At 43.6% G+C, this 144,179-nt stretch overlaps 1 protein-coding gene across 1 annotated transcript; it reads left to right on the top strand.

Moving 5' to 3' along the window:
* The first annotated feature begins 34,639 nt into the window (after nucleotides 1–34,639).
* LOC147620131 (uncharacterized) lies at nucleotides 34,640–109,483 on the top strand. The gene is made up of 18 exons (XM_086772324.1): nucleotides 34,640–35,326; nucleotides 55,052–55,131; nucleotides 56,289–56,339; nucleotides 56,477–56,983; nucleotides 57,099–57,356; nucleotides 58,481–58,549; nucleotides 59,701–59,886; nucleotides 60,016–60,067; nucleotides 60,178–60,543; nucleotides 60,683–60,793; nucleotides 60,919–61,110; nucleotides 61,285–61,563; nucleotides 92,448–93,101; nucleotides 93,217–93,740; nucleotides 93,882–93,942; nucleotides 94,261–94,329; nucleotides 94,440–94,660; nucleotides 109,213–109,483. Exons 1-17 carry the CDS (start codon nucleotides 35,081–35,083, stop codon nucleotides 94,539–94,541), a joined length of 3,807 nt encoding a protein of 1,268 aa, XP_086628450.1. The 5' UTR covers nucleotides 34,640–35,080; the 3' UTR covers nucleotides 94,542–94,660; nucleotides 109,213–109,483.
* The last annotated feature ends 34,696 nt before the right edge of the window (nucleotides 109,484–144,179 follow it).

Genomic DNA, 144,179 nt, shown 5'->3' with positions numbered 1-144,179 from the left:
AACACTAAAACTAAATAGCTAACCTAACACTAGACTTCACAAAAACTAACAACACAAACACTAAAACTAAATAGCTAACCTAACTCTAACGCTAGACTAACACTAAGACTAAATAGCTAACCTAACTCTAACGCTAGACTAACACTAAGACTAAATAGTTAGCCTAACTCTTCTTCTTCTAGGTCTAACACTACTCTTTTTCATTAATAGGCCCAATCATTTAGTATTTTTGGATTAGCTATTCTTAGATAACCATGGTCATGGGTGCTCTCTCTAGTTATACAACATTTTGATAATTCTATATATTATATCCATTTATAGAAGTGCATCAAGTGAAAAAGAAGGAGAAACCCCTTCTCTACATCTATGCTAATTCTCCTTTCTTAGTTGACTTTTTATCAGTTATAATTTCAGTAGTTGATTAAAGTTTACATTTATCTTCCTATTTAAGTAGTGGGAGCTAAGGAAAAGCTAGGAGCAGAGATTAATCTTCACTCAACCTTTTTTCCATGTTTTCTCTCACTGATGGAGCACCTCTCTGATGAAGGTTGCAAGGGTGATGAACTTTCCCTTATGCAAGAGAGGAAGTTCACAATGTCTTGAAATCCCTCAACTATGTGAGAAAAGACATGTGTGTGCGTGTGCGTGTGCGGGCGCACGCGCGTGCACGTGTGTATACATACATACATAGAGAGAGAGAGAGAGAGAGGTCCTCATTTTTATAAAAAGTCAAGTGTGATTATACGACATGTGTATAAAGTGTCCATATAGGTGAGTGTGTTCAATTCACCACATGTCTTCTTCCACTCTCCACTCTTGAACCAATGCTACCTCTAGCATGACGAATAGTTTCATGTATATAAGAAAATATAGTTATGTATTGAGCTCTTTAAAAAGGCATGCAAACTATAAAAAATGATCCCTTTCAAAGGTGCACTAGAATGCTAAATTTCACCATGCCTTGACCATCAAGAGTTTTATAACTAAGGCCAATATTGATAAAATTTCTCTAAGGAAAAATACTAGCATATTAGATCCAATTGCTCTAAGATAAACCAATTTCTCTAAGACCTTTAAATTATTTAGTTTTAATCACAAATGTTAAGTGATAAGTGAGGGAAGAGAAATACACAAAATCTTTTTTTTTTTGTTCAAGGCAAAAAAGAGAAGGGAAAAACTATTTATTATAATTACTTTTTTCTTGGAGAACATTAAAGCAAAATTTATCATTAGTCACCCAAATAGATTTCTCATGGGTAAATTAGGCCATCCTTTGCGATCAAAGAATCCAACATGTCATTGTAGTGTATGGTTACTTGATCAATGATTCATAAAATCACCACATCACCACCTCTCTCTCTCTCTCTCTCTCTCTCTCTCTCTCTCTCTCTCTCACACACACACACACACACACACACCATGATAGTGGCCTCCTTTGTCTTGTGTCCCCACCTCTCCACTTGCATGCTACCCAACCTCAATCCTATAAAGAAAAAAACTTAGCCTTGATGAGCTACTTTACATGTGTTCCAGATTGTGCAACTGTTGAGGATTCGAGGCTAAACTTTTAGGCCACATGCCAAATGTCTTCTTTTTTGAATATTGGGGATTCCAACCAAGGTCAAATAAACACATGCTTGCGCACACACGTGCATGGACCACACATACACTTGCACACATGCATGCACACAATCCCACAGTTGCATATGCGCATGCATACAAGCAAAAAGTTTATACCGAAGCAATGCATGGGTTATAGACTTACTACCTATGATGCAAAGTTTTTTTCCCCATGCCATGTGTCACTCTCTCCAGCCATCTCTAGTAAAACCATCTCCTATGCTCCTCCTCTAGCCACATGGTGGTAGTGTACAAGAGGGACAATCTGTGTCGATAGCAACGTGAGCTAAGGGTATCACAACTCTTGGATGATTCAACTTCTTTGTGATTCCATTATTTTGATCAAATTCTTCAATCATGGCAATGGCAATCTTTCTCTAGATGAATCCACTTTCCAAAAGATTTTCTTTAATCATGGGTGATTAACAATTCCACTACGTTGATCGTCTATTCTCGGATCGTGTGGTGATCTAATTCCTAGACGATTCCACTTTTCAGACGATAGATTGTTGGTGATGTGACTCCTGGACAATCCCACCTTACAATTGGGTGAGCAAACTTTTGAGATTGCCGATCCTACTCAAGTGTTGCTTTTTTTTAAAATCAATCCCAGTGAAGGTACTACACTACTATACACTTGACTGGGGAGGCTATGTTACATAGGTGAGGGTGGAGAGTTGCTTGACAATCTCTATGATAAAATCCTTAATGTCACTGGTTGACTTGGCTGGTGTGCTTGTTTGAGCTTTCACAAGTTGATGTTGTGGCATGGAATAGATAGGTGTTGTGGAGTCGTGGTGGGTGATCTTTTTGAGCCTTGGGGTTGCTTGGCGGTGCCACAACAGTGTGTGAATTGTTCTCTTTGAGGTCCGGCACCATGGATGGCTCTTCTTCAATGGAAACAAGGGTCGGTTCACTTTGTAGAAGCCTCGAGCTTCTAGTAGTCTGTTGATGATGTGAGGATCCAATGGGGCTTGAGGTTTGGGTAAAACTCGATTACTTGGGATGCTTTCTCGGTAGATCTCAACTCTCGCTTGGGCTTTGGTCCAAATGGGGTTGCCAGGTCCTTGCATGGGCATCCTACTTTTCATGGCTAGCTAGGGTACTCTTGGGTACCACGCTTTCTTGGTGGCCTTCCTCAAGGGTTGTTGAGGTTGAAGTTTGGGAGGTGCTCTTCATCTTTGCTAGCAAAGTTTTGGATCTTAATAATGGTTTGAGGGGGTGGTCGACATGGGTAAGGCGCAAATGAGGTGTAGCATTAGGGGTTACTTGTTTGTGGTTGTTCATAAGTGAAGGAGGAATCTTGGGATGTTGATAGGGGTGCCCTCATCCATCAAGGGAATAGTAACGATTTCAATAGGGAGTTTGAGCACCTCACGGTCATTCTTTGCTAGTTAACAATATAATTTGTGGCTGTGATCCATCCCCTTTTGAGGATGATGCTCTATTTTAATGTACGAGGATCAGATAAAACTTACATGATGTAGATTTAGATCCAATTAGAAACTTTGCTTCAAAACATCTAACGATTATAGATTGGGAATCATTTATTGTGTAGTAATAGTTGCTGCACACGAATGGTGTAAGGGGTGGCGTGATGAGCTCCACTTCTCCCAAGATAAAACATTACGTGGCCTTGATGTCAACCAAGGTTGGCCACGTCACTAGATGGTCTTCTGGGGGAACTCTAGCTCAAGGCGAGTAGGTCCGTGGTCTTTTAGGAGGTGCAATGAACTAGCTATGACCACTCAAAGCATGGAGTGGAGACATGGGTGTAGGAGCACCATCCATGGGTAAGGAGAAGGACAAGATTGTCATGAAAGCTGATTAGCTTTTGTAATTTGATTAGTATGAGTTAACTGTGATTAGCTATTCACATTGGCCTATATACCATGGCCCCCTTTTCATGCATACTTATTAATGTCCACCCTACTTGGCGTTTGGCCCATAAGTCTATGTCCCCACTTACACTTGACCCTTTGTCCCAATACAACTTATGTTTGGCCCTTGGCCTCATACGTACAACTTATGTCCACCACTTCATTACAGACCGTCCCCACCCAAATATGTTTCGTGCTCAAAACATACGCAAAGTAGAACCATAGTATGGATGGTTTGCATAAGCATCAACATGAATCACTTCACACTTCTTTGCCAAATCTGTCCAAAAGAGCATGATTTGATCCTTGAGACCTCCAAAACTTCATGAAATTCTCCCCAACACATTGCCAATCATGGCTAAGAAGTGTATATGTCAATTGCATCCATTTGAACCTCTTGTATGCCTCATAACGATAAATTACAGCAAGCTGTTTTTTACTATTTTGACTCAAGAATGCACCTCGAATGCCTCAAAAAGGTGTTCCATCCCCTCTAAGATAGAGGCGGGCTGCCACATTGCTTCATCTTAAGGTAAACCTTGCCATTTGATAAGATATTCACGCAAAGTGTGGTTGCGTAACACCTTCTCTCTTTCTCCCAACACCTTCTCGGGTATGTACTCCGCCATGCCATCTTCACTCATGGACGAAAGCTCATCCAATACTTGCACCTTCGAACCAATAAATGCCTACCATCTTCACTCATGGACGGAAGCTCATCCAATACTTGCACCTCCGGACCAATAAATGCCTTCAAATGTGTAAGACATCATGTATTCTTGTAGTAGATGGAAGTAGCAATTGATAAGCCACTTCACCCACTCCCCTCAATACTTTGTATGGCCCATAATAACGGTGTGCAAGCTTTGTGTTGGTACTACCTTTTGAGAGATCCATATCGAGTCTTAGGTATCCTCAAGAACACAAAGTCTCCTTCTTTGAATTCCAATGGCCTTTGATGTGCATCTTCATAATGCTTCGTCTTCTCTTGAGACTTCTTAATGTTCTCTTTGCATGTTTGCAAAGAGTTTGCATGTTCTCTTTGCATGTTTGCAAAAGAGTTTGCAATCTTTCCACTTCATCTCTTTGCATGTTTGCAAAAGAGTTTGCATTCTTTCCACTTCATCCCTTGCATGTGGATTTGCATTCTCTTGCTTGAATGCTACGATCGGTACATGCACCTTGTAGCCATACATAGCCTCAAAAGGTGACATTGCAATACTATTATGATGGGTGCTATTATAGGCAAACTCTGCTAAATGCAACCAATCGTCCCCCCATGCATGTTGCGTTTCATAAAAATAATGCCTCAAGTAAGTCTCAAGCCATTTATTGACCCTTTCGGTTTGACCATCAGTTTCTGGTGGATGATAGGCCGTACTAGGAGTCAACTTAGTGCCCATGCTATCAAACAAGGTACGCCAAAATGTGCCCATAAACTTCACATCTCGATCACTCACTATTTGTTACGGCATACCATGCAACTTGAACGCAATTCTCATGAATTGGTGTGCCACCATAGATGCCGAGTGTCTCACTTTTGTTGGTATAAAATGGATAGCTTTAATCAATCGGTCAACCACCACATAGATGTTATCCTATCCCCTCTTGGTAGAAGGCAAGCCGGTAGTGAAATCCATAGCAATATGCGTCCATTTACCCTCCGGAATAGGTAAAGGCTGAAGCAAACTGCTAGGCTTTTGTGTGGGATCCTTGTTGAGCTGACAAGGCATACATTTAGCAATATATTCTTTGACTTCCCTCCATAGGTCTTTCCAATAGAAACTTTTCCTTATGGCATCATAGGTTTTGAACAAACCCAAATGTCTTGCCATGGGAGTAGAATGCATCTCATCCATGACCTTTTTCTTGAAGGATGAGTGGGGTACAAGATACACCCTTTCCTTATAATAGAGGAGACCATTGTGCAATCGAAAATGAGGTAAATCATCACAAACACCATGTTGTAATTTTTGCACTATTTGTGAAGCCTCATCATCAAGCATATATTCCTCTTGAATCTCCTGGACCCAATCATTATGCACTTTTGTAATGCCGATGAAGAACATGCCCACATTCTGGAGAGTGAATCCACCACCACATTCTCCTTTCACTTCGTATATGTGATCTCAAAATCATATTGTTGAAGGGTAGCCAACCATCTTCTTTGCTTAAGTGAGAGATTTGATTGAGATAGGAAGAATTGAAGAAGCCTATGGTCACTTCGCACATAGAACTTGCTTCCATAAAGATAGTGATGCCATTTCTTGATTGCATGCAAAATAGAAATCATCTCTTGGTCATACACATGCATCTCCATCTCTTTGTCATCAAGTTTGTGGCTTTCATAATAAGCAATGACTCCATGGTCTTGATATACAACACCGCACCAATGCCTCTTCCACATGTATCCGCTCTCTAATAGTGAAAGGCTTGGAGAAATCCGGGCATACCGAGATAGGTGCTGAAGTAAGCATTCTTTTCAGCTCATCAAAACTTTTTTAGTGCCGTTACATCCCAAAATAATGCCTCTTTATTCAACTTATCCGTCAAAGGAGCCGCTATATGTGCATGCCTCTCAAATGAACCGGCGATAGAATAATGAGAGACCTAAAAATCCCCTCATTTGAGTGAGATTCGTGGGAGTAGGCTAATTCTTCACACATTCCACCTTCTTGGGGTCCACCTTTATGCCATCAATGCTCACAATGTGACCAAGGTATTCCACCTCTTTTGCCATGAATGTACACTTAGTTTCTTTTTGGCATATAAGTGGTTGGCTCTCAATGCATCAAATACCTCTTTCACATGAACCAAGTCCTCCTCTTCACTCTTGCTATACACCAAGATGTCATTGAAAAACACAAATACAAACTTGAAGAGGAAGGGATGTAGCACTTTGTTCACATCAATGCTTGAAAAGTGACCTGTACATTACATAAACCAAACGACATCACCATGAAATGATAGAGACCTCTTTCGGTACGAAATGCCATCTTGTTCTCATCCCCACTTTTCATTCTTATTTGGTGGTAGATGGACCGTAAGTCAATCTTGGTGAAAAACTTGGCACCCTTCAATTCATCCAAAAGATCATCAATTCTTGGGATTGGGTACCTATTCTTGATGGTGATTTTGTTAACATCCCGATAATCAATACACATTCTAAAAGTCCGATCCTTCTTCTTCACCAATAAAACGGGCAATGCAAATGGCGATTGACTCGGTTCTACCCAACCAATATCAATGAGCTCTTTAATTTGCTTTGCCACTTCATCTTTTTCCACTTTTAACGACCTATATGGAGGTTTGTTGATCGGCCTTGCATTTGGTTCCAACTCAATGGCATGATCAACCTCCCTCATTGGGTGGCAACAAGTACTTGGGCATATGAAACACATCTTCATACTCTTTAAGTAACTTCTTTATGCCCAAGTGTAAATTTACTTTTTTTTTTTCATTGTCTATCCTCACAAAGCTGCAAAACATACATATAGCCACTCTTCTTCAATTCCCTCTTGATTAAGGTTAATTTTGAGGTGCCAAAACCATGCAATGTAATGGTCTCCTTCCCATGCATAAACCTCAAAAAGCCTTGTTTCAAATTCATGGAAAATGTTCTAGGAGTTGATAGCCAATCACACCCTAAAACCATATCAATGGGCCCTATTATCGAGCACTAGCAATTCAACTTTGCAAGTGTACTCTTTTGAGAGCATCAATTCCACATTTCTGCAAATCATTGTGCAATCCATGCTATCCCCATTTGCTACTTCAACTTTTCTTTTCATTTGCGAATGCATCCGGGCACAATTTCAGATTTCCCAATGACTTGTAGTTCACAAAACTATGTGTGCAACTGCTATCCACCAACACAAATGCATCTCTTCCCTTGACCTTAGCCTTGAATCTCAATGTATGTGCCCCTTTGCAACCGCCATAAGATTCATTGAATATGGAACAAAGAGAAGTATTGTGTTCATATGCGTTTGTAGCACCCAAAGTATGAGGTAAGCCATCATCATAATATGAAGATCACCAAGAGAACCACAGGGTCAAAAGGAAATTTCCCATCCGGATCTAATGAATAGTCGGCATCCACAAACTCACATGGCTCCAATTCTTTGTCATTAGTGTCATCTACCACCTCCAAATAAACCATATTAATCTTTACATTGTGGGCTTTGCACTCCTTCCAATGTTCCTTGCTATACTTCCCACCACATTTGTAGTATAGGTTTTTGTCCCTCATCTCATTAATGCGGTCTTCCTTCACAAATTTGGTCTTGGTGACCCCATCAATAGTTGGCTTTGCACCTGCTTGTGAAGGCTTTTGAGAAGTATTTCCACCTTTGAAAGCACCCACATATTGTATGGTTTTCCGCCACTGCCATAAACGGTAGGAAATTTGGGTACATTTGGAGTGGTAGAAGATGGCTTTGTGAAAGCATTTGATCCATAATCCGACTGACGGTTCACCCATGTATTTGCATACTTTTCTTCATATACTTCAGCCAAGATCATTGCATCCTTGAGATTTGTTGGTCTTTGTGCCTTCACATCCATTCCAATTGCATTCTTTAAGCCCTTGATGTACTTGACTATTTTGAATTCTTCACTAAAACCTTCAACATGAAGCATAAGTTTGAGAAACTTGTGTATACTCCTTCACACTCATGTATCTTTGCTATAGATCATCCCATTCACAAACCATTTTGTCCTTGTGCATCTTAGAAGTGAATGTGTCCCTCATATCGTCTTTGAAAGCATCCCAACTTGTGACCTCATAACCTTGTGATTGGAGATGCCTCCACCATACACGAGCATACCCTTCCAAGTGTAAAGTGGCAAAGTAAACCATAGCTTTTTCACTTCGAGGGTTCATCTCAAAGTAAAGATCCAATTTGTTGACCCACTCCTCAAAGACATCATTATTAGTGCCTTCACCACTAAACTTTGAGAGGACTATCTTATCCTTCACACCCTTGAATTCATCTCCATTGCCATGACGGTCACCACACCTACATATAGGCCAATCTACATAATGATTGTAATCCTCAAACTCACCAAAGAAATCTTCCTCAACATGAGGTCTTGAAGCACCGCCTCGATGAGCAATCCCTTTGAATGGAACATGAACATCACTCCTTGGGACTCTTGAACCTTCACTTGGAGATACATGATGTTTGCCTTTGGCATCATTGGATGAGTGTGTAAAAATTAGGTTGCACATAGCACCATGAGTAGAATGGAAACTTGGGTGATAATTCCTCTTGTCTTCAACATGAGCTTGTCGAACCTTGTGAAATGATCCACCCTTGTCTTCATCCTTGGTCTTCATGTCTTCATGTGCATGCCGCTAATATCTTGCACAAGTTTTTATGTTATGGTGCCCAGAATCTCTTTAAAAAGTGGTTGCATCATGCTTCTCATCATCACCATCATTTGTGACATATCATTACGTTATGGTGCCCACAATCTCTTTAAAAAGTGGTTGCATCATGCTTCTCATCATCACCATCATTTGTGACATATCATTAGTCATAGCGGGCATTTCTTGCGCATTTACTCCCCCCAAATGATTTGATGTATTGACCGCATTTGCAAAACTTGGTCTAATTTGCACGTGATTTGTCCTATGTGCCACATTTACAATGTTGTCATCTTGTAGATTCACACCCTCAGCACCAATCTCCTCTACATGATCCTTACTCAAATCAAGTACTTCTTGGCTTTTTGGATAGCAATAGGGATATACCAACTATACTCCAAGTGGTTTGACCAAGTCAAATTTCAGTCAAGATTGGATTGACTTTTTGTAAAAAAGTCAACTTGCTAGTTTTGACCTATCAATGTTGGAATAGAGTGGTTCTTGGCTCATTGGATAGCTATAAGGGAGTATTATGAAGACCTCTAAACACCTTTTTGACAACCCTAAGGGTCTATGATTGAATTAGGGTTTTCAATTTACTACTAAACCCTAATTTGGATGCCTTACGCGCCGATTCAAAAGGTTAATAGATTTCTTTGTAGGTTCCAATTGGCTCTTCCAAGAGGTGTGATTGCCCAATAGAGACTCTTAATCACCAATGAATTATTAGTCAGTTGTAGAAGACTTTTGGAAAAAATCGGGTAGTATCTCCTTTGTTTTTTGGATCACATCAATAAGGTTATGTCCACAATGCAATCTCCAACATTCACAATAACTCTTGCCAATACCCCATCAACAAATTTGCATCACTTGGCATCCAAACAAAGGAATCATTTGCCCAATCATGCATATAACATAGGCTCGTGCAATACCATTGCCATTGTCCATTCTCTCTTTATCATGTGACATAATTGCATTTGCCCATGCAATTTCTTGAATGCAATGCCGAATGTAGAATGTTGTTGATGCCGGAATCAATCCAATTGTTGCTGATGTAGCATGTCAATGCTTGCCGATCTCCTGGCCAAGCACTTCCCACCCTCGTACCTAGGTTGAAACTAGGCACAAGTTGGGGCCATTTATTCACATCCAATGTACCTAATCCTCTTCCTTACCGCTTTACCATGGAACTCACGGCAAGGAAGATTCAAACCATGCTCCCCTCCTTGGCCTCTCCGACCAAATGCCAAGGTACCCTCTCACACATTAAGATTCTAGGAATAGAATGTGGGTACAAAGTGATGTGATAGGTGTGATTTGAACTTCAAAGATGTAGGTATGGTGACTTACAATGCTTTGCATGAACTCGTGCACAATCCATTATTACATTAGCATGTACTCATGCTATACTTTCACTTCCCAAGCTCCATTATCCAAACAACATCAACACCAATGAAAAAATCAAGGTGAAGCAAAAGGCATATGGATTGGCATGTATCTTGACATTCCCAAGCATAGACATGGCTTAAATGTCACACTAATGATTAAAGAAGCATAAAATGGTTCCAATGGAATCCAATGGTGTATGGATTTGATCAAGAACTCCCAAATTTGACACAAATGGCTTGATCATTGGTCTATTTGAAGCATTAGCTTGTGTAATAGCATAATTAGTGTAATGAATGATGATTAGACAAGGCTAATGGTAAGTTGGAATGGTCAATGTCAAGAAATTAGGGTTTCTTGGAAGAAAGCCCTAAATCTAAAGGGAAAAGAACGCCAAGATTCAAGCAAGAAATGCAAGGAGAAGCTTAGCAAATACTCAAAGATTACCTCAAAGCCATGATTATGAGTGTATGGTGGAGAATGCCCTTGCCTTGAAGAAAAAACATGGATCTCTGTTTTCAAATTTTGGAGAGTCCCATGGCTTCATAGATCAATAAATAGGCCTTCCATAAGGTAGAAAACACTTGAGAACTTCATTGCCATGGCTAATGAGACATTTATGCATGTAGATGAGCTTAATAAGAGGTGTTCTTGATGATTTTCACCGCCAGACCTTCAAGATTTCGTCGCCCAACTGCTAATTTTCCAAGCTTCAATTCACTTGCCCATGGTGTTCAAGAATCATCACTAAGGCTTAGTTAGATGCTTGGATACATGGACATGAAGTTTGAGCAATAGATTTGGTGAAATCTAAGGGATTCTAGGGTTTTCTTGGAGCATAAAAGGGCTGAAATTTTTTGCAGCAAAACATGGTGAAATTTGGGGAAAACGGGATCAACGAAACGCTCTGATACCACTACAATGAAGTAGCTATGACCACTCAAAGCATGGAGTGGAGACATGGGTGTAGGAGCACCGTCCATGGATAAGGAGAAGGGCAAGATTGCCATGAAAGCTCATTAGCTTGTCATTTGATTAGTATGAGTTAATTGTGATTAGCTATTCACATTGACCTATATACCATGGCCCCCTTTTCACACATACTTATTAATGTCCAGCCTACTTCACCTTTGGCCCAGAAGTCTATGTCCTCACTTACACTTGACCCTTTGGCCCAATACAACTTATGCTTGGTCCTTGGCCTCATATGTACAACTTATGTCCACCGCTTCATTACAGGTGGCCTGATGAGATCCACTTATGTCCACCGCTTCATTACAGGTGGCCTGATGAGATCCACTTCTCCCAAGATAAAACATTGTGTAGCTAGCCTCGATGTCAACCAAGGTTGGCCACATCACTAGATGGTCTTTTGGTGGGGAAACTCTAGCTCAAGGAAAGTAGGTCCCGCATGGTGGGTGTTTCTATTTCAGCCACATCATGGAGATTGGCTGCACTCTTTGAGTAGCATAAGACATATGCGGAATATTTACACCAAAAAGAATTTGTGGCCCATGTGGCATGTGTAGTGCATGCACATTTTCAGCTGGCAATGGCATTTGAAATGCATTAAGACCATTTCCACATACACTGGGTTCTTCATGGGCCACAAAAGGTATACATGGAAGACATATGAAGTCATTGATAATTCCTCTCTATGCACATGCGACTTTATCATTTTTGACATGGAAGACATAAGAAGTCATTGATAATTCCTCTCTATGCACATGTGACTTTATCATTTTTGACATGTGCTCTTACATTGCCATTTGTGGGGATTGGTGTACCATTGGGGATACGAGCAACCTCTTAATATGCTCATTGCATACAATCCAAACATGCACGTGCTGCATCCCTTGGTTTCATATGTAGCTCTTGATCCATAACTCCCATAGCATGATCCATCTATGACTCTGCTATATTAGCCTTTGACTGTAGTAATGGATCTTGGCAGTAGAGTTTCAACTCTTCTTCTTGTGCATCAAGACGAGCTTGCATACATTTAAGTTGAGTCCAAAGGGTTGAAGTATCTTCTTTATGCACCTTCCCTTTATCACAAGATGACTACCCCATTAGTTCTTGCTCCCTGTTATGTACTACATGCGTAAGCTTTTCCTGTAACGCTTTGGAAGCATGTATACCATTTTCTTTGCCCTATAAACTTGTGATGCACCTGTAGGTTGTCTGCAAGGCCAACCACCACTTTGACAAGGCAATCAAAGGTTTTGTGAACTATAAGGATCGTGGTATATATGACAGTTGAATATATTGCTTTAGTGCTCTTGCTAGCCTTGATATTTTCTTTGAAATTCTTGGCACTCACATATCAAGTCAATAGCCTTTTCTAGTCTCTTGTTTAGGATTCAAATATTGACCACCATGATGGGGAAACCATGATACTAATCAATGTTGTTATCCTCATGTTACTTATGCTTTGTCATACCAACACAGACCCTCATGTGCTTTGCTAGGATATGAAAAGATGTAGGGGGGAAGAGAGCTTGAGCTCTTGCAAGCACACACACACACTCACAAAACCCTAATAGAGAACACACAAGGTGAGAGGCTGAAAATCTTCTTCTTCTCTACTCAACACTCAACACACCATATACAAGAATAAGAGTACACACAATATGAAAGGTACTCAACCAATACATACACGGGTTCTCTATAGTGTGAACCCGACTAAATGAGCTGGCGCTATAACTATGCCAGTCTCTAGAGTGGCTGTCACACAGCCTGTCATCCCACTGGCCGCATATCTCCCATGATCTCACCAACCATGCCAGTGGTGTAAGTGTGGGGCCTATCCCCAGGCGGGTCATCAGTGTCCACCGCCTCACTAGAGCCCGATATCTCAACACTCCCCCTCGAGCTCAACTCCATCTCATGTACACCAAGCGAAGCCCTGAATCTGCGGAGCTTCTCTGTACCCAATGCTTTGGTGAAGATGTCAGCTACCTGATCCTCTGTGCTGACATAAACAAGGTCAAGGTCTCCTGCCAAGACCTTCTCTCTGACGAAGTGGTAGTGGACCTCTATGTGCTTCGTACGAGCATGAAAGACTGGGTTCCTGGCCAACTGTATACTACTAATGTTGTCACAGAAAATGACAACTTGTCTATCCACTGATAGACCCAAATCTGCAAGTAGCTTTCTCAACCAAGCTACCTCACATGCTGCCATAGCAGCTCCTCTGTACTCGGCCTCTGTACTCGATAGAGCAACCGTAGGCTGCTTCTTGCTGCTCCAAGTCACAGCAGCACTCCCCAAAGAAAACATGAATCCACTGGTAGATCTTCTGTCTGAGATACTACCAGCCCAATCAGCATCTGTGTACCCATGTACACATATCTCTGTCCCAGTCTCATAGAATAGTCCACAATGCAAAGTAGACTTCACATACCTCAGTATGCGTCTCACAGCATCCAAATGCGGTTTTCGTGGAACCTGCATAAACTGACTCACCAACCCAACAGCATAGCTCAAATCTGGTCTGGTGATCGTCATGTAGATCAAACTTCCTACTATGCTCCTGTACATAGTAGGATCCTCCAAGATCTCTCCTGAATCTGCACTCAACTTGCCATTCTGATCCAATGGCACAGAAATAGGCTTACAGCCTGTCATACCATACTTGGACAACATGTCCAAGCCATACTGTCTCTGCAGTAATCCAATACCATGTGGTGACCTAATCACCTCAATGCCCAAGAAATATCTGAGCTCCCCCAGATCCTTCATCTCAAACTTCTGTCTTAGCAAGATCTTTACATCAAAGATCTCTGCATCATGGTCCCCCGTAATGATCAAGTCATCTACATAGATGACAACAAGCACAACTCCTCTATCACCATGTCTCACATACAATGAGAAATCTGCATTGGCTACATGAAAGCCAATAGTGACAAGATATTCAGAAATCTTGTCAGACCATGCTCTTGGTGCTTGTTTTAAGCCATACAAGGCTTTCTTCAACCTGCAAACATGCTCGGGGTGACCCACATCCTCATAACCAGGTGGCTACAACATATACACCTCTTCTTGCAAATCCCCATGCAAGAATGCATTCTTTACATCCATCTGATGTAAAGACCATTGCTTTGACGCAGCCACTGCTATCACAACTCTCACCGTTGCCATCTTGGCAACTGGGCTGAAAGTTTCCTCATAATCAATCCCATATGTCTGCGCATATCCTTTGGCTACCAATCTAGCCTTGTACCTGTTTATGCTTCCATCACTGTTATGTTTAACTTTGTACACCCACTTGCATCCAATGGCTTTCTTGCCTTCAGGCAATTGCACTAAATCCCAAGTTTCATTTCCATATAGTGCATCCATCTCCTCATCCATAGCTTTCTCCCAACACACATTTCCAACAGCCTCATTAATGCATGTGGGCTCAACAACCTGCACAACCTTTGCCATATATGCATAGTGATGTGCCACATAACCATCATATGTAAATCTCTGCACAGGGTTCTTCACTTTCCCTGATCTTCGTAGCTTTTCATTCATGGCTTCCATAGCCTTCTTTACACCAGGTGTTCTCATAGCTGGGATCCCAAGCTCCTCATCAAGGCTCATATCTGAGCCACTAGACTCTCCATCAACATGAGAATGCCCTGCAGAAATGTCAGGCATACCAAGGGGCTCAACCACTTTCTCTTTTCCTTTACGTGATGTACTAATCACATTTGCAGGACTGGTATTATGACGCAACCTGCCACTCCATGGTCTATCAACAGACCCACTAGATGAGGACTCTCATGGTCCACTCAAAGACTGTGATTGCTGACCTGCATTCTGTGCAACCACACTTCCACTCACATCAGCCCCAACAGCTTCTTTTTCAGCAGCATACCAGCTGCTCATCTCATCAAAGACAACATCCCTGCTTACCCTCAACTCACGTGTAGTAGGGTTATAACACATGTATCCCTTTTGCTCAAGGGAATATCCAATAAACACACATTTTTCAGCTTTTGGATCCAGCTTAGTTCTCAGCTCATCTGGCACATGCACATATGCAATGCATCCAAAGACTTTCAGATGAGACAAATCTGGTTTTCTGCCAGTAAACCTCTCCTCTGGAGTTACATCATGTATGGCTGCAGTTGGAGTCCTGTTCATGATGTATACTGCTGTAGAAACAGCCTCAGCCCAATAGCAATGCGGCATATTCTTCTCTTCCATCAATGCTCGCGCAATCTCAGCAATGTGCCTGTTTTTCCGCTCAGCAACTCCATTTTGCTGCGGAGTGTATCTGCATGTGAACTGTCTCCGAATACCATTCTTCTTCAAATATTCAGAGAACTCATTGGAGAAGTACTCTCCCCCTCCATCTGACCTTAGGCACTTAACATATTTCCCTTTTTGCTTTTCAACCAAAAACCTGAAATTCTGAAAGTGAGTGAACACCTCACTCTTCTCCTTCATGAAATATACCCACACTTTTCTTGTGTGGTCATCAATGAAAGTGACGTAGTACCTGCAGCCTCCCATAGACACGGTCTTCGTAGGACCCCATACATCTGAATGCACAACATCTAATGCATTTCTGCTCACATATCTGTTACGTGGAAACACATGCTTTGTTTGCTTCCCAAATTGGCATGCTTCACATATTTTCTGCATACCTTCCACTTTAAATTTTGGCAGCCCTGTCACAATTCCTTTTGTCTGCATAGACTTCAATCTCTGCACATTTACATGTCCAATTCTTTTATGCCATATGTCTGTGTCTGCAACAACTCCTGAACCATTTGCAAACATCGCAGCACTCATTTTAGGCATGTCTACATTCAACGTAAACATTCTGCCCACTCTGTTGCCTTTTGCAACCAACCTGCACTTGTCTTTGAAATCTTCAACATAACATCCATCAGGGTTAAACCGAACCTGCAAACCCTGCTCAATCATCTGGCCAACTGAAACCAGATTCTTTGTTATGTTTGGTACATGAAGTACATCTGCAAGGTACTTCACTTTGCCATCCTGCATAGACAATGGCACATCTCCAATGTGGGCAATTGGATGAGCAGTGTCATCCCCTGTTTCTACAAAACCTGGTCTTTCTGGGTTCTTCATCTCCTTGAACCACTCCCCATGACTCGTCATGTGGTTCGAAGCGCCTGAATCCACATACCATACATTATCCTTTTGTGCTGCATCAACATTTTCAGACATGGCATTCACAACATGCTGCATAACAAACAACCTTTCATTATCCTTATTATTTCTGCTTGAGGATGCATAGTTGTTTTGCTGCACTTTCCCATTTTGCATGTCAGCCTGCTTCTTATAACATTCTGACTGCACATGTCCAGGCTTACCACAATAATAGCATTCACGTGCATCATTATATTGCCTTTGCCAATTTCCACGGCCTCTTTGACTCCCCCTGCCTCTGAATTTGCCTCTTCCACCTGCGTGTTGTTGTTGTTGTTGATTCTGGGACTGTTGTTGTTGCTGCTGCTGCTGGCCATAATTCTGATTACCTGTTCGGCCACCTCCTTGACCGCGTCCACGGCTTCCTCTACCTCGTCCTCTTCCTGAACTCGTGTAGAAGGCCTGTTGCTCTGAACTGTTTTTGCTTTGTGAAGACTGTTGGTCTTCACCCAAGTTCTTCTCTTCGATAATCAGCATAGACACCAAATCTGTAAAGTTGGGAATGTTTTCCCGAGTCTGAATAGACGTCTTAAACGCCTTGTATTGTGGCCCGAGACCACGTAGACAGACTTCCACCTTGTCATCATCATCTACTGACACACCAATAGATGCAAGGGATTCCACAATACCCTTTATCTTCAGCGCATAGTCATTCACAGACATGCTCTTTTTCTCCACAGTATGAAGTTCATTCTTCAACTGTATCTTACGTACCTTGGTGTTTGTTTCATAAAGCTTTACCAAGGTGTCCCACGCCTCCTTGGGGGACTTGGCATCCTGAATGTGCCCAATCATGGTGTCTTGTATACTAATGGAAAGCCAATACATAACCTTCCTGGCTCCTTGGTTCCAGTCTTTAAACTCTTTCACATCTGCAGCAGTCGGATTTATATCCGGTATCTCCGGTGCCTCTTCATGCTCACCTTCTATGTAGTCCCAATAGCCTTTTCCCATCAGGAAATTCGTTAACCTGAACCTCCAAGCATGGAAGTTATTCTTATCCAGCTTCTCAGCCACAATCTGTGTTATGCCATCATTAGACATCTTGCCAAACACACAATTTCACCAGAAACTGCACTCTGGTTTTTCTGCACAACCTGCAGTATTTTCTGCACAGCGGTACTGCAATCCACTCAAATGTCACAACCAGTGACCTCAATGCACATACATACACCCAATGGCAACTGTAGACCTCTTTGCAGCACCCACAGTGTTTGCACAGTCAATCTGTCTTCCTGCAGTTCTTAAAACAGAGTTCTGCAGTGAATCGACGACTTACCCGCAGTGCTCGAAATCGCCTGCTTTCTGAAAAACGGAGGTCCAGACGCGCCCGAAACGCGTTTTCGACCCGAAAATTTCAGTCCATAGGACTCTATAGTTGCCCTATAGCTTCACTCCTGCGAAGAAAGCTCCTCAATCGGAGATCGTTTGCCGGTGCCTCCCGTAGAGCTCCCGACAAGGGTGTAGTCACCAACACAATAGGGAAGAGTAGTTGAAGCTCTTACCCTCGTACCGCTTCCTGTGGTTCTCTTGCTTGCAGCTCAGCCCTTAGCACGAACCAGGCTCTGATACCATGAAAAGATGCAGGGGGGAAGAGAGCTTGAGCTCTTGCAAGCACACACACACACACTCACAAAACCCTAATAGAGAACACACAAGGTGAGAGGCTGAAAATCTTCTTCTTCTCTACTCAACACTCAACACACCATATACAATAATAAGAGTACACACAATATGAAAGGTACTCAACCAATACATACACGGGTTCTCTATAGTGTGAACCCGACTAAATGAGCTAGCGCTATAACTATGCCAGTCTCTAGAGTGGCTGTCACACAGCCTGTCATCCCACTGGCCGCATATCTCCCATGATCTCACCAACCATGCCAGTGGTGTAAGTGTGGGGCCTATCCCCCAGGCGGGTCATCAGTGTCCACCGCCTCACTAGAGCTCGATATCTCAACATGATATACCATATTGGTAAATAGTATAACTCATATATCAATGAAGCATATAGGCTACCAAAGATTAAGTTCATCACTTCAATGCCTATTGTGGGATCAATACTTATGCTTACCACCATTGGGGTTGGTTATAGTGGTGGGGTGGTAGATCCTCCCATTCTTCTTCTTCTTCTTCTTTTGCCTTGTGATGACTTAAGTGGTTTACCTTGTGCCTTTTTCCACCTTTTCTCGCACTATGTATGCTAGAAGCTCCTTTGTTTCTGTAATCATCATACTGGTCTCTTCCATGGTAGCCTTTGTTGCCTTCTCATCAAAATTTATGAGGCTGATAGGCTCATCTTTCTTGTGTTGAGAGACGTGGCCCTGTAATATGGCTTAAGACTTTTGTGAACATGTAGGGATTCACTATGGTACTCCTTGCTTAAGCATGTGTTTATCTCCTTATAGATGTAATATACCCAATTATCTATTAGGTTCATGTGTACTTTTACATTTTTTGAAGGTCTTGTGGTTATACCTGTCCATTTGCTTTACTTGCATGACCATTGAAAGAGCCCTATATGTCTTTCCATATGCTTGACCCTTGATTTTATCTTACTCCACCCCATAGTTGTTATACTTGATTTCTATGCATGTTGTACTTACATTGTTGTACTTACATTTTGTGGAGCTGTTGTGGTTATACCTATCTATGTGCTTTGCTTGCATGATCATTGAAAGAGCCCTACATGCTTTTCCATATCCTTGACCCTTGATTTTGTCTTACTCCACCCCATGGTTGTTGTACTTGATTTCTATTAGAATTTCTTCAAAAGGGAGATGCTTCTTTTTAACCGTGTCAATCCTAGTAGCCAGAGATAACTAAAGTGCTTGCCTCATGTATCCTTCATGAATCATGATTAATTGCTTGGTCCCATTTGGTAGAATTACTTCTGTAGTCTTGGTATACCTATCATAGGACTTGCTCATGCTCATTGTTTTTGCAACTTGGCCTTGACTTCCAGATATTCTAGAAATGAGAGGCATTCGAGGGAGTGGTACTAGAAGTCCACTTTTCTCCTTAATGTTGTGAGTATTAAAAGACTAAGGTCATGTAAAAGGGTAGGAGAAGGGTGTGTGTGTGAAGGGACTTAAGGTCCACTAGCTCACCTATTTAAAGGTGAAGCTAGGAGGCATTTTGTATTGAGCAAGGCCTAGTTGTATTCATAAAGAACTTAATAAGCAAGATAGTTTTCTTGTATTTTGTGAGTCTCTCACCTCCACACACTTGATCTAGCATGAGCACCACGTTTTCTCAACATGGTATCAGAGCTTTGGTTGAGTAGGTCACATTTGTGGTGTAGAATAGGTCAAAAATCTTCATTTTCTCTTATCTTCTCCTTGTGGAGCTCAACCCTCTGCTGGTGGAGGAGCTCTAGCAACTCGTGGAGGCCATAACTCGCTGAGATTTCTTCAAGGGAAATGAAGAGGAGGCTTGGGCGTTCATAATCGTATGGCCAATTGACGGATTCGCTGCTGCAGCATTCCGCCCTGAGTGCGTCGGCTGCCGTTTTTTGCTCTGCCCACCACTGGCTGTACAATTTTTCACCGCCTATAGGCCACTATAGGCTGCATAGCCTTAGGGCTTTTGAAGCCCAATGAGTCAAGGAGCTACAGCTTGAATTTCACATCCAATGGCTGCTCCATTCGACTACTACACTGAAAAAACCAGGTGCCTCTCCTCAACTCCATGGAAGCTTTCCATTAAAGCTTCAAGTTATCTTTTGTTCTTGCTCTAATCATCCAAGTGATAGTGTGAGAGCTTGATGCTAATCTTTCTCTTGATTTTGAAGCGGTGGCCAACCATATGAGGCATCATAAGTCTCATTCATCACGTCATCAAGCTTCCTCTTCATCTTCAAGCTCTCAAATCTCTTCAAAATGTGCTTATGAGCACTAATAGTGTTGATTAACACTAATGAAGCTTCTAATCTAGCAAAGGAGAGTTACTCCAAAGTGTTTTTAAACACTAAGAGTGTTATTAAACATTAATGGTGAATCTAATCACCAAAGTAAGTGTCATTAGATGCTAAAAATGTGCTCTTAAGCACTAATTATGTTTTTTAAACACTAATGGTGATCTTAATCACCAAACAAAGTGTTCTTTAACACTAATGAAGCTAATCCCCATCAAAATTAGTAATTGGACACAAACCCTAAGTGCTAAACCATAAAAATTACTATTTTAATCTCCTATTTATGCAACATTCTTGACTTGATTAGGGTTGTTGCACTCTCATAAGCCTCTCTCTTTCTAATTAAGCCTAAATATCATAAATTTTTGGTTTCTTCTTCTTCATAAATCAGTCCATTACTTTCTAATAACCTCCTTCAATACCCAATGTCAAAGGACAACACTCAAATCAAGAAGTTCTCGGGAGAGGGCTTCCACACTTAGCAAGTCCTTGTCAAGTACAAGATGATGTCCAAAGGCTTTTGGCCATTCATCTCCGGCACTAAGGTTATTGATCGAAAAACGGCTGAAGATATTGAAGATGATGAGAGGGCACAAGCCATCATCATGCTTCATCTTGATGAGGCTCTCATTCACCATGTGGACCAGCTTCCGACTGCAAAGGAGAAATGGGATGAGCTTGATAAGATCCATAGAGCTTGATAAGCTCTATGGAGCTCGTGGTAAGAATTCCAAGATCTCACTTAAAATTGAATTTTTCAGCTTGGAACTCAAAGAGGGAGACGGCATTGGAGCCTTCATCTCTCACTTGAAGGGCCTTATGGCTCAACTTGCATCAGGATGAAGATGATGCAGTGGCTGTTTTGCTAAAAGCAGTCAAGAAGGTGTACCCCACCTTAGTCACCACCCTAAAGAACATACCTAATCCCACCCTCGAAGGAGTCATTCAATCTTATCTTGATGAAGAAAAGAGGCCAAAGGGAGGAGCTGAATCTTCAAATGCAACCACTTCATCGAATATCGAACAAGCTTTGTCACATCAAGTGGTCAAAGTAAAATGTGCCCATTACAAAAAGGTGGGTCATTTGGCAAATAATTGTTGGATCAAATATCCCAACAAAATGAAATGTAACAAGTGTAAACAAACGGGACATATCACTTCTAAATGTCCTAACAAAGAGATAGAGGCTAACTTTGTATCAACCTCTAACTCCTCTGAGCACCTGTTTTAAATCTCAATGTAACAACACCTATATTCCTAAACCTTGTACGCCTAATGTTATAAAGGCAACCTATGTCCAATACCACCTATTCCAATTCTTTCATAGTTGGTATTGAGGGAGGGTATTAAAAGACTAAGGTCATGTAAAAGGGTAGGAGAAGGGTGTGTGTGTGAAGGGACTTAAGGTTCACTAGCTCACCTATTTAAAGGTGAAGCTAGGAGGCATTTTGTATTGAGCAAGGTCTAATTGTATTCATAAACAACTTAATAAGCAAGATAGTTTTCTTGTATTTTGTGAGTCTCTCACCTCCACACACTTGATCTAGCATGAGCACCACATTTTCTCAACAATGAGTTTATCCTGGATATTTTTTCCCAATACATCCTATAGGTAGGGTTCTAAATGTATAAATTTTCTATGGCTTGGTCTCCTTATTCCTTCTACTTGGGTATGTCAGTTTGTTGGCGAGCTTTGAGAGCTTCAAGCTTTTAAGCTTCGGGCATTGTTAGGAGGCTATTTCTGCCAAATTATCAAGGTTTGGGCCTAGACATACAACATGGTTTTGCTAAAAACCTACGGAATATAACCCTCTGAGTTAAATTCAACACATTCAAGCGTGGCAGCGTGAGGGAGTGAGTGAGAGAGAAAGAGGGAGAGTGAGATAGAATGTGTTTATACAAAACGTACATGTACACTCTTGTATGGTGGCCAAGGACACTAACAAGACTCATGCCCATAATGAATATTCAAACTCAAACACAACACTCGATTACATAACCATAAATAGTAGCTAGTATAAAAATTACATAAGTATAGGGTTCCTTCTCCAAGGTTTAAAAAACTACCTAGTATAAAACAACAATACTCCATAATCACATAACAGTAAACAATAGCCATACAAAAATTGCATAAGTATAGGGGCTCTACCTATAGTGCAATGGTTCAAGAACTTTTTTGTGAATGTCAAGGTCATGGGTTCGATTCATGTTTCTACAATAATTTTGATGACTACCGAGAAGGTGTGGTGTGTACACACCTTGTGTTGGTGGGTGGTGGATGTTTTTTATGCTTGTTGCACTACTTGCCCGATCAATTGATCTATGATTTTTGAGAGATCTCATCGGTGTTCTAGTGGTTGGGCCATGCCAAGAGCAAACATTCATAGTGCCATTTATTATAAGTAATAGATTATCTATTTTTGTGTGTGTGTGTGTGTGTGTTAGCCAAAATACAAGGTAATCACATATTTCAAGAGGTATTTAGCACAAGGAATTTGACAATAGGAGACACAATAAGTAAACATGTATATATGTCTAACAAAGTACTTCCACATCATAGATACAAGCATCCAAACTTTACTTTAGAACTAAACATGTATCTATGTTTGTATATAAGTGGATCAAAATTGGAACTTTGTTCAAAATGCAAAAAAGAAGAAGGAAACACATACTTCCTTCCTACTCTACTGCCTTATCGTCAATGAAGAGACATGGATGCTTGCTTCTCATCCTCTTATTTTCTACATTAGGAGCTTTTGACATCAACCTAGCCATAGCCTTTACATAAATCGACAATATATCTGTGGATTGAGTTTTGGTCCTTAAAATCTCGTCAAATGTAAATTTATTCATTTTTTAAGGTAGACTGTGAGTTTTTATCTTTTTAAAATCCCTTCTTGGTATGAGTGGATTGATACATACATTGTGAGTTTAAGTCTTTTTAAAATCCCTTCTTGGTATGAGTGGATTGATACATACATTGTGAGTTTAAGTCTTTTTAAAATCCCTTCTTGGTATTAGTGGATCGATACACACAGTGTGAGTTTAAGTCTTTTTAAAATCCCCTCAGAAATTTATACATTTTTCTTAGGGTAGGTATGTGATCATAGTCCTTTATGTGGATGAGCCTATTTTAATAGAGAGCCATGAAGAGAACATCCAACAAAATGAAGGAGATGTTAAATTCAGAGTTTGAAATGGCATACCTTGGGCTTATACATTTTTGTTTGGGGATTAAGGTCTACGAATTACATCTTCATTTCTCTTAGGGTTCTGTCCTTGGGTTTTTTCTATAGACAAGCTACTAAGCCCTAAATTTTGGCTTTAATCAATTTTGGGAGCTATGGAGCTATGCTGAGTTTAAAGGCATTATGCTATGCTTCAAGTGAAGCAATCTAGTTGAGGGTAATTTTAAATAATGTCGGTGTGGCTCAAGAGCAATCCCGTTGAGTGTGATAATCAAAGTTACATGGCAATTACAAAGAATTTGGTCTTCCACACTCACATAAAGCATATTGAGAATAGTATGAATTATGCATGAGCTAATCATGGATGGAGAGGTTGAGCTTCTTTGACAATGGAGAATTGTGCATATATCTTTACAAGGGCTCTTTGGAGAGATCCATTGGAGTGACATCTTTATTGCCTCATGTATTAGACAAAAGAGGTAGTTCACTCCGAAGAAAGTGTTCTAAGAGTTAGTTCACTCAACATTGGATAGAAGAGAGGTGGTTAGAAGAGAGTGTTTTAAGAGAATTGGGTAGAAGAGAGGTGGATAAAAGAGGTAGTTCACTCAACATTGGACCAAAGAGAGTGTTCTAAGAGGTAGTTCACTACACATTGAATTGAAGGGAAAGTTTTACGGGTGACATTGAGGGAGGGGGATGTGGGAAATCAATTCTCCACCCTCATTGTCATTGTCACTATGTAGGTAATGCATTACTCTATTTTTTAAGACCCCTAAGTATAAGAAGTAGGTGTTGTTTATGTTGAGCATGTGAGCACTCGATAGTTCCTAGGTTAGCCATGTGTGACCAAATTGTTAGGAGATGGCTTACACATCCTACTTGGCACCATGCCAAGTAGGATTCAAGTGAGCACTCGATAGTTTATAGTTTATCCATGTGTGGCCAAATAGTTAGCAGATGTCTTATCCATCCTACTTGGCACCATGCCAAGTAGGATTCATGCAAGTGGGAGCCAGTTGGTTTCACTCTTTGGTAGAAGAAGATCTTCTCAAGGACACCTAGTCCTCGTATTGCAAGGACACATAGTATGGGCTGATAAGGTAGAAGAAGATTATAGGCCTCATGTTATTTAGTCTACTATGGTCTCAAGGACACCTAGTCCTCGTATTGCAAGGACACATAGTATGGGCTGATAAGGTAGAAGAAGATTATAGGCCTCATGTTATTTAGTCTACTATGGTCCCAATAAAGTGATGTGGTTCATTCGTCTATCTAGATCAGTAGTCGTTGTTGACATAGGTTGACCTGCAAATACAAACCAACCTTGGATATTATATATAGACATATTTGGTAGCTTCCTTATTAAAAATTGAGATTAACAACTTAGATTTATCTTCATAATAATTGTGTACCTTTATTGTTCATGACTGGATCATCATTAAAGCTCCTTGTCAGAGGGCATGGGTGGGTAAACACCGTCAATTTGTAGAATTTTATTTGCTACAATAATTTACCATTATATTCTCCATCTCTCATGCAACAAGTATTTTTGGCTTGTGATCTTTCGTTGTGGTTATATTATCTTACAACTACTAAGGTTATCTTACAGCTAACCTCTAGAGATATGGGCTCCAACACAATCATCTTGCTTTGTATGTATTGAAGGTAAGATTATTCTTGTAGTAGCTGATTTATTTATGTGTAAACATTTTGAAGATAACATGTTGGAATCTGACCAAGTCTCCATTTTTACTTATAACCATCTCAGGTTTCAAGTCATTGTCGTGATTCAAGAGCTATTAAAAGCCGTAAGTAAACAACATGTTTGTGTCAAAGAACCTTCTTTACCCCCCCCCTCATGCAAGAATCATAGGATAGTGGCCAAACCACTTATCTTGGATTGTAGAAGTCCCAATAGAAGAGGCAAAAGAGGCCAAGAGGAGTGTCGATACCTCTTATTGAACCCTTCCTCTACTCTCAATCCCCTATGTCAACCCTTTCAATGGATCCACAATACAAACCTAGAGTGCAGATAACTTTGAGGCCAAGAGAAGTGAGACGACTCCACTATAAGAAATTGCTTCGAGATTAGGAAGCTCTATTGTTGCAGGCAAGAGGAGAATTTTCATTCTATTTTGCAAGGGAACCTACCTGCATACCCAAAGCTAAAGTCAGGCTTCCCTCACATTAGAGTATATAAAGGAGGAACATTTACCTTTTGTTATTTAGAATTGTTAAGCTGGAAACTACACCTTTAGAAAGCATGACCAATCAAACTACTAGTAGTACTAATCCATTTATAATGGGGAACCACAAAAGTTGAGAGCCAAGAATATAGAGCCCCAAGTATACTAGTAACTCCTTGAGTACATGTATATGGATACCCATTGATGCAGTCAAGCTTTATACCTCTTGAGCAACCAACAAGAGAAGCAATTTTTGTGCCACCGGTCTATGGTTATGCAAGGCTATCCTATACCCTAGGTACCCTCTAGAGTTGAACTCAAGAACATGGTCGCAATGGCCCCAAAGCTAATAGCATAACTGATTAAAACAAGGACTAGAACCCATAACAAAAAGACATAATGCCTTTACAACCTATAATGTCCCATTAGCCCTACATCTAAAAGCATGCTAGCATACTATATTATTATAATTATGGATTATGTGACCAAATGAACTCATCTAAACGTATGCTAGCATACTATATTATTATAGCTATGGATTATGTGACCAAATGGACCCATCTAAAAGCATGCTAGCATAATATATTATTATGGCTATGGATTATGTGACCAAATGGACCGAGGCTAAGGCCATAGTGAAGGCTGATGTCCAAACGACTGCCAAGTTCCTATAGGAGAACCTATGAGAACATCATCACAAGGTTTGGATGTCCCCTTGGACTTATTAGTAATAGAGGGACTCATTTCTTAAATGAGGTGGTGGAGTTTCTCTTAGAATAATTTATGGTTATCTACCATAAGTCTCCCCCCCACTATCAACAGACACATGGACAATCAGAAAGCATGAACAAGGTTTTATGTGGAGTTTCTCTTAGAAGAATTTATGGTTATCCACTGTAAGTCTTGTCCCCACTATCAACAAACAAATGGACAAGTAGAGAGCACGAACAAGGTTTTTTATGTACTATGATGATATGGTTATCCACTGTAAGTCTTGTCCCCACTATCAACAAACAAATGGACAAGTAGAGAGCACGAACAAGGTTTTTTATGTACTATGATGATAGTTGATACATTGGGTGGGAACTTAAACTTGCATCAACATTATAGGCATATAGAACAACCTATAAAAATTCAAGAGGAATGACACCACATACAACTTGTTCTTTGGACTAGATGAGATTCTCCATGTGGAATGCATGATCCCAACCTTGATGGTAGCCACCAAGAAAATGTAATGAATTGGCCCTATGTTGTCTGAATGACTCATCGAGCTTAAAAAAGTAGAAGAGGCTAGTTGGTGGGTATGTATGCTAAAAAGAGGAGGAAAAGATTGTTTGATTTGAACATCAAAACCAAGAAATTTAAGGAAGGGGACCTAGTCCTAATCTACAAACATACTACCTCCACTTTACAAAGGATCCCTAATGGTAAAAAATATGACAAGTGTGGGTACTAAAAGCCTTCATGATTCCAGCAACTATATCCTCCACTTCTCCAGAAACCAAGGTCGAAAAGCTAAAGTAGGTATGGATCCCAAAAGCCAATATGCCATGCCTGTAAATGGATGCTAAGTCACAAATGAATAAGGATCACAAAGAAAGGGAGAAACCACAAACCAAAGGGCAATCCAGTCACACAAGGTTGGGTGTGACCACATAAAGATCCTTAAAATCCCAAGAATACTTCTAAGGAAAAAGAATAATTTGGGTACTAAAGATGAAGCTAGCTCAAGTGTGCAACCAACAAAATATGAGAACCAAAACGCAACAAAAATCATCATTGTATTCAAGGAAGATACACCAACATGATGCACCAAATATGATTGAGTACACTTGCATATCTCTCTCTAACATAGTGGTAGTGCACTTCAAAATGCTCGGTCCTAGCATGAAAGGATTCTTGGCTATTGCCATTGTTCTTTGATTATCAATGAGAATTGGAGTAGGGGTGTATGTGTAGACACAAAGATCTCGTCAATCTTCTCAACCATGCAGTGAATGCTACTTTGTATTTAGCTTCATAGGACAAGGTCATAGTTTCTTCTTGCTTAGCTAGGAAATGCATGAGTTGCCATGAAAAAGAAATAGTTTCTAGATGTGAACACGCATGTATCATAATCACCTACCCAGTAGGAATTAGTTCTAAATCACCTCCCTTAGCATAGAACAATCCAACGTCTTGAATGACTTATAAGTATATAAAGAAACGTTTAACTGCATGCCAATGCTTAGTGCCCGGGCAATGCGTTAATTACTTTAAAAGTTGTGTGATACACCAAACTGAATATCTAGTTGTGAGTTTCACAAATATATAACATATCTAACAGCTTAATCTCATAAGTGGCTACGTCAAATGGTTTTCCTAGCTCTTGGAGACTAAGCTTTACACCAAGTTCCATTGGTGTAGAGATTGGTTTGTAACTTTCCATCATCAAACCTTTTGAGCAGTGCCTTAATGTACTTAGATTGCTTAATGACTATATCATCATCTTGTTATATAAACTGTAGACCCAAGTAGTAGTGCAAAAGACCAAGATCTATATCTCAAAATTTGAGGCGAGGTTTGCCTTGAAAGTTGTAATCGAATCCTCATTAGTTTCTGTCTCAACAGCATGTCATTAACATAGAGAATGGTAACAAGCAAATCTTACTTATCCTTTTTGACATATAAAGTACTTTTTGTAGGGCTACTTCAAAATCCTTATCCAGTCAAATAGGCATGAATCTTCTGGTACCAAGCCCTAGGGCCTTGTTTTAAACCATATAAAGCTTTCTTAAGCTTACATAACTTCTATTCTTAACCAAAGCCAAGTGGTTGAGCCACATAAATTTCTCCGTCACCATTCAAAAATGTTATTTTCATATCCAATTGGTGCACTTTCCATGGGGGGTTGCCAAAACAATAACAAATATGATAGCGGCTGTACAGAAAGTGGGGGCAAAGGTTTTAGTCAATGCCTTTTTGTTGGGCATAACATTTTGCAAAACAATTTCGGTCTTTTTGCTAGGCATAACCTTTTTCAAAACAAGTCTGGCCTTAACCTTATCCACAGATCCATCAGCCTTTCTCTTGACTTTGTAAACCTTCTTAGTACCAATTGCCAAGAGATAGATCAGCTAGATCGCCAAGTACCATTTTTTGAATGGCTTGAATTTTATCCTACATTTGGATCTTCTTGAGCCTCTTAAAAAGACTCAGATTCATCTACATCATGTAGAGAACTAAGAAATGAAAACTCACTGATCTCTAGTAAAGAGATTGTTTTAGCATTGTATCTAGTTCTACACTGCAAAGGAGCAAAGAATTTTCTATCCTGCAAGGTGATTCTAACCCATTCTAGTCATAAGCCTAGAATTTACTATCCTGCAAGGTGCTTCTAACCCATTTAGGCATAAGACTAGACTCATTGATTGCTGATATTTTAGAATTTACTGCATCTTCTAGCTTATCAGAAGTTGGTGGATCAGTTTCTTGAGCATTCTCAAAACAAATGAGGATTAGTAGGTAAAATCTACCGAGTATCAATAGACACTAGCATTGGCACAACAAACCATCAAACATGTCTAGGGGAATCAACATAGGTATGTTTATTAAATTCCATCATAGGATAAACAGAAAAGAATATCCCTAACTGACAACAATGATTCTCTTGGCAAGTGTATTGTAGAGATGATAGCCTTTGATTTATGAACTATAACCAATAAAAATGCATTTCACTATCTTATTATCAAGCTTAGTCCTGCTTTGTGTTGGCACATGGGCATATGCCAAATAACCAAAACCACACATGTGTTCAACCTTAGGTTTTCTGTTGAACCAAGCTTCATAAGGAGTGATGGTTTACTAAAGCTTTAGTGGGGCACCTGTTCAACATATAGGTAGCACAAAGAACTGCTTTTATCCTAAACTTGTGTGGAAGCTGCTAACGTTTAACCATGCATCTAACCATCTCCATGAGAGTATAGTTTAGAAACACCATTTTGATGTGGTGTATAAGGAGTTGTGCATTGATTCTTAATGCCTTTTTGTGCTAAAAAGTGTTTGAAAGCATTAGACAAATATTATCCCCCTTTATGTGTATGGATGGTTTGGACTTTTAAACCAATTTCATTCTCAACCAAAGCAAGAAAGTGTTGAAAATGAGAAAATACCTCTGCTTTCTCTTTCTTGGGGTAAGACGAGCTGAATTTGCTATAATTATCAATGAAGGTCATGAAGTAAAGATTTCCTTCCAGGACGAAGCCCACATGACACACATCACTCTGTATGAGCTACAATTTGTGGTCAGCTCTATCGAAAGTACACTTTGAAGATAAATATCCTCACCACTTGTAGTAGTAAGAACAATCTCACTAATACCTTTGAGAAGCATTATTGGCACACATAACAATGTGACTATCCTACACAGATTCTAGATTATTAACTAAACTTCTTTCAGAAGTTATGTTCTTAGAAGCACCACTATCAAGATACCTCAGAAGTTGTTGCACTGAGATATGAATCTTGGTAAAGATTAAAGCTAAGTGAGAAGTCTTCAAGGATAACATTCATAGAGTCCTCTTTCTTAGCGCTCTAGTTGTCTAGGGGGCAGAATTGGTAGAACCTTTATTAGATTCCTTTTTCTTCTTTTCTTTCGCATGTAATTTATAGCTCTATTCAAATGCATGTCCAAGCTTCTTGCAATAACAATAACTAACCTTCTTTGGCTTATTAGAATCATCCTTAGCATTGGAATATTGGTTTGAATTGTTATTCTACTGGAACTTCTGACCTTTGTCCTTGGTGATAAGAGTCGGATCATTGCTAAAACTAACAGATGCATTCTTTTTGGACTACTCCTCCACGCTAACAAGCTCCTGGTAGGTAGGAGGGGCTGCATTGCCTCAAAGAAAGCCAGAGGGAAGTATTGAAACCCAGATAAGATTCATGCAAAGTTAACGATGATGTTAACCATTTCCTTGTCTCATGAATGATTTTATTAATGTAAATAAATTATTATCTTAAGTCATTTAACTTGGTTAAGTGTTCATTCATGGATCCCTTCTCTTGCATTTTCTCTCATCATTATGAATTTGCCTTTTTGATAAAAGCAACTCATGCATCATTTTTAGCATGGTACATAGTCTCTAAAGTGTCCCACATCACGCACAACTCTAAACAATAGATGTGGTTGATTATGTACTAGTTAACTCTAAGGTGTCTATTCACACTTGGATGGCCATGGGAAAAAACTCAGTTTGAACAAAAGTACCCATGGCATCAGTACATAGCCTCATTGTAGTACTACCATAAATATCTAATAGGTCTCTAGTCACAAAAACTCCCTACTACAGAGGTGACCATAGATGCACATAGATAATATGCATTGCAATTCCAATGAGTCTGCATATCTCACCTAGGTCTCCCACCCGCAGTGGTGTAACCCGTATTATTTTGTAGAGTGTAAGATAATTCTACATAAGTAGGAGGATCTTCCATAGCAAAGAGCTTCACTAGGATCTACCATAGTAGAGAGTCCATATACCACCGTAATGGATTACGAACTTTTGTCTCTGTAGAGATCTTTTCATCACATGCAAAAGTTAAACAATCATTTAATATATATATTTTTTCAACAAACTCTTATACTAATTTATTTATGCTACAAAATAACATATTTCCATGCATATGACATAAGCTCACATCAAGTTAGTCTTTCAATCTTTACAATCACGATCAATTAAGTACTTGTAATGTCTATGATCTCTACGAAGTTACCTTTCTACCATTTAAGGGTCCCTATATATGATTATAAATTAGCCTTCTCCCTCTAGATTTTCATTCATAAGCCTTCAAACTTTAGTCCTAGGTCTTGGACTAACCTTTAAAGAAAACTCATAAGATTGGTCACATAAGCTTTGGGTCTCGTCTATTCAACATAGAACCTATTTCTCTCTCTAAAAAGCATTCAACTTTACCCTAAAACTTAGGTCATGTAAACAACTCATACAATGCCCTAAAAGCTTCCAAAACATGGCTTAATCATCATGCAATAAGGAGTTATTGAAAAGCACATGAATAGCTAAAGTTATGGACAAACTAGCTTTTCTTCCCTCCCTAGATTATGCACAAAATTAACCTTTAATTATAACATAAAACATAGATTTCTCTATGTTTTATGCTAAAAAATAATTTATGATTATCGAAAATCCATAGTAAAAAGATTCATAACAATAGCTATCATAAAACTCAAGATAAGATCATGTGTATTTTGAGGTGTATTCTAGGTGCCCGTAGGTGCCTTTCAACTAGTTCTTCCCTTCCATACTTTTACTCAAAAAAAAAAGGGAAGCAAGGATTCTAGGGTATGGGAGAGTAGTCTTGCATGGTGTGAAGGCACATAAATCAAAGGAATATATAGTAGAGTGAAACACCACTTACCTTCAACCAAATAGCTCTAGCTTGAGTCTCTTGCATCAAGACGTAAGATTTATTAAACACATCCACGGAGCATAATAGAAATATTCATATATATATATATATATATATATATATATATATATATATATATATATATATATATATATTTGCAAGATGAGAAATTTAGCATTGCATGCAAAGATAGAGTGCATTCTCTCACCTTAGATGCAAATGTAAATCAAGGCATATAATAACTCATATGATTAAGGGTGTTCACATACATGTAGGTGTGCATGTATATATGAACACCCTTAAATCATACATGTAGGTGTGCATGTATGTTAAGCCCCTTAAATCATATGACTTTTACATTTGCATACGATTAAGGGTGTTCACATACATGGAGGTGTGCATGTATATGAACACCCTTAAATCATACATGTAGGTGTGCATGTATGTGAACCCCCTTAAATCATACATGTAGGTGTGCATGTATGTGAACCCCCTTAAATCATATGACTTTTACATTTACATATGATTAAGGGTGTTCACATACATGGAGGTGTGCATGTATATGAACACCCTTAATCATGTGACTTTTACATTTGCATATGATTAAGGGTGTTTACATACATGTAGGTGTGCATACTTTTGTTAGAGAACCTAATGATGGGTAGGGAAAGAAAGAGTTGGATGGGTCATGTTGACTATCTTTACAGCTTACAGAATGATGTTTGTAAACATCATACGCCAATTTAGAAGGCAAATCGGGGTTTAAGAGTTGGATGGGTCATGTTGGCTACCTTTACATCTTATAAAATGATGTTTGTAAACATTATAAGCCAATTTAGAAGGTGAATTAGGGTTTAAGGTCAATTTAGACATGTAAAACACTTCGCTCAACACATCATATTTACGTATGTGCATAAAGTGGGACTCTTTAGTCTAGTGAGGACATTTCTCGCATATGATGGTTTATATAGCTACTTGTTTTATAATGATTTTGAATGAGAGAGTGATTTGGTTAGAATTGTTCTTTAGGTAGTGCTTTAAAGCTATAGAGTTTAAGAATGGCACAAAAGCAAAGGCCTATCATGTGTATTTGACAAGGATGCAATATTTCACCTTTTTGAAAGGGGAATCTCTTGGGCACATTTATTGACAATTCTTAATTCACATGCATCAACATGTTGAGATTTGTCCTAGATTTGAGACCAAGAATGGAGAGTCTACATATAGGCTTATAATATGACAATGTACACCTCTGTCAATCTCTAGATACATGGTAGAATTATCTAATTTGCTTGCTATGCATGACAAAAGCACTTGAAGATCCTTAGACCCCTCAAAACTGACAAGTTTGATAAGACATGTATGGGTCAACTTGAGAAAGTTTAATGTGGAGAATTCTAAAGCAAAGAGGTGGGTTGTCTAGCATTAACTCGGTGAGGTAACTAAGGAGGCCAGAAGGGATTGATGTAATGTGTATAGAGAGTAGCTGGCAACTTGAGGTGAATTATGGCCGTCAAAAAGTATGATGCTAGACATCTCCACCCTAGTTTCCCTAGTTGTAGAAACTCATGTGTGGATTGATAAGGAGAAGGTAAAGCCATGTGATGCCACTCTAGGCAATTGTACGAAAGGAGGTGGCTTTTATGGGGAACAAGGATGAGTGGAGGAGAGAGAAAATCATGGCAAACTTAAAACCAAATAGCCTTGTATTTCACATTGACCATTTACATATTCTTTAGAATTAAAGTGGCTAGGAGAAAGACAATCAAGAGCATTATAATAGAGATAGATATGGGGTAGTTAAAAAGTTTAAGAAAGTAGGCAATACATAGACAACAAAGCTATGGGTGAATTTTCCTAGAAGAGCCAATTGAGTTTGGTGAATAAAGTAGCTTTCATATTTGGATTATATTTATCCAAGCGAGGGTGGGTATGCATGTGGGCCATGGGACAACTCACATGATGTAAGGGTATGCCCACCCTAGAAACACGGGGTTGTAAAACTTATATCAAATTGTATAAGTTTTCTTTCGAAAACTATCAAGTGGGTATGCATGGAGGTTATGGGGCAACTCTCATGGTGCAATCGATGCCCACCTTAGAAACATGAGGTTGCACATTATATAAGTTATCTTTGAGAACTATTAAGCTTGAATGCTATGATTTAGATTGAGAAAAGGCCCCACTGTGCAATCGATGCCCACCCTAGAAACACGAGGTTTGCAGATTATATAAGTTTTCTTTGGGAACTATTAAGCTTGAATGCTATGATTTAGATTGAGAAAAGGTCCCACTGTGTGTAGCTTGCATCTCGCCTCGCCCCGCGCTCGCCTCCATCTTCTAGGGAAATAAAGAGAGAGAAGGGAGGGCCCAGTGTGTGTGTAGCTTGCATCTGGTCTTGCCCCATCCGGCTTGCCTACATCTTCTTTTCCAAGAAGAAGAAAGAAAGAGAGAGAGGACCAAACTCTATATATATTTTAACCAATTCGAGGATTAGCATCCATATGTGAAGAGCCTTGTTATTAGGGGACACCTGACATTACTTTAGGGGACCTGCCGCATGTGAAGGGGCCTTGCCTATGGGAGGAGCCTGCACAGCGCCAGCTTTCAGCTGCTTTTTTGCCCCCCCTTGACTTTCGACCTGCAAAATTTTCCCTTTTCTCTTTCCACGCAGGCTTCATCGAGCTCCCCAGGCGGACTTCCGCAACACCTTCACCTTCTGAGCTCCAAGCTCGCTCTCTATGGCGGATATCGCACATCAAAATTCTGCCTAGGTGCTGCAAACAGCACTTCCATCCCAGCACTTATGAAGTGATTTCTGCAAAGATCAGCCATTTTTCACAGGGCTTTTCGAGGGCATTGTCCTTCTCGTTTTTTTCGCTAGGGTTTCCTGTTCTAGGGTTTGCACTGTCGCATCAGAGAGCAAAAAAACATGCTTGGGAATGTTGCGCGGTGAGGAAGATCAGAGATGGAGCAGGGGCTTAGCCCGCCCAGAGGAGAGGGTTCAGTCAGGGTTTGATCTGATGCAAATTGGGAAATCTCCGTTAGGGCCATCTCGCCTCCAGGCTGCCTCCTCGCAGAGGAACAGGCCCCTTCCAAGGAAGCCTCCAGAGCCCCTCAGGCGTGCAGTAGCCTCCTGCCTATCAGCAACACACCATTCAAGCTCCGAATCTGTTCGCACACTTCAGGTTCGGGCTTCGGTTCTCCAATCTTCGTTCTTTATCAAAAATAAAATTAAATAAAAATAAAAACGATGCAGATGCCTGAAAGGCCCCAGAATTCTCATTAATGTTTGAAAAATTGCCATATGTTTTTTGCTACTAAATCCTTCTCCATCCACTGAAACATCATCACATCACAGTCTCCTTAGATGCTCACATACTACTTCATAGCTAGATTGAAATGCACAGACCCACCATAGATGCCACTTTCTGCATAACTATATATATAATGTAACTGCAGAGCCTTATGTAAATGCCCTTCCTCTCATGCTTTTCACACTCATCTTCCTACTGTGCATTCCACAAGTCTTTATAGCATTAAGCTCACCAGTTTAGTGGACAGATTTATAGAACTGATGCTGACTTTTGAAGACGCTCCATACATGTGTAGCTGCACTGGGAAAGGTTATGGTTACAAGGTTCTCAGGGGAAGTCTTTCCTTTGGCTTTGTTTGCAAATTGGAGCGAGAGACAAAAGTATTTGGGACCTCTATCTATGCCAGGAGTAAACTGTGTTGATGAGAAGGCGGTGTCCAGGGAGACAAACTATGTTGGTGAGAAGTGTTAAAATATTGCATCTGGAGCGTCGGCCTGTTTTCCTACAGCCGACTGCTTCATGTACTAGTAAGTATATAAGAGTTGCTCCCTTATTCATTCCAACATATCATTTCTTGCCCTATTTGCTGGCTCTTGTACTCTGTAACCTCAAGCTAATAAAGCTCAGTTCTTGCTTGCAATCTTTCTCTCTCTCATGTTCATTGCTTCCGCTTGTGCACATTCTTTCATGGTATCTTTCTCCGAGGCTCTGGCTGCTACACAATCTGTTCCTCTACGTTTTCTGCTTCCCTAGATTCTCCAGGCTGTAGATCCTTCAAAACAGTGGCTGCGTTTCTCTCTCTTAGCTATGTTTTTGCTCTACAAGCTCTCCAACTGCTGTCGGCCAGCCCCCAGGCTGCGTTTTCTTCTACAGAGGCAAGTGGAGGAGTTCTAGCTGTAGATTCAGCAAGTGCATCAGACAAGTGGCACATCAGCTCTTCTCCCTCCAATATCCCCTCCCTCTTCCGGTAGCAGGTTCCCGTTGGTGTGTTTTTTGCGTTTCTTTTGTTGCTGTCCAGCCTGCATCTTCAGAGGGGGCTACTAGTCCCTAGTTGGATCCTGTGGAAAGGTGCTTGAGAGAGCACGTGGATTGCTTAGCTACAGAGGTTGTTTGAGACATAGCTTCTTTTAGGCAAACATGGGTCCCCTCTGCACGAACAAGGAGGACAAGCTCAGTGGTACAAACTATGATCACTAGAAGCTACAGATGAAGGTCTGGTTCACACACAAGGGTCTCAGGGAGATTGTTCAGGGCCATGAACGAAAGCTCGAACGCCCTACCAGCTCTAGGAAGTGGACTCAGGACCAGGAGGATGCCTTTCTCACCGAACTTTCAGCTTAGGAGAATCAAGACTCAAAAGCTCACTCTGCACTTGTACGAGCCATCTCACCAGAGGCCTCCCCCGCCGTGCAAACATTGGATTGTGTTGCTTCTGTTTGGAGAAAGCTGAAAGACCTATATGCACGAGACTCTACAATGCGGTCTGTCAACCTTTTGGGTCAGCTCTTTTCTCTGGAGTTTACAGTAGGGACTTCCATGGAGTCATTTGTGATGAAGGTTAAGGTAATTCATGACCAATTAGTGGCAATGGGTACTGCCCTGACCTCTTCTCAGTTAGCTGCTCTCCTCCTTATCAGGCTTCCTGCAGATTATGATATGGTTTCCCGAGCTTTGCACGTTCAGATCACAACACGTTCCCTTGAGTTTGATGATCTGTGTGCTCTCCTCTTGGAAGAGGAATCCATCCTAGTTTCTCAGGGGAAATTGAAAGTTTCATCATCTATTGGACCTAATCAGGCACTCGAGACAGTGCAGAAGAAAGTTCGGAGTCGGTGTTACAAGTGTGGGAAGAAAGGCCACCTGTCAAAGGATTGTCAGTCAAAGGACAAAGGCAAAGCCAAGGACAAGGGCAAGTCTTCCAAGAAGGGCAAAGACAAGTCACATGACACTGACACAGACTCGTCTAGTGACAACCCCAGCTCTCCCAAGGCCTTACAGTTTGGAGAGAACATGGCTGGTGTCTTGCTCTGATGCTAAGGGCATCCCCCGCGTGCTATCTTCTAGAAACGGCTTGTGGGCAGGTGAGGGAGCTTTCAAAAGCTCTCTTATATTAAATCTGGAGCATGGGACCCGTGTGTCAAAGTTCCAAGTATAAAGATAGGCAAGTTCACTTGATGGTCCGGATGTTTTCCAGGATCAACCAAGTTTCCTTCATGGTTCGGATGAGTTCCAGAACTATTGGTTAGCAGAGACTATGGACAGGATGTGTTCCATGTTTATTTGTTCGAGGTTATTGGATGTGATGTGTTCACAGTTCTACTTTGAGTTTGGAGCCAAGTAGATTTTCTTTTGCTCTCTATAGTGGCATTATGTTTGCTGAAGACAACAAGCTGACATGTGCATTTTCCGAGGTGTACTCAGTACTGGCCATGCTGAGGTGTCCATGGTCTCATCAATTTTTCTTCGGACTTTTTTGTACACTTCAAGATGCAGAGGGGGTGTTAAAATATTGCATCTTTTCTTTTATGCTGTCGTGGAGCTGTCGGCCTGTTTTCCTACAGCCGATTGCTTCATGTACTAGTATATAAGAGTTGCTCCCTTATTCATTCCAACATATCATTTCCTGTCCTATTTGCTGGCTCTTGTACTCTGTAACCTCAAGCTAATAAAGCTCAGTTCTTGCTTGCAATCTTTCTCTCTCTCTCTCTCATGTTCATTGCTTCCGCTTGTGCACATTCTTTCAAGAAGAAGGTGGAGATAAAGTGGGCTTTGTGGATCCCACGGACAAGCAGACAGGACATTTGTTGTTTGAGGAGATTGATTGGCTTTAGGAGGGGAACAGATGCATGGCTCCCTTGAGGTCCTAAGCTCAAGGAGTCAATGCCAACACAGACATATTCAGTACTAGAATCCAGAATTGAGGGCAACAACTATGTTGTAATCAAGCCCCTTGTGAACTTCTCCTGCAAATCTGCATGTAGCTTCCCTAAAATGAGACTCTTAATATCCTTCTTTTTGCTGATTTCTAGACCGGTTCAGAGCTGGAATCTGTGGCGGAAGGCTGGAGTGGAGTTGAATGCTCAAATAAGGAGAAATAGCCATAAAGGGTCTCTCTCTCTCTCTCTCTCTCTCTCTCTCTCTCTCTCTCTCTCTCAGTTGTACATTGATTTGTCTCATAGGTCGAGTTCGGCCTCTAGTAGACGTTAATACAGCTTTCTTTCTCTATGTATACATCATTTTGGTCTCATAAACTTTTGAAGACGTTTATATAACTTTCTTTCTTTCTTTCTACACAGTCTGCTCTTCCCACTTGAGACGTCTGCCTTTGTGGAGGATTTGTTACAGGATGGCCAGTCACCTTATGCATTTCTTTTTGTGGACATTGTGAAGTTTGTGCAACAGATAGACATCCTCATCTCGGGCGACGTCAATGCTTGGACAGCGAGTAGATGTATGAATTCCATGTGCATCCAGTTATGCTCTGGATGATAGACTTGATGGAGTTTAGGATGCAGTGGACCTCTAAGGACACTGCATACATCACTAATTATGGTGGATACTTCTTGGAGATGGAGGCTATGCAAGAGCTGCTGTTGTATAATGGGATGTCCCATTGGCCCTCCCCATACTGTGTTCTCCAGCACCCCACCCTGATTTTCCCTTCTCCATTTTTACCCGCATTCACTTTTACCATGACCTTGACAAGTTGACTCATTGTTTGATCATTTATATCATCAAACAGTCGATCTTGATCTCTCATCTCCCTTACTAGTCCTGACCTCCCAGCTCACTTCTGTTATTCATGAGTCCGTTCAGGCTAGTTTCCTTCATACCACTTTCTCTTCTACCGAACCTCCCATTGGTTCTTAGCATCAATGGGCGGTATGATGATTAATGCAAAGTCACATAGCTTCATCTCTATAAGAAAGGACGTGTACAGATCCTTGCATGCAAAATGCAAAGATGCTTCCGCCGTTTCACCTGTTGGAAGAAGCTGAGTGTTCATGGCTAAGCGGAGTTATATCGACTCTTCTTGAGTGGGGACAGCTTGGGTGCTTGGTGCATCCTTGAGGAAAAGAAGACATCCACTCATCGAATATCCTCACATGGTAGACCTATGCACATGAGTTGTACGACACTCTAAATCAGCCTTCATTAAACTTATCCCACATCCCACTCCCAAAGTTACCACCCTTTTCACCACTGCTAATGTCATCAAAGCCCTGTAAAAGCGGCACAATGGTAGAGCCAACGATCACAAAGTTCTCTCCACAGAGCACTTTGCACATGGATGTAACATCTTGACCCCTATCATGGCCAAGGGGCTTTGTGTGAAGGTATTTTCCTCTTGTCGACCTTGTCACAAACCCCTAGTTTTTCGGATCATTTGGCTGACATTGGGGCACCATGATCTTTTTGAACAAGCTGAACATCAAATTTGTGATTGGCTGAACCCTAGAAAAGCATCAATACTTGTGATCTTTTCATATTGGGTGCTTGGAACAGGCTGAACATCAAATTTGTGATCATCTGAACCCGAGAAAAGCATCAATACTTGTGATCTTGGAAGATAGCATCTTATTGGGTGTGAAGAAGGTGCTTGCTACACATCATCTCTCTACAAGCTTCATCTTTTGGCCTGAAGATGTGAGAAACCCTAAAGGAACATCAGAGTTTGTGATCTTGAAAGACAAGCCTTACTTGGGTGTGCTCTAGCACTTGTGCATGTGTTAAGAGTCCTTTTTTGAAGACTCCACGTTTGGTGTGGGTTGCGGAGATTTTCTGACACTTCTCTTTGGACTCCTTATGTGAGGCAGAAGGGTCTAAAGACGGTATTGTGTTTGATTGTATTCAATACTTGTACTTGGATGGTCAGGCATAGACCGGTGGTGAACCTCGGGAACCTTAGATCTTGTACTCGGAGCAGACTCCTTTTGGTAATATAACTTAATGTGTGGGGGGTCGACCCATCTTCAACCCATGGTGTGGTGTTGTTTGAGTGCGTGTGTTGTGTGATCATTAGAGGTTTTAATCTTGGTTACGATTAATAGATCCGAATACACGCTTTGCTCCGTTTACATTGCTATCAGAGAACGGTTCCCTTTTTGTGGGAAGCAGATTAGGGCTTGGAATCTTTTGATTGTGGATTTGATCAGATCATTCGGACCACCCATGTGACTGAGAGTGTGGAGAACACACCCAATTGAGAGCAACTCGATGGGACCGACATCAAGACTGAAGCTAAGCTATTGACTTTGATGGCTTGATGCATGGGTTGAGGAGCTCTGTACTTTGAGGAATATTCTAGGTGTACGGAAAGCCTTGGAATCCAAGGCTAAGATTGTTGCATAGGATTTGATGCATTGCTAAGGAGATGAGTTTTGAAAAACCGTGCAAGCTTGCAATTGCATATGTGCAGAAGAGAGAGGGAGTGTGTGATGTAACAAACTGAAATCAGATGATTGCACAGCACGATGTGATGCTTGTATTGATTGATTTGAAGTCTACAAGGTACAATGCTTTTATAGACAAAATGCCATATCTTTCTCAACTCTCTACTCACTGGGGCAGTGATAGTTGGCTATACCAGTGACATCACAAGCAGCTCACTGTTGCCACATCTACATGAGGCTGAGTACAGGGTAGCCTTTACAGCCACAGCAGATTGTGCATGGCTGAGGAGATTGATGATTGATCTTCGTGAGTGTCAGCAGACACCCACCACCATACTCACTGACAGTCAGAGTCCTATAGCCGTGGCACGAAACCTTGTGTTTTATGTACGTACTAAGCACATAGGGATTCATTATGACTATGTCAGGGAGAGGATTCATGCAGGGGATATCTCATCCTCTCCCGTGTACAAGAGTCCATGATCCTTCGGACGCTGCAGAAACCACAGGAAACGCAATCTTGCCTCCCAAAGAGTCATCCGCAACCATGAGCTCAACTGCCTCATCAGGAAGCTCCCGTCCAATCTGGTGTCCATCAACCAGATCAATGAACCATGCAGCTTCTGAGTCACAGAGACATCACACTGCTCACAAGGATCAACACCTGTTACGGTGCACAAACAAGTCGTGGAAACCTGATGAAACCTGTCAACCACCCCCTCTGAATCCGGAACCACTAAGGCTGGAGAAACCACCTCCTTCTGCAAGTAAGCACCTGCCACCTGCCTGGCTTTTCGAAAGGTCCCCGTGGAAAGAACATTCTCATCTACTGGAGGTTCTTTGTCCTGAACACTACGAGACATCAGAGCATAAGTGACCTGTTCAGCTTCCTCTGACTCACGAACACAAGAACTACCAACATCAATACTGGAAAGTTCCTGCCAACTGCTGCCATCTACTGGCAAGCTATCCACCACCTGGTCTCGGAAAGCCCGCACCTGCAGTGTATCCACACTTAAGTGGCCATTACCAGACTGCCACTCATCACAATCCTGAGGACCTGGGAGAGAGAGTGCTGAAAGCCTGTAAACTCCATTCTCCACTCCGCCTTCCCAAACCACCTGGCCTGTTGCTTTGTCTCGGAGAGCAACAAAATGCTCATCAAACTCCACCCGTACGCCAGTCTTGCACACCTGATGCACTGACAACAGATGAAAACCAAGTGCCGGAACATACAACACCTGGGAGGAATGCTTCCCCCCTCTGCCATCGGGAACTATCTCCATCCTGCCCTCACTGTGAACTGGGATAGTGGACGTATCCTCAGTAAGAATATGACCAGAACACCTGCAGAGATCCTGTAAACCGGAACGAGAAGGAGTCATGTGCCTGGAAGCACCACTATCGAGAATCCACTCCCGAGTATCCGTTGCGGAGAATCCTCCAATCTCCTCCCTACCTGAAGAAAATGAAACATCGGTGTCCACCACCTCCAGGTGCACAAAAGCCGGAGTCTTCATGATTGCTACTGAGGAATCTTCACCCTTCTCGGTCTTCTGCTTGGAACACTGCCTCCAATAGTGGCCTTTCTCGCCACAATCATTACAGGTCCTCTCTGCCTTCAGCTTCTCGCGGTCAGCGTCGGACTTCTTCTCAGAAGACTTCTCCGGTGAAGCCTTCCCTTTACCTGAGTTACGGCCTTTCGACCGTTGGCTAGTTAAGGCCTCCGAACCTCCACCCTGAGGAGGGTTCGTGAATCGTTCCTCCTGGTCCAGGACCATGGGCACAAGCTCCTCCCACGTGATGGTGCTGAGCCTGCCACTGGTAATCAAAGAGGAGTGAAATGCTGAGTACGAAGAGGGCAAATGTGACAGCAACGTGATGGCCATGTCCTCTGACGATATCTCCTTCCCAGCCTGAAGAACTTCCTGCTGAAGAGCCTGCAGCTTGTTAATATGCTTCCGCATCGTCGACGACTTTGCAGGGCTCATAACCCGCATCTGTACTTCCAAGGAAATCCTCTTCATGGGTGATACCCGGTTGTAAAGTGAGGCCAAATGCTGCCATATACCTCTGGCCAGCGTCATATGCTTTACTTGATTGATTACCTGCGGTGTGCAGTTGAGGAAAATAAACGAACGGACCCTGGCGTTGACACGATCCCACATCTGTGTCTAGGCCTCCCGGTCCTTTCGGGTTGACGATAACTCCCCTTCCTCTACTTCCGGCCGTGGAACACCAACAACGACGAAATCGGCGAGGTCGTAGGACTCCAGAACAGATTCCATCATCACCTTCCATATGCCGTAGTTGCTCCCTTCGAACTGACGGTCCACCGGGAACGTGGGGAGTGTCGGGATCTTCACATGTCTCTCGGCCATCTCAAACAGATCTGCCATTGCGGGGATGTACTCTGAAAAGGGTGGGTGGGTGGGAACAAAGAAGAACTAAAACCTGCAAGTGGCTGTCCAGCAAATCAGCCCGCCTTCCTCTTGCTTCTCCTCTTCCCGAACAGTCCAAAATAGTCCACCAATCAGCCACAAAACAGTCCCCCTCTTGCTCACACAAATCCCAAGACCTATCTAGAGCCTAGGGCTCTGATACCATGTCAGAATACGCAGCGGAGATGATGACCAGATCTGGGAACACGAGCAAAAAAAACGCATGCAGAAAAACAGCACAAGAGAGAGAGAGATGTAGGCGTGTAACTCTGCTCTGATATACACAAGAAGATCCCGAATATGATACAAAAAGTGGTATGGGGGTGGGGGCCTATTTATATGCCCCACAAGTGCAGTCGGCCTGCTGAAAAAGGCTCCACGACTGCATATGCAGTCGGCCAGCAGCATGCAGCCAGTCGGCCAGCTCTCAGGGTCCACGACTGCATCAGGTACAGTCGGCCAGCTCCAATACACACATCTGATGTAGTCGGCCAGCAAATGGATCCTCCCGCCAACTCAGGGCTGCCTCCCAAGCCACAGAAAAAATGGGAAAAATAGGGGAAAAATGCGGGGAGTGAGGAAAAATGATAAAACGCCTCATAAGGGTGGGCACACCCACAACAAAGGCCCTGGTGTATAAATCTAGACAGGAGATGACTTCTAACATGCTAGTGATCATCAGTAGGTTACTAGGTTACTGGGGCACTTTTTACTTCAGTAAGTGGAGGTTTTTTCCCCCAGTTTTAGCTTAGTTTCACTTATAATGGTTTATAAGTGATTTGGTCCACATGGCACACTTTATGGCCGGACCATGTGAACACAACTTTTAGGTCACATATTTCATGTGGCTATTGTACTTCATTTTATCAACACTAATACATGAGCAGTCGTGTTCCTCTCTCTGTCTCTCACGCCTCTTGCTTAAGTACCTTCCAAACCCTAACCCTAACACCTGAATCCCTTCATTTGGTATCAGAGCCCAGGTTGTGATGTTGGAAGCTAAGACCTCAACCAAAAGTGTGGCTTGAGGGGGGGTGTTGGAGATGCAATCCCCACTTCTAGAGAGAACCAGCTTACGTGGTGAGACTGGGTTTGAATCTTGGCAAGTTGAGGTTTCTACAAATTGGATTACCGGAGGTCACCTAACACCTTAAGATTTTAGGGTCTAGATGGCTAGACCAACCTCAGTTAAGCGTGCTTGCGCAAGAACACAACTGGGATGGGTGGGAAGTGGGAGGATCCATGTTTTCCACCAACCATTAAGGAACACAGATTTTACATCCATTTGATACACGGGCCACCTCTGAGAAGAAGCAAAGGCAAGAACGGTCCGAATCGTGGACATCCGTGCTGTCGATGCAAAGGTATCCTCGTAGTCGATGCCTGGCCGCTGAGCATAACCTTTAGCCACAAGTCTGGCTTTGTGTTTGTCCACTGACCCATCTGATGCATATTTGGTCTTAAAGACCCATTTGACACCAATGATTGACTGTTTCGACGGCCTCGGTACCAACTCCCATGTGTTGTTCTTCTCGATGGCATAAAGTTCCACCTGCATGGCTCTCCTCCAAGTATCCTGTGAGAGGGCTTCCTTGACAGATGTGGGCTCCTTGTCCCGCATAATACGAGATATCAGAGCATAGTTTACCTGAAGAAGCTCCGCTGTATTGCTTTTGTCTCGGACTCTGTGTGATCTTCGAGGGCCGTCCTCTGTGGTCCACTCGGAGGGTAACTCCATAACACCTGACTCCCGAAGGGTGTCCAACAACCACCTAGGTACTCGAACAGATCGTGGAGCCTCCTGCTGTTGCGGGATCAACCTCCTGTGTTGACTGAGGGTGATCAACTGGAGCAATGGTCTGGGAATCATCATCAGACTCTTCTGGATCTCCAAGAAGTCGCAGCTCCTCGACAGTGGATAGTGGAACATGCTCATCAAAGACCACATCCCGGCTGACAACAATCTCATTCCTGTCTGGATCATACAGTCTGTATCCCTTGGAAAGAGAATTATACCCCACAAATATAAGCTCGCGGGACTTGGAGTCAAGCTTCCCCCTCTGCTTCTTCGGAATATGTACATACGCATCACTCCCAAAAACACGGAAGTGCGAGACATCAGGTTTCCTGCCAAAGTATGCCTCAAATGGAGTCATATTAGGTACTGAAGTCGTTGGAGACCGGTTGAGGGTATGGACAGCCGTTGCCACAGCCTCTCCCCAAAGTGGACGAGGAAGATCACGATGCTCCAGCATGGTCCTCGCCCACAGTCCCGTTTTTGCGCTCTACAACTCCATTCTCTGAAGGCGATCCGGTATTGGCCAGTTCCCTCTTGATGCCATGGTCTGCACAAAATTTGAGAAATACAATCGAGGAGAATTCACCTCCTTTGTTAGCCCTGAGAGTCTTTACCTGCAATCCAGACTCTTTCTCCACCATCACGTGCCAATCCTTGAACCGTGCAAAAGCTTGGTCCTTTTGTGAAAGAAAGTAGACCCACGTGAATCTGGTACAGTCATCAACAAGCAACATGAAATAGAGAGATCCTCCCAATGATGGTATCTGCTGAGGTCCACGCAAGTCAGTGTGAATCAACTCCAATGGTTTCGAAGTCCGCTTGGAAGCCTGCTGCAGAAAGGATTCCCCCTGTGCTGCTTACCACGTATGCAAGAGCTGCAACGTCCTTGCCTACTGCCAACATCTGGCAAGCCAACCACCATCTGGTCTCGGAAAGCTCGCCGCAATGCATCCACATTTAAGTGGCCAAAACGAAAGTGCCACAAATCTCCGACCTGAGAACCTGTCACGAGGAGAGTGCAGAGAGCTTGTAGATACCATTCTCCACACCGCCTTCCCAAACAACCTGGCCAATCTCACGGTCCCGTAGAGCAACTGAATGCTCCTCAAATTCCACCCGAAAGCTAGTCTTGCATACTTCATGCACTGACAGAAGATGAAAACCCAGAGCAGGGACATAAAGAACACGGGAAGCATGCTTGCCCCCCTTGCCGTCGGGAATAATCTCCATCCGGCCCTCACTGTGTATTGGAATAGTGGAGTTGTCGCCAATAAAAATGCGACCTGACTGCCGTTTCAAATCCAAAAAGAAGTCACGGGACGGAGTCATGTGCTTGGAAGCACCACTGTCGAGAATCCATTCCCGGGTATCCTTCGCGGTGAAGCCAACTGCCTCCTCGCTCGAAGACGATGAAGCATCGGAGTCCATCATCTCTAAGTGCACAAATGCAGGAGTCTTTGCAGCTGAGGCTGAAGAATCAGCACTCTTCCCAGTCCGCTTAGGACACTTCCTCCTCCAATAGTGGCCTTTCTCGCCACAATCATTGTAGGATCGTTAGGCCTTCAGCTTCTCTCGTTCTGAGTCGGGCTTCTTCTCAGAAGACTTCTTCGGTGAAGCCTTCCCTTTGCCCTTGTTGTTATTCCGGCCTTTCGACCGTTGGCCAGTCAAGGCCTCCTAACCTCCGCTGTGAGGAGGGTTCGCGAAACGTTCCTCCTGGTCCAAGACCATTGGCACAAGCTCCTCCCAGGTAATGGTGCTGAGCCTGCCACTCGTAATCAAAGAGGAGTAGAAAGCAGAATACTGAGCAGGCAAGTGGGATAGCAAAGTAATGGCCATGTCTTCAGATGATATCTCCTTCCCAGCCTGGAGGACTTCCTGCTGAAGGGTCTGCAGCTTGTTAATGTGCTCCCGCATTGTCGATGACTTTGCAGGGTTCATAACCTGCATTTGCACTTCCAAGGAGATCCTCTTCATGGGTGATACCCTGTTATAAAGAGAAGCCAAGTGCTGCCATATGCCTCTGGCCAGCGTTATGTGCTTTACGTGATTGATTACTTGTGGTGTGCAATTAAGGAAAATAAATGACTGGACCCTGGCATTGAGACGATCCCACATGTGTGCTTGTGCCTCTCGGTCCTTCTTCATCGACAGTAACTCCCCTTCCTCTGCTTCCGGCCGTGGAACCCCGATGACAATGAAATCAGCAAGGTCATATGACTCCAGCACAGACTCCATCATCACCTTCCAGATGCCGTAATTGTTCCTGTCCAAGTGACGGTCCACTGGGAACGTGGGGAGAGTCGGGATCTTCACATGCTTCTCAGCCATCTCTAACAAATCTGCCATCATGGGGATGTAACTGAAAAGGGTGGCTGGGTGGGGAAAAAAAAACTCTAAACCTGCAAGTGGCTGTCCAGCACCTTAGCCCGGCTTCCTCTTGCAACTTCTCTTCCCAAACGCGAAAAAACACCACGACCCCTCTTGATCAAGTCGGCCAGCTCCAGGTACACAAGAGTGCAGTCGGCCAGCATCAGGGGCTCCTGTCAGAATATGCAGCGGAAATGATATCCAAACTTGGGTAGACCAGAGCAAGTAGACTGCAGAAAATAATCAGCACAAGAAACACAGAGAGATGTGTGTAAACTCTTCTCTATACACAAGATCCCGGAGATACTGAATGAGAAAGTGGAGGAGGATGGAGGGCAATATATACAAGCCCATGAGGGCAGTCGGCCAGCACTAGAAAGGGCCCACGACTGAGCAAAATGCCACGACTGTTGAATATAGCAGTTGGCCAGCATCTGATGCCCCACGCCTGGACAGAACAAGTCGGCCAGCACTCCTACAGCCCACGACTGATACAGATGCAGTCGGCCAGCTTCAGAGTGCTCCTGGCATCAACTGGTAGCCCTCCAGCCACTAGAAAAAAATGGGAAAAATACGGGGAGTGAGGAAAAATGATATACGGGCGGGCACACCCACAACAGAGGCCTTGGTGTATACAAATAGACAGGAGATGACTTCTAACACCCCCTCTCAGCTCCTGGCTGTAGCCCCAGGGAGCTGGAGTGCCGCCTGAGCGTAGCCTGAGGTAGAGACTTCGTGAAGAGGTCCGCCGCATTGTCCTCCGTCGAACAATAAAGTAGCAAGATGTCACCCGCCAAGATCTTCTCACGAACAAAGTGATACTGTATCTCTATATGCTTGGTCCGGGCATGGAAAACCGGTTCCGAGCAATAGCTATACAACTCTGGTTATCACACTGGATGACTGTGGGCTCCCTCTGTGGAAACCCCATCTCGCCTAGCAGCCTCCGCAGCCATACAACCTCACAAGCAGCACCACAAGCAGCCGGATACTCTGCCTCTGTTGAAGAAAGGGCAATAGTTGGCTGCTTCTTGCTGCTCCAAGAAACCGCTCCTGAGCCGAGGGTAAAAGTGTATCCTGAAGTAGATCTCCTCGTGTCTGGATCTCCTCCCCAATCTAAGTCACTCCAACCTTGGAGCTTGACTCCATTCCCTCCTATGTAAAAGAGTCCCAGATCCTTCGTACTCTGCAGATACCGCAAGATCCTCAATCCTACGTCCCAATGAGTCTTCAATGGCGTCTGCATAAAAGAGCTCAACAGCCCCACGGAGAAGCTCAAGTCCAATCTGGTGTTCAGCAACCAGATCAATGAACCAACCAACTTCCGGTACTGCGAGGCATCAACTGGCTCACAAGGATCTGTAACGGTTAACTTTGTGTTCGGGTCCATCGGCGAAGTAATAGGCTTGCAGTTCTCCATCCCAAAGGCCTCAAGCAACTCATGAACATACCGCTGCTGAGAGACGAAAAACCCCCTCTGGGTCTGCCAGATCTCCAATCCCAAGAAGAAGTGGAGTAAGCCTAAGTCGGTCATCTCAAACTCCTTTGACAAGGCAGCCTTCGTCACTCCAATGTGCTCCACATGACCGCCGGTGAGAATGAGATCATCCACATAAAGGATGATGAGTGTGACCATGCCGCGTTCCCGAAAGAGATACAGGTTCGGATCTGCAACCGATCTCTGGAATCCAGTCCGAATAAAGAAGGAATCAATCTTCTGATTCCAAGCCCTCGGAGCCTGCTTAAGACCATACAAGGCCTTACGTAACCTGTAAACCATCCCTTCCGATCCTGGAACAATAAAGCCTGGAGGCTGCTCAACGTACACCTCCTCCTGCAGGTCACCATTAAGGAACGCCGATTTTACATCCATCTGGTACACGGGCCACCTCCGAGAAGAAGCAAGGGCAAGAACGGTCCGAATCGTGGTCATCCGCGCAGTCGGTGCAAAGGTATCCTCGTAGTCGATGCCTGGCCGCTGAGCATAACCCTTAGCCACGAGCCTGGCTTTGTGTTTGTCCACCGACCCATCAGCCGCGTACTTGGTCTTAAAGACCCATTTGACACCAATGACTGACCGCTTCGACGGCCTCGGTACCAACTCCCAAGTGTTGTTCTTCTCGATGGCGTCAAGTTCCACATGCATGGCTTCCCTCCAAGTATCCTGTGAAAGGGCTTCCTTGACGGAAGTGGGCTCTTTATCCCGCATGATACGAGACATAAGAGCATAGTTCACCTGAAGAAGCTCCGCAGTGTTGCTTTTATCTCGAACTCGATGTGATCTTCGAGGGCCGTCCTCTGTGGTCCACTCGGAGGGTAGCTCCGTGACACCTGACTCCCGAAGGGTGTCCATCAACCACCTAGGTACTCGAATAGATCGTGGAGCCTCCTGTGTTCGCGGGGGCTCAACTCCAGCTGCGGGCTCAACCTCCTGTGATGACTGAGGTGGATCAACTGGAGTGGTAGACTGGGAATCATCATCAGACTCTGGATCTCCAAGAAGTGGCGGCTCCTCGACAGTGGATGCTGGAACATGCTCGTCAAAGACCACATCCCGGCTGACAACAATCTCGTTCCTCTCTGGATCATACAACCTGTATCCCTTGGAAAGAGAGTTATACCCCATAAATACCAACTTGCGGGACTTGGAGTCAAGCTTCCCCCTCTGCTTCTTCGGAATATGTACATACGCGTCACTCCCAAAGACACGGAAGTGCGAGACATCGGGTTTCCTGCCAAAATATGCCTCAAATGGAGTCATATGGGGTACAGAAGTCGTCGGAGAGCGGTTAATGGTATGGACAGCTGTCGCCACAGCCTCACCCCAAAGTGGACGAGGAAGATCACGATGCTCCAGCATAGTCCTCGCCATCTCCACCATAGTCCTGTTCTTACGTTCAACAACTCCATTCTCCGAAGGCGATCCGGTATTGGCCAATTCCCTCTTGATGCCATGATCTGCACAAAACCGAAAGAATACAGTCGAGGAGAATTCCCCTCCTTTGTCAGCCCTGAGAGTCTTGACCTGAAATCCAGACTCTTTCTCCACCATCACGTGCCAATCCTTGAACCGAGCAAAAGCTTGGTCCTTCTGTGAAAGAAAGTAGACCCACGTGAATCTGGTACAATCATCAACAAGCAGCATGAAGTAGAGAGATCCTCCCAAGGATGGTATCTGCGGTGGTCCACACAAGTCAGTGTGAATCAACTCCAAAGGTTTCGAAGCCCGCCTGGAAGCCTGCTTCGGAAAGGATTCCCTGTGCTGCTTACCACGTATGCAAGAACTGCAGCGTCCTTGCCTACTACCAACATCTGGCAAGCCAACCACCATCTGGTCCCGGAAGGCGCGCCGCAAAGCATCCACATTTAAGTGGCCAAAACGAAAGTGCCACAAATCTCCGACCTGAGAGCCTTTCAGTGAGGAGAGTGCAGAGAGCTTGTAGATGCCGTTCTCCACACCGCCTTCCCAAACAACTTTGCCTGTCTCACGGTCCCTTAGAGCAACTGAATGCTCCTCAAATTCCACCCGAAAGCCAGTCTTGCATACCTCATGCACTGACAAAAGATGAAAGCCCAGAGCAGGGACATAAAGAACACGGGAAGCATGCTTGCCCCCCTTGCCGTCGGGAATGATCTCCATCCGGCCCTCACTATGAATCCATCACCTGTGGTGTGCAATTGAGGAATATAAACGACCGGACCCTGGCGTTGACACGGTCCCACATTTGTGCCTGTGCCTCTCGGTCCTTCCTCGTCGATAATAACTCCCCTTCCTCTGGCACCCCTTTGATAATAAAATCAGCAAGATCATATGACTCCAGAACTGACTCCATCATGACCTTCCAGATGCCATAATTGGACCCGTCCAACTGCTGATCCACTGGGAACGTGGGGAGAGTCGGAATCTTCACGTGCTTCTCAGCCATCTCGAGTAAATCCGCCATCTCGGAGAGTAACCTGAAAGGGTGGGTGGGTGGGAAAAATCTGAAAATCAGAAAATATGCAAGTGGCTGTCCAGCCCCTTTGCCTGCCTTCCTCTTGCACCTTCACTTCCCGTTCAGCCCGAAACAGTCCACCGATCAGCAACCTGTTGCTCCCCCTCTTGCTCAGAAAAACGCCCAAGATCTCCTAGAGCCTAGGGCTCTGATACCATGTCAGAATATGCAGCGGAAATGATATCCAAACTTGGGTAGACAAGAGCAAGTAGACTGCAGAAAATAATCAGCACAAGAAACATAGAGAGATGTGTGTAAACTCTTCTCTATACACAAGATCCCGGAGATACTGAATGAGAAAGTGGAGGAGGATGGGGGGCAATATATACAAGCCCATGAGGGCAGTCGGCCAGCACTAGAAAGGGCCCACGACTGAGCAAAATGCCACGACTGCTGAATATAGCAGTCGGCCAGCATCAGATGCCCCACGCCTGGACAGAACAAGTCGGCCAGCACTCCTACAGCCCACGACTGATACAGATGCAGTCGGCCAGCTTCAGAGTGCTCCAGCCACTACTGGCAGCCCTCCAGCCACTAGAAAAAAATGGGAAAAATAGGGAAAAATACGGGGAGTGAGGAAAAATGATATACGGGCGGGCACACCCACAACAGAGGCCCTGGTGTATACAAATAGACAGGAGATGACTTCTAACAGCTCCTGCCAGCCTGTGGCATCCACCCACACCATGGAAAAAATGGGAAAAATTGGGGAAAAATACGGGGAGTGAGGAAAAATGATAAAACACCTATACGGGGCGGGCACACCCACAACAGAGGCCCTGGTGTCTGATTAAGACAGGAGATGACTTCTAACAGACCTATGGTCTTTCAGACATTGTATAGACATACATCTTTTGTATCATTTGAATATACATTAGATTAGATACTAAAATACAGCTCTCTCTCTCTCTCTCTCTCTCTCTCTCTCTCTCTCCTCTTTGTCTTTGTTGGTGATTTGCATCTGGGTTCCTATTCAGCATACTTAGGGCTGAAAGAAGGTACATAGAGCTTCCATGCATGTGACATTTGTATGACAGCATTAGGCTCAGCAAGGCTAGTGCACAGGTCCAAGGAGAGTAACACAGCCAGGGTAGAAATCCCATATGGCTGGTCGATGTTAGCAAAACCCGAGGGAATGACGGGATGCCGTGTGCATGCCACATGGACATGGATGAGACACTAAGCTAAGCACATTTCGGCAGCATACGTAGGACCTAGAAAAACTCAACAAGGCACCAGAGAGAACTTGACAGCAGTCGGCAAGCATCCAGGCGGTTACATGTGTGAAAGGCGCCATTATTAATGGTTAATATTCCAGTCGTGGGGCAGCAGAAAACTGGCCGACAGGTTATTCAGCAAGCCGATCAGCATGTTTGAAGGCTATATAAGGCTGAGCAGTGTTTTGTGTTATTGATCTCACTCCTAAAGTCATCTTTTTGGGAAGACCTATGATCTTCCAGACATTGTATAGACATACATCTTTTTGTATCATTTGAATACAGTAGATTAGATACTGAAATACAGCTCTCTTTCTCTGTCTCTGTCTCTCTCTCTCTCTTTGTTGGTGTTTTGCATCAGGGTTCCTATTCAGCATACTTAGGGCTGAAAGAAGGTACAGAGCTTCCGTCCATGTGACATTTATTGACTCTAGGCCAATCCCAACCTCATCCTTGCTAGCCCTTGGGCGGGCCCTATCAGCCCCTGCACCCGGCTAAGCTCTAACCCTAACCTTGGGTTAGCACATCCCCTTAACCCCGGGTTATGCTAACCCTCTCTTTACATTGCCCAGCTAGGGATATAATTGGTTGTCTTCGAGAAATGACAGTTGAGGACAGCCTCGTTTGGGGAAAATGGAGCGGCTGGCATGAAGTTCTCTGAAGAAGGGGGAACCAGAAACCAGGATCCAACTGTCGGAATGCACAACGGAAATATGAGACAATTGCTGCAGAGAACAAAACGCAGAAGAGAAGAAGAAGAAGAAGAAGAATATATTATCGTCCTCGGGAGGCCAAAAAACGGCCCATGGGACCCCCACGAAGTAAGTACAAAAGCTGTAAACAAAGAGAGAGAGAGAGAGAGAGAGAGAGAGAGAGAGAGAGAGAGAGAAGCTGTATAAACTCTGCTCTATACACAAGATCCGGTACAATACAGGTGGTGGGGGCAAGGGTGGTATTTATACCACCCCCCTATGCTGGTCGGTCAGCCATAAACCAGTCGACAGCAGCCCTGATGTCCACAACTGGGAAAAACATCTAGTCGGCCAGCAAAATGAAGTCGGCCAGGACAAATACAGGCGGCTAGAGCAAGACAGCCCCCACGACCAGAAAGATAGGGAAAATATGGGGAAAAAAGATAAGAGCTCTTGGGCGGGCACACCCACAACAAATCCCCTCTGTGAGCACTAAGGTACAGACAGGAGATGACTGCCACAAATCACCCAACTGAGAACCTGTAAGAGAGAGTGCTGAGAGTTTGTAGATCCTATTCTCCACTCCGCCTTCCCATACAATCTGGCCTGTTACTTTGTCCCGTAGAGCAACAAAATGCTTAGCAAACTCCACCCGTACGCCAATCTTGCAAACCTCATGCACTGACAACAGGTGAAAACCAAGGGATGGGACATAAAGAACCTGGGAGGACTGCTTCTTCCCTTTGCCATCGGGAACAATTTCTAACCTGCCCTCACTGTGAATAGGGATAGTGGACTTGTCACCAGTCAGGATGTGACTTGCGTGCCTTCTAAGATCCTGTAATAACTCTTGGGAAGGAGTCCTGTGCCTAGAAGCATCACTGTCTAGAATCCGGTCCTCCCGAGTGTCCCTAGCGGTGAGTCCAACCGCCTCTCTGCTCGAAGAAGATGAAGCATCTGTGTCCATATCTCCAAGTGCACAAAAGCTGGAGTCTTCACGGTTACTACTGAGGAATCTGCACCCTTCTCGGTGCTCCGCTTAGGACATTTCCTCCAATAGTGGCCTTTCTCGCCACAATTGTTACAGGTCCTCTCTGGCTTCAAGGCGTCACGATCCAAGTCAGCAGAGTTGTGCGGTAGAGAAGGGGCTGGGGGAGGAAAGGGGGGCACAAACAGGAGAAGAGAAGGTGGGGGGAGTAGGGTGCAGAGAAATAAAGGGGAAGGAAGGGCCACAAACAGAGGGGAAGGGGGGTAAGTGCACACAGTTCAGCAAGGAGCTCCTGCTTTATCCCATGGAGGGACCTTGCTTAGTCGCTGCCCTGTCTCACATTTATAGCCTCGTTGGTGCCTTTACAGCTCAGGGCTCTCAATAGGGGTTGCTTCTTGTTCTTAAACCCTAATCCTAACTAGTATAACTTGTAGACTACAATAACACATGCATCTGTGAGTCTGAGCCGATGCATGTTACATAACTTCTTCATTCTTGAGCAAAAATGGGGGCAACACAGGCATATGAAACTTAGTTGTTACATTCTGTATAATTAATACACGTTTTTGCAGATTCTGTTTTTTGAAGGTATTATACTTTTTGAATGTTTCATGATGTGTGCAGATTTTGAGAATCATTCGCTTTGCATCAATCTTGCATTGAAGTGTGACGATAATAAGCAGCTCTTTACTTGATTCTCTGCAGGATTATTTGTCGAACCCTTCAACAGTGGATCTAGCATACACAGTACTTTTGGAGCATGCAAATGCAGAAAGGGATCGCAGGTGGAGCTCTTTTTTTTTTTGGGGGTTTTTTTTTTTTGTTTTTGTGTAATAGTGGATTTTTTTTTCTATTAATTCAGTCTGTTACACTACAATGTTACAGAGCCAGAGTAAGGGAATGTACAACTTAGCACTTCCATTCTTCTGTTTTTGGCTAATGATATAGAATCAGTCAGAGATGATACCTCTGTTGCATTCCCCTGCTGATAATACCCATGGCTGCTTCTCAAACATCATCTTGTTCCTGTTACACCACACATATTTCAATACCCCATATGCTATCATGAAGCAGAAATTGCTGTTGCATTTCAGATTCTTTTAATGTCTTACATAGCAACCAATGAGACATTTGGGTTTGTTTTTGCCAGCTGTCTTTCATCCAAAGCACCATAGACTTACTGAATGCAGCTATCCCTGGACATGCCGACCAGGAATGTCCAGCTGTCTCCTTAGCTTCCCTACATCTGGGGTATAAACCTCACCCCAAACCTTTTGTGTGTTTGCTTACCTGCTAGGGAAGGCATCCCCTCAAGAATCTCCATAAGAACACTCTGCCTCTGAGGTGCAGTTTGCTTTGCCATATTATCTGAAGCCTGGCTATCCAGGCATCAGCTTTCCATCAAACCCTCATGCCTTGTTGAGCTCTGGTAGTCCTTCGGGATAAGGACTTTATAGTTTTTTTTCTGTGGATTACTCTAATTCCCATCCTCCTCCCATCTCCAGTCCATCTCCTATTTTTGGTTCTCCTGATTGACATTCACTGATAGCAATCTCCTCCAGCATTGAGATTGTACAATGCTTTGCCATAGATATATCAAAACTTCAATGGAGACCTTTTGTCCGTGGAATGAGAGAATCCGCGGGGCCAAGTTGGGACTTGTGTTGATATTTGGCCCAAATAACTATAGCTATTTAGCTATATAGAGTTGTCATTGCAAAAGTGAGTGTTTGTGTGTAAATGATATAAATTTTTGGATACATTCTTTATGCTTGACTATTATACATCGAGTCTGTGTGAAAAGTATATATATGTTCAAATGGGGGTGTAGAGCAAGAGCAAGATTTTTGGTACATAACTTCTTTAGTGGAGCCTTTTTATCTGAAATTAGTGTTTACATCAAGGGGTGCTTATTTATACCAAATCTCATTCCTTTTGACAGTCCTCCAGTGGTTGCTAGGTGTGTTTCACTTCTCAAGCGATATCTGGTCAGGTAATTGTGGCTTTCTAAGCTTCTTTGCATGACACCTACTGCACTGATCTTATCATGCTATATTTATTGCAATTGCATCATGGTAGCAATTGCACAATAGCTTTGCAGTTCATCTAATTTGAAATGTTTTGTGGCAGATATGTGCCAAAGCATGCAATGCTACAACAAGTGGACACCTTCTGTGCCATTCTTATTGCTGAGTGCAGTTCTGCTAATAAAGCATCCATGTCCTCTCCATTCCTACAAGTAGCTAATGAGCCTGCCAGCTTTAGACAGACTGGAAGCACATACACGAGTCCACTATCCCAAGGGGCAACAAAAGCTGCTTTTGCCTCTGGAGCCCTTGTGAAGTCGTTGACTTATGTGCGTGCTCTTGTGGCTCGTCATTTGCCAAGTAACCTGTTGCAATCCACACGAATTGCAGAAATATCCAATGTTCACTCAAAACGGAGCAGGTCATTCCATGCTCCATATGGGCCCTCGGGCAATCGAGGGTCATCTGATGATAAAGACCCAGCAAAGTCAGCAATAATGCATGGTCTAGAAGAAAATGAGAATTTCATTGCAACTGATGTCTTGAAATGGCGCTGGATGGGTGGAAAAAGACAGCAATGTTGGACACCCTCACCAGTTATGACAGACAGGTGTGGAGTAGTATTTTATAATGCATTGGTTTATATATTCCATTCTGTATGCTTGATAGTACAAATTCATTCTTTGGAATCTAACTTTAATTCTACACCTTGATGTGGAAGGCAGCGGGGGCATTGCAAGGCCACAAGTCAAACGACTGTATGAGTTTGCGGACATGGGAGCAGGAGCACTTTTTTTGAAAGGTAATGATTTTAAGGTTCAGAGACAGCATGGTAAGCCAGGGGAGAAAAAGCCCAACTTTGACAGCATCAGTGATCAATTATTACAACCATCTAAAGTGACAACTATCACGGACAGCGGCTCCACACGATCTCATCTCCGAGCAATTGCTACTTTGAAACGCCAGAAGTCACATCAGGTTTGGTATGTATTTAACTGTTTATTCTAGACATTAAGTATTCGACTTATATGATTTCTTTTCTGGCCATTCTCGTTTATGAGTCTGTGATATCAAATGAAGGCACTTGTACCTCCTCATGTTAAGGGTCTTTGCCTTGTGCTTGGTTCCTTTTTGGCTGGGGAGAGGCTTTCAAAACTGGAAGCTGGAAAAGATTCATTATTAATATAGAAAGGATGCAATATGATTGTATGTCTTCACAGGCATGATCATGCTTATAGTAATTATTAACAGAAAGAAATTATAAGGTAAACAAGCCCTTGAGGTACATTTATATGACATAACAAACACAGGAGGCTGATAAGCCCTTCAGCTACCCTGAGGTGCTTCATGCCAAGCCCTCCATATCTAGATATTCAAAGTGGATGGTATGATTTGCCATCATGTGATTTCTTCCTTATACTTGGGTACATAACATATCCCCCCTTCAATTGTCCTCATAAAGTACAGACAATGACATAAAGGCTCTGGGAGGAGTCTGGCTTACACCAGATAGTTGGAGTGGTGAATGTGAACAGACGGCAACTTTAGTGTGAACATGCAATGGCCGTACAGTGGGACATGTCATGTGAATGGGATAATTCAAAGGAAAAATTTGAAGATCCATTGCATAGAGCTTAGGGGGCCACTTCACGAAATTTCTGTTGCTTTTTGAAAAAAAGATTGTAGTTCTCTGAATAGCTGCCATGCTTGTAGGGATTTCTGTACAACTGTCTGGATAGTCAGTACAGGGTTGCAGGCAGCCACCGCATCATCTGGTTTCTGCCTCTATAGCTGTTTTCTTTATTTTGGTGCCAAGGTGTGTTCTCTGTAGTCGGTGACATTTTATTCAGATCTAGTGGCCTTTTCAATGCTCAGGATATGGAGGATTCATATCATGCTAACTTCTGTCTGTAAAGGCAACCGACTGGTTGTGCATGTAAGACATGCACATGTTGGAAACAGCATTTGAATTTCACTAAGGATCGGTGAGATGGACATGATGTCCTGTCAAGGGGTTTTATTGTTCTTCACTAAAATTCAAACCTGCCAAGTTCTAAATCTGCAAGATTTTCTTGTGATCAACTCACACTGGATGTTTTTTGATCAGGGATTCTGATGTTCCTAAAAGCACATGGAGAAGACGACCTCGCCCTCTTTTCCAATATAAGCATTACAGGTATGATGTCATGCAATGCATTACACTACCTCTATGAAAAACTATTTAAAAAAACTAGTCACTTTGAGACTTTGTTGCCATGTTATGCACATGATATTATGTGAGATCCACCTTTTGAAAGACTTTATTCTTTGTGCAAGTAATAATGTAATTTTCAATATACTTAAGACACTTCTTACCATTTTGGGTGCATTACACCACGAGTGTAAAAGGGTGGGCTCCACAGAGGAGTAAATATTATCCAGGAGGCTTACACTCGGTGGCATCGATAAAATTATTTCACTGGCATCAACAAAATTATGTGTGCACAAGATATAGGAAGCATGCAATGCATATTTCTCGACAACTCGAGGATTGGAAGAGAGAGATGTTTCTTAACATCTTGGGTGGCGTTGAAATGGATCGTGAGATCAATGATCAGACAATATGTGTGAGTACTGTGGTGGGTGGCTTGATATGTGTGAAGTTTAGTGCTTTTAGTTGGATACATTTTACCTGTCCATATTGTCAAATGCTGCCGCTGGAGAAATTCTTTATTGACAAGAGGATCTTTGGAGGCTTATTCACGTCTTCGCAGCTGAAACGGTCCATGAGACCAATGATGATACAATGTGTGAGTATTGTAGTAGGAGATGCATAGGGCATCATCTATTGCCTTTATAAAAACACGATGACGACTGAGATGTGAGTGGTTTGGGTGTGACGAGAGAGTGAAAGAAAATATAAAAGAAAGTATTTTTAATGTCTTGAAAAGACCCAATGGGTGTATGAGACCAAAAGTAGTATGATAAGTTCATGGAATACCGAACCATGGAAAAGAATAAAAGACTAAATAATTCAAAGAGAGTCTAGCTGTCTGTCTATCTCAGCATCATAATGATCATGTGGATACATGGGAGAGTACATGACAAGGTAGAGCTCCTGCTAGTAACTTAGGAGGCTACTAGTTTGTAGTGTAAAAACAGATAAGAAGAAAGTTGCATTATTTTGGTCTTCTTTTATTGTACAAACCTCTTTTGGTATAATGTACTAGTGAGTGAAATACAACCTTTTTGTTTTGGCTTTGATCACCTGTGTAGGCTGAGTTGATCTTTTATACCAAGTCTTTGCTGTGAAGGTCTGATTGTAATTTTATGTGCTTGTCCTGACAGTGAGCAACAGCCTCTTCGTTTGAGCAATGCTGAAATTGAAGAAGTTATCTCTGCCTTCTGTGTTGAGGGAGCTGTGATCAATACCCCTGGAGCGGTCCCATTATTACCAGCTGTCCAGTCTGGCAGACTCTCAGTTGAGACTGCAGATGTTGCTGGAAGTGTTCTTATCAAACTAATAATTGACATGTAAGATTTCACTGCTGAAAATCTAAGGGGGTCGCAAGATTATGTGGTATTTTCTTTGTATTTTCTCGGTTTGCTTTTGTATGAGGAACACATCTCCCAAGTTACTATGTTCTTTCTATCATATCATAGGTACATGGCAGACCCACGTACCGCGTCTCCACTTACTTTTTCCATGCTAGAGGTACGATCTGATTCCCATGGTCAGTTATGGCATAGAACTTGAACACACTGAAGGGTGATCACATGCCTAATAATAGATGGGGATCCGTGGGTGTATTTTGCACATTGCAGGGTATGCTAAGCTCACCTACTGTAGCAGTCAGAATTCGTTCTTTTGATTTGCTTTTGAACCTTGGTATCCATGCACATTTGCTGGAACCAATGCAAATGGAAGAGCAATCTGAGTTGGAGGAAGAAGCAATGGAGGCATCTTCTCATTTAGGAAGTGTAGCGCCTTTCTTGTCTTCAAAAAGGGGCCTCAATTTGGAAGAGGCCTTCCGGGCTGAGGAAAAGTTTGAGCTAATGAGACCTCAAGAAGAGAGTGGTACTTCTAAAGCCCCTGTAAACAAGGTTGATAGTGGGACTCCTGAAGCAGTTAACTTATTCGAAGTATGGATGCTGCAGATACTGTTTGAGATGCTGCTGTTCCTTGTTCAGGTGCAGTATGCTCGTCTCTGTCTGCTGACATCTTATGGAATTTGTTTGTTACATTTGTAAGCAAGTTATAGCTTCATGAAATGTGGGTATTGAACAGTGTCACCTTGTTTAAAGTCAAGTCACACACCTTTTTTTGCAGACGAGAGAAATAGAAGAGGGAGTGTGGGTGGCTGCTTTGAGCTGCTTACTCTACTTTGTTTGTGACCGTGGCAGAGTACAAAGGCAACGGTTGTGTGGTATTGATATAAGGGTGAGCCTGGTAATTTTGTTTTTGTTCATAAGCAGGATTACTTATCAGGCTCGAAACCTCAGGAAGGGCAAGTTTTGAGCATCCTGAGAAGATGGACTTAACATAGAAGGTTATTGTTGTAACAGGTACTCAAAATTCTTTTGAATATAAGCTGGGAAAATGCATGGGCAGATGAACTCCATTGTACATTGGTGTGCATCTTGTCAAACCTACTGTATAAGGTAGCAGGGCCTCTGGACGGTGGGGCAGGGAGAAAAGCTGTCTTTGACATGGAACAGCTGGAGCTTTTAGGGGGCATCGAGTTTATCTGTGTGGAGGTTTAATATTTCTTGCTCTATACTGGGATCAGCTTGTTTGGGGCTTGTCTTTAAAAGCCTTTCATGCAATGTTTAGCCAAGGGTGAAAGAACTAGACTTTTGCATGCAAGTGAATGTTACATCCAAGTGCTAAATTGATTGGAATAGGCTGATATGTGTCCATTGTGTTTACAGTATGCCAGGGCAAAGTCTGTGGAAGCAAAAGCCAATCTTTTCTCTGTGGTAACGGACTATGTACTGCACAAGTTGAGCACCAAGTTTGCTCTCTCTGGAAAATCCTGCCCTGGTGTTGATGACATTCAAGCTGTTATTGCTGCACTCTCTCTTGGGGATGCAGATGAAGCCTTGGGGTTCGCTTTTAAGCATGGAATCAATAATGTGGGAGAAGGTTTATACAAATCCATCATTGCAGCTATGTCTAGGGATGTTGACAGTGGCCGCCTCAACTCAAGAGTATGTGCTTTTTTGGCTCAGTTTTTGCCATGCCAATTTTTTTTTCCAGGCAGGTTGTACTGTTATGCTTCATTGCTTTTGTGATGAAGAGTTTTTGTATGATTGCAGCCATAATTAATGCATACATTTAGGAAACGTTGCCCTCCGTGGTTACATGGATCAGAAATGACTGATGTCTGTGATGGAAACGGCTGGCTAGGAAATGTCTGTTTCCTGTTAGTTGTTTATCATCCTAGGGTTTTCATTAATCTTTTGCTTGTGCCTAACCCCGAAGTGGATTGTAATGACTGTAAGGTACCGGTTTTTGGTCCCATATGCCTTCAAGGCATTCCGTGGACGTTAATATGACTTTCTTTCTTTCTTTCTTTTCTTTCTCCATCTGTAGCATTGCATTGAGACATTGAATTATGTCCAGGTGTACTCCTGTTTTTTTTCACTTTGCTTTTTAATCAAGTAAAAATCACGTCTGAAATATCCTAAACTTTTTGAACTCCCTTATTCGAAGTAACAGTCTCCAGAAGGGGGGGCCAGGGGCAGGTTCCTCAAGGGGGCTGCGGATGGCCCATCACTGTCAGGGGGCTGTTGAGATAAATGCTCAAAACGGTTCTCTGAATGCTCAAAACGGTTCTCTGACAAAACCATATCCTCTTGGATTCTACCAGCTTGGCGCGCCTGCCGACGCTGCTTGGCTCTCGACGTGGGCCGGTGGTCCCGCCTTGGGCCAATGGTTTGCCACTCTCTTGCACTGGCCTAAGCCGAGGCTTGGTGCTTAGGTATGTGGGGACCTGAGTCCTGCCCACCCACCCTGTGGGGGACCTGAACTGGGGGGGGAATTGGAGGCAGCCTCCTGGACTGTCGGTGAGGGCAGACTCTAGTTAGGTGTCCCATCTGGTGACAGATGAAACATTGGCTAGAGTACTCAACTCTCTGCAAAATCGAGTCTCCCTGCAGTCTAGGGAGCGAAATGATGTGAGGCACTGAGTCTGGGGAGGTGATATAGATACGAAAGGATGGAATCCTAGTTGTCCGTGCAAGAACCGAAGCAATGGTTTTGGGAGGGATTCCATCACCCTCCTGATAGCCCCACCTATCACTGGGAGGAGAGGAAGGTATTCCTTCTTGAGACCTAGAAAGCAGATTGTCACAGGAAAGCTTGAGACGCCAGCCAAAGGATCGGACACCAGGTGAAAGCCGTGCTGCCACCTTGCAAAGAAGGCTTGCGCCGTACGCAGTGCGACGGGGCTCAGTTGCATGACTCTGTCCGAAGCTGAACTCAAGAGGATGAATGTCTGTGATCTTTCCAGGTGCGCCGAGAAGGCTTGTGTGTAACAGATCCCTGAACTGTCCGCGTGCCGGGTGGCTACCCAAAATCTTGCATACCAAGGTGTAGGCTTTCAAAGAGGCAACTGTTGAAGCGAGGAGCTGGAGGTCTTCCTCGGAAAAGGAGAAAGAGGGATGACAATGGAGTCCTCCTGGGGGTACAAGACTAGAGAATGCTGAAACTTGGCACAGATAAACTAACCCCGAATGCTGAAAACACCTGACCATTTTTTTTTTTGGGGGGGGGGGGGGTGGGGGGGCAAATGGTAAGACGAAAGGAAGGGGGCGATGGTGCACAGCCTGGCAGGCTGTGTGTCAAATCCCCACGGATCCGCTCGTGATCGATCTTGGTTCGAAACTCGAATCCTGCAAACAAACGAACAAACAAACAAGCAAGGGGGTGCAGGCCTGACTCACCTCCCAACCATGACAGCCGTGGGCAAGCCCGCAGTCTTGGCTGTCCCCACCGAGCCACGAGCTGAGCTAACTAGGATGACGTACCGACCAATCTCCTCCTCGTGACGTCCCATACCGCCACGAAGCTGCCCTCGCGGGCCTCGAGACTGCTGTCGGCCTCGGCTGCACAAAGCAGGTGCACGTCTGCACTAGATCCAGGCTCCAAGACCATAGAGCTCTCACAAACTCGCGAGACTCTCTATAATACATAACTAACCTTGGCCACCCTTTTATAGGCTCTTGGCCGGTCATCGGGCGTCCACACTTGGCCGCCTGCCCGTCCATACTTGGGTGCCCGCCCGTTAGTATTTCCCTAACTCAGCTCGTCAATCAGCCTGCCTAGTTCCAAGCTTCCCCAAGCCTCGAAACTAGTCTTGCATGCGTATAGCACACGGTAGATACACATTGTGCACATGACATACTCCCCTTCCTCTAAGAGCTCACTCCTGAGCTCACTAAAAAGCTAGGGTAATCTCTCTGAAGAGTAGTCAATGTCTCCCATGTAGCGTCCTCCTCAACACGATCCGTCCACTTGATCTTGTATTCCGTGATAAGCGTATTACGCAATCTTCGTTCACGAAATCCAAGAATCTTTTCAGGTTCGTGCGGAACAAATGTCATGTCCTTGACATCTATAATTTCTTGAGGAGTAACTAACTAATGTGCTCCACCCAGTACTTCCTTAAGTCTAATGACATGAAATACAGGATGAACTTTCACATGAGAAGGCAAATCCAAAACATATGTAACTGAACCAATCCGTCGTGTAATACGAAATGGTCCACAGTATCTAGGGGATAATTTCGGAGATCTACCGGTCCCCGTAAAGTCTCGGAATCTTTCGGAACTCGCAAATACACCATCGTTCCTTCAGAGAACTCTCTGGGTGAATGATGTCTATTAGAATAAAACCTGTCTCGGTCTTGAGCACTTCTAATAGATTCCTTCGCAACTTGTAACATTTCATGCATATCTTGCAAAAAATTACGTGCTGCATCATGCTGAAGTCCTGAGAATCCTACTGTAACAGGTGATCTTGGTTGAAAACCATACATAAGCATGAAAGGACTAAACCCTGTACTCGTATGCTTAGTACTGTTATAAGCAAATTCTAACATAGGAAGATAATCCTCCCATGAACTCTATCTTTTGGATACATATGCTCGAAGCATATCCTCCAAAATCTGATTCACTCTTTCAGTCTGGCCATCAGATTGAGGATGTTCAGAGGAACTCAAATTCAAAGTTTTTTCCAACTTCTCAAAAACAAGTTTCCAAAAATCACTCGTAAACTTAGAGTCCCTATCACTGACTATGTCCTGCGGTAATCCGTACAGTCTGAACAATTGCTCGATAAAATGCCGAGCTAATTGCGTAGCTGTAATAGTCTTTCGGGTCGGTAAAAATCTAGCCATTTTTGTCAAGCGATCTACCACAACCCAAATAGAATCGTGGCCTTGATGTGTTCTTGGCAATCCGGTAATAAAATCCATGGAAATACTTTCCCATTTATTACCTGGGATTTGCAAAGGATGCAACAACCCAGCCTGTCTAAAGCGTTCAGCTTTATTTGCCTGACAAATTTGACACTTGAGAACATAATCTTCTACATACCCTTTCATCTTCGGCCAATAAAAAATGTGTTTCACTAATGATAGTGTCTTGTGTACCCCAGGGTGTCCAGCAGAAGGGGCATCGTGACACTCCTTAAGAATCTTGGACCTAATGTTCGGGATCTGTGGTACACAAATTTTGTCATTACGGAATAGCAAACCATTCCGAATCATCCACTGGTCTCCTGCAGCCTGAATAGTAGACTGCTCAGTCATCGAGTCTTGGTCAATCAATGAGCTCCCGTCCTGGATCTTCTGCCAAAATGGACCAAAATAACTATCAGTCCTGCAAAACCCTCTCAATGACTGAAATAAGTCAGTAGAAATCTCAGTGAACAACAAAGAATTCATCTCTCTAGTCCGACTAAGCGCATCTGCAATACTATTCATGGACCCTTTCCGATAACGGATCTCAAAATCAAAATCTTGCATTAACTCTGCCCAACGAGCTTTCCTGCCTCTCAAAGCATCCGCATCACACACATACTTGATTGACTGATGATCAGTCAATATCACAAACTTGGAGCCATATAAATAATGTCTCCAAACCTTGAGAGCATGAATCACAGCATAAAGCTCCTTCTCAAGGGTTGGCCAACGAGATTGAGTGTCGTCTAGCTTTTTACTTTCAAAAGCAACCGGTCTACCATCTTGAAATAAAGCAGCCCCGATAGCATAGTCACTGGCATCAGTTTCAAGAACATAAGGCCGACTAGGATCAGGTAATGCTAAGATAGGTGCTTCCTTGACTTTATCTTTCAAAAGTCTGAAGGCCATATCCAAATCGTTATTCCAAGTGATAGGCTGATTTGACTTACGTCCACGACCTTTCAATAAGTCGGTCATCGGTAGTGTGAGCTGAGAGTACTCCCGTACAGATTTCCGAAGACAAACTACAAAACCGAGAAAAGAATGAAGTTGTTTCACCTTTCGTGGTATAGGCCAGTCGAAAACCTTCTGAACTCGGTCATAGTCAATGCTTAATCCATCTCTAGTGATCTTGTGTCCCAAGTAAATGATGTCGGTCATAAAGAACTCACATTTACTCAATTTAGCATATAGTCGATTCTGTCTTAAAATAGATAAGACAATCGTGAGGTGTCTGACATGATCCTGAAGAGTATGACTATAGATCAAAACATCATCCAGGAACACCACCACAAATTTTTCCAAATGTTTACGAAAAAGATCGTTCATCATTTACTGGAAAGTGGCTGGAGCATTGGTTAACCCAAAAGGTAATACGAGAAACTCGTAATGGCCATACTCTTTTGACATGCCTTTCATTAAGATGTATCTGGTGATAGCCAGTACGTAAATCTATCTTCGTGAAATATTTCGCTCTTGCTAACCGGTCAATCAGGTCATTTGATCTAGGGAGAGGAAAACGGTTCCTAATGGTTAGCTTGTTCAATCTCTTGTAATCTACACATTCTCCAAGTATTGTCCTTCTTTCTCCTAAGCAACACAGGTGCACCCCAAGGTGATTTACTTGGACGGATCTGGCCCATCCTCAAATAATCTTCGAGTTGTTTAGCCAACTCATCTTCCTCAGCTTGGCTCATCCTATAAGGTAGAATACTGACAGGATGAGCACCAGGGATCAAGTCAATACGATGATCTACTGCTCGTTCAGGTGGTAAACCCGATGGCAATTCCTTAGGAAATACATCTTGAAACGAATCAAGTATCTTCTGTAATTCTTTGCTTTCAAACACACTTAATTCATTTACATCCATGGAAGGGATGAGAAAAGAAGAAAGTGGAATCAATACACAATGGAAAGCGGTATACAAAGAAGAATCCATTATATTTCCAAAATCAATTGTATTTACAAGAGGTCCCTGAGAGGGATGGATACAATCACCTAAAATACTATACTTGGTGTCCCTATGCTGAAAAGAAAAAATATGACTAGACCAATCTATCTGGACGTCAAGAGTCTTGAACCACTCAATCCCTAATAACAAGTCTACATTTTCCAGATGCATAACATAGCATTCCAGAGTATCTTTGTAGTCCTGAATCTGGATTGGAAGCATCTTCACCTTGCGATCCCAAACTTGCCTTCCCGCGGGTAGGCGTACCTCATAGGTATGGTCGTTGAGTGTCGTATCAAGACTCAATTTCTGCACAAGTTTGTAGTTAACAAAGTTATGCGAACTGCCAGGGTCTAAAAGAATGTGAATTTTATGGCCATTCACTTGTCCATAAACTCGGAGAAGATCATGCAAGCCAAATACCTTAGAATTGAACAGACAATCATAACAAGTACTAGGGCGAGAAAGTACATTAATTGACTTACCTGTCAAAGACAACTGGTTAGCTGCCTTTGGCTTGGGTTTTGACTTGGTACCCTTTTGCTTCGGGCACTCGTTACGCATGTGTCCTTTTTCTTGGCAGATAAAACAACGTCCTTCCTTCTTGAGCTCTAAAGCCCTAAGGAGTCGTTTCTTGTTCGCTGGTGTCAAACTTGAATTCTTCGAAGGTTGGTCCGAAGACTTGCCTTCAGTCGGGTTAGCCATACGTGCGGAGAACTTTCTTTTATGCCTGTTCCCCTGCTCGGTAACGGGTTTCGACTTGGAAGAGACCATCGTATCATCATAGATACAAGCTGAATGAATGGCCTCGTCCAATGTTTTACATTTGTTATTTTTAACCTGTAAACGGTACGAGTCTGGTAAATTAGCTACGAAAAACCCCAAAAGAGTAGTGGGATCCATCTTTGTAGCTTTCATCTGCAAGTCACGGAACTTCTGGAGGTAGACCTCATAAGTGAGTTGCTGCGAGGTCATGGTCAAAGCTGAAAACCGGGCAACAACATCGTAATCATCCTCTTTCTTGAGGAATTCTTTCTTGAAGATATCTTCAAATTGTGCCCAAGTCGCTGGCTTAGGGTTGAATTCCTTCCACCAAAGCAAAGCTTTGCCGGACAGGAAACCTGCTGCTAACTGGATCCTTTTTCCATCATCATATGGATGAAACTGAAAGTGAACTTGCCACTTATGTAGCCACGTGTCCACGATCTCCTTGGTTTGCTGCTTTTGCTCGCCCCCTAACGGTTCCGGAGTAATGTTGGGGCCTAAAGCTGAAGCCAAGGTATCCATACCCGAGAAAGTAGAGAGGGTAGTGGTCAATAGAGCGATGGAGTTCTGCAAATCTTGCATCTGGGCTGCGATTTGCGCCTGACGTTCCGTCGAAGAAGCATCGAGAGCTACTTTGAACTCTTGGAAATCTGATTTTGACACAAAATCGTCAAAAAGATCGGCATCGGTACCTTCCATAGCCGGCAAGCCTTCGCGTTCCACTAGGGGCTCCGACTCTGATTCTTGGGTCGACATCTTGAAGATGGTACGTGCAGAGGAAATTCGATTTTTGCACAATAGAAGTGCGAGCGAACTTGAGAGCTTGAGAGCTTGAAAACTTGAGAACTTGAGAGATGTATAGCAAGAAGCCCACTTGAGGGGCTTATAAAGGTTTCCCAAAAGCCAAAAAATCTCGAAAAGCTAGGCTTAGCTTTTGCTTTAGCTTTTGTGTTTGTTTTTTTTTTGAATATATATATATATATATCCATATATATATATATATATATGGATATATATATTCTCTTAAAAAAAAAAAAACACCTTGGAAACCTTAGAGGAGGGTGGTTTGAAAACTTAAAAATTTTAAACTCCAAAAAAAACCAAAAGCTAATAAAAACGTAAGCTTTCCTTAGTTTTTTTTTTCCTCCTCCTGAATTAGCCCGTCGGTGAGCTGCCGGCGCCTGGATTAGCCCGCCGGTGGAGCTGACGTTGCCATGCTGCCGGCTGCTTTCTTGCCGTCGCCTGCACGCTTGCCGTCGGATGCTGAAAACCGGCCCCTGCTCGCCAGCCTGCGCCTGCGGACAGCCCGTGTAAGCGTGCCCATAAGGCCACGTGGGCCCCTGCCTTGCGTGGACTGGGCGCCGGCCTGGCTTGGCCTGGGCCGGCTGCATAGGCCTAGGCGCCCGCCAGCCTGCTCACCGCCTTGCTACGTAGGCCTGGCCGCCTGTAGCTGCTGGTAGTCCATGCCTGCGCATACCTTAGCCCATGCCTGCGCCTACCTCAATAACCAGCCAGCAGTGCAACCGGCTTTCTCTCACGATATCTCTCTCTTACGCGTTCAACCAAAAAACATCATGCTTTTCATTTTGTTTTCTCTCTCTGCAGTTTATGTGTATGCACAACAAACATGCCTCTTCTTTGCAAAGCAATCAACCCTACTTAACTACCATCCCCCCAATCAACATGTGTTTCTTTGATGAAGGAAAACACATACTATTCTGAAATCTGCAGTATGCACAGAAAAAACAGCAAGCTTTTTAACACATACCGTTCTTCGAACTCTTCTTCTATACCTACCGACTTGCTCGTTCACGAGGTATGCTCTGATACCACTGTCAAATCCCCACGGATCCCCTGTGATCGATCTTGGTTCGAAACTCGAATCCTGCAAACAAACGAACAAACAAACAAGCAAGGCGGTGCAGGCCTGACTCACCTCCCAACCATGACAGCCGTGGGCAAGCCCACAGTCTTGGCTGTCCCCACCGAGCCATGAGCTGAGCTAACTAGGATAACGTACCGACCAATCTCCTCCTCGCGACGTCCCATACCGCCACGAAGCTGCCCTCGCGGGCCTCGAGACTGCTGTTGGCCTCGGTCGCACAAAGCAGGTGCACGTCTGCACTAGATCCAGGCTCCAAGACCATAGAGCTCTCACAAACTCGCGAGACTCTCTATAATACATAACTAACCTTGGCCACCCTTTTATAGGCTCTTGGCCGGTCATCGGTCGTCCACACTTGGCCGCCTGCCCGTCCATACTTGGGTGCCCGCCCGTTAGTATTTCCCTAACTCAGCTCGTCAATCAGCCTGCCTAGTTCCAAGCTTCCCCAAGCCTCGAAACTAGTCTTGCATGCGTATAGCACACGGTAGATACACATTGTGCACATGACCTTGTGCGAGGGGCTGAGGCGGAAAAAGGAGTAGGTGGAAGGCGAAGAAGGAAGTCTGAGGCAGGATGAGGGCCGCAAAGGAGGGGACAGGATGCGGTGGCACACGAGCTGGAGGGCTGCACAGGGGGGCGAAAGGGCGAAAACAGAGGAAGAGGAGGCGGGCAGGAGGCCGGCAAAGGCAGGGTGGGCGCAAAGGGACGGGGCTCATGAAGGGAGGGCTAGGACAGGAGGCGATACCAGGTGGAAGAGAAGTAGGGTGCAGGCGATGGTGAAGGCTGATGAACACTAGGCAGAAGAGGGGATGGTGAGAGGAAAGGCGGCAGTGCGAGGTTGCGGCCGAGGGAAGCTGGGCTGGCGATGGCGAAGGCAGGCACACAGTTGGGGGAGGTCTAGTCGCTCGTTCGAAGATTCAAAACATGTAGGCACTTTCTTTGATGAAATCATTGTGTTTTCCAAGACTCGAGGCTCCTATGCTTTTATAGAGAATATCTGGAGCCTAAGGATAGCAGCGTAGACTTTTTTTGTTTGTTTTGTTTACATTTGATACCAGCCCTCATGGGATGCTCTAGATATGTTCTTCTACCAGATCTTATACACATTATACATTCTGGCCTTTGGCAGATGGCAATAAATTATCCCTTGTTCGATTGTTGTAAAGTGACTGATGCTCCAAAAAGCTCAACAGTTTCACAACTAACTCGATTTTCCTTGTAATTTCAGCTTCTTATCCTTTTGTCCTACTTCCTCACTCCTTTTCAAGCAAGCTTCAATGTGCTGGTGGTTTCTTGTCAAATCCCCACGGATCCCCTCGTGATCGATCTTGGTTCGAAACTCGAATCCTGCAAACAAACGAACAAGCAAACAACAAGGGGGGTGCAGGCATGACTCACCTCCCAACCATGACAGCCGTGGGCGAGCCCACAGTCTTGGCTGTCCCCACCGAGCCACGAGCTGAGCTAACTAGGTTGACGTACCGACCAATCTCCTCCTCGCGACGTCCCATACCGCCACAAAGCTGCTCTCGCGGGCCTCGAGACTGCTGTCGGCCTCGGCTGCACAAAGCAGGTGCACGTTTGCACTAGATCCAGGCTCCAAGACCATAGAGCTCTCACAAACTCGCGAGACTCTCTATATCAATAACTAACCTTGGCCACCCTTTTATAGGCTCTTGGCCGGTCATCGGGCGTCCACACTTGGGCGCCTGCCCGTCCATACTTGGGTGCCCGCCCGTTAGTATTTCCCTAACTCAGCTCGTCAATCAGCCTGCGTAGTTCCAAGCTTCCCCAAGCCTCGAAACTAGTCTTGCATGCGTGTAGCACACGGTAGATACACACTGTGCACATGACATACTCCCCTTCCTCTAAGAGCTCACTCCTGAGCTCACTAAAAAGCTAGGGTAATCTCTCTGAAGAGTAGTCAATGTCTCCCATGTAGCGTCCTCCTCAACACAATCCTTCCACTTGATCTTGTATTCCGTGATAAGCGTATTACGCAATCGTCGTTCACGAAATCCAAGAATCTTTTCAGGTTCGTGCGGAACAAATGTCATGTCCTCGACATCTATAATTTCTTGAGGAGTAACTAACTGATCTGCTCCACCCAGTACTTCCTTAAGTCTATTGACATGAAATACAGGATGAACTTTCACTTCAGAAGGTAAATCCAATTCATATGCAACTGAACCAATCCGTCGTGTAACACGAAATGGTCCACAGTATCTAGGGGATAATTTCAGAGATCTACCTGTCCGTAATGTCTTGGAATCTTTCGGAACTCGCAAATACACCATCGTTCCTTCAGAGAACTCTCTAGGTGAACGATGTCTATTAGAATAAAACCTGTCTCGGTCTTGAGCACTTCTAATAGATTTCTTTGCAACTTGTAACATTTCCTGCATATCTTGCAAAAAATTACGAGCTGCATCATGCTGAAATCCTGAGAATCCTACTGTAACAGGTGATCTTGGTTGAAAACCATACATAAGCATGAAAGGACTAAATCCTGTACTCGTATGCTTAGTACTGCTATATGCAAATTCTAACATAGGAAGATAATCCTCCCATGAACTCTGTCTTTTGGATACATATGCTCGAAGCATATCCTCCAAAATCTGATTCGCTCTTTCAGTCTGGCCATCAGATTGAGGATGATCAGAGAAACTCAAATTCAAAGTTGTTTCCAACTTCTCAAAAACAAGTTTCCAGGCTCTATGGTCTTGGAGCCTGGATCTAGTGACCTGCTTTGTGCAGCCGAGGCTGACAGCAGTCTCGAGGCCTGTGAGGGCAGCTTCGTGGCGGTATGGGACGTCGCGAGGAGGAGATTGGTTGGTACGTCATCCTAGTTAGCTTAGCTCGTGGCTGGGTGGGGACAGCCAAGACTGTGGGCTCGCCCACGGCTGTCATGGTTGGGAGGTGAGTCAGGCCTGCACCCCCTTGCTTGTTTGTTTGTTCGTTTATTTGCAGGATTCGAGTATCGATCACGAGGGGATCCGTGGGGATTTGACAGTGGTATCAGAGCATACCTCGTGAACGGGCAAGTCGGTAGGTAGAGAAGAAGAGGTCGAAGAACGGTATGTCTTAAAAGCTTGCTGTTTTTTCTGTGCATACTGCAGATTTCAGAATAGTATGTGTTTTCCTTCATCAAAGAAACCCATGTTGATGGGAGGTGGTAGTCTAAGTAGGGTTGATTGCTTTTGCAAGGAAGAGAAGTCTTGTTGTGCAGTCGCATAAACTGCAGGGAGAGAAACAGGAAAAAAAAAAAGCGAAGCATGTTGCTTTTCGTTGAACGAACGAGAGAGAGAGTGAGAGAGAGATCGGTTGTGAGAAGAGGCGCTGCAGGCTGGCGTGTTTGTGAGCTGACGGATGTTGCTGACGTTGGGCTACAGTCGGCTGAAGGCACCTTAGGCCTGCCAAGCCAGGCGGCCAGGCAGCCAAGCCACGTAGGCGCCTAGGCTAGGCCAGGCGGGCTGGTGCCCAGGCCAGGCAAGGCGGCCTGTTGCCCAGCCCAGGCCTACGCAAGCGCTCTAGCCAGGCAGGCGGCCAGCTCTATGTTGGTAGACGGCCCAGTGCAGGTAACGTAACAGGCTGGCGAGGCGCAAAAGCGCAGGCAACAGCCACATGGGTGATGCACGCGTGAAGGCGCCGGCAGTCACTTCAGGCGACGTCAGCATCCGCCGGAGGAAAAGCATGCGCCGGCAGCTCACCGACGGGCGAATCCAGGAGGAGAAAAAAAAAACAAGGAAAGCACGTTTTTTTTAAAGCTTTTGTTTTTTTTTTTGGAGTTTAATTTTTTTTTATAAAAGGTTTAAAAGTCCTCTCTTCTCCAAGGTTTAAAAGTGTTTAATTTTTTTAAGACTTTCGAATATATATATATATATATAAGAAAAAAAAAACACAAAAGCAAAGCAAAAGCTAAGCCTAGCTTTTCGAGATTTTTTGGCTTTTGGGAAACCTTTATAAACCCCCTCAAGTGGGCTTCTTGTCCCACATCTCTCAAGTTCTCAAGTTTTCAAGCTCTCAAGCTCTCAAGTTCGCTCGCACTTCTATTGTGCAAAAATCGAATTTCCTCTGCACGTACCCTCTTCAAGATGTCGACCCAAGAATCAGAGTTGGAGCCCCTCGTGGAACGCGAAGGCTTGCCGGCTACGGAAGGTACCGATGCCGATCTTTTTGACGATTTTGTGTCAAAATCAGATTTCCAAGAGTTCAAAGTAGCTCTCGAAGCTTCTTCGACGGAACGTTAGACACAAATCGCAGCTCAGATGCAAGCTTTGCAGAACTCCATCGCTCTATTGACCACTACCCTCTCTACTTTCTCGGGCATGGATACCTTGGCTTTTGCTTTAGGTCATTACCCCGGAACCGTTTGGGGGCGAGCAAAAGCAGTGAACCAAGGAGATCGTGGACACGTGGCTACATAAGTGGCAAGTTCACTTTCAGTTTCATCCATATGATGATGGAAAGAAGATCCAATTAGCAGCAGGTTTCCTGTCCGGCAAAGCTTTGCTTTGGTGGAAGGAACTCAACCCTAAGCCAACGACTTGGGCACAATTTGAAGACGTTTTCAAGAAAGAATTCCTCAAGAAAGAGGATGATTACGATGTTGTTGCCCGGTTTTCAGCTTTGACCATGACCTCGCAGCACCTCACTTATGAGGTCTACCTCCAAAAGTTTCGTGACTTGCAGATGAAAGCTACAAAGATGGATCTCACTACTTTGTTGGGGTTTTTCGTAGGTGGTTTACCCGACTCGTACCGATTACAGGTTAAAAATAACAAATGTAAAACATTGGACGAGGCCATCCATTCAGCTCGTATCTATGATGATACGATGGTCTCTTCCAAGTCAAAACCCGTTACCGAGCAGGGGAACAAGTATAAACGAAAGTTCTCCGCACCTATGGCTAACACGACAGAGGGAAAGTCTTCGAACCAATCTTCGAAGAATTCCAGTTCGACACCAGCAAAGAAGAAACGACTTCTTAGGGCTTTGAAGCTCAAGAAGGAAGGACGTTGTTTTATCTGCGAAGAAAAAGGACACGTGTGTAATGAGTGCCCGAAACAAAAGGGTACCAAGTCAAACGTAGGACCAAAGCCAAAAGCAGCTAACCAGTTGTCTTTGACAGGTAAGTCAGTTACTGTACTTTCTCGCCCTAGTACTTGTTCTGATTGTCTGTTCAATTCTAAGGTATTTGGCATGCATGATCTTCTCCGAGTTTATGGAGAAGTGAATGGCCATAAAGTTCACATTCTTTTAGACCCTGGCAGTTCGCATAACTTTGTTAACTACAAACTTGTGCAGAAATTGAGTCTTGATACGACACTCAGCGACCATACCTATGAGGCACGCCTACCTACGGGAAGGCAAGTTTGGGATCGCAAGGTGGAGATGCTTTTAATCCAGATTCAGGACTACAAAGATACTCTAGAATGCTATGTTATGCATCTGGAAAATGGAGACTTGTTATTAGGGATTGAGTGGTTTAAGACTCTTGACGTCCAGATAGATTGGTCTAGTCATATTTTTTCTTTTCAGCATAGGGACACCAAGTATAGTATTTTAGGTGATTGTATCCATTCCTCTCAGGGACCTCTTGTAAATACAATTGATTTTGGAAATATAATGGATTCTTCTTTGTATACCGCTTTCCATTGTGTATTGATTCCACTTTCTTCTTTTCTCATCCCTTCCATGGATGTAAATGAATTAAGTGTGTTTGAAAGCAAAGAATTAGAGAAGATACTTAATTCATTTCAAGATGTATTTCCTAAGGAACTGCCATCGGGTTTACCACCTGAACGGGCAGTAGATCATCGTATTGACTTGATCCCTGGTGCTCATCTTGTCAGTATTCCACCTTATAGGATGAGCCAAGCGGAGGAGGGTGAGTTGGCTAAGCAACTCGCAGATTATTTGAGGATGGGTCAGATCCGTTCGAGTAAATCACCTTGGGGTGCACCTGTGTTGCTTAGGAGAAAGAAGGACAATACTTGGAGAATGTGTATAGATTACAAGAGATTGAACAAGCTGACCATTAAGAACCGTTATCCTCTCCCTAGATCAGATGACCTGATTGACCGGTTAGCAAGAGCGAAATATTTCCCGAAGATAGATTTACGTACTGGTTATCACCAGATACATTTTAATGAAAGGCATGTCGAAAGAACCGCCTTTCAGACTAGGTATGGCCATTACGAGTTTCTCGTATTACCTTTTGGGTTAACCAATGCTCCAGCCACTTTCCAATATATATATATATATATATATATATATATCCATATATATATATATATGGATATATATATATTCTAAACTCTTAAAAAAAAAAAATAAACACCTTGAAACCTTGGAGAGGAGAGGACTTTTAAACCCTAAAAAAAAAATAAATTTTAAACTAAAAAAAAAAACGAAAGCACTAAAAAAAACCGAATGCTTTCATTGTGTTTTTTTTTTTCGCTTCCCTCCTGGATTAGCTCGTCGGTGAGCTGCTGGTGCCCTGATTAGCTGCCGGTTGGAGTTGCCGTCGCCAGCTGCTGATGTCGCCTGCCGCCGGCGCCTGCGTGTCCTGTCGGCGTTGTCTTCGCGCCGGTGACCGTGGCTACCTGCCTGCGCCAGCCTGCCTGTTCGCGCTGCACACTTGCGCACAAGCGTGGCTGCCTGCGCCTAGGCATAATCGCCTGCGCTGCGCTACGCTGAACTAGCCGCCTGACTACGCGTCGCCTGAGCACTGGTCTTGCACACGTTCATGTGCGCATGCGCATACTTGGCCGACTGCACTTGCCAGCCTGCAGACCAGTGCCTGTATACGTGCAGCGGAGCCGGCGACCCTCTCTCTCTCTCTCTCGTTCGCTAAAAAACAACGAAAAGCAAACATGCGTTTTTTTTCTGTTTCTCTCCCTGCAGTTCATGCGTATGACTGCACACACAAACATACCTCTTCTTTGCAAAGCAATCAACCCTACTTAGACTACCATCTCCCATCAACATGGGTGTCTTTGATGAAGAAAAAACACATACTATTCTAAAATGTGCAGTATGCACAGAAAAACAGCAAGCTTTTTTAACATATACCGTTCTTCGACCTCATCTTCTCTACCTACCGATTTGTTCGTTCACGAGGTATGCTCTGATACCACTGTCAAATCCCCACGGATCCCCTCGTGATCGATCTTGGTTCGAAACTCAAATCCTGCAAACAAACGAACAAACAAACAAGGGGGGTGCAGGCCTGACTCACCTCCCAACCATGACAGCCGTGGGCGAGCCCACAGTCTTGGCTGTCCCCACCGAGCCACGAGCTGAGCTAACTAGGTTGACGTACTGACCAATCTCCTCCTCGCGACGTCCCATACCGCCATGAAGCTGCCCTCGCGGGCCTCGAGACTGCTGTCGACCTCGGCTGCACAAAGTAGGTGCACGTCTGCACTAGATCCAGGCTCCAAGACCATAGAGCTCTCACAAACTCGCGAGACTCTCTATATCAATAACTAACCTTGGCCACCCTTTTATAGGCTCTTGGCCGGTCATCGGGCGTCCACACTTGGGCGCCCGCCCATCCATACTTGGGTGCCCGCCCATTAGTATTTCCCTAACTCAGCTCGTCAATCAGCCTAGTTCCAAGCTTCCCCAAGCCTCGAAACTAGTCTTGCATGCGTGTAGCACACGGTAGATACACACTGTGCACATAACATTTCTCAACATAAATCTCTTGTAACATGCATACTTATGTGGAAGCTAACTAATGAAGATTAACGCTAAGCAACAAAGATTAAGGCAATGATGACACAAAGAAGCGTAGAAAAGAAAGAAAGAAAAAACGTTTATGGAAGGCCAGATTGGCCTATGAGACAAATCTATATACAACAAGTCCATGTCTTGAGTATCATGGAAAGAAAAACTGAAATGAAAAGCTAATCCTAGTCATATACAGCTCACTATGCAGTCACAATGATGACACAAAGAAGCGTAGAAAAGAAAGAAAGAAAAAATGTTTATGGAAGGCGAGATTGGCATATGAGACAAATTTGTATACAACAAGTCCATGTCCTGAGTATCATGGAAAGAAAAAGTGAAATGAAAAGCTAATCCTAGTCATATGCAGCTCACTATGCAGTCACTGTCTAGCATGCTATAGATGTACAATCATGATAGGTGGTATACTACTAATTCCACCCAGCGGAGATGGTGGGGTGTAGTACATCATACATGGGGCATGGAGCAAGGAGGACTCTCACAACTGTTGTGCGCCTGTGGACTCTCTCCTCCATAGCTCTGCGGTATCGTGCTTGGATCTGGGCAGACTGGGCCTGATGGAGTAGTGGTGGTCTATGTCCGGGTAGTCGCGGTCTCCTTGCAGCTCTTATCTCTGAGGCTCTGTGTAGTGTGAGCCCTCGTTGGAAGGTAGATGATACAAGGGGAGGGGTTTGTAGAGTGTGAGAGGAAACTCTGATTTGACCAATAGTCACCCTCATCGCCTGAGACGTGTGTACATCCATATAGCCTAGGCATCTCAAAAATCCATCCTCTTACTTAGATTAACTTTTAACTACTTCTAGATATCTTGCTCCTGAGTATGTCAAGACAAGAAAATGTGCGTAAATGAACGGGAAAGCTACATGCAAAGTTTACTTGGCCAAAGTGTGCCCAAATATCTACATACAAAAAAGGTACACTAGTATTCTAGGGCCATTGTTTTTCTCCCTCTATTCCTCTCCTCTCGGGAGAGTGTAAACTATGGGGAGTCATCATCATACTGGAAGGGCGGTAATCTATCCATGTTGAGCCCATGTGCTGAGAACCACTCAGCTACTGCAGCATACCATGACGGGTGATGGCCCTCTGTGGCAATACTCTGTGAGGACTCCATGGCAAAGCGGGGTAGTCTCTCTGGATCCATGCCTTTGATGCATCTGATGTAGGCTATCGTTTGAAATAGAGCCTCTGCCATCATGGGGGGCACTGCAAGCTCTGCTCTGACGATCTCATGTGGTATTGATGCTTTGCCGTGAATCATCCTAGAGATCATGAGGACCTGCGGTCTCTCCATGCGACGCCAATCATATGTAGAGAGATTAGGGGCCCATACCGGTGCTGCATACATCATAGTTGGGGTGACTAAGGTGTGAAATAGCCATCCTTTGGTGTGAGGTTCTTGGAAGTGAGCCTTATGACACTGTCGTTCCATCAATGCAAGGGAAGCATAACCTCGGTGAGCCTGTCCTGTGATGCCTGTCTCATGGAGAAATGACTCCCATTACCAGTGAAGGTAATACCCAAGTATACATATGATTCTGTCACCTCCACCTGGCTGCCTCTATATGTGATCATTGTATCTTTCATAACCCGTCTGGAAGTGTGAAAGATCATAACCTTGGTTTTCCCAAGGTTCATTGAAAGGCCTCTCTGTGTACAAAAATCATCTAAGGCGTCCATGTGGCGCTGCTGTCCCTCTTGCGAGTTAGATATTAGAATGATGTCATCTACATAGAGTAATAAAGTGACGAAAACCCCTGAGAGTGATGCACCACTCCCTCCTCCTCTGTCTATGAAGTCCGTGCCCTCATCTATGTACATACCAAAGAGGGTTGGGGAGAGTGGGCAGCCGTGCTTCACCCCCATAGTGCTATGCATCTCCTCTGACAGACCACCTGGGCATTTGGCTCATCCCATCACCCTCTCATGTAAAGCAATGATCCCCTAGATCATAGCTGAAGGCACCCCAAGAGTCTGCAATCTCTGTAGGAGCCGGTCCCGTGACACTGTGTCGAATGCTTTGTGGAAATCCACAAAACAACAATAGAGTCTCTGCTCTCATGACTTGGCTTGCTCAATCAGGCTCCTCAAGTTGAAGATATGATCCAGTGTGCAAAAGTTACTGTGGAACCCAGCCTGTCCTGGAGCACGAAGACCCTCTTCTTGTTTGCTTAAGAAATGCATGAGCTAGAGTCCAATTGTGCAGCCTCCTAGGTGGGGGGAGGACTTTTATGTGAATCCAAGTGTCTCATCACATTCCGTGGGAGCTATACTCTTACAAAAGGGGAAGCAAGGACGCATGCAACCGGTGTATTATGCAAGTCGACAACTCACTGATGTTGAGGAGAGGTATGGTGAAATGGAAAAAGAAGAGTTGTCTCTTGTTTTTGCAGTGAAGAAGTTTAGATCATACTTACTACCTCGCCCTTTCTTCTTCCATACATCTCAGTCTTATTTACAATTCTTGGTTCGCAAACCTAACCCTGTAGGGAATTTTGCCAAGTGGCTCTCGGCTAGAGAACCGAGCGCTGTCTCAAGTACTGATCCATCTATCTTGGCCATAATATGGTCAACCATGAGAGTCCTGTAGTTCTCGGGGTCCATCGGGTCACCTGATTTGTGAATGGGGGTAATGATATTCATGCTCCATGTGTGTGGGAAGCCCTCTACAAGTGCCCTGTTGAAGAGATGTGCAAGGAAAGGAGCTATAGTGGTAGAGGCATAAGAGAAGTGCTCCCCTCGTATCCCTGTATGATCTGCAGATCTCCCATGATGTAGCCTCTTAAGAGCTTTCTCTACCATACTCGAAGTGAAAAGAGTAGAGGTGGTGGGTCGAGGATTGGGTGGAGAGGGTAACGGGGGCTGATCTGATACATGGTAGAGGGAATTTGTATAATCATGCTAGGTGGTCGGATCAGTGATGGGTGTGGGTGGTTGTGGCTCATGAAATTGCCTCCAAGCCTCTTTCGAGTTAATGCTCAAGAATAGTTGGTACAACTCCCAGAATTGTTCGATTTCGTGTTTCCTCCTCTTCCGACGAGTCGGAGCTTGGTTTAATCTTTGAGCTTCACGCTCAGAGATCTCCCCTAATTCTTTCTATCGTTTGAGGTGAGTGTGAGTCTCACGACGACACTCGTCGCCGTACCAACCATTTTGGGGCATCATCCCTACTTTAGCTTTAGAGGGGGTATGGGTGGTATGAGGGAAGCTGGCAATGGCATAGGAGTGGAGTAGATCAGTCAACTGTGATGTGAGTATCTCCAGAGGTGCCGCGGGATGTCAAGTAGACCATGGTAAAAGGTATCCTGATATATGTGATCACAGTCATGAGTGAAGTGGACAGTGGTGTGATGGGCGGAGGTGGGTGCTAATGTGGGGTAACGGGGGGTGGCTATCATGGTGAAAGATAAGTATGTGTGATCAGCTCTGATGGGTATGGGGGGTATTGAGAAATCATGTATGAGCGGAGCTGTCTCCCGGGAGCCTAGGATGTAATTCACTGTGCTACTTCCACCTCCATACGAAAAGCATGTAAGTCCGCCTGACTGTGGCCATCTCTCCATCCCGTTATAGATGAGGAGACATTGGCATGATCCTAAGTCCAGAAGCTTCCATCCATAGTATTTGACTGGCTTAGTATTTGCAGACACCCTCCGTGATCCAGAGTCCTCGTCCTCTAGAGTAGGTAGCTGTATGAGATCTCCCTCGAAATCATATGTAGTGCACTGTCTGCTCCTGGTCCTGGCATTGAAGTCTCCCACTAGTAAGACCTCTCCCAGTCTAAGGTTCTATGTAATCTCATCTGAGAGCACACTGTATGGTGAGGTAGCTCCTCCAGTCTCCTCCACCTCCTCCACCTCCTCTCCATCCTCTATCTCCTCTGTATTCGTGGCATAATGTGAGGTGTCTGGTGGAAAAACACACACAGCAATGTACATAGTCCTGGCCTCTGTCAGCTGAAATCTCACCCACATAAAACGGGCCTGTGTGTCTCTGCTGATAATGCTGATCCTCGACTGAAGCTCTGTTCTGAATAGAATGGCCACTCCTCCTGATCCTCTAGCTCTACCTGCACTCTGTGTGCTCCCACTGAAAGTTGATTCCCTTTGGACTCCGTGTGCTCCCTCTGAAAGCTGATTCCCACTGGAATCCTGTTACATGTGGCAGACCTCTTTGAGGGCTCTGGTGTGTCTCTGTAAAGAAAATAATGTCCCTGTTCTTGATCACATCATTCATCCGGCCTGGGTCCGACCATATTGCTCCATTGTAGTTCCAGACTGCAAGCTGTATCCATGTCTCATAGGCCGCCCACCTCTATGCGATCACCTTGCCATCAATGACGACATGGCCATCTCTGTAAATTGCTTTCTTCCCTTCCGCTCGGGGTGCACGTACCCTTGGCATGAGCTGTTTTCGGTGTTCCACCTAGGCCTGTGTGAGGTCCTCATGTTAATAGATGGGGCTGCCCTCCAAACCTCGAAGGATGACCCTCTTCTTGGAAGAAGTCAATGTGCTTCAACAAGGATACTATGATGGTAATCCCATCATATGGTTTCCAAAACTGTTTCCCGTCCTCTTCGGGTGTGGTGCCCTCCTTTTCTGCCATGCTGGTCACTCTCGCATTGAGTCTTCTTGCCTGCCTCATCTTCTCTTCCTCGATGGTTGCATTCATAATCTCCACTCCATTAAGTCCCTTGGACTTGTTATGTAACTACGGAAGCTTCGGGGAGGATCGGTAACTTCAATGCTCAGAAATCAGCACACTTTTCGCACGGAATTAACGCACAAAACTGAATGAAGATGTAGAGAAAATAGAGAGAGAAATGAAATGATATATTAACGTCTCTAAGAGGCCATAGTGGCCTATGAGACCAAAACTGAGAGTACATCTGAAGTTGGTGTCTCATCAAAGAGAACAACTAAATGAGTTTAATAAACTGATTGTCCTACAGTTATAAGAACAGAACTGTAAGACTCCGAGATGATACTGAGTAGAAAATACTAGAAAATACTGAAAAATGTATATCAGGTAGATCCATGTATGCTGATCAGTTGGAGTGTTGCCCTCTCCTTAGATCAAGTATCTCTGCCATGGGGCTGTCTAGAATGTATATCAGGTAGATCCATGTATGTTGATCAGTTGGAGTGTTGCCCTCTCCTTAGATCAAGTATCTCTGCCATGGGGCTGTCTAGAATGGAAAGGTCGTAGAAGCGAGGTAGGTGCCTTTAATGCCGAGCAATAATGGCTCTGATCTGGCGATGGTGAGGATGCCGTGGTCGGGATCCTGGTGGGCGTGGCCGACGAGCACGACATAAGATAACTGCTCTATCAGTGGGTGACTCCCTGGGAGTGTGGTCGGTGCCCTGATGGCCCAATGGAGGAGGTATCAGGAGGTGTGTGGGCTGGGTTGCCGGTGCTGGTGTTGAAGAAATCTGTTAGGGTCCTCTGTCTAGGTACATCATGGCTTGGCCTCCCGTCTGCCAAGAGGGTCTCTCTGTGTCTCCTGAGCTCAAGTAGAAACAATCCCAAGCATCTCTGATCCTCAAACTCTATGACCCTGCGTAACGGCCCAAAACCCTCTCGGAAGAGGCAGTGATATCTCCCTCGGATCTCATAATAGACTGTACATTGGCAAATGTAGTGTTCCTCTTTCTCTACCTATTGGTAGCATAGCTGACAAATGCGGTCATCCAAGATCTGATGCACATATCGCCCTGTCTCAATCCGCAATTGGTGTGATGAGGTCCGGATTTGTGCAATGGCACAACGTATCTCATGTGATAGGCGTACATCCATGTACGCCGGGCGGGTGATAAAATCATCGGGTGAGAGGTGTAGAAAATGGCTCTTGTAATGAGCCATTTTCGTGCCCAAGGGCTCAAGGGGGCTAGTCCATGTCCTCTCTGTGTACACTATGATGATATCCATCCTGATCACGCGGTTTTGCTCTGAGCGGGTGAGATCCAAAAATGGACAATCTAGACTGCACTGAAAGGGTGGTAGTGCCTCTATCCGCAAACCATGTAGGTCAAACCATGATCTCATCTAAGCGTACCAACAATGAGTATCTCCATCCTCTGCCAATTGTATAGTTGAGGTCAATGCCAATTGGGAGTACCTCTGTTGAGGGAGCTCTGATAGCCGCTGTAAAAAGGTAGCCGCTGTAAAAAGGTAACTGCTTGGAACAGGGCCTCGGTTACTATTGGTGGGGCACCCAGCTCAGCCCAAACAATCTCATGTGGTACTACTGATGATTTGCTCCGAATCATGCGGGCAATTATCATAAGTAGTGGTATCTCCATTTGCCTCCATCCCTCATCTGTCCCTCTCTAAGATCTGTGATGTATACTGGGTCCCCAAATTAGAGCTCCGTACAAGAGGGTCGGTGTGACAAGTGTATCAAATAGCCACAATTTGGTGCATGGCTCCTGAAACTGTATGTGTGCACACTGCCTCTCAAGTACCCCCAAGGCTACATGCCCTCGAGCTAGTCTAGCTATTGCTGCCTCCTTCAGGGAGAAACGCGGTCCTGTGAAAGTAACCCCTGAGTAGACAAATGACCTGACGTACTCTATCGGCTCCCCTCGGAAAGTGAACTGAGGCTCTGATCTCGTCACCATGTTTGTGTGGTGTTAAACACCATAACCTTGGTTTTCTTAAGGTTCACTGTCAGATCTCTATTTGCACAGAAAGCCTGTAATGCATCCAGGTGTCTTTGTAATCCCTCCGGAGGGTCTGAGATTAGAACAATATCATCAGCATATAGCAAGATGGGTATCAACACCCTTGCGAGGCATGCCCCTGGGCCTCCCAATCTGTCTACATAATCAGAGACCGCAGCAATGTACAGTCCAAAGAGGGTGGGCGATAGCGGGCATCCCTGCTTCACCCCTATCGTGCTGGTCACCCTATCAGATGGTCTGCGTGGAGCTCGAGCCTCGGACTCTGCTTGTCACAGACTCATACAAAGCATATATCCCCCACTGCATATCCTTGGGTACCTCAATGTCGTGCAATCTGTGCATAAGCCTGGCACGTGGTACGGTATCGAAGGCTTTGCGAAAGTCCACAAAGCAGCAGTATATCCTTCTCTTTTGTGCCCTGCTCTCTTCAATAAGTGCCTGAAGTGTCAGTATGTGATCCAAGGTAGTAAATCCTCTCCTGAAGCCAGCTTGTCCGTGTGCTCGATGACCATGTCTCTCTGCCCATTGGCTCAGCTCCGACTCCAATATAGAGCCATATAATTTGGCCAAGTAATGACCAATCATGATCGTCCTGTAGTTGCGTGGTACCATGGGGTCCCCACTCTTAACGAGTGGTACAATGATATGCTCTGTCTAGCTTGTCGGGAAACCCTAGCGGAGCCAAAGTGTCTCGTGCATATGAGAAGTGCTCTCCAACTAGCCTATCATGATCTTGTGCCTTTACATTCTGTAACTTGTCTGTCGCATCTAGCACCATCCGCATAGTAAAAAAGGTGCTGCTAGCCGGTCTAGCTCCCAGTGGAGGGGGGGTGGGGGGCTGTCCTGGTGCATCATATAGCTCTCTAGCATAAGTATGCCATGCCTTAGGTGCAGTAATCGGAGTACCAGGCTGTCTCTTCTGAAACATCTTCCATGCCCTCTTGCTGTCCTTCCCCAAGAAGAGTTGGTAGATCTCCTCCTCTAGCTTAGCCAGATAGGCTCGTTTCTTCCTCCGCACAAGGCGCCGAAAGATCATCCTAGCATGTCTATGCGTGTGAGACCCAATGGCAATCCCACGCCGTAGCTGTGCTCGTGTCTCACGACACTCATCATCATACCAACTGTTCTGTGGGGCAGTATTGCGGGGGTGGGTGGAAGGGATGATAGTGCAGGGAAACGCATATGAGGCGGATGCATGTAGTACACCTGCCAATCCTCTCGTGATCTCGTCTCCAGAGGGCTATGCGGGTCTAAAGCGAGCAAGCCATCAGATACTGCATCTCGATCCAACTGTCTCACGTGTAAACTAATATCTCGGGTACCTAGGTAGATGAGTGGCTGGCCCATCTCTCGGGGATCTACCTACTAGTGTGAAACTCAGATATGCATGATCGGCTCCTATGCCAATGGGTCTACTGGAAATCATGAAACCCGCACATAAGGTATCAATGAAGGAGATCCCATCAAGTAGTCCACTGTGCTCACTCCCCCTTTAGAGTTCCAGTGTGTGAGAGCATCTGATCCTTGCCATCTCGATAAGCCATTGTATATGACCAACCCATGTGCACTCTCGAGTGTGAGAAAATGCCTGCCATAATCTGTAATCTCTCCCTCATCCTGTGCTGATCTCTGCAACCCTACATCCTTTGCCGTGATCTCCCGGTACATAGCCTCTTGAGTATCATACAACTCTGTCTGCTCTGTGCATGTACGTGCATTAAAGTCTCCCAATAGTAATATGTCTCCCATGTTGGCAAACCTCACTTTTTTACTGTGTCGCCTCTGTCCAGCAACTGCGCCGTCTGCTTACCTACTGCTTGGCTGCGCCTCTTCACTGTTGCTGTCCTGTGCAGACTTTCTGCCTGCTACTGCAACAACACAGCATCGCCAGTTCTCAGTTCTGCCAGGCCCCCAAGGCAGCAACTAGCAGGGGAAAACATGTCTCAACCCCTAGAGGGGAATAGGATGGTGAGACAACCTTTCACACCCCCACGAAGGCACCAAATGCCTACCGCCAAAGACTGACGGAAGGAATCGTGTCCCCTGGCTCATGAAGGATTATGAAGATGGCCCGACAAGATGAGGCCCTTTATGAGGAGCTATAGCTTCACATAAGGACAAAGATGAACACCATGCGACCAGAGCTTGGAAAGGAATGGACCGAGCAGATAAAGGAAAGTGATATATGAAACGCTGAAGGAAGAGACATATGTCCAATTGAAGGGAGAAATGCAAGCCCAAGTATGGGTTGAGATGGAATTAGCCCAAGCCTTGATGCACATGGAAATGAAAAAAGAGATGCACAAATGGAAGGATGACATGCTCCGAGAGATTGGCACAACAGTTGCATCGTACGAAGGCACTTTGAAGACATGTATGGCTGACCGCGCAAAAGACATCACAGTAATGCAAAACACTTTGGAATCATGTAAGGCAAAAGTGGCTGCAGGTGAGAAGGAAATGCATTCATGGGCTGAAATTGCCAGTGCCACAAAGAAACAAATTGAGGAAGTCAACCCATGGATTGAAGTAGTAAAAAAACAGAAGGATACACCAGTCAATAAAGTAGAGGTGATGAATGCGCTACATTGGAAGAGGAAGCCAAGAGATGGGCATGTGCCTTACATGTACGTGTAGTTGGGTGGGAAGATAAGGGAAATCCCCAAGAGGATGCAAAAGCTCTTGCAACAAAAATTGGAGCCACTGATGTACCCATTACCGGAGCATGGCGAGTAGGCAGAGATGAAACCAGGGTGAAGATATTGATCATCAGGTTTGGTGACTTGGAGAAGAAGAAGGCCTTCCTCTCCAAAAGGATGGCCCTTAAGGGGGAAAAGATTTATTTGGATGAGGACCTTACACCGGCACAGATAGCACACTGGAAGGAACACATGCCGCGTGTGCTTGAGGCAAGGAAAGAGGGAAAATGGGTGGTATACAGAGATGGCCGAGTCATAATTACGGAGAGGAGGCCCGCTTGACGGTGCGCGGCCTATGAGACCTTGCGATTCACGGTGTGGAATTGCAACGGAGCCCTTAGAACAGATGCAGGATACTTTGAGGATACTTTCAAACACAGTGATATTGCTATGTATACGGAGACCCATCAGTGCACAAACAAGAGGCTTCCTGACGTCCGGGTTATCGATGGGAATCAGTTTTCCGCCCTCAGCCACACACAGTGGGAGGTACCAGAGGATCTAGAGGAGTGGCAATACTTTACAGGGAGGAGCTTCGTGACAAAATACATGTGGTACATAGAGATGCAAATGCGAGGTACATGTGGGTCTGAATATGCAGAGAGGGGCTTCGCGAGCTATATGTGGCGGTATGCTACTTTCCCCCAGCCCACTCCAAGTTTGCACCATCACGAGAGTCGCCCTATATACCACTATATGATGATATCATGGGGGACGGCGCTGCTGGACAGAGCAAGGGTTGCACAGGATTGAAGGCGGCACTGTAGGTGGTGTTGCAGGGCCGAAGGTGGTACTGTAGGGCTGAAGGTTGCGTTGCAGGGCTTAAGGCGGTTCTGTAGGGTATATAGGTGAAGCAGCACAGCCGGTTGAGGAGGGTGCTACCTAGAGAGAGAAAGAGAAAGAGAAAGAGAAAGATATATTAACGTCTACGAGAGGCCAAAGTCGGCCTATGAGACAAAAAATAATACAACTGTGTTCTTCCGGTCATCAGAAGAAAAGAAACAAAAGAAAAAGTGTACATGTGTCTGGATACAACCATGAATCATCATGGATCGGTGGAGCCCATATACAAACAATATAAGGGGGGTGGGGATGTGGATGGAGTGCTAAGGCAAGATGCATCTCTATATGCTGAAGGGGTAGTACAAGCATGCTATGCAGATCTATGTCTAACTCCATCCAGTGCCATAAGAGGGATATAAGATATCATACATCGCCGATGCTGAGGCTGTGAATGGCATGAACATGTACCGTGAGTCTGAATGAAAGCGAGCTAGCCTCTCCTGTGTCTCCATCTGGTGTCTCATTCGGATAGCTGCTATCTCTCGGTGACGGAGTCGGGGTGCTCTATGTCCAGTCTGTCTAGGTCTCCTCCTGGCTCTCAATTCCTTTGCTCTCTGTGCGGTCACCCCACGTGGTACATCAGCTGGCACTGACATAGCTCTCTAGAAGAAATCTGCGAGCTGGGACTGTCTCCCACCCCTAGTGGGAGCGGGTGTCTAGAGGAGTCTCTCTCGAGAACTATGAAGCTCTAGTAGTAGTCTGCCAAGCTGTCGCTGGTCCGAGGCCTCCATCAACTGATGTAGTGAAGAGTGCTCCTCAAACAATCCTGCATATCTATCTCTGACCCCCTGGTGGGCTCTACATCTACATACAAAGTGATCCTCAGTCTCCACCTCCTCGCGGCACAATCTGCATATCCGCTCAGCTCTAGGAACCCGTGCCGCTCTCCCAGCCTCTATCTCTAGCTGATGTGATGAGACTCGTAGCTGTCCAATAGCAACGCGAGAGCTGTGTGGCATGTATACATCCATGTACCGCGGTCGATGTATAAACCCATCCCCTGAGATGTTCATAAAGTGGTCTCTGTAGTACAGCATCTTCGGTGGTAGTGGGCTCTCTGGTGCTGTCCATGTCTCCTGTATGTAGTGCTGCCATATGTCCTGTCTTGTCTCATCACTCTGTTCCTCTCATTGAGAGAGAGGTAACCCCGTGGAGCAGACTGATCATACTGAAAAGGTGGCAACCGCTCAATGTCTATACCATGATGTGAGAACCACTGTAGCATCTGTGCATACCAAGATCCAGTGTGTCCAGCCTCGGCCAGCTGTCTGGATGCCTCAAAAGCTCGGCGGGATAATCTCTCCATGGGCATCTCCCTCATCCTGTATATAAAGGAGATCGTCTGGAACAATGCCTCCACTGCCATAGGTGGTGCAGCAAACTCAGCTCGAACAATGTCGTGCGGGACGGATGGTTTGCTGCGTATCATCCTCGAGAGCATCAAGATCTGTGGTCTCTCCAGTTGTACCCATGTGGAGGCTGCAAGCCCTGGTGCCTAAACCGCTGCTGCATACATCAAGGCTGGTGTCACTAATGTATCAAAGAGCCACCCCTTCGTGCGGGGTTCCTGAAAATGTGCCTGATGACACTGACGCTCAAGGCCAGCAAGAGCTGCATACCCCCGGGTCACTCTGTCTTGGACTGCCTGAGCCATGGAGAAGCGTCCAGCTGAGCTAGTAAATGTGATGCCAAGGTAAACATAAGAGCTCACCACCTCGTCCCGCCCTTCTGCTAATGTGAGAGTAGTGTGGCTCCTGACTGCGGGTGAAGTGTGGAAGATCATAACCTTGGTTTTCCCAAGGTTCACTGTGAGCCCCTGCTGTGCACAGAAGTCATCAAGAGCCACAAGGTGTCTTTGAAGCCCAACCTGCGTGTCGGATACCAAGACGATGTCATCAGCATAAAGCATAACATGGACAGTAATACCTGATAGCTCAACCCCAGAGCCTCCTCCCTGTGTGATGTAATCGACCACCTCATCAATATAGAGCCCAAAGAGCGTGGGGGAGAGCGGGCACCCCTGCTTCACACCAATGGTGCTAGCAACTGTGTCGGACAAGCCTCCTGGGCATCGGACTCTCCCAAAGACCTGCTCATATAGCCTGTATATGCCCCACATCATGTCTGAAGGTATGCCTAGTGTCTGTAGTAGTCGCCGAAAGAGGCGCTCTCTGGGCACAATATCAAATGCCTTGCGGAAATCCACAAAGCAACAATAGAGCTGTTGCCTCCGTGCCTTGGCCTGATCAATCAGGCACCTCAATGTAAAAATGTGGTCGATGGTCGAGAAGGCTCGACGGAAGCCTGCCTGGCCTGCTGCTCTCAATCCCCCAACCTCTGCATGCGTGCTCAGCTCTGCCTCCAAAACTGCCCCGTATAGTTTGGCCAATATATGGCCAATCATGATGGTCTTGTAGTTCCTGGGGTCTAGTACATCTCCCGCTTTATGGATCGGCACAATAGTGTGCATCGTCCACTCAGCCGGAAACCCCTCTGACAGAGCTCTGTTGAAGAGATGAGCAAGAAATGGTGCCAATGTATCAACAGCATAGATGAGATGCTCTCCCTGTAATCCTGTATGATCTGTCGCCCGTCCATGTTGGAGTCGGCATATGGCCCTCCTAACCATAGGTGGGGTGAAGAAGGTGGAGACTGTGGAGCATGGCTCTGTGGGCTGTGGTATAGGGGGCTGTGCAGGCACATCATAAAGTCTCTCTGCATATGTCTGCCAGGTCTGAGAGAGCGCTACCTAGAGAGAGAGAGAGAGAGAGAGAGAGAGAGAGAGAGAGAGAGAGAGAGACCTGAACACTGAAATCGGGTACACGAGCAGTGAGCAGAAAAGTCCCGAGGGCCAGGTGACGTTTGGCGTAGGTGAACCATGACGTTTCGTGCAGTTACTTCGCGCAGTTGCTTCAATCCATGAGAGAGAGAGAGAGAGAGAGAGAGAGAGAGAGAGAGAGAGGTGGCTTTATTGATTAGAAGTGTTTGATGAGAGAGAGGGAGAGAGGAGAGGACACAATATTGGGTCCCGAATACCCTCTGTAGGGCTCCCACCACGAATGGTGTATTTGCTTTATTAGAATGATGTAAATCTGAAAAGAAAATATAGAAAACTCGACCTTTCTTGGCTGAGAAATCTCTGCCCTTGACCTGCAATCCTTCACCCCTTTGCGTTAGCAAGCCCTTGGCTGTCCTGGCCCTTGGTTGCTTGAGCACTTGGTGAATTATGAGATAACATAATGGGATGTGGGCTCAACTATTTATACTACCACTAAAAGGCTGTCGGCCAGCTTATTATCCCAGTTGGTTGTCTCTTTCTTCCCACGATTGGAATAAACAGCAATAAATGCTGAAATAAATCAAATAAAAGCTGCGCATCTTTTCCTTGATGGCTGGGCACTAGGCGCCTGCTGTATAGGAGGTTGGGCATTGTTTGAATACTGTTTGGAGCTTGGGCAGCCTGTATGGGCTGCCGCATACTTCCCTTACAGCCATAAATAGGCTGTACAGCCTGTATGCTTCCCGTGGCTTGCCGCTAGGGCTGTCCTACAGCCCCTCCATGGCTGGTGGGTTCAGCAAGGGCCCTCGTGGCCCTCATGGGGGTGGTTTTACACTATCCCCATGCCCACACAAAGACTTGGGGTAGCCCTCTGGGCTGGCCCCTTTTCCTAAAAGCAAACCCTAACTACCTACACAATGATCTGGCATCCAGTACCATACCAGATACACAGAATCACTGACATCATTCCAGAGGGAGACTCACAGTGCGGACTGGCACTGTTTCGTGTGCAGGACAATGCACACCTGACCTCGGACGACTGGGATGGATCCCTGGCTACCCGGACTGGGCTCACATGGGACCAGTTTCCCATCCCAGGTCCTGCACCTTCTGTACAGAAATGTCTACGTGGCATCCAAGTGCGGGATGCACGTGACATCCCCTTCTGCTTAACTTGACGGAAGCTGCATAGCCTCCAAATAATCCGTCAATAACATCGGATAGTCTTCGAAAAACTCTTTGTCAAGCCATACCGCTTCGTGGGTCCCTCGGTCTTAAAGCTTCGTGAGGAACTGTCAACTGTCTTTGCCTTCGGTCGGAGCCATGCTTGAAACGGTGCAGAAGGATCTGTTCTGGAACCATAACTTTTGCTTCATCAATAACATCTGGTTCCGCCTCGTCTTTAACTTCTGAAGGAATAGGACCTGCGTATGGCTTTAACCAACTGACGTGAAATACATCGTGCATAGTCTAACTCGGAGGTAGCTTTAACTGCATGGAAAGCCTATACAAGGCTAAGCATAGAGTCTTTGTAGATCATCTCACCCTCAGTTGAGGGCAGGTCAAGAGTCGGTTAGGAGAAGGTCTTCATATTTCCTCTTTTGGAAGGCCAAGGCCATAGTCTTGTACAGTCCTATGGACAGCTTTATGTACTATATAATATACTGAAAATACAGCTCTCTCTCTCTCTCTCGCTCTCTCTCTCTGTCTTTGTTGGGGATTTGCATTAGGGTTTCTATTCAATTTCTTGGGGCGGAAAGAAGACACACATAGCTTCCACGCCAGTGACAATGCATCCCTTGTGGGTGGCTGCAAGGAATGATCATGTCTATGTGGCGCCGGATTAAGGTGTGCATGCGACATCTCCTCCTTGACTCTTGAGGTTCTTGTACTGGAGAGCGGTTCCCGGGTCTTGACATTCATTGGGTATATGGGTTCCCTTATGTTGTGTTGCCAATGGCAGGACCACACTAAAAGTTGATCTCACACACTACTTATAGCCCTCCCTTTCTGGTAGCCTCTTGGAATCTAGCAGCCTGCCAAGCTTATCATCTTCAATAGAAGTGCCCACCATAAACATACTTTGACATTTCCGTCTTAATGGTTTCATAAGCTTAAAGTATGCAGTTATTGTTTTTTTTCTTTTTTGGTATATTCATATGCTGTCTAAGGTGGAATCTCTTGTTTTGCTGGCAAAGTCATTTATATATCATTATTCAGAAGATAGTTCTCATCACATTTTTTTGGCCATCTGTTGTGTAGCTACTAGAAGAGATGACAACCATGTTTGATGCTCTGGTAGCTAACAATACTCATCCAGATGAGGAATTCACAGAACTAATATCCATCACAATGGCCAGTGAAGGGCTTTCTAGCATACACAGTAACCCCCATGTGGACCGTTCAGTAGATCCAAATACTGTTTCACAAGCATGGGCTACCTTGTATGCACTACTGCATTCTTCGAAATTGTCATGCCGCTCTCATGGCTATTCCTGGCTAGTAGATTTATTGTCCCGTGAATTGACCCATGATAGTATCAGAATGCTTGACATTGGATTACAGCAACACCCCTTCAATTTATCAAGAAGCAAAGAAACAAGTGGGTCCAATGAAATGATTGATACAAATTCTTCATGCATCCGTGTAGCTGTCCGTCTTTTTTATGGGCTTTTGAGATCAAGGCATGCCTCTGTACGGAGGGGGTTCACTTTGGTGCTTGAACGGCTGCTTGTCAAGTGCCAGCAGACAGCAATAAGCAGTTCTTTGGTGGAGTTGTCTGAAAGAGAAGCCAAGCAAGACGAGGGAAAAAGCATGGCAGCAGAAAAGTGGGAAAACACTATTCTTGACCTAATGAATGGGGCATTGTGGCAATTTGTATCTGCAAACGACACAAATCACATCAATATTCTACAGGTGACGTCCTTTTTTTTACAGCTTGAAGCTTGATTTTGTTTTTCGTTATGTTCCCTAATAGCATACATGTCTCATTTCTGATCTAATGATGACCTTGTTATGTATGGTATTGCAGATGTGTGACGTGATGTTTTCACAGCTCTGCATCATACTTCCTTCCTCATCTTCGCCAGGAAATCCTTCAAACACATTCATGAGGGATAACATGGTGTTTAACAGGTTCGGTAGCCATAACAATTTGAGTGGAAGAACTTTTTCGTATTTTTTGGATACTGGAAAAAGTGACAACAAGAAAATCAGGAATGAAACAAAAGACTTTTTAGAGTTTACTACAAGTACCAAATGGAACCAGGTCCCAAGATCAAGTTCTGTGGCGGCAATGCTGTTGAAAGGACAAGCTGCAGCCCCCAGGATTTTGGTTGCAAGCATGCCAACTGACCTTCTGTACTGGCCCTTGCTGCAACTAGCTGGAGCAGCAACTGAGGATATGGCATTAGGAGTGGCCGTTGGTAGCCAAGGCAGGGGGCGAACTCTGGGTGGGGCTTCAGATGTGAGGGCAGCTCTATTGGTCCTCCTCATAGGGAAATGCTCAGTCCAACAGTCAGCTTTTGAAGAAGTTGGTGGTGAGGAGTTTTTCAGGTGTGCACGTCTTATGAATCCGGAAAGCTTTGAACACATTATTTCTATAATGTAATCGATTTTTGGTTGAAGGTATGATTGTGCTTACATGTTTGATCTTAATGCTCATGTGTCTAAGCTACACTGCCTTTTTATTCTCAGATCATTGCTTGATGACATGGATGCTCGTGTGGCCTACTATACGGCTTCCTTTCTTCTGAAGGTTTGTGGTTTATTCGCCACCAATTTTTATAAGTTTGGTCAAGAAGCTTCAAATTCTAAAATCTAGTCCTAGTAGAGTTTACATTACTTTGGAACACAATTTTTGGCTAAGGGTTTTCAAGGACCAACATAAAGTTGCCATGCTGTGTTTGTGTAGACCTGAAGTGAAACATTTCACGTTTCCTTGTGTGTGCATTAATTACACATTACAAGTGAGGTCTGCCAACTGTGCAAACACACATGTCCATATTAATCATATTTCAAAATGCATTTGCAGAGAAAGATGCCTATTACTGATATTTGGAAAATGCATTTGCAGAGAATGATGTCAGAGGAACCTGAAAAATATCAACGTGTGCTTCATACTCTGGTTTTTCGGGCACAGCAGGTTCGAATGGAACAGCTTGTGTGTGTTTTTTTTTGGTTATATTATTTTTCACATTAAGAAGCTGCATGTCAAGTTCTGTATGTTTGCTGAGCCAAGTGTTCTAATTTCAGTGCAACAATGAGAAACTATTGGAAAATCCGTATCTACAGATGCGTGGGATCTTGCAGTTGTCCAATGATCTAGGGAGCCATTTGTCATTTCAAGAGACTTAACAGAAAAAAAAATCAAGCCAACTAGGGACTTTACTGCAAGCACAAGCACAAATCTTAGAGCATCAAAGCTCTAATTTATTATTTGGTGAACTTCCAGACATACATCGGTATTATCTGGCGTAAGTGTCATTGAACTCCCTTTCAGTTGCATCATATAGCTCGGTTCATTCTTTGTTGCACGCATGTAACGCTCTTTGCCTTTATGTTGATGTGGTTGCTGTATGTGTGTGTGTGTGTGAGTGAGTGAGAGAGAGAGAGAGAGAGAGACAGAGAGAGAGAGAGATTAAGCGTCTACTAAAGACTCAATGGGCCTATGAGACCAAAGTGGTACAATAATGTCCATGGCATATCTCATCATGGAATGGAAAATAAAACAGAATGAAAACATAAATATAGCTATCTCACTGGGGTGACACAAAACTGTCCATGGAAACTCGTCATGGAATACTAAAAACATAAAAACATGGGAGCAACATCAGCTCCGAGTAGATGGTATACCACTCTCCAAAATGTCAAGCATGGGGTTGACGAGTATGACAGAGAGGTCTCCCTCAGCTATGTCACGTGGAAAGGTAGCTCGATGGTGGTGGAGCATGTCCTGGATCTGGAGCTAATGAGGTGATTGTGGTCGTCGGGGGGTTGAGGGCGTCGGGCACGCTGGAGTGCGGAGGCTCAGGAGCTAAGAAAGCGGCAAGAAAAAAGGAAAGGAATTTTTTGTTCTAGATTCATCAGTTCTTTTCCCTTTCTCATGTGTTCGGCCGATAAGTATGCAGCCAGACCGATAATCCGAGGTAACTCCTCTCGGCGAGGTAAGTCTAGAGCAGCTCGTGCAGGGTCCACAAGATCCACTATGTTGGTGTCTTCCACCTCCTGGCTCCGAAAGAAACTGGTGATGGTTGGTTGCCGAGGGAGGGGGCGGGGTGGCTGGGGCCTATGTCTCAAGAAGGTGTCCCTGTGTCTGCGGAGCTCAAGCAGGAAGAGGCCCAGGCAATGCTGGTCCTGGAAATCAATGATCCTGGAGAGTGGACCGAATCCCTCACGAAATAGATCGTGAAACCTCCCGCGGATCTCATAGTATACTAGGTAGCGGCATATGTAATGCTCCTTCGTCTCAACCTGTGTGGGGCATGGTCGGCAGATCCTCTCCTCTCTGGGTGTCCGTACGAGCTTCCCGGCTCTGAAGATGCGCTCAGCTCTACCTGACTCCACTCTGAGGCGGTGGGAAGAAACCCGTATCTGGCCAATCGCAATCCGCATGGCAGGGGACATGTGAACACTCAAGTAGCCCGATTGCTTGATGAGTCCATCCTCAGTGAGTGTGAGGAAGTGGTCTTTGTAGAAGTGCATCTTCGTGGGGAGCTCCGGGGGTGTGATCCATGTGCAATGTGTGTAGAGGCTAAGAAGATCTGACCAGATAACCCGGTTGGTATCCTCGTGAGATAGCCGAAAAAAAGGGGAGTCCAAACTGTACTGAAGGGGGGGTAGGCGGTCTATGCAGAGCCCATATACTGAGAACCAAGTGGAAACTAGTGCATATCATACTCCAGAGTGCCCCTCAAGTGCTAGCTGTCTGGAGGACTCCAGGGCAAGCCTCGGGTACCTGTGGGGATCCATGTGACTGATGCGATGAAGGTATGTGACTGTCTGGAAGAGTGCCTCCACTACCATCGGGGCCGCAGCAAACTCTGCCTGGATAATCTAGTGTGGGACTGATGGTTTGCTGCAGATCATACGGGAGAACATCATGACCTGGGGCATCTGAACTCGCTGCCAATCCTCATCGGATAAATCTGGCCCCAGAAAGCTGCTCCATACATCAAGGCTGGTGTGACGAGGGTGTCAAAAAGCCAACCCTTCATCCTGGGCTCCTGGAAATGTTCCTGGAAGCACTGCCGCTCAAGTAAGCTCAAGGCTGCATATCCCCGCGTCACTCTGGCATGTGTTGCGGGAAGCATGGTAAAGCGTGGGCCACTGAAAGTGACACCAAGTAGACATAGGATGAGACAATCTCCACAAAGCTCAATCTGGATTATACGGGTGAGAGGTATTGAAGACCATTACCTTGGTTTTACCAAGGTTAACAGAGAGGTCCCGTTGAATGCAAAAGTCATGTAAGGCATCCAATTGTCTCTGAAGCCCCTTGGCTGAGTGTGAGAGGAGGACGATGTCATCTGCATAAAGTAGTATGGGGATCAATATGCCTGCCTGGTGGGACCAGCCCCACCTAATCCATCAATGAAGCTCGAGATCTCATCAATGTAGAGGCCGAAAAGAGTGGGTGATAGAGGGCAGCCTTGTTTCACCGCAATGGTGTTGGAAATCTCCTATGATGTTCCTCCTAGGGCTCTCACTCGTCCGGGACTCACAGAGGGCGATGATGCTCCAAACCATGTCAGATGGGACTCCGATCTCCTGTAGACGGTGTAAGAGGTGGGCTCGGGGTACAATTTCAAAAGTTTTGTGGAAATCCACAAAGCAGCAGTAAATACTCTGTTGTCGTGCTCTACCCTCCTCGATGATGGCACGGAGGGTGAAGATGTGGCCAACAGTAGAGTAGCTCCTCCGAAAGCCAGCATGCCCTGAGGCTCTGCATTCCTGGCTCTCTGCAAATGAACTGAGCTCCGCCTCTAGCACTAATCCATAGAGTTTGGCCAATGTGTGGCCAATCATGATCGTCTTGTAGTTATTAGGATCAAGTGGATCTCTGGCTTTGAGGATGGGGGTGATGGTGGTTGTGGACCAAGAGGGTGGAAATCCTTCACAAAGGACTCTATTGAACATGTAGGCTAGTAGGGGCGCTAGGGTATCATGGGCATGCGAGATGTACTCGGCAGTGAGTCCCTCATGATCTTGGGCTCGCCCATTGCGTAGTCTACGAATGGCCTTGAGGACCATGCCCTTTGTGAAGAAGGTGGAGGTGGTGGGGCAGGGGTAGGGGTGGCTGATGGGGGATATGATAGAGGGAGCGTGCATAGGAGTGCCATGTGTTTGGGCAGGTGATAGGTGTGGGAGAGCAATGTTCTCGGAGTTTCCTCCATGCCTCTTTGCAGTTCGGCCCTAAGAGAAGTTGGTATAACTCATCCTCTTTCCGAGCATAGAACTCCCGTTTCTTGTGTTGGGTGAGCCGTAGAGAAATCCGTTGCGCTTGGCGCTTCGTGATTTCCCCAATTCGTACCTCATGCTTAAGACGGGAGCGTGTGGCCCGACATTCGTCATCATACCAACAGTTCTGGGGCATGGATTCGCAAGATGGCTTGGCAGTAGACCGCCGCGTGCAAATAAAAGAAGCTGTGGCGGATGTGTGGAGTATGGTGGTGAGTTGTGTTGTGAGGGTGGATAGGGGGAAAGTAGGTTCCACATCCTGGAGTTGGCGGTAGATATGGTTGGAGTAAACAGGGTCAAGCTCGTGATCAAAGAGGACGTGAGTGTAATGTGAGATGGGGGGGAGTGGTGGAGGGACGGGTGGTGTGCAGGTAAGAGTGAAAGAGAGGTAGGCATGGTCAGCTTCAAAAGGGGGTGGCGGAATGGAGAAGTCAGGGATAAGGTGTGCCAAAGCCGGAGATCCCATAAGGTAGTCCACAGTGCTAGTACCTCCTGAGCGAGGGAAGGAGGTGAGGGCGCCAGAGGAGGGCCATCGGGACATCCCGTTATAGATAATGAGACCATGTGCAGCTCCTAGCTCTAAGAAATATCTCCCGGACACTGTGACCTCCTCACAGTCCTGCGATGATCGCTGCAGCCCTGTGTCAGTGATGTCCAGCTGCTGTAGTCTGATAGGTCGTCTAGATCGAGTAGTGGGACTTGGTGACTTCCCGTGTTGGCGTTGAAACCCCGAGCAGGAGGACCAATCTCCTTTCGAACGAGAACTTCACATCCCTTTGATCTTTTTTATCTTGTCGAGTGTAGGCCTCGTGTGCTTTAGCCAGCCTGTCTTTGATTGATTCCAAGATCTCCTGGTAACACTCCGTCAATCTGTTTGCTTCAGGGACTGAAGATGAGGTTCTAGTGAAAAGCGATTAGAATGGTCTTCCTTCCAAACGCTGCATCATAAGGAGTCTTGCCAATAGCTGAAGAAAACGAATCATCCAAAACTGCTTGAACTAAAGGCATACTACTTCATAGTCCTTGTTGATCATGGACATAACACTTCAGCACGTTGAAGGCCAAGTGGTTGTAAATTTCTGTGTGGTCATCTGTCTCTGGGTGAAACACAGTGGAAAATTTTAGTTTAGTTCTAAAATTATCAAACAATGCTTTCTAGAAATGATTGGTAAAGTTGGCATGTTGGTCTGACACTATGGTCCTAGGAATCCGACCAATCGGGTACCAATGTCGGGAGGCAACTTTGTCACAGAATCCATATTGGAAAGGTCCTTCGGGAATGGGTAAAGGCCGTTACAACTCTATCTTCTTTCCACGAGGAGCTTTCACTTTCTAACAAACGTCACAGCGTTGCGCATGAGTGAACACATCTTGCCTCATTCGTGGCCAATAGTATTGCCTTTCTAGCTTCTCCAAAGTCGAATTCATGCCCCTGCGACCACCAGTGATGGTGTTACATGCATTCAGCTTGACTGTGATAACGCACAAGAGGACCTTCTTTTAACCTTTATGTGGTGAGAATCTTTAGCATCCGATTCGGAGAGAGAGAGAGAGAGAGAGAGAGAGAGAGAGAGAGAGAGAATATAGAAGATGACACACTATTGGGTTCCAATACCCACTAATACCCCGATTGAAGGCGCCCCACTCCCCCCCCCCCCCCCCCCTCTTCAAGCAAGAGTATTTTCTTATATTATTCTTTGGAGAATGCTGTACATTGCTTGAGAAACAAGCAATATGAATGCCCAACGCAACGATGAGGAAGACCGTACGTCGGCTGAGTATCCACCTAGTCCGAGGCTTTGCTGAAGACTCTCTGGCCACTGATGCAAGTCCAAATAGCTGTAGGACTGCACATATGCTGGCTGAATGTGAAGAGGAGCTCCCCTATAGCCTGGAGTCGACTGGATCCTGACTTGCTTCTGCACTTTTATGTTGAATACCTGAATATTTTATGTGGGACAGCACTGCCTCTTTTTATATGTCCATATGCTGCTGGTCGGCCAGTAGCGTGTGGACAAGAAAATAGCATTTAATGCTTTTTGCACATGGTTAAAGTTGCTGCCTGACTGTAGGAGACCTGGCGGACTAAGATATGTGTGCCCACATGCTGTCGGCGTGTTGCAAATGCTGGCTGACTGGGTACATCTCTCTCCCAAGCTGGTCGACTAGTCTACCAGGTGGTCCTGGGCTAAGTTGAGCCCCTTGGACAAGCCTACTGATGTCTACATGCTTGATAATGGTTGACCTAATGCTAAGGTTGACTTCTACATGCATAAACTGATGAATTCTCCAAGTGGGTTAAGAGGACTGACGTTTGGCTGACCTCCAAGGCTCAGAGACTGGCCTACATAGCTCATGCCTGATTTTCCCTGGGACTGAGGGCTCACAATGGGGTCACGACGTATGACAAATAATCCTAAAAAAGGTTCTACTTTTGTACAAATGCTGCACTGATGATCATGCCAGTGTGTCACTGTGTACCCCAGTGCAAGGTGCACGCGACATTCCCTCCTGTTGAACTTCGCGCGGCAGGTTCAGGGCTTCCAAGTAGTCCGCCAACAACGGGAGGTACTCCTAAAAGAACTCTTCATCCAGCCAAACTGCTTCATGGGTTCCGCGGTCTTTAAACTTCGTCTTTAAACTTCGTGTAGAACTGCCGTATTCTTCGATCGGAATTATACTTCCATGTATGGAGGAGAATTTGCTCTGGCTCTATGACTTTAGTTGTGTCTATCATATCTGGTTGTTGCTCTTCTTATATATCCTACAATGCTGGACCTACATATGGCTTTAACCAAGAAACATGAAAGATATTGTGCATAGACCAACTTTTCGGCAACTTTAAATTTAAAGAGACATCACTTAACTTTTGAATGGCTGGAAATGGGGCCGAAACTTCGGAATGATAGTTTGGGACAACGCTTGCTCACTTGCTTTAGTCGTTTTTTCATGATGCAGAGATATACCCAATCCCCTTCCTTAAAGTTGACATCTCGCCTGGATTTGTTGGCTTGCCGGGTATATGCTTCATAAGCTTTGGCAAGCTGCTCGTTAACTGACTCCATGATTACCGAGACATTTGGTTTTATTGGCCTCAAGAGATGGTGACACCTATCTTGTCAAAAGAGATGAGAACCGGCGACCAAATGCTGCCTCATACGGCGTCCGACTAATACTCGATGAGTGAGTATCGTTGAGGATTGCCTGAACCAAAGAAAAATATTGTTCCCATTTCGACTGCTGGTCATGGCAGTATGATTTGAGAATGTCAAAGGCCAATTGATTGTATATTTCTGTTTGGCCATCTGTTTGAGGATGGAATGCCCTGGACAACTGCAATTCAGTCCCAGAATTATCAAACAATGCTCTCCAAAAATGGGACGTAAATTTTTGAATCTCTATTTGATGTGATAGCCCGTGGTGGCAAACCACCAATGGGGCACCAAAACCGAATGAACAAGCGAGCTATGTCCTTGGCTGTGGCTGTTTGCATCTCATGGAATGAGATGCAAAACTTGCTGAATTTGTCAACAATTGTCATACACTGTGTTTCTAGATCAGCTGAGGCGGGAAGAGGACCTACGAAGTCCATACTGATGTCGTGAAAGGGTCCCTCAGGAATAGGAAAATGTTGAAGTAACCTTGCTTGTTTGGTATGAGAAAGTTTCACTTTTTGACATATCTGGCATGATTGGACATGTTGGTAAACATCCTGTCACATCTTAGGCCAATAGAATGGCCTCTCTAACTTCTCCAAGGTATTATTGATACCTCTGTAATCCCCAACAAGAGAATCATGGACATCGTGGAGGACTTGGCGCTTTTCTTTAAGTACACAAAGACGGTCCTTGAAAAACAACCAACCATCCCGTATACTGTAGTGGCCTGGTTCTGAATTTAGGGCCAATTGATATTGAGTCCCGAACTCTTTCAAATCCGAATACGATGCCTTCATACTGTCTAAGTCTTTGCCTTGAATCTCTAGCGTAGTGGACTCGTGCAATGTTTGAATAGTGCCCTTCCGACTAAGAGCATCGGCAACGAGTTTTTTTTTTTTTTTTTGCGTGGGACGTATTCAATCATTCCCCTAGATTGTTGGAACGATTGACTCCACCCGAACTACCTGTCACTCCATTGGGCACTAGGCATGGTTTGCAACCATTAAAGTGTCTGTCTTAACTCTGAAGTCCCTCTTGTAAAAGAAGTGCTTCCAATGCTTAAGAGCGGTCATCACCCCTAAGAGCTCTTTGTCATACACTGAATAATTCTTTTCAGCGTTATTCAATTTGCGGCTATAATAAGCCACTGGCCTACCATCTTGTTGTAAAACAGCTCCAATGGCAAGGTTACTGGCATCGGTAATCACCTCGAAAGGATCATCCCATGATGCCAACTTCAAAATTGGCGACTCAGAGGCAACTAGAGCCTTGCCCATACCGGACACTTTTTTACGACGAGTCTCACACCCTTGAGCAAGTCAGTCAGATGTGCTGCAAGGTCAAAAAACTTGTCCATGTGGGTGCTGTAGGCTTGACAAAGACGCACAAATGAGAGGATTTCTTGGGCTGTAGTGGGAACATCCCAACTGAGAATGGCTTGTACCTTTTCAGGGTTGAGGCTAATACCGGATGAATTGATGATGTATCCCAGGTAATGGATTTCCTATACTCCAAACTCACTCTTCTTGGCATTAATGAACAACTCATTGTCCTGCAAGAGTTGCAAAACCTGTGCCACATCGCGCTCTGCAGTCCCTGAGAAGATAAGAATGTCAGCTAAGAAGATGAAGACACATTTGCCAATGAGATTTCGAAAAACCCGAGACATCATTTTGTTGAACGTCGTTGGTGCGTTGGTGAGGCCAAAGGGCATCACCACAAATTTGTAGTGGCCATGCTCGGTTCTAAAGGCCGTTTTTGGAATGTCGGCTTTGAAGATCCGAACCTAATGGTAGCCACTCTTAACATCTATCTTAGAAAAAATGTTTGCACCATTGAGTCGTTTGAGGATGTACTCTATTCTGGGCATGGGGAATCTATTCTTCACTGTTAGCTTGTTGAGCGCCCTGTAATCCACACATAAGTGTGCAGACTTATCCTTCTTTTGGACAAACAGTATGGGAGCGGCAGAAGGTGAGGAAGATGGTCGAATAAATCTTGACCAAAGTAGTTGGACTAATTGCTGCTCCAGATCGTTCTCCAATGCCTTGGAAAGGCGGTAGTAAACTTGTTCTGAACGAGGAACCAACTCTATGTGATGGTCCTCAGGTCTACTGGGTGGGAGGTCGTCTCGCAGCATGATGTTGTATTGAGAAAAAAGACCAGCCATCGGTTGCTCCCTTGCGGGTGCTACTTAAATTGCATTAGACTGAGAGTGGACATATAGTAACGCACACTCTGCTCCTTTGCGGATGGCTCGTTGCGCTTGGATGTGGGAAATGAGTGGAATTCCAAGAATGCCCGGATCTGTGCGATTCATGAGAGGCTCAGGAAAGCCTTCAACGATGGTGAAAGTGTCTTGTCTCCAATCAGGAAGGGTGCATACTGGCTAAACCATTGGATCCCGAGGATCATGTCACACCCTAAAAGAGGGGAGACAATGAAATCCCGCTGGAATGTGGCCCGCTGAACTTGAAACTCAAATTGCTGAGCTTTATGAGTGATGTGTGTACGTAGACAAGGGGTAAACCCGTCCACATCTAGATGATAAGGAACCAAGATACAACTCATCTTGGTAGCCAACTGTGGAGAGATGGCATCCCCAGAACTGCCCATGTCAAAGAGGACAATGAACTGCTGTCCCTTTGTAGTGCCATAGGCACGGATGAGAGCCTTTGTCTTTCCTTCAGCCTCACCCTCTTGCTTATCATCAAATACCACTAGTGGCACTGAATTCAAAGAGGGTAAAAGCTGAACGGCATTTAAGGCTGATGGCGGAGGTGTGGCTGAGGATGCTACGGTCGCTACTGTGGAAGTGGATGCCTTAGCAGACTTTTCAGCATGGAACTTAGTGCAATCTTTCTTCTCGTGTCCCACAATGTGACATAAGAAACAATGGTACTCTGTCCTGCATCGTGTCTGTTCATCTGGCTGGAGATAACCTCTAGAGTGATGCCCTCCTTAGCTTTTTCCTCGGAAGTCTTCTTGGGCGTAGAATCTTTTTAATTACCTGATTGTCATGCGGTGGAGGACGAGGAATTCGGAGCTTGATGAGGGAGAGCCACCAAAATCTGTGCCATCGTTTGCTAATGTTGGATTTGCACAATCTCCCAGTTGAGTCTTTGTTGGAACTCTCAATCGGCTTTCTCTCTGTGGCGTTGGTCTTCCTCATATTTGCGTGTGGCTTCCTTATCCCTTTGTTCCTCCGCACGTCTCAGGCTTTTCTCTTCTTTTTACTTCTTCATCTTTTCTTCTTTGTTCTTCACGTCGATCTTCATCCTTTCTTCTTTGTTCCTCCATATGGAGGACCTGTGCCAGATCGAAGATGCCTTCTTTGGGCTTCTCTTTTTCGGCGGCAAGCTGTATCTTCAGAGAATTTATTTGCTCCATCATTATTCTCAGGAGATCTTTTGTACTTAGCGGAGGTATTTTTTTTGTTTGGAAGCTTTGTGCCTTCATCTCTTCTTGTTGGCTTTCTTCTTGATGTGATGTCTCTCTCGACATGGTGGAGGCCTGGGTGTTTTTTCCGGACCGCAGTTTAACCATCCACGAGATGCTCTCACTTCTTTAGGTAGCCGAGTTTGGTTACCAGCCTGATGCTCTGATACTAATGTTACATGCATTGAGCTTGACCGTGATAACGCACAACATGGCCTTCTTTATACCTTTATGTGGTGATTATCTTTAGCATCCAATTCAAAGAAGAGAGAGAGAGAGAGAGAGAGAGAGAGAGAGAAAGAGAGAGAGAGAAATGAAATGATATATTAACGTCTCTAAGAGGCCATAGTGGCCTATGAGACCAAAACTGAGAGTACATGTGAAGTTGGTGTCTCATCAAAGAGAACAACTAAATGAGACTAAAAAGTACAGTAAACTGATTGTCCTACAGTTATAGGAACAGAACTGTAAGACTCCGAGATGATACTGAGTAGAAAATACTGGAAAATACTGAAAAATGTATATCAGGTAGATCCATGTATGCTGATCAGTTGAAGTGTTGCCCTCTCCTTAGATCAAGTATCTCCGCCATGGGGCTGTCTAGAATGGAGAGGTCGTAGAAGTGAGGTAGGCGCCTCCGATGCCGAGCAATAATGGCTCTGATCTAGTGATGGTGAGGATGCCGTGGTCGGGATCCTGGTGGTTCAATAATGTCCATGGCATATCTCATCATGGAATGGAAAATAAAATAGAAAGAAAACATAAACATAGCTATCTCATTGGGTGATTATCTTTAGCATCCAATTCAAAGAAGAGAGAGAGAGAGAGAGAGAGAGAGAGAGAGAGAGAGAGAGAGAGAGAGAGAGAAATGAAATGATGAAATGATATATTAACGTCTTCAGAAGGCCAAAATGACCTATGAGACCAAACTGATGGGCATGGAATCTTTTCCATGAGGAGAAGGCCAAGAACCCAAAACTTCTCTACAATTTCTAACCTGCCCTCATAATGAATAGGGATAGTGGACGTGTCACCAATCAAGATGTGACGTGCGTGCCTTCGAACATCCTGTAATAACTCTTGGGAAGGAGTGATGTGCCTGGAAGCACCACTGTAGAGAATCTAGTCCCGAGTGTCCCTAGCAGTAAGTCCAACCGCCTCCCTACTCGAAGATGATGAGACACCAGTGTCCATAATCTCCAAGTGCACAAAAGCTGGAGTCTTCACCGTTACCGCTAAGCATAGTTGTTACGAGGCGCGCCTCTAACAATTCAAGGCGTTCGAGGCGTTCGACTGCCTGATCGAGGCGTCCACAAAAAAAAATATAAAAATAAAAATAATATATATGTATATGTATATATATGTATATACAAGGTTACAACAATTGGTGGATCTGATACAATGTATGTGTAAGAAAAGCTAAAAACAACTAAACAACTAACTGAAACTGAAACAACTATGAGGAAAAGTACGGTACTAGGAGCTCCTAATGGATAACATGTGGGAGGAAAACTCCAGCAACTAAGAGAGAGAATGTAGAAGACGTTATAGTATTGGGTCCCAATACTCATTGAAGGGCCGCCCTTGCAAGCAGGAGTATTTGCTTATATTATTCTTTGGAGAATGCTATACAATGCTTTAGAAACAAGCAATATGAATGCCCAACGCAAGGACAAGGAAGACCGGTATCCACCTAGTCCGAGGCTCTACTGAAGACTCTTCTGGCCATTGGTGCAAGTCCAGATAGCTGTAGGACTGCACATATGCTGGCTGAATGTGAAGAGGAGCTCCCTTATAGCTTGGAGTCGACTGGATCCTGACTTGCTTCTGCACTTTTATGCTGAATACCTGAATGTTTTATGTGGGACAGCACTGCCTCTTTTTATATGTCCATATGCTGCTGGTCGGCCAGCATTAGATGTCGGCCAGTAGCGTGTGGACAAGAAAATAGCATTTAATGTTATCAAATGATTTTGCACATGGTAAAAATACACAAAGTTGCTGCCCGACTGTAGGAGACCTGGTCGACTGGGATATGTGTGCTCGCCGACTGTAGGAGACCTGCCGACTGGGATATGTGTGTCCGACTTTAGGAGGCCTGGCCGATTCGGATATGTGTGCCCAACATGCTGTCAGCGTGCTGCAAATGCTGGCCGACTGGGTACATCTCTCTCCCAAGGTGGTCAACTGGTCTACGAGGTGGTCCAAGGCTAAGTTGAGCCCCTTGGACAAGCCTACTGATGTCTACATGCCTGATAATGCTTGACCTAATGCTAAGGCTGACTTCTACATGCATAAACTGATGAATTCTCCAAGTGGGTTAAGAGGATTGGTGCTTGACTGACCTATCATGCTAGTGTGTCACTGTGTACCCTGGTGCATGGTGCACGTGATAGATGGCGTCATGGAGAGAAGAGTTGCCAAGTTGCCGTCTAGTGTTGACACCCATAAGCAGATTTGTAAAATCTGTTGAGATGTCAGAGAACTTGTCAATGTGGGTGGCATAGTTGTTACGAGGGGTGCCTCTAACAGCTCGAGGCGTACGACTGCCTGATCGAGCCATCCACCAAAAAAAATTAAATTATATATATATATATATATATATATATATATATATGTTTTATTTATTTATTTATTTTTTGCTGGTGTGAGTCTTTAGATAGGGGCTTTAAGGGCCCAAGGCAGCCCCTCTCACACACACTATCTCTCCCTCATTCTCTCCCTCCCTCCCTTAGGCCTTTCTCAAGACCCAAAGTTCAAAGTTCAAACACACTAGGATGATGATGTTTTTTATACCCACTTTTGGAGCTCTCTCTATACTCTACTGGTTCATTTCAGTTCATTTCATTTTACTTTGTACCCTTGAATCTTGATGATGTATCCAAATGATGAGGATGGACTATTTTGGTCTCATAGGTCATTTTGGCCTTTTGCAGACGTTTAATACAACTTTCTTTCTTTCTTTCACACACACACACTCTCTCTCCCTCTCTCATACACACCCTCCCTCAAGGCTCATACATACACACTCTAGTCTGCAGACGTTTAATACAACTTTCTTTCTTTCTTTCACACACACACACTCTCTCTCCCTCTCTCATACACACCCTCCCTCAAGGCTCATACATACACACTCTAGTCTCTCTCTCTCTCTCTCTCTCTCTCTCAACTTTCACTATATATATTATATCTATCTATCACTATATGTATATATATATGTGTATATATATGTGTATATATATATATGTGTATATATATATATGTGTATATATATATATGTGTATATATATATGTATATATATTTTATAACAGACGCTTCTAACACGCCTCTAACGTCTCTAAAAAATACAAGTCTTTCGAGGGGCGTACCATACCCGCCTCGTACCAAACACCTCTGACGCCTCTAACAACCTTGGTGGGTGGAATATGCCTGGCATATGCCCACAGATGACCGAATATCATATGCTGTTTGCGGTATCTCCCAATTCACTATCTTGACCACTTTGGCTGGAACAGGTTGGATGCCCTTGGCACTGATTATGTATCCAAGGTAATGAACCTCGAACAGATAAAACTCCGACTTCTTCTCATTGACTTAGAGCTTGTTGCTATCGAGTGACTTCAAAACCTTCTCCACATCAATGTCATGCTACTCAACCGTAGCTGAAAATACCAGTATGTCGTCCAAAAATATGAGCACATACTTTCCAATCAAGTCTTGGAATATTCGCATCATCATGCGGTTGAATGTGGCAGGAGGGTTCGTCAAGCCAAAAGACATGACCACAAATTCATTGTGGGCCCGTTTTGTACAGAAGGCTGTCTTGGAGATATCCCCCTCAACAATTCGAACTGGGTGGTATCTGCTCTTCAAATCTAATTTCGAAAACACTCGGGCCCCAATCAGCCTCTCTAAAATGTAACCTATTCAAGACATCGGGACCTTGATAGTCAGCTTATTGAGTGCACGATAATCTACACACAATCGGGAAGAACCATCCTTTTTCTTGATGAACAGGATCGAGGCTGCAAATGGCGACACACTAGCGCGTATGAAGCCAGCTTGCAACAGCTCTTGGAGTTGGCAGTTCTGAGTTCAACTCTGATTCCATTGCTTTGGACAAGCGGTATGGAAACCTACTCAGGGGATCCAAGCCTGGGAGGAGGTGTATCTTGTGGTCCTTCGGTCTAGACAGAGGGAGCTGAGGGGGGGGGGGGGGGGGGGGATTGTCTCGAAGAAAAACCTCTTGGAGATTGTCATGGAGAGCCTAGTACTTCTCAGAAGCACTGGCCACCGTCTGGGCAGTGTGGATATAAATCATTGCACATTGTGTGCCTTTTCGTATTTCTCGTTTAGCCTGCATGTGGCTTATGAGAGAAAAATTCGGGATCCTTGGCTCACACTTGATGACTATTGGGGCTTTGGACACATTTCGGGTAATCGGAAGAGTATGCCTGTCCCAATCAATGTTTTGCTGGAACTTGTGAAACCATTGAATTCCCAAAATTATGTCTTCTCCGACAAGAGGGGTGACCATAAAGTCTTGCACAAACTGGCTGCCGTGAATCACTAGTTTAGCACCTTGAGCTTCATACTTGATGCTCGTTGTCATGCTTGTGCTAAATCCCTCAAACTTCTTGTCTACTGAAGATAGTAGGAACCGGGCTCGCTGAGTGGCCTGTTTTGTTACCACATCCTCCGCGTTTCTGTTGTCAAATAAGACAGCGACTCTCTGGCCACCTATGTAAATAAGATTCAGCTCGTCTTACAATTACATGTGTTTTTTAATTGTTTTCCTAATTGATCTTTCTAGCTTGTGGCTGGGTTGAATTGTAGGTGACACTTTCATTGGTAACACAACACATGCAATTTTATGGCTTTCAATCCTGTTTTCGACTTGATTGCAACTTGACTGCTTCAAAACATATCAAGAGGACCTGGCACTGATAGCTTCTGTTTAATGTTGTCACAGGTCTAAAGCAAAGGCTAAGGATGCAACAGACAATTTTTTGTACCATAGAAGAGGTTGAAGGCAAGTTCATTAGTCGGGATGTAACACTTGCTGTATAGTAGCAAAGCTTCCCACCTATCCCATTTTTCCCCATTTGTAAGAAAATTTTCACTTCTGAGGCTGATTATTACAGAATTTTTTGTTCTGATAATCAAAACGAGCTGTACAAATTATTATTTTTGTAGCAGAACGGCTATGTAAGGTAATAAAGAGGTTTTTTACTGGTTTGTCATATTGAATTTCTCATCCATTTCGCACCTTAAAAGGATTCAAAAAACCTCCAACATAGTCCAGTTGACATCAGAGGCCTGAGCTCCTATCCTGTCCCCAGGCTTTCTGTGCTCAAGTACTGTTAGCTCTAGAACAAAAGCACAGCTCTATACCTTGTAAGCTCTACGGGACACTGTACTTGGCTTCAACAAAGTAGCATTCTACTTTGGTGATAGGACTATTTGAAGAATTTTAATACAGCATCTAACAATACATCTCAAGACTGTTCTTGGACCTTTTAAATGTGCAAGCCACCCCTCCCCCCCTTTTGTGCGCACGCGTGTGAGTGCCACACGCGGGTGGGTGTCGTGTCATTCATTTGCAGGTAGATTCTTGTGGGCTTGTTTCACACCCAAAACACGCTTAGCATATTCTGAAGTTATTGTTATTTTTCAGTGGTGTCAAACAACAATGGTCAGAAATAAATGTGTTGTACCAAACTGCTAGGTTTCAGTTTTTTTGTCACGAGGCTGTGATATAGCTACCGGGGGATGTCACGAGGTAGTGACACGGCTTCCGCATTTACTTTAAGTTGGGTAAAGACTCGCTCTTGAGTTGGAACAAAGTTGGAATACAACAGTCCCGTTAGAAATGTGTATTATTTTTGTATGGACGTATTCTACAAAGCTCTATGAGATTAGAGATTTCTTTGATATCCAATTTATGTGATTTATGCTGTGTTATGCATGCTGCATGGGACTGAACATGTGCATGTGGCTTGTTTTTGGACATGGACATTGCATGGATTAATTTGCATGTGAAGTGTGTGGGTTCTGTAGACACATGAAAACCTCAAGGAGGTGAGTTGCTAACAGAGTTGGTTTACTTTCTGCACTCATAATTGGTTTATGAGTTTTGCAGGAGGTATCAATCTTTACCCTTTGTTTATTAATATTTTTCATTTTCTAATGTTAGTTTTGTAGATATTACTATTATTAAAGCAGAAAGCACTCGAGGTGATTTGAATGCTAAAAAGCAAGTAAATTATGGGCAAAACCCTAAGAAGGGTGTACTTTTGCAAGGTGGAGAATGATACTTGGATGGACTCTACGACTGACTGCACGAGCAGCAGCACCACAAAAGTACGGATTGTACAGCTATAGTTGTACAGACTATTGTGGAGGTTGTACAGATGCCCACAGGCCCTCTATGGGCAGCAGACATGCTGCTGCCAATAGTATGGATTGCCACATCAGCTGTACGCACAGTTGTGGGGCGGGACTCGTTGTGCTCAGGCTGCTTTCGGGGCAAGTTTGTCGATGTTGAGGGTCTTTGTTGAGTACCTGTGGCTGCAAGCTGGAGGCATTGCTTGTGGCTAGTGGAAAAGCAGGTTATGAAGATCTTTACGTGGTACTTCAAAAAAAGAGTTCTATTAGTCAAAAGAAAATGTTTGCATAAAGCAGACTACAAGCCTGAAAAGAATGTGCACAATAGAAAAGGTTCCTCTTGTGAGGTCTGAAAACCAACTTGGATGGAGGCTACATATCGGGGAGGAAGTAGGAGGGGGGGGGGGTGGTTTACGGGTGGGGGTCGTGGGTAAAGGGGGAGGGTGTGGATGATGTCTGCTCAAATGAAGCGGATAGTCTCCACTGGTGGGGTACTGATCCATCAATGGCCTTGTTGAATTGAGCACACCAAATACGCTAGGCCGCCTCTGTGGCCCAAGCAATTGTGCCCTGAGTGACAAAGCGGAGAGTTTTGGGTTCAAAGTGAAAAAACAGAGAATCTTCCACCAAACCTGCTGTGCCTTTGGGCAATCTCTTGGCAATGTTGTTGTGACTCTGTTGTTGTGACTCTTGAAGGTCGCCAGTTTGTGTTTTGCATCTATAGCCAATTTTGTGCATGTGCATTAAGGTTCGGTACATAGGTCTTACATGTAGTAATAGTTTACATGCATAAATTCTAGGTCTAGTGGACAAGTGTCTTCATAACAACATGGACCCCATGGTGAAATTCTTTTGGCAAAAGGCAGCAGCCTCAAAGGAGCAGTTTTGCCAAAACGAAGCAGCACGGCGAGCTCAATAGGATGCACAGGAAGCTAGACGGAAAGCATTGTGGCAAGAGTAACCTCCGAAATATAAAGAACATCAAGCCCAATCCAAACACGAAGAAGAACAGTGTCAAGCTAGATGCCTAAAGATGTTGGAGCCATCAAAACCCCGATATAAAGGGAGCCCAAGGGTATTCAACAATTGTAGAATGATCGTCAAATCTGGATCAATAGAAGACAGCCCTGAGGCAGCAACTTGCAACGCATGAAGAAGCTTGTTTAGTAATAACATGTATAGAAGTTAACACGCAACATGCGAGTGTCTAGATCTACTTTAGATTTGAACAAATATTGTCTATACATCATGTTTTAGTAATATACAATAGGAATAGGTTAGGTGAGTCTCTCTCTTCTACTTCTCTCTACTTTTCTATGTCATAATTGCGTGCGTCATTAGCATTTATTTCTTTTGCTTAACATTAATCATTATTAATTACGCTTCCGCATATTTTGTAGTTAGCATGGTACACGTGCGTTGGTTTGGTCTACTGCCTCATTTCAAATTTCTTGTGAGCTGGCAGTGATGGTCGAGCAAACTGGGCCAAGGTTGCTTGCCCTTAAAAGTGTGTGTTAACACTCACTTATGTGAGTAAGTGTGTAAGAGTGTGAACAACCTCTTACAGCCATTAAAATGTGTGTGTGATAATCAGTGACGTCATAGGCACTTGCTATGTGTCATTGCCCTAGTGTCAGCGGTTTATGTGTGTATGTGATAAGCAGTGTCGTCATAGGCACTTATCATGTGTCATTGCCCTAGTGTGTGTTGTGTAAAAGATAAGGCTCTAAAGCCTTTAAAAGCATTGTACTCTTTAAAGATTTCAACCTATTAATCAAAGTATCATTGACTCGTGCAATCTCTGTACCTCTTCTTTTCAGTTTGTTACATCTCTCTCTCTCTCTCTCTCTCTACTACTACTACTACTACTACTACTACTACATACACCACCATAGGTCTTTTTAAGCCTCCATAGCTGCCGGCTCTGCTAACTCTAAACCTTCTACACTTGTGCCAAGTGATGGGGGCGTTGGAGATGAGTCAAAACAGATCCCTAGTGCTGGTACCAAAAAGTATGGCTGCATTCCGGGAGAAGCTTCCCGCAACGCCTAGTCTTGCCTATTGTCAAATGGTATACTATACATATATACATACATACATACATAAATACACACTACATACATACAAACATACATACAAACATAGAAACATACATATATACATACACACACCCATACATACGTACGTACGTCGTACGTACTGTACATGTACACACACGCACACACAAGCACACGCGCGCGCGTGCACACACACACACACACACATGTAGGTATATATGTATGTGTGTGTATGTATTTATATGTATGTTTGTATGTACATATATAGGTATGTAGGTATATTAGGTGTGTTTGTACATACGTATGTAGGTATATGTGTATGCATGCATGCATGTATGTATGTACCTAGTTACGTATGCACGCATGTAAATATACACACACATACATACATATGTGTTTGCAGGTGTGGGGGTGTGTGTATATTTCATGAAAACTATTGATTTCAACTTGTTGCTTTTCCGACCACTCACTTTTAGGGGAGGTTTCCAAGAAGTAAGCATACATTTCTCTTTATTTTTGCTTCTCTATCTAACACATGTAACTATCCAAATGTAGTTGAGGACTCATTGATCCTTTATTGTTTGCCTCACTTACTTGTTATGTTTGGAATATGCTACAACTATAAAAACTCATTGTTTCTTTAACAATAGTGTTTTTATACACTTTTCTAGCCTAATATATAAGAGTTCCACATGGTGTTTGACAAATTATCCTACACCACCAGTATAGTTATATTTCTTATAATTTCACCTTCATGGACAAGTACTATTGGTAGCCTTATGGTATAAATCCTCCCCTTCCATTTGATTTTTTTCACATCCAATTTTTAATGCTATCTCAATGCTATAAGGGATTTAGAGTTTTGTTCTACCATCATATCTTAAGCAAGTGACTTTTTTTTTCTCCGGGAAAAAGATCTTTCTATTAGTTAACAAAAAAGCAGCCACGAAGGGCTAGATACAAACGCGCCACCATGTACGGGGCGGGGATCAGAGGATCAAGGGGTGGAGAAAGATGCACTTCTCCTCCCGTTGGCCGCTTTATGAGGAGAAGGCTATCTCATAGGGGAGGGGGGGGGGGGGGGGGGACAGGTGGTTTGTAATGCCAAGTGAGATCACCACCTCTATTTGTGAGAAAAGGGCCATGCCGCGAGAGCCTCAAGGCCTCCCACCACTTCCGCATGCGGTTAGAGCCACCTTGCAACTTCCCCCACCGACTGCGGAGAGTATGAATGATGTCGAGCCAAATTCTCGGGATGGACTCTGCAGGCGGAGTGTGGATACCCTTGATGGCTTCATTGCATTTAGCTCTCCATATATGCCAAGTTGCAACGCTACTGCAAATCTCCCATCTCTAGCATGAGTCCGGACTCTAGTGATGAGTAGATGGGACTGGGACTGGTACTGTCGAAATGCGAAGGTAAGAGACCGGAAGGGCTAGCCCCGCACCTTCCTCCTCATAAGCAATGACAATCTCAGCCTCTATGGCCCAAGGGACATTGCCCCATGAAATGATATGGATCGAGGTCCTGTCCATTGTGAAAATGCAGAGAATCCGTTGCCAAACCTGCAGAGCCTTTGGGCAATCCCAAAGATAGTGTCGCTGAGATCCCCGAGGGTGTCCGCACTTCGGACAGGCTGCTGGTTGACCACCAATGGCCAACCACATGCCAACTGCCAAGCCCCTGTGTGCCACGAGCCAAAGAAAGAGGTGATCTTTCGAGGCCGAAAATTGTCCCAGAGCCTCTTCCAAAAATATGAGAGAAATTGTTGTGAGAGGCCCTGTGATTGCTAATGTACTGCTGCTGCCGGGGTGCCATCAATCTCTGGCATCTGAATCGTGCGGACTAGCTACACCAATGTATGTGAAAAAGGGGGTATCTAGAGTCTCCTCCCAATCAGCAGGATCACGCCGAGTTCACTCTCCTGGGTCCCACTGGAGGCACGTGAGAGGTCAACTTTCCCAAATCCATAGCTGCCAGAGTCTCTCCCTGGCCACCTTGGCCGGGAGGGGGGTCTATGTGCCACTCATGTGCCTGAAATCCAATCACCCTCACCCTCTGTAAGGTGTAGCCACTGAAATCCTCAAAGGGGGCTCCGATCTCTCTAATCTGCCATGGGGACCAATAGAAAAAGTGAGCAAACCACAACCCTCATCCGCGCCATGGACTGCCAATAGAATGTCATGCCTAGTAAACACGTCTAGCCACTGTGGGGGGGGGGGGGGGGGGGGGGGGGGTGGGGGGGGAGGGATAGGTGTCAGCCACTCCCGAGGAATAGCAGAGTCGATGTCGAGTCTGAGTCTCTCTCTACCCCGGATCCTTGCCAGGCCTCTCCTGAATCTCCAGGGGCAGCTGCCTGTGTGCAAGCCAATCTCCAAGGGATGTGGTAGGTGCTTGTGCATACACAAGAGCCAGACAACGCCTACATAAATCTGCTCAATCTGACTACACTATTAGCATGGAGTAGAAGGGATCTTTGTGTTCTATCGTCACCAATGTCAAAGATTTGGTTTTGAAATTAATTCAACATGTCAAAACGCCTATAGTAAAAGCATGGGTAATTTTCAAGGCCCAATACAAGACAACAAACAAGACAAGGAAATAGACTTAATTGGCTAATGAGAGGATGTTCAAGATAGAATCTATGGAAAAGTTCATCCCAAAAGTGAAGGACTTGAGAGATCAGATGGCGGCGGCAATTGGAATTTCTATTCCAAGTGAAGACCTTGCAAGGAGATGCATTTGAATTCTTCCACCAAAGTATAACAATTTGATCACTGTTTTGAGTACTCAAGTCAAAGACCCCCCACTCACTTTTGAGAGATTTTGTTCCATACTACAAGAAGAAGAATTGCATTGAAAAGCAAGGGAGCAGAGAAAGGATGCAGCTTTCTTTGCAGGTTTGAAGAAATGAATTGTCATTACTTCAATAACCCCTCTTCCTTTACAAACGATAAAAAGAAGAAGAAGATGAAATGCTTCTACTGTAAGAAAGTTGGTTACATTTAGAGTGAATGTTGAGGGAAAGCTGCAGATGAGAAGAATGGTGTGGTGAAGTCCTTGACACTAGCCAAGAAGAAGCCAAGTTATAACGCTCAAGATGAGCTTGATTTGTAGGTTACAATTGAAGAGCTCTATGCAAAAGCAACTCCCTTAACTAGAGAAGATAGTCATATGAACAGTGGTGCAACTTGGCACATGATCACTCATAAAGATTGGTATTCCTCCCTACATCTTGTAGGAGATGATATATGGTAGTCGTGGAAAACAATGCCAAATGTCCACCCAAAGCTCAAGTACAATTTCCTTTGTGTCGAATGATGGTGTTACTAAAAACCTATGAGATGTGTCAAAAGGAAGGAATCTGTTTGGCCTTGTCCTGAGCAACCCACGTGTGCAGTTCTTCAAGTGCCTTGTGATCCTCATTTAGTTTCCCTTCGGGTTGTGTACCTTCCTCTTTTGCTTGTTCTTCTCATGTTGCTTCATATTTGGTCAGAATTTTTCCCACATCTATCATGAAGAGGGAGACAAGGTTTGGATTTTCTTTGAGGATTCTTTCTTCTTTTATCTTCCTCAACCCTGTCCATCAGATTGAGTTCTTCTGCATGGAGCAGCTTTGCTTGCCTCTTGATGGGTGCTGCTTTCTTCAGAGCTATTTTGACTCTCTTTTTCCCCTTGCGGACAGTCAGGTGATTGTTTTCTCCATTATGCTTTACTTTGTTGAGCTTCTTTGGTAGGAGGACCGTGGTTGGTTAGATACAGTCATCAGGGGCGATGTCGTCACCAACAAGCCTTTCTGAACCATGGTCTCCCTAGCAGGATGGGATAGGACCCCATGATTGCCTCCATCCTTAGGATCACAAAATTGACCTTAAAAGGCTTCCTGTGATACTGATGGGTTCCTCCCGTACTATGCCCAGGGGTACTACTGCTCTCTGATCTGCTATTTGTATGTTGAAGGGTGCCGATTGCCAGGTGGTGATTCCCAATGCTTTTTCTGTATCCTCGGAGATTATGTTGACTCCACTTCCTCCATCTATCATCACGCCCTGGATGGTTTTACCTCATATTGCGATGGTTAGCTGGGGTGCTCCATCATCACGGTCATGATCTGCCTCGGGGGTGGCTGCCTGGCTGTCTACTGCATCCTTCTCTTGCGATTTTGCCAAGCCAAGTTTTTTTTTCCAGCTTTGCTCGGTAGTTGGGTACTAGATGTAAAAATGTGTCGACAGGCACATCAATTGATAATTTCTTCAGATCCTTCCATAGGTAGTGTTCTTTTTGCTTTTTGGTTGAGCGCCCTTCCTGTTGTAGCTCCGCACTGCACTCCTCCTCAGGGTGTGTTTTTTTCGTATGTTCTTCAGGCTCTCCTGCTTGCTTGCTTTTTCCAATGGTTGTTTGTTCTGCACTGTTCTCCCTGGTCTTGTTTTGAAGCTCTTCTACCATTGCTGTGGTGTTCTCCCTCACCTTAGCACGGTCTTCCCAGGTCACAGTCTTCTTTGTTTTCTTACTTTGCTCACTTGGTTGTTTTAGCGGCCTCTTTTGGGATCGCATTGTCGCGAAGACTGTAGCTTCGTCTGTTTTGACTTCATCCAGTTCTACCAATTGCACCATGTTGACTGCAAATGCACTGGCTGCTTGTTTTGCTTGTCTGGCCAATTCTGCCTGCATTTCTCCTTGTTGTTAGATCCAAAATGGGCATTGGGCCCTTATGTGCCCTGGCTGCTTGCAGTGGTAGCAGCTCTCTGAGTTGGCATTATTTGACCACCCATAGCCCCCTCGCCATCCTTTGTTTTTTTTCTTTTTCCTTGTATTCGGCTCCCCATCTGAGTTCATGGTCTTCCTCATCATCCGATGAATCGGAGCTGTTTAATCGTCGAAAGAGTTGGATTTATCTGACTCTTAATGTTTCCTTCTTCTTGTGCTCTTTTTCCTTCTATTTTTAAGGCCATCGGCCTCGCTATTTTCGCAGCGCTGACCAGCCACGCAAATGTCGTGACTTCGCCCAGCTGGTCGGTACTGTGTTGGATTTTTTTATTTCCTGAATCTTTTTAGTAATGCATAGGTGGTGAAGTAATAGTCTGCGAACTGTTGGTGCCATTCCATCCGGCAATCTCTGAATGTGTGCAAGAATGCATCCGGCTTTTCTTCATTCTTGCGGTTGCCTCCGATCTTGCACAGTTTCCATGCCCTCTCGAACTTGGCAACATGGATGTTAGGGTGTTTGCCTTTCTTGCCTTGAAAAACTAGGCAGTTTTTTCCTTTGAAATGGATTCTAGCCGCCATTCTGCCCCTTCTTTGTGCTCGTTCGTGGACCTCTACGAATTCTTGCTCATGCTGCTCAATGAACCCAGGGAATAGGAGCTCCTGAATAACTGGTTCAACCAGATTGTACTGTCCTACTATTCTCCCAAATGCTTGCTTGGCTCCAGAGATTTGTGCCCTAGCCTAAGTGCAGGAGTGTGCGCAGTGTTAGTCCCCAGCAGGATCACCAAAAGTGTTGGCAGACTTTGCTCACACGGTAAGACAGACGTCAGGGGTGACTGTCAGTGTCCATAGTCCCCCCCCCCCCCAAAACACACACACACAGAGGCCCTTGAGAATAGAGTGAGAACAGTACGGGACAGCTGAATTGGGAAGAGACTGAGAGTAGTGTATTAATCAATAGTCGACCATTACAAATGACTTATGCTGAGTACTACCAAGAATGTGTTCTAATGTAGAAGCCTTTATATACACAGGCTCGATTGTACAATGATGCGTTGCAGACCTAACTACAGATCTTTGCGTTGCCCTGTTGGCCAAGATTCCCCTTCTTGTTATATCCATTGCTGTTGAGTGTTTTGGTCATTCCTTCTCGGCAGATCGTAGCTGGGGGTGATTCCCATGGTCAACAAGCATATCAATAGCCCTTTCCACAAGAAGAAAGCAGAGCACGAGCTCCTCCACAGCCTATTCATACGAATCTTTTTGGAAAGAAGAACACAGCAACTCTGGGTGGTTAGTCATACCTCATGATGCTAATCAACAACTATGAATATATTTCTTAAAGCATAAAGATGAAGCCTTTGCAAAGTTCAAGGAATGGCATGTCTTGGTAGACAATGAATTTGGCAAAAATCTACTCCAACTTAGATCAAATAGAGGTGGAGAATCTACTTCTAGTGAATTTGTAGAGTACTTACTATGGCCATGGGATTAAGTGTTCCCTTTGGCCCATACACCTCAACAAAATGGCAATAAAAATACAAGAAATGCATCATTGTTGAGATTGCAAGGAGCATGCTTAAAGGGATAGATCTTCTAGACACTTTTTGGGTTGAAATAGTAAACATTACTTTATATTTCTTGAATCAAAGCTACACAAAGGCAATGAAACCTACAAGTCTTTTCTGGTAGGAAACCTTAAATTGCTCATTTTATAATTTATACAAGTGATCACTTTGTAGATATGCCAGATGCTTCTAGAACCAAGTGGGATATAGAAAGCTAGATATGTATCTTTCTTAGGTACAGTAAAGAGTCAAAGGTTTACTGATTCTATACTCCTACTCAAAGGAAGTTTGCGATAAGTTGAGATGTGGTGTTTGCAGAGCAACCACACAAAATGGAGGAAAAAAGTCCTTCAATTAACTAAGAATTCCTCGCCCATCAAACATAACCACGAGTAGGAGTAGGTCAACTAGCCTCCACCATAATTAGGAGGCAAGAAGAAGTTCAACAAGAAGATGATGAAGAAGATAATGAGCTTGATGAACGTAACAAGAAGGAGCCTTTTCCTCTGTGGGTGACTCAGCTTTTTGATAGCAATAAAGGTTTAACCTTTGATGATGCATGTGCAAAACTACGACGGTCTAAAAGGATAGAGGGGCAGAGATTGGCTCAAGAGCATATTGTGAACTATGCACTTGGGGTAGAATTACAAAAGGTGTAAGAGCTCAGTAGCCTTAAGGAAGCAAAAGAAAATCCAAAAAGGATAGAATCCATTCCATCATGCAAAACCGCACTGGGACATCATATATTGTCTTGAGAAACATAAGGTGATTGGCACCAAGTGGGTGTACAAAGCCAAGTACAAATCCAATGGTTCATTGGATAAGTACAAAACATGGCTTGTGGTGGCAAAAAGGTTAGCATAAATAGGAGGTTTTGACTACAAAGACGTGTTTGCTCCCAGAACCAAATTGACTACAATTTGCATTATTTTAGTCCTGGTAGCACAAAAAAGGTGGCCAATATACAAATGTATGTGAAGTTAGTGTTTTTGAGTGCGTATCTCAAAAAGGTGTATGTTGAACAACCAATAAGATTTGAGGTTCTTGGTTTCAAAGGCAAAGTTTACAGACCTCAAAAGGCATTATATGTGTTAAACCAAGCTCCACATGCATGGAATTAGCATATTACTGGTCTTTAAAAAAGTCTTTTTAATGCAAGTTTGTTACATCTTTAAAGAGGTTGGTAGGTACATGTTTATTGCTGTATATATAGAAGATCTTAATGTGGATGATCTTTCTCTTTATTGCTATATATGTGGATGATCTTTCTCTTTTTAGAGATCATGATCAAAAGATTGCTCATAAAAAGGAGGCATTATGTATAGAGTTTGAAATGATAGATATTGCATTTATGCATTTTTATTAGGGTAGTGAGTCTCGAGTCAAAAAAGATATTTATCTCACATGAATGCAAGTTGCTGAGCACTCCTTTTGAAGTAAACTTGAAGTTCAAAGAAGGATGTATCTGCGTTGGTAGACAATGAGAGGTATCGAAAACTTGTGGAAGGTCTTATCTATTTGTGTAACACTCGTCCAGATATCTGTGAAGCCATATGTGCTTTAAGCAAATTTTCTAATAAGCCTCAAGAAAGCAATTATAAAGAAGGTAGGCATGTTTTGTTGTATGTCAGTGGGAGACCTTGGACTATGGCATTCCTTACACAAAATGGTGATAGGATTTTGCGACTCATGTCAGCAAGAAACAACCTATGGTTGCTCTTTCTTCTACTGAGCTTGAGTACAAAATGGCATGCTTTGCCTCTTGTGAGGCATTTTGGTTGAGAAGGCTTTTAGGAGACATGGGGGCATTCGAGAGCAACCTACAAAGTTCGAATGTGATGATGAGAGTCGCATGGCAATTGCCAAAAAATATCATATTTCATGCTTTCGCGAAGCACATTGAGGTTAAGTATCACTTTGTGCGTGACCTTATCATAGATGGAGAGGTGGAGTTGGTCTATTGTCCCATAGAGGGCAAATATGCAAATATCCTCACTAAAGCTCTTGGGAGGAAGGCCTCGGAACAACATCTGTATCAACTAAGCATTGGGCCAAAATGGTAATTCATCTTTGGGGTGCACATTGAGGGGGAGTGTTGGATATCAAGGCTTCACCCTTAGGTAACTACGCAGGAACTTGCTAACAAGATCTTATAGGCCCCCATATGAGGAGAAGGCATTTATGAGTAGCATGGCTGCGTAGTAGGTCTTGGTTTAAACATCGGATGGTGGCCAAGTGTGGCCAAATAGTAGAGACAATTCTAGAGTAAGCTTGCACATAGCCAGCTAGGCTACATGCATGTGAGATGGGTTTTTTCTTACCTACTCACATTAGAGCTATAAAAAGAGGCACCGTTATGGCATGCACTTGGGCACCTGCGAGTGGGGGAGGTGTGGAGGGGTAGCCCATAAGGGGCATTATATCATGGCTTGTATAGTTTTTGCCACTCATTTGTCTACGCAACTAACCCTTACGAGGGGGTACCCCCTCGACAAGGGTCTAAGGTTAGGGCTATGGGGGAGGGGGGCAATCCCCTCTAGCTTTATATCATGGATTTATAGTTTTTGCCCCTCATTTGTCTAAGCAATTGATAGTCATTTAGTGACCACGTGCTGTAAAAAGCATACATGGCAGCTATAGTAACAAGCGACGATGCTTTTAGGTCTACTGTGATCTCTTTCCCCTAGTTTTATCCCATTGCTTTTTAGCTCTTGTACTACAACATATGGCCTACGCACTCTATTGTTTCTAATAAGCTAATCTCACATATAGTCATCAAAGTTTTTTATTCTCCATATTCTTTGTGTTTCTCTTGTTTATAAAGATTCTTACAGAGCTTTTCCATCTTAAGCCTTTCATTGGTTTGGATTATAACAGCTTAAGAGTCACACTACCTTGCCTTTTTATGGGTTGTGCCATTTTGTGTACCAATTTGATTCACCAATTACACAAACACCCCTAGGAGTTCTCTCTCTCTCTCTCTCTCTCTCTCTCTCTCTCTCTCTCTCTCTCTCTCTCTCTCTCTCTCTATTATAAACAATTGTCAGCCTATTTCCTACACTCTCTCCCTCCTCTCATTATTTTTCCACTAAGATTTTGCTTTTATGATACATTTACATGTTGTCTTTTTCTCTCTCTAGCTCTCCCTCCTTCCGTCCCTCCCTCCCCCCCCCCTCTCTCTCTCTCTCTCTCTCTCTCTCTCTCTCTCTCTCTCTTTCACATTGTGTACCAACATAATAACAACAAAAACATAGGTAGATAAATATATATATATATATATAACACTACTTTAAAATGTGCTTTGGGACACTTAAAAGATAATTTGGTATGTTTACACATTTTTAGCACCATCACGTGGAAATGCAAACAAACAAAATACACACACACATAAATACATGTACACAATCTCTCTCTGTCTCTGTCTCTCTCTCTCTCTCTCTCTCTCTCTCTCTCTCTCTCTCTATGGATGAGAGATATATATATACATACATATATATATACATATATATATATATATATATATATATATATATATATATATATATATATATATATATATATGGATGAGAGATATATATATACATACATATATATATACATATATATATATATATATATATATGGATGAGAGATATATATATACATACATACATATATATATATATATATATATATATATATATATATATATATATATATATAGAGAGAGAGAGAGAGAGAGAGAGAGAGAGAGAGAGAGGAAGATATATTAAGCGTCTACTAAAGACCCAATGGGCCTATGAGACCAAAGTGATACAATGATGTCCATGGCATATCTCATCATGGAATGGAAAATAAAAACAGAAAGAAAACATAAATATAGCTATCTCACTGGGGTGATACAAAACTGTCCATGGAAACTCGTCATGGAATACTAAGAACATAAAAACATGGGAGCAACATGAGCTCTGAGTAGATGGTATACCACTCTCCAAAATGTTAAGCATGGGGCTACCGACGAGTATGGCCGAAAGGACTCCCTCAGCTATTCCACGTGGAAAGGTAGCTCGATGGCGGCAGAGCATGTGTGGATCTGGAGCTAATGAGGTGATCGTGGCCGACAGGGGGGGTCGAGGGCGTCGGGCATGCTGGAGTGCAGAGGCTCGGTCCAAGGTAATGCATAGAGAGAGAGAGAGAGAGAGAGAGAGAGAGAGAGAGAGAGAGAGAGAGAGAAGAGGGTGGTGCTTTAAAATGCATAGAGGCTTTCTGTTTATATTTTTCCTTTCACATTTTTTAGCATTAATTTTTTTGGGAAGATCGAGAGAGAGAGAGAGAGAGAGAGAGAGAGAGAGAGAGAGAGAGAGAGAGAGATGGATGGATGGGCAGATAGAGCTAATTATTATCCTCGAAGGTTGAATATTGCCTATGGGACTAATAATATTACTATTAAAGAATTTGGCAAATCTTGGTTGCATTCTTCCATCTCTTGAAGGTCCCATTTTCCTTCTTGAGATTCCATAACTAAAGAGGCAAGAGATGAATATGTACATCTTGCAAATACAACAGGTGGGACACAATAGACCAATTTTTGGAATATAAAAATGGCATTTCAAAAGTGTGAGATATATAGTAGGGGATAATGCACGCTTGTTGTCTGAGAGATGGCCCTACCCTTTTACATGGAGCTACCATGGAATATATGGAGCTACCATGGAATACATGGAGCTACCATGGAATATAAAAGATAGAAATTGCACTTCAAAAGTGTGAGATGCACGCTTGTTGTCTAAGAGATGGCCATACTCTTTTACATGTACTCGCGCTGACCACACCGCCTTCATGTGATGTAAAGGACTCTAGAGTGAGTCGTATGAAGAAGACTAGAGTTCACTAGAGGAGGTGAAGGAGGACATACATCCAAATGTAGAGGTAGTTTAATGTAGAAGGATATCCACTATCAATGTGAGAAAGGCCCTCGATATAGAAAAAAAATTGAAGTTGATATTTTAGTGACATCACCTACATTTATATTCAACAATAGAGACATTATTCTCTTCAAGAATATTAAAAAATTGTTATATTGGGAGAAGACAGAATTCTAGTTTATGCTTGCTTAGTATGGTGAGAATGAGAGGTTTTATTGACATTAGCAAGCACTATATTTCAATTAGTGATAAAGAGTCCAACTCTTTCATTGATTATACAAGGGCTTTTTAAAGTTGTTGTAGCGCTCTAGTTGTCTGTGAGGCTTTGAATGTTTGCTTTAGCTCTAGCCTAAATAAAATACATGAATAGTACCATTTAAAAAACTTAAGTAAACTATTGGCCTTTTGTTTACCCCCACCATGTTATGTACATTAAAATAATTTGTGCGTGCTTGATAATGTGACTTTTCATACCATGTGTAGACCATATTGATAGACTTGCATATTGCTTTACAAACCAAGGGGTGTGATTGTATAAAATATGTTACACACAAGATGTACTTTGGTATTGTACCCTTAAGGCATGAGACAAATGGTGGACAAAGTTCTAGTATCAATAAGTTAGTTATAGTGCAATGCGTGAATTATTGGTACATCCATGCATCCTGCATAAATAATATGTAGTCTTGTAGTGCATATTTGAAATCTGTTAGATAACTATTCTTTCATGTGATTTTATCAAAGTACTTTATTACCAAGTCCAAAGCTTTCCAAACTCTTGCTTTATGATTTTGAGCATTGACATGATCATTTCTAGCATTATGCAAGGCTTTCCATTAATTCTAGTTGATGTTTATTTGACCTTGTTATTTATCGATTTGATCAAGCATGCCAGGAAATCCCAATAATCTTCATACCTTCACATCACCCATTGAGATATTGTAAGGCATATTATTCTTGGTAGAAGACTTTTTGAGATTTGTTTGTATTTGAAACTTTCCACCATGAAGGCCAATCTTTGAGAGAACCTCCTCAATTTTATTTATTGCCATTTTTCTTTGGTGTTTTGGCTTAAGCTTCCAAGCAAAGCCTATGTAGAGGTGCACAAGTCTTTCAACTATACAATATAAAGCATGCAATGTAATGTGGGTTAAAGTAATGTCTAGAATAGCTTAAAATCTTGGTTTGTTTAATTTCCTATTAGGAAAATTGCTCAAATCTTTTTTATTACATCGCTTTGCCTTATACAATATAGATATAGGCTTTTTGCATATGCTCCCTTACAAATGTTATGCATACATTTCGATGTCTTTAGATCTCTTGCCATATATCACTCTACCTTCTAGTGTGACCAAGCCCTAAAATTATAGCATTCTTCCATTCTTTTGTGCTATGATAGTTATAGAAGTATTATGAAAGACTCATTATGATACTTCAAAGTCCTTGGAATCCACTTATAGTTGAAAAATATTTTTGTCCATAATGCACAAACATTCAAGAGAAAAAGAGACTAAATTCATGCAACTCACTAGAAATGCTCCAAGTGACCAGATATTGTTATTTAAATACACAATAAAGCACCAAGTATTCCTCTTTGGTCTAGTGTTGTATGCGTTTCTCTAATGGAAACCTTCTATGAGCTCTAGGTCAACTATTAGTGCTTTGTTCATAAGCATGATAGAGAACCTTTCTATTTTTTTAATACTTCACAATCTCACTTCATCAGGCTTAATCATAAACTTTACTAGCCGGTTCGCATTTTCAAGATTGAGCTCATAGAATTTTATCATGTTTATTTGCAACAGATCCAATATTAGGAAAATATTATTGGACTTTTCAAAGATTATTTCCCTTTCGTTTCAATGATAGATGTCATCTATATGGAAGGGTTCCCCAATCATTGCCATCACTTCATCATTTTTATGAGGCCATGAGCTTGTCTAATCAATGATGGCTTTGGAAAAATAGAGGTATTGATCTTAAGTTCTTCAAGATTTACCTTCATATACTTAAATATGTGAGAGTAACCATATTTCTTTATGCCTACCTCATCTATGGCAAATTGAATATTCTTAGATGAAAGCCCATTAAATTGAAGAACATGTACTGAAAGAAATTGAGTATATTGCTTGCTTGCTAATTCCAAGTTTATACTTCTCTTATTTGGATGGAAAAATGACCTAAAGCAAAGAAAGAAGGATTGCATTAGAAAAATAGGTGTACAAAAGAGCAATTTGTAGTGATTGTTAAGCAAAGAAAATTGTTCTTTTTCCATATCCTCTTGATTTCTTATTTTTCAACTCTCTATTATAGTACTGCAATCATAATCTTTGATTATACATTCTCTTTTTAAGATAAGCCTCTCTCTAATCTTAAGACACCAGCTTTTGCTTTGTGAAGTATCATGCATAAGCAAGAAGGCTTCTAATTCCAATAAAACAAATAATAAAATTGATATTTCAAAATGTAAGGGTATCTTAAGTAAACAAATCTTTGGGGTATATCATTACATCCATCCACAAATCAATATTTATTTTTCCTTGTAACCTAAAGTTAGTCTTTTTAATGCTTAATATGTTACCAAACTAGTTTCTTTTGCACAATGCACTTAACTCCAATATGCAAATGATAGATGCTTCTCTTATTGGGTTGGTTTTCTTACATTGCATTAGGAGCCCTTTGGACATCTTTTGGGCCTTGTAAGGATTCCTAATTTTTAGGGATTAAGGCTAATTTTGTGCTTTCTTGAGGTGTCAAGGTCAATCAAGAGGCCTACTTGGAGCCTATAATTTGAGCTTTCTAGCCCATAACTCCCCTACAAAAATAGGGTCTAATGTTATCATTCTCTCTTCTCTTCTCTTTCTAGAGCAAGCTCGTAAACTAAGGGGAGGGGTGAAATGGACAATTTGCTTTTCCCATTTTGTAAGTTTTATACTTTGAAACTGACCCTAGACCCATATATATGTAAAACATTCAATTTTTAACCTTGACTTCCCCCTAAAACCCACTCTATCTCATTATTGAATGCCTCCACCTTTTTCTCCTTCATTTAATGCCTCCACTTCCGCACCAAATCAACCAAATCAGTGTGGAAAGTGTTATGAGATCTCTTGTCACTTTCCACATCATCGATCTCAACCAGGGAGGCAAAAAAAGTGATTTTTTTTTCTCATTTTTAAAATTTTTTGCTTTAAAAGTTATCCCAAACCTATATATATGTCAAAAAATCATTTTTCAATCTCTTTTTCCCCCCAAAATTGAACCAACTCTCTCTCTCTCTCTCTCTCTCTCTCTCTCTCTACTCATCTCTCTACTGTGAGCTTGGCCTACATAGCCTCACTCTATCTCTCTCTCTCTACAATCCTCTGATCTACTCTCAACTCTCCCTTTCTCTCTCTATTATGAGCTAATGGCCTACAAACACACACACACACTCTCTCTCTCTCTCTCTCCCTATGACTGCATCCTCCCTCTCTCTAATCTCAACTCCTTGGAATACCTCTCTCCATTATTATGAGCTTGGCTCACATAGCCTCACTCCATCTACTCTCAACTCTTCATTTCTCTCTCTCTATTGTGAACTAATGGCCTGCAAACACTCTCTCTCTCTCTCTCTCTCTCTCTCTCTCTCTCTCTCTCTCTCTCTCTCTCTCTCTCGTGATGAGTGCATCCTCTTTCCCTCTAATCTCAACTCCTTAGAAGGTTATGGCATGCACTCACTCCCTCTAATCTCAACTCCTACCCCCCCTCTCAAAATCATACAAGATTTTTCCCAAAGTATCAGCAATGTCGATGTTGTTAATGAATGCTATGAGGTAGGCATTAGCACGAAGGGCTACAAAGCTCTTCATCAATTACTAGGAGACACCCTTCATAAGAAAGGTATCACGCACAACCTTTTCCCGTCACCAAAGAGGATTCTTCTGGCAAAGGGAGTGAGCAATGAAGATATAAAATGCAGGATTGGGGATTACTACCACATCAACGATACACTTTGCATTGCAGCATGGGGAAAGAAGAAGACTATGGATGGTAATGTTTCATTCGAATTCAATGAGTTCAACAACATTTTTGTTGAAATGCGAAAGCTACAAAAGGTAATGATATTGTTGTATGGGTTGCCTTCTGGATGTAAGTAAGTTTCGTAACCTTACACGCATTAGGTCTGTGCTCATTTATAGTAGGGAACGACTTAACATTTTGTTTGATTTTCGTGTTCCATAGGTTCCAAGGTCTCCTTCGTGCTGAAGTTGGATGAATGGGGGGAGCCTACATGGGTGCACATGGAGATTCCCAACCACCCAATCGTAGGAGCAAAGACCTTGCCACACACCACCACACAAAAAAGAAATAGAAGGAAGTCAACCTATTACAGGCCTCGCCCGCTACAACCATGTCCCGCCAAACATCTTCTCATGGCCCTGCCCACAAGAGACACTCACGGTACATGGATTTCCAATAGATACAGCACTACCAGAAGTCCGTAGAGCTTCTCATCTGGAGGGTGCCTTTCTCACGAACCTGCAAAGAAATTTTATGGGAATACAAGATGGAATGTTGGATGCAGTCGGTTGCCCTTGAGGCCTTGCAGGAAGCTGCTGAAGCGTATCTTGTTAATCTATTTGAGGACACCAACTTGTGCGCCATCCATGCAAAGCGGGCTACCATAATGGTAAAGGATATGCAATTGGCCTGCCGTATTCGCGGAGAAAAGGGGAACGAAAAAATGAGGCCTTACAGGAAGCTGCTGAAGCATATCTTGTTAATCTATTTGAGGACACCAACTTGTGCGCCATCCATGCAAAGCGGGCTACCATAATGGTAAAGGATATGCAATTGGCCTGTCGTATTCGCGGAGAAAAGGGGAACAAAAAAATGAGGAATATTCAATGATGTATCTCAATTTTTGATATTAATGAATTTTCAATGTGTAATATATCTTCCAATTGTCGATGTGTACGTCTTGGAATTATTGATGTGCACTCTATCTTACTATTATCTATTTGATTTAAGTGTGTATGTGCTTTCAATCATGTTTCAATAAAGGGCCAAAAGGGTGCAAAAAAGGCCCCTTCGGCCCGCATGCAATGGCCATTTTTGCATCCTTCTGGCCCACATGGTTTTTCTAATAAGATGTGTCAATTCTGGATAAACTCTCATCATGAAGGGCTTGGGGTGGCTCAAATTGGGGTTAAGAGTAGGAAAGTCGTGATGGCCAGAGGGGTGCGAAAATGTTGTGTACGGGGGCCTCATACATGCCATTTTTGCATCCCTTTGGCCCTCCTTTCTTGTGTGGCACATTGTCTTCTGGTGGTAGGTGGAGCTGGGGGTGGAGACAGAAGAGAGAAATAGATGTCGATTTCGAGCAATAGTACCATTTTTCCCAACAATTCAAAAAACCACATATTTCTTCATGATGGCCAAAAGCGTGCGAAAATGCTCTATGCAAAGCCCCCAAACGAACAGCTCTTATTCGCACCCTTCTGGCCCTCCTCTTTTCTAGATTACAAATCAATCACATGTACTTAAATTTTTGTAGATTTTTTCCTGAAGGGTATAAAAATGCCCTGTGCGGGGCCCCCAAACATCCCTTATTCGCACCCTTCTAGCCCTTCTCTTTTCTAGATTACAAATCAAGCACATGTACTTAAAAGCCACTTTTAGCATTGTATTGATATTCAAATTTACATGTGGGATTTGTGAAAATTTACATCGTCTAGCAAAGGGAGTGAGTAATGAAGATGTAAAATACAGGATTGGGGATTACTACCACATCAACAATACACTTTGCATTGCAGCGTGGGGAAAGAAGAAGATTGCGGATGGTAATCTTTCATTCGAATTCAATGAGTTCAACAACATTTTTGTTGAAATGCGAAAGCTACAAAAGTTAATGATATTGTTCTATGGGTTGCCTTCTAGAAGATTGCACGCATTAGTTCTGTGCTCATTCATGGGGAACGACTTAACATTTTGTTTGATTTTCGTGTTTTGAAGATTCTCTCCACGAGTCACTTACAAAGACTACACACATTCTGTGGCCATGTCGTCCAACAGAAAATAGGTTTATTTCACTTGAAAACCAACGAAAATTAAATGGCACATATTTTTTCATGATGGCCACCAGAAGGGTGTAAAAATACCCTATGTGAGGCCCCATGGACAACCCTTTCTTGCATCCTTGTAGCCCTCCTGTTTTTTTTAAAATCAAAATCAAAACTCAAATTTGAAGCTTTTTATCAAAATTAAAACTCAAATCCCTTAAAATTTGACGTGGTATAACTCAACCCACGAAAATTAAATGGCACATATTTCTTCATGATGGCCAAAAGGGTGTAAAATGCCCTATACGGGGCCCCCGAACAACCCTTATTCTCACCGTTCTGGCCCTCCTCTTTTCTAGATTACAAACCAATCACATGTACTCAAATTTTTGTAGATTTTTTCCTCAAATTTGAAGGTTTTTATCAAAATTAAAACTCAAATCCCTTAAAACCTAACGTGGTATAACTCAACCTAATGAAAATTAAATGGCACATATTTCTTCATGATGGCCAGAAGGGTACGAAAATGCCATGTGCGGGGCCCCCAAACATCCCTTATTCGCACCCTTCTAGCCCTTCTCTTTTCTAGATTACAAATCAATCACATGTACTTAAAAGCCACTTTCAGCATTGTATTGATATACAAACTTACATGTGGGATTTGTGAAAATTTACATCGTCTTAGCAAAGGGAGTGAGCAATGCAGATGTAAAATGCAGGATTGGGGATTACTACCACATCAACAATACACTTTGCATTGCAGCGTGGGGAAAGAAGAAGATTGCGGATGGTAATCTTTCATTCGAATTCAATGAGTTCAACATCATTTTTGTTGAAATGCGAAAGCTACAAAAGTTAATGATATTGTTCTATGGGTTGCCTTCTGGAAGATTGCACGTTTTAGTTCTATGCTCATTCATGGGGAATGACTTAAAATTTTGTTTGATTTTCGTGTTTTGAAGATTCTCTCCACCACGAGTCACTTACAAAGGCTACACACATTCTGTGGCCATGTTGTCCAACAAAAAATAGGTTTATTTCACTTGAAAACCAACAAAAATTAAATGACACATATTTTTTCATGATGGCCAGAAGGGTGTGAAAATGCCCTATATGAGGCCCCCCGACAGCCCTTTCTCGCACCCTTGTAGCCCTCCTCTTTTTTTATCAAAATTAAAACTCAAATTTGAAGGTCTTTATCAAAATTAAAACTCAAATCCCTTAAAATTTGACATGGTATAACTCAAGCCAACGAAAATTAAATGGCACATATTTCTTCATGATGCCAGAAGGGTGCGAAAATGCCCTATGCGGGGCATTCGAATTCAATGAGTTCAACAACATTTTTGTTGAAATGCGAAAGCTACAAAAGTTAATGATATTGTTCTATGGGTTGCCTTATGGAAGATTGCACGCATTAGTTCTGTGCTCATTCATGTGGGGAATGACTTAACATTTTGTTTGATTTTCGTGTTTTGAAGATTCTCTCCACGAGTCACTTACAAAGACTACACACATTCTGTGGCCATGTCGTCCAACAGAAAATAGGTTTATTTCACTTGAAAACCAACAAAAATTAAATGGCACATATTTTTTCATGATGGCCACCAGAAGGGTGTAAAAATGCCCTATGTGAGGCCCCATGGACAACCCTTTCTTGCATCCTTGTAGCCCTCCTGTTTTTTTTAAATCAAAATTAAAACTCAAATTTGAAGGTTTTTATCAAAATTAAAATTCAAATCCCTTAAAATTTGATGTGGTATAACTCAAGCCAACGAAAATTAAATGGCACATATTTCTTCATGATGGCCAAAAGGGTGCAAAAATGCCCTATGCGAGGCCCCTGGACAGCCCTTATTCACACCCTTCTGGCTCTCCTCTTTTCTAGATTACAAATCAGTCACATGTACTCAAATTTTTGTAGATTACAAATCAGTCACATGTACTCAAATTTTTGTAGATTGTTTCTTAAAATTTTAAGGTTTTTATCAAAATTAAAACTTAAATCCCTTAAAACCTAACGTGATATAACTCAACCTAACGAAAATTAAATGGCACATCATGATGGCCAGAAGGGTGCAAAAATGCCCTGTGTGTGCGGGGCCCCCAAACAGCCCTTATTCGCACCCTTCTGGCCCTCCTCTTTTCTAGATTACAAATCAATTACATGTACTTAAAAGCCACTTTCAGCTTTGTATTGATATACAAATTTACATGTGGGATTTGTGAAAATTTACATTGTCTAGCAAAGGGAGTGAGCAATGAAGATGTAAAATGCAGGATTGGGGATTACTACCACATCAATGATACACTTTGCATTGCAGCATGGGGAAAGAAGAAGATTGCGGGTGGTAATTTTTCATTCAAATTCAATGAGTTCAACAACATTTTTGTTGAAATGCGAAAGCTACAAAAGCTACAAAAGTTAATGATATTGTTCTATGGGTTGCCTTTTGGAAGATTGCATGCATTAGTTCTGTGCTCATTCATGGGGGGCGACTTAACATTTTGTTTGAATTCCATGTTTTGAAGATTCTCTCACGAGTCACTTACAAAGACCACACATTCTGTGGCCATGTCGTCCAACAGAAAATAGGTTTATTTCACTTGAAAACCAACGAAAATTAAATGGCACATATTTTTTCATGATGGCCACCAGAAGGGTGTAAAAATGCCCTATGTGAGGCCCCATGGACAACCCTTTCTTGCATCCTTGTAGCCCTCCTATTTTTTTTAAATCAAAATTAAAACTGAAATTTGAAGGTTTTTATCAAAATTAAAACTCAAATCCCTTAAAATTTGATGTGGTATAACTCAAGCCAACGAAAATTAAATGGCACATATTTCTTCATGATGGCCAAAAGGGTGCAAAAATGCCCTATGCGAGGCCCCTGGACAGCCCTTATTCACACCCTTCTGGCTCTCCTCTTTTCTAGATTACAAATCAGTCACGTACTCAAATTTTTGTAGATTGTTTCCTAAAATTTTAAGGTTTTTATCAAAATTAAAACTTAAATCTCTTAAAACCTAATGTGATATAACTCAACCTAACGAAAATTAAATGGCACATATTTCTTCATGATGGCCAGAAGGGTGCAAAAATGCCCTGTGTGTGCGGGGCCCCCAAACAGCCCTTATTCGCACCCTTCTGGCCCTCCTCTTTTCTAGATTACAAATCAATTACATGTACTTAAAAGCCACTTTCAGCTTTGTATTGATATACAAATTTACATGTGGGATTTGTGAAAATTTACATTATCTAGCAAAGGGAGTGTGAGCAATGAAGATGTAAAATGCAGGATTGGGGATTACTACCACATCAATGATACACTTTGCATTGCAACATGGGGAAAGAAGAAGATTGCGGGCGGTAATCTTTCATTCGAATTCAATGAGTTCAACAACATTTTTGTTGAAATGCGAAAGCTACAAAAGTTAATGATATTGTTCTATGGGTTGCCTTCGGGAAGATTGCATGCATTAGTTCTGTGCTCATTCATGGGGGGCGACTTAACATTTTGTTTGATTTCCATGTTTTGAAGATTCTCTCACGAGTCACTTACAAAGACCACATATTCTGTGGCCATGTTGTCAGCACAGAAAACAAGTTTATTTCACTTGAAAACCAACGAAAATTAAATGGCACATATTTTTTCATGATGGCCAGAAGGGTGTGAAAATGCCCTATGCAAGGCCCCCCCGGACAGCCCTTTCTCGCACCCTTCTAGCCCTCCTCTTTTTTTACATTACAAATCAATCACATGTACTTAAAAGAAACTTTCACCGTTGTATTGATATAAAAATTTACATGTGGGATTTGGGAATACTCTTTACAAGAGAGGTTCGTCACTTTTTAGCTACGGGGAGCTTGCCGGTTAGAATAGTAGTGGCAATTTCTCGATTAGAATAGCAGTGGCAATTTCTCGGTGAGTCATGGCCAAGCAACTTGGCAATTCCTAATTGGGAAAGCACCTTGCCTCTATAGCCGCTCCCAAAAGTGGTCATCTAGAGACTTTTTAACTAGGATTAGAAAACTGACCGATGCCCAATAGTGGCCAGGCAAAGTTGCTTTGAAGGTCTTTAATGCAAAAAGGGGGAAGCTGGCATTGGGTGTAAAATCTTTGTGAATAAATCACAAAGTCATTTGGTGGGAGGTGTCTGATGTAGTGGTCAAGAGCTGGATATGGTCCTATAGTAGCACGCGTTCCCCTGCCCCCCTTATATTATAGTTGTCCATCTCTAGAACGTTCTCTTGCTTATCATCCTCGTCAGCAGCATCAGCCTTTCGCTCCAAGTGAACGTTGGACTTGGACTTGTCGATATTTTGTGTTGGAGGTGGTGTCCAAGGCATGATTGTGCGGGATACACTTTGTTGCACCACTTTTGGAACTCCTCCTCGATGACATTTGCCTGCTCTATATTCTTGGCTGCCTCCAGAGCAATGACCACCATCTCCTCCACCAAGTTTGTGATTGGGAGGAGGTTCTCTTGCATGTTTTCTGTGTTAGAGTCATCTAATGGGAACTTCGCCTTCACCTTGAGCATGCTCAAGCACTCATCCATGCGGAGGCCACATGACTTTTCAATATCATGCAAAAAAATGAAAAGCTCCCCCCTACCACAATCGAACATAGAGAGTCAATCTTGTTGAAATTTGAGCATAATGATGAGCTATGGTGGATCAAACACTAGAATCAACATCATTAACAAAGTGATTAGTAAATAATTAAGATGTAATTAGTGGATAATTAGCAAATAGATTAATGTAGGCATGGATACTCAAAAACCAGCAAATTCTCATTAGGTCTATGCCTCAATTTATAGAGTTTACATCAAGCATCAAATCCCATTGATTTCTCCATGATTCACTCCCAGAATATCTCCACCTCTTGCTTGATTCTCTCCACCTCTTCTCTTTTCTCTGAATATCTCCCAAAATAACTCCACACTTCCCAGAATATCTCCACACTTCCTAAATTCTCTCATGCTACCCTTTATTCTCTCCCAGTAGATTCTTCTCACCTTTTCACAGATTCTTTCACATTTACATCTTCTCTTTTACAGCCTCTAACCAAGGGCTTGTTCCCACACACACCCTATTCACTTGTATTTTCAACACCTCCCCTCAAGTGAATAATCCTAGCACACCTGGACCCTATACCAAGTTTCCCTCTTACTTGATAGCCCGCGACCAGTGCCTCAAGTCCCTAAACTCCATAGTCTTTGACACTCTCTCTCTCTATGTGTCCAAGGCTACTATAAGTGCCCGCGACCTTGACTAAAGTGCTCACAAATACATCTACCACGTGGCCTACATCATCGGTGGCTCAGAGGTCCTGCTCTTCCACTCATTTTTCCCTCTCTCTGGGCATTCATCTCTCCCTTCAACTAATCCCCGCAGATTTTTCCTCATGAGTAAATACATGGTTTTTGTGTGCCATGTATAAAACTGCTCCCCATTAAATTTGGCTATTTCTTGTGCTATACTCATGGTGATGTGAAGGGGGTCTTACCTCTTGATCCAATTTCAAGATTCAAGGGCAGTGTCTACCCTTTTACAACTCAATCTGGTGTTTAATAGATGATTACAACAAATTTATCATCAGCATAAAATCACCAGAAATCAAGGGTAACCAATTTGTACGGAATGGTTGGAGTATCAAACCAACTCCGAATTGCAATCTGAAGTTATAGGGATCTGTATCAGATACCTAATGGTTGATTTGAACCCTCAATTGCACCAAAATATAGTGATTAGCATTGATTAATCACTGATTAGCAAATTAATGCTCTGTTTTGTGTGTAAAAAATAGAGTATGCGGGGAGTCTAGATCTGGTGCCTTAGACTTCAAATGAGCTCAAATGCTTTCAAAGGCATCAATAGCAATGAGTCTAGTAGAGGATTAAGCCAAGAAACACAAGATTTGACCAAATATTGAAAGCTTAATCTTTGTTTTACCAAAGTCACCTATAGATTTGATGAAGAGCTTGGATCTTACTGTAGACTTAATGAAACTGAATTCTGTCTTCACCAGATTGTAGAGCATGCTTGAATACACCTTGGGCTAAGAGGAATTAGAGAGATTTAACATGATGAAGCAGCAATGGTAGAAACTTCTCAGAAAATTGGCGCCAGCGAAAAACGCGATTCCTCCTTCATTGCTTGGCGGTTTGCTGCGCCGTTTTGATGGGCTTGAAGCCAAGTGAGTTGGCTAGCTTGTGTTAGAAGGGCTTGCCCTAATTTTATGTGTGCAAGGTGAATGAGATCCTCCACTGGAGGGGTGAAGTGAAAACTAACTAAAATTTTGATTATTTGGTAATTATCTACTAATCCTAATTAATTAAGAAATGGGCTCATAAATCTGATGGATTAGGCATGGCTCTGATACCATGTTGAAATTTGAGCATAATGATGAGCTACGTAATTAGTGGATAATTAGCAAATAGATTAATGTAGGCATGGATACTCAAAAACCAGCAAATTCTCATTAGGGCTATGCCTCAATTTATAGAGTTTACATCAAGCATCAAATCCCATTGATTTCTCCATGATTCACTCCCAGAATATCTCCACCTCTTGCTTGATTCTCTCCACCTCTTCTCTTTTCCCTGAATATCTCCCAGAATAACTCCACACTTCCCAGAATATCTCCACACTTCCTAAATTCTCTCATGCTACCCTTTATTCTCTCCCAGTAGATTCTTCTCACCTTTTCACAGGTTCTTTCACATTTACATCTTCTCTTTTACAGCCTCTAACCAAGGGCTTGTTCCTGCACACACCCTATTCACTTGTATTTTCAACAAATCTCTATCTCAGGAAGGAGGGCAGAGTCATCTTCATCTTCAATTGCTGTGCCACTTCCACTAGCCTCAAAGCGGTGCAGATATTTTTGTTGCGAGCCCTAGCATACGTCTTGGAAATTGTTGTGCGACGATCAGGCTTTCACTTACACCTGTGTGTTGCACTCTGAGGCTCTTTCTTGTCTGGATGAATCCTCCAAGGCACAATTGCGGCATTTTGACCTCCTCTCCTTTTGTTCCTCCTCTCCTTTTGAGAGGAAGAAAACAAAGCAGGCCAGTCATGAGAGGAAGCGATGGCCAATTGCACCTTTGTTGAGCTTACATACTTACTTCTTGTCAAGCTCTAGGAAGTGTCCAGATTTCATTACCATTGCTTCAAATTTTCTGAGCCGCTTTTGGAAGGGCCTTTCTTTGTGGTAGATGTACTCTAGGAGGTTGGAGGGCACCCACAATCTATCATTGTTGGTCAGAGAGACAGAGTGCCGCTTAATGTGGGTGTGCTACTCCCCCCCCTCGATCAGAACGGCGGAGGGTGCCCACAGTACAATTAGATACATTTTCAACCATAAGCAAAAACTGTTTGAAGCACAAAAACACTTCGGACTTTGCCTTCAGTGGATATACCCATGCATGCCTTGAGTAATCATCAATGAAAGTCACGAAGTACAAGTGTTTACCAAATGATGGAGTTTGCATAGGCCCACATACATCACTATGCACAAGTTGCAATTTGCGAGTGGCCCGCATAGAACCATACTTTGGAAACGTAGAACGCTGCATTTTGCCCAAAATACAGCCTTCACAAACATGTTTCAATGGTGCCTCAAGAGGGGGGCAATGAAGCAACCATATCAAATTTCTGCAAACGCAGCAAACTAGCAAAGTTCAGATAACCAAAACGAGCATGCCATAGTTTTGCATCTGAAACTGCCTTTTCATCTCAAAAATTGCATTTGCTGAATCTTCCACACACTTGTCATAAGAATTGAGCCTATACAGCCCACGAAATAAGGTGCCAGATGCAATAATCGTATCACCAGAAGTCAAATCATGAACAGTACATCTGTCATCCACAAATTTGACTACAAGTCCAAGTCTAGAAAGCGCAGAGACAGACAATAGATTCTTCTTTATCCCTGGCACATACAAAGCATCTGAAAGTGTGAAAGCGCTGCCATTTGCAGCAGTAAGCAAATTTTTACCAACGCCCTTCACTGGGTAAGAAGCATTATTGGCACATGTGACAGTATTCCCATTAGGGACAGCCTCAAGACAAGTGAACATATCACGATGCAAGGTAATGTGCTTTGTAGCACCACTGTCAAAATACCATACATCAGAGTCAACAGAAACTGCCAAACATGCATTATGTACAGATGGGTCATACTGGCTATACACGCTAAACGCCCATTCTGTATCCTGCACAACATTTGCAGAATCTGTATTTGTAGAAGCATCCGCTATTGTGGCTGCATTTGACTCTTTCTTCTTTGCCTCTTTAGCCTTTAGCTTAGGGTAATTCTTAATGACATGATCAGTTGCCTTACAATAGTTGCACCTGATCTTTTTCTTGCCTTTATCAAGAGCCTTCTCAGACCTATTGTTGCTACCTGTGGAAGGAGAAGAAGTTGCAAACCTACTAATAGGAGAAGAAACAGTGAAAGGGGCAGCCTTACCACTTCTTCTCGCTGGGCACAGCAACAAATGCGTGATCAACTGCACGCTGCCTAGCCCTATTTTTCCTGGACTACACTTCTTGCAAGAGCTTGTTGACTAAAGTATCATACTTGACAACATCAGGTCTGTCCTCAATAACAAGTCTCCACGTGGAAGCAAAAGTCTGATATGACACAGGTAAAGCATCAAGAACAGTCTGCACAAGAGAATGATCAGGAATAATCTCACCTACAGAAATCAATTGTTCCTTGAGATCTTTAATCTCAGCAAGAAAAACATTCATGTCATCATCTTCCTGCATAATCTTCGATTCTAGCTCTTTACACAGGTAAGAGATTTTTGCCTCATTTACGACCTGCATACAAACCAGCTAGAATATCCCAAGCCTGTTTTGCTGTTTTAGCTTAACGAATATGTGGAGTGATGTTACGTTTGACAGAAACTGCAATCAAGGCATAAGCCTGCGCATCTTTACCATCCCAATGAGCTTGTTCAGTAGTGGGTAAAACAGCAGCCATAGTAGAGCTGCTAGAACCTGCAACATCCTCAACAGATCCTACATCCACAGAACCTGGACGTACATCCATACCCTGCACAATGTTCTACACTCCTTTTGCAACCAAAACATGCTGCATCATGTATGCCCAAAGTGGATAGTTGCTGTCTCCACCCAATTTGTCATCAGCAGAGCAGACAACATGCGAAATACATCATTACTGTTATCAGCCATGGCCACAGACTGAAACTGATGCTAAAGCTACCTGTAAATGAAGCAAAGACTGAACAGAAAACAACTCGTGCTATGTAGCACGGTCCACAATAGAATACGTATGCCTATTTTGCAGAAAACTGCACTGTCGAAATTTTTGCACAAAATGACGAAAACACCTGTGCATAACTTCTAATGCAAAAACAGAGCCCGAAATGGCCTCAGATGCAATTTTTGAGAACGACGAGCCCTATGGGTTTATTTGCAGAGTATAGGGACCTGCAAGCGCTCGTGAAAGCTCACCTCAATCGGTGTAGAACTTGTTTATATACAGCTATGTGGTTGTATGGATTGCCTGAGCCATCATACTTTTTAACCCACTTTTGAAGCATTGATGGTCTAACCTTGCTCGGTACACATTGGCATGTCTTGTTCGTTTATCTCTTCTAATTGGGAACACTTCTTCATGCTCAACACTTCTTCTCATTCATTCTCATTTGATAAGTTTCATTTCTTTGTTGTTGATGGTATTTTGGTTTAGGCTTATTGAGTCGAGGGATACTTCACTTTGATGAGGTTCCTCTCCACACTTTTTCACCCTTTCCTATTAATCTATAGGAAGATACATAGTTCCATCCATTGCCATTAGACCTTCTCTTCCATTGTATACATTGGTTTGATTTGATTTTGGGAATAGTTTTTTTCCTTTTTCAGTTAAAGCTTCTTTTCCCAAAATTTGCATATTCCAAAAACCCAATTTGACTTTTTTGCCAGATTCAGGTGAGGTGACAACCCCCCCCCCAATTTGACTTTTTGCCAGATTTAGGTGAGGTGATAGCCCATTTTTTGTCAAGTACATTTAATACATGCAGCTAGCATGTCTCGATAATGTGACCCCAGACTTCAGCATTGCTTATGTCTCCGGTCGCATAATCTGTGTGTACTGGGTTGCATTTTTAGCAAATATCCAGAGAGCAAAAAAATGGCTTCCTTGGAAAAATCCAACAGTGGGTTACCACATCACACCCTAAAAAAGCTTACAAAAAAAGTGCTACATGGCGACGTAAGCTCATGTACCACATGTCAATAAAAAATATATATATATCTATACATACATTTTCTTTATTATTTATTATTTATTTCATTTCAAAAAGCGAGAGAGAGAGAGAGAGAGAGAGAGAGAGAGAGAGAGAGAGAGAGAGAGAGAGAGAGAGAGAAAAGAAGAGAAGAGAGAAAGAGGGCGCAAGAGAAAGGATGCATGAAAACCTCCCTTCAGAAAAGAATCAAGAAGAAAACCTAAATAGGGAGAAGAGTTGACAACATATTCGCTACGTCGAAGCTGATAAAAGCCTAAGACTCAATCAGGATCTGCCTCTCCCCCAAAGGTGCAAAACACCACAACTAATGAGGTACAGATGCCCATGCCACTATAAAACCGCGTCCCATGATATACATTATCTGACAAGCCACCCTTTGCTAGCACCTTATTAACGTAGATGCCGTACTAGGTGTCCTAAATCCTTCCATTCTCATGGATTATTCACACTCGCCTTATTGATCATCCGCGCTACACATCAACACTCAATTCTGTATCTCAAACCATGTGTAAGAGTCAAAGAAAGCAAATAAATAAGTGTCCAAGAAATTCGTGTGTTGGATTTTCCACCGGAAGAAGCTTCTACATGGATCCATCACTAGCCCAATGCCCATGCACGACACTTGCAATATACACATGGACTCTGCATCTAGTAGGCACATCAATAAGTGTTAATATCTCAAAGCACCTACATTAAGCCTCATAGTCGACAGTCGTCCAAGTACATTTTTGGATGTGGAGACCATGGGCACGTGTGCAAGCTTGACACATGGTATGACCCATCACCTAGACCTTCTTCAAATTTTTAAGAATCTTCCATGGCCTCTTGGCCCTACCACCCATGATCCACATTGCCTCTATCCCCACTACTCGCCACGCCACATCCCTCGAGCCACAAAGGTCACCTAGCTCTATTGCAGCTTTGGGAAAAGCTAACTGCCATGCAACAACAATCTAATGATGGGGAGACCATGGGTAGTTGACCCATGGAAGGACCCATCACCCAGACCTTCTTCAACAATCTAATGATCTTGACTCAAAGAAAGCAGTTGAGCTGCAAAGATATTTGCATTGAAGGAGTACACACACACGGGAACACCTTTCACCCATCGCCCATGTTGTAGGTTGCTTGCATATTTCACTACATAGGCATCACATTTTTTTTATGTATCTCGTATCTCATGGCACACATAAACACACACACTTGCAACTAGCCTCATTAACGCCAACCCTCTAGGTACATCTCTGGATGGGGGAGGACCATGGTGAGCTTAAGCCTTTCCCATATGGTACGACCCATCGCTTGGAGAACCCTTGACCTTGCAGGTACCTCCAAAGAGCTTCAATGTATGTAACCTTTTCTTTGACTCCAACATAATCTCACCCTAGCTAACGTATTCACCACGAAGAAACCTCATCTCGAAGCATCATACTGTGAGATTAGGACACGCTCTCATGCCATACCATGAAGATCCGAACCGCCATCTACCCATACCAATCATTCCATGGGTGGTCATGGGTGCTCATTTCACCAATCACATGGTATGGACCGCTTCTACCAAAACTACCTAATGTTGACATATTAGAGTTTGACTCAACCCTCAATTGCTTGAAATTAACCCAAAATCAATCAAATTTTATAATTTCTTGGCAAACACCACAATTTTACTCTTTTCCTCAGTTATATGGACCACAAGGTAGGAAGGATTGTGCGGGTTGAAGTTCCTAAGTGTCGGTGGTGAAAGTTCCTAAGTGTCAGTGGTGCACAGAAGTGAGTGAAGGTGGTTGACTACATACGAAAAACTTGCTAGTGTTTAGTTATAAGTGGAAGCTGATTTGGGTTTGGTGGTAGAGGGATTTGGGTTTGGTGGTAGAGGGATTTTCTTTAGGGTTTGCACAGAAGTGAGTGAAGGTGGTTGAATACATACCAAAAACTTGCTAGTGTTTAGTTATAAGCGGAAGCTGATTTGGGTTTGGTGGTAGAGGGATTTTCTTTAGGGTTTGCGAGTGGTTTGGTGATTGGGCTATTTGATGATGTACCTACAAATAATCCCAACTATACCCTCCATGGGGAGTGCTCTACCCACTCAATAGTTGAGGAGCAAAAATATATCCACTAAAAGAGTGTGAAGTGGTCACCTGCACTTATCGGTTTGTCGGGAAGACATGTTTTAAAATGATCATTGCTTATCAAATTACTGGTAGTGGTGGCTAAATGAAAGCATTTGCATGCTGACTACTTCTTGTCTATGGGAGTGTTGCCTTATTGTCATCATTGAAGTTGGTGTGTCGGATGGTGGCTTGCAGTGGCATTGGCTTTGAGGTTAATGGGCTGACATCTCGCTCTCTTTACTAGGCTTATAGCATTTTCTATGAGACGACTTTGTAAGGGAGTCAATAGCTATAGATGGCAACAAGTGGCGGTGTTGAAGAACCTGGTTTGCTTGTGTGGGTATGCTAGTGGAGTGGTGAGTCTGAGTCATGTTAGAGAATGGCTGGGGGTTTTGTTGGTGAAGAGAGTGAAGCTTGGGTGCCAGTTACAAAGTTGGAAAGGTGGGCACTCTTCTCTCTCACTTTCTTGGAAGTGTTCCCTTCCTCTCAATGCGTTGCTCACACATAAATCAGGGAGAAAGGCATGTGTTTACCATGTGGACATCCAGAAAGAGGGTAACAATAGCCAATAAAAGGTTCAAGGTCTCCACGTGGACAATCCCAAGATAAAAGGTGCAGGGTCTCCATGCAAACAATCCCAACAATGCAACATGCTATAGAGGAAAGGCATTATAACACTCATAAGCATGATCAATCAATAACTGTAAAAGTTAAGAAACTATCACGCTCTCTATTCACACACACACTCTCTTCCTTTTTGTACATGATGACATCTTGCAATTTAACGCATTAGAAGGAAATATAATTGTCGCTCTCTTTGTCACACACATTATAAGGAAACATAATTGTCACTCTCTTTGTCATCACACACACTTGCACTCTTCTTCTCTTACATGCACTTACCAATGCCTCGCTCATTGAAAGATTCTCTTTCAACCCTCTTTCCTTTGTAGGGGAGAAGCAATAGCTTGCTCTACTAAATATCTACTGAGCCTCTATTTTCCTTGCACATCATGACTCTCATCTTTAAAGGTAGTTAAAACCTCTTTTACTTTGTAATACTAGGGTGGTTTCTATAAGAAATCCCCAAGGTTAAGATATGTGGTACATCATCTAGTCTAGCCAAGATCCTACCTCCAAGTCTTCTAAAAGGTATGCATTTCTTTCTTATCTAGAGCACGGAGTAGGTTATAGACACAACGCCAGTCGATATGGGGTAAGGGTTAGAAGACATGGAGTGAAGCAATGCGAGGTGGTAATGATGATGATATTTCATGATCACCCAACTTACCAAGAAGTGATCTCACAGGCACACCGGGTTATCCTCTCACTCTCTCATGGTGACAAACGTAGCCTACCATGGCACTATCTGCCCCTTCTTGCTATGGCTAAACAATTGAGTGTTGACGAAGATGCTGCCACAACCCAAAGCATATAGATGTGGAGGGATCTGGTTGAATCTTTATAAACAAACTACCAAATGCTTGATGGCTAGGTCACGTGTGGTAGATTTGGTGTGGTGTAGACAAGTTGTTGGTTGGGTCACATGTGGTATAGATCTAGTGTGTGAACTACATGGATCCAACAAGGAAAGTGGCAGGTGAAGCACGTGGCATAGGTCATGGGCAAGAGTTGGGCAAGCTAGAGGTACACACAGAGGGTTAGAAGGAGGTGTAGTGATGCTAGAACTTCTTGCCTTTATCCTTGGTGACAAGAGCCTGATCACTGCTAGAACTAATAGATGCATTCATTCTGGCCATCTTCTTTGATTAGTAGTAATTTGAGGGGCATGTGTCTAGGTATGTTGGCCCTGACCCCTTTCAAGAGTGCCATGAGAAATTGTGCCACAGTAGGACTCGTCTCATCACCACCA

Source organism: Cibotium barometz, chromosome 32 (assembly GCF_041138505.1).
Source record: "Cibotium barometz isolate CiBa-2024 chromosome 32, ASM4113850v1, whole genome shotgun sequence".
NCBI classification, from domain to species: domain Eukaryota; kingdom Viridiplantae; phylum Streptophyta; class Polypodiopsida; order Cyatheales; family Cibotiaceae; genus Cibotium; species Cibotium barometz.
The sequence above is the reverse complement of the archived record's forward strand: the minus strand, read 5'-3'. Positions and strand labels throughout refer to the sequence as shown.

Coding starts and splice junctions, on each gene's coding strand:
- LOC147620131 (XM_086772324.1), top strand. CDS start 35,081: ATGTTGCGCGGTGAGGAAGATCAGAGATGGAGCAGGGGCTTAGCCCGC. Junction 55,132..56,288: donor AATGCAGAAAGGGATCGCAG/GTGGAGCTCTTT, acceptor TCCTTTTGACAG/TCCTCCAGTGGTTGCTAGGT. Junction 60,068..60,177: donor TTACTTTTTCCATGCTAGAG/GTACGATCTGAT, acceptor TGCACATTGCAG/GGTATGCTAAGCTCACCTAC.